General features: G+C 39.3%; 3 protein-coding genes and 1 long non-coding RNA gene across 10 annotated transcripts; 2 read left to right on the top strand and 2 right to left on the bottom strand.

The window, feature by feature from the left end:
* The first annotated feature begins 31,723 nt into the window (after positions 1-31,723).
* Positions 31,724-69,926, top strand: LOC135254729 (adhesion G-protein coupled receptor F1-like). 2 transcript variants are annotated; one of them, XM_064335170.1, is made up of 17 exons: positions 31,724-31,785; positions 33,341-33,401; positions 33,632-33,647; positions 34,148-34,288; positions 58,261-58,416; positions 60,011-60,114; positions 60,444-60,502; positions 60,611-60,735; positions 60,949-61,155; positions 62,287-62,511; positions 62,897-63,052; positions 64,180-64,364; positions 64,606-64,800; positions 66,242-67,570; positions 67,832-67,873; positions 67,999-68,034; positions 68,702-69,926. In XM_064335170.1, exons 1-17 carry the CDS (start codon positions 31,742-31,744, stop codon positions 68,753-68,755), a joined length of 3,135 nt encoding a protein of 1,044 aa, XP_064191240.1. In that variant the 5' UTR covers positions 31,724-31,741; the 3' UTR covers positions 68,756-69,926. The 2 variants fall into 2 exon arrangements, with proteins under 2 accessions (XP_064191240.1, XP_064191232.1); XM_064335162.1 differs by having other exon boundaries at positions 33,623-33,647.
* Positions 69,927-69,985: 59 nt separating this feature from the next.
* Positions 69,986-82,329, bottom strand: LOC135254740 (ankyrin repeat domain-containing protein 66). Of its 3 annotated transcripts, none has more exons than XM_064335192.1 (4): positions 82,026-82,329; positions 76,113-76,341; positions 72,617-72,750; positions 69,986-71,299 (listed from the first exon to the last, which is right to left on the bottom strand). In XM_064335192.1, the coding sequence occupies exons 1-4, from the start codon at positions 82,162-82,164 to the stop codon at positions 71,232-71,234; spliced, it is 570 nt and encodes a 189-aa protein (XP_064191262.1). In that variant the 5' UTR covers positions 82,165-82,329; the 3' UTR covers positions 69,986-71,231. The 3 variants fall into 3 exon arrangements, with proteins under 3 accessions (XP_064191262.1, XP_064191270.1, XP_064191254.1); XM_064335200.1 differs by having other exon boundaries at positions 72,629-72,750; XM_064335184.1 differs by having other exon boundaries at positions 69,986-72,750.
* A 9,565-nt stretch (positions 82,330-91,894) lies between these two features.
* On the top strand, positions 91,895-93,278 carry LOC135241840 (uncharacterized). The gene is made up of 2 exons (XR_010326131.1): positions 91,895-92,328; positions 92,487-93,278. It is a non-coding gene; the product is annotated as an uncharacterized LOC135241840 (long non-coding RNA).
* A 4,600-nt stretch (positions 93,279-97,878) lies between these two features.
* Positions 97,879-132,869, bottom strand: vsnl1b (visinin-like 1b). 4 transcript variants are annotated; one of them, XM_064335130.1, is made up of 6 exons: positions 132,646-132,869; positions 132,428-132,504; positions 128,490-128,611; positions 108,137-108,303; positions 101,580-101,795; positions 97,879-100,148 (listed from the first exon to the last, which is right to left on the bottom strand). In XM_064335130.1, the coding sequence occupies exons 4-6, from the start codon at positions 108,296-108,298 to the stop codon at positions 99,951-99,953; spliced, it is 576 nt and encodes a 191-aa protein (XP_064191200.1). In that variant the 5' UTR covers positions 108,299-108,303; positions 128,490-128,611; positions 132,428-132,504; positions 132,646-132,869; the 3' UTR covers positions 97,879-99,950. The 4 variants fall into 4 exon arrangements, with proteins under 4 accessions (XP_064191200.1, XP_064191182.1, XP_064191191.1 ...); XM_064335112.1 differs by having other exon boundaries at positions 132,428-132,869; XM_064335121.1 differs by lacking the exon at positions 128,490-128,611 and having other exon boundaries at positions 132,646-132,867.
* Between the last annotated feature and the right edge of the window lie 11,310 nt (positions 132,870-144,179).

The following is a 144,179-nucleotide window of genomic DNA, read 5'->3' as shown; positions in this document are numbered from 1 at the left end:
ATTGGTCGACTACTTGCAGTGTTATTTGTTCTATTTCAAGCGCCATGTTTAAATGGACTGCATTTATATAGCGCTTTTATCCAAAGCGCTTTACAATTGATGCCTCGTTTAAAAATCTGCAGCCGCAAACCGATTTATTTTCATAATAACTTCAAATCAAACTTGTATGTTATGCGGCGCAGTAGCCTAGTTTTGGTTATAGCCTGCCAACGTCTTGGAATTATAACGTGTGCTCTTCTGTTCTTTTCTTGCTTTAGTATTCGTTTTATAAAATGATAAGCATTCGTGCTGGGACAGCATATTACGTACCAAAACATTCAAACGGATTAATTTGGTTGCTGAATATTTTCTTCTGGATTTTCTTTGTTAGACCGTTGTAATTGACTCAAAACGTTTGATACAGTTATGTGAGGTATGCGGTAGTTCTGCGTAATTCACATTGGTGATACAGTAAAAGCAAACTGGAAATCACCTTCCGCACTTTTTGTCAGGGTAAAATAACAAGTTAATTCTAGTAATCGTCCATTTAGCTTTTTCAGACTATCGTAATTTTACTCTGCCATTCTTTAATTCCACAGAAAGACCAGGAAGACTATGGACTAATTTATGGTGCATGGTTCGCATCTGGAGGGCACACTTCGCTGCTCGGCTAGCAGTAACTTCGAAGGAAAGCAAACGGTGGCTGTACCACTGATAATTTAAATTTTCACGCAAGTCCGAGTTTTCGTTCTATTCTTGTCATTTTGCGATTAGCCTATATGGAATTGACGATGAGAAAGTAATCAAACAGCAAATTGTTTACAACGTGTGCATGTTTTCTGCTGTTGTTGCCAGTTATATTGAAAATGTGAATGCATTCTGTGGCCTCGGATGTCAAGACATGAAAGTGAATGTTCGCATAAAAACATAATGAATGTGTTTGAGAGGATATATAAAACAGTTACAATCTGACTATTGCCCTGTTATATCCTATTTGTTGCATAACAACGGTCCAAGTTCAACTACCAACGACAGTTTTGCTTGACAACGGTAAAATATGCCCAAACGGCTGCAGAAGAATATTGCAATTCCAGGTGATTAAATCGATAAAAATCAATAAATACAAAAGTAACAATATATAGTCATTGTTGGTAACCCGTTGTATATAAGTGGAATAAACCCCTCCGGGCTGTCCCGGTTATTAGAAAATAATGTAGGCTACTTCGGTGGTAGTATGGAGTAACAGAAGAAATCATAGGACAGATGGACCGACGACAACGTCGCTTTTTCATACGTCAGTGGGCTAATTTGCCTAATCTTCGCGGGACTTTAGACCGCGGTGGAAACGCAGACAACAATGGGCTGAAGGAACCTTTTAGTTCCTTAAAAAGTAGTTCCTTTTGGTGGAAACGCGGCTTTAGTCCTGTATACCTGGGATATTCTCCATTAGGAGCATTTATTTTTCTGTTTGTCCCCTTCCTCTAGTCATTCGAGACATTGTGGTTACTCCACCCTGTGTGGATGGCTTTCCGATCCCCGTTCAGTCACGTCTACGAACCCCCCTCCCTCACACTGGGTGTATACCAGCCAAAAGATCTATTGTTGTCGTATGATATTAATTACACTGGTATGAACAGAATATGTTACGATAACTCAATATGTGAGCTTGCTTCCACTTAACCTTGAGTGACAGAATTAGGTCAGTAAGATAACATTCGCTAGATATGTTGTTTTTATTCTTATCACTTCGGTTGAGATCCCTCTCAAACAGTTCAGAGAGGGAAAAACAAGCACATATCAAAATATATTAGAAAAATAACGAGGCCAAGCTTGCAATATTAAACACTCAAGTTGCTGAGGGAAGTGGGGTTAGCATACCACGTTTAAGGGTTTACTACCTATCAGCCGAGCTGAAACCACTTGTATACTGGGTGTAAACCCTCCTATGTGGCTAGATGGAAGGACATTGAATTATCTTTAACAGACATCTAGTCTATGCAATCACTGCTTGGCTGTTTAACAAGGATGAGAGCATAGTTTACCCAGAACCATGGTCAATTCATCAAAGTTTGGTAGGAGGTGTAAGCGATCCAATTCCAGAGAGAGGTTAAGCCATTAAATTGGCTAACATATAACCAGACATTTGGTACTAGCACTTTAGACATAGTACAGGCACTGGTCCCATGGTGAAGTACTGCCTTTGTAGAATCATAAAAAGGACGTCGGGGAACAGGACTCAGACAGGAACAGGGACTGGACACAGAACTGGGGTAGGAACAGGACTGGACTGGACAGGACAAGACTAAGGGCTGGACTGGACAGGACAGGAACAAAACAAGAACAAGACTCGGGCTGGAGGGAACTCGGGCTGGGCAGGACTCAGGGCAGAAACAGGACTGGACAGGAACAGGACGGGACTCGGGACTGGAACGGGACGCAGGACTCGGGACTGGACTCGGACGGGGGAACAGGACTCGGGACTGGGCAGGACCCGGGCAACACGGGGAGACTCAGGGCTGGGCAGGACTCGGGCGACACGGGGAAACTCAGGGCCCGCACATCGGGCGACACGGGGAAATTCAGGGCCCGCACATCGGGCGACTCGGGGAAATTCAGGGCCCGCACATCGGGCGACTCGGGGGAAACTCAGGGCCCGCACATCGGGCGACTCGGGGGAAACTCAGGGCCCGCACATCGGGCGACTCGGGGGAAAATCAGGGCCCGCACTCGGGCGACAGGGGGACTCAGGAAACCAGGGGGAACTCAGGAAACCAGGGGGGACTTGGACAGGGGCAAGGCAGACATACAGGACTGGGGCGAGGTGGACACAGGACAGCAACGAGATGGGGCACGACAACACTGGACTGGGTTGGACAAGACTGAGGGGGAAACAGACTGCCAGATACTGGCACAATAGGGAGACCTAAAAAGACAGACACAGGGACAAGCAGGCGGGGAGGCACACGGCGACACCGATGGACACACAAAGGGACAGGCAGACAGGGAAGGCGAGGGGGGAACCCAACAACTGACATAGGGACTGACACACAGGCAAACAAGACAAAACACACGCGGACTGGCACACAGACAGACAGGCAGACAGGCGGGCAAACACGTTGGCCGATGGGCTGACGGCCTGGGGGGCAGACAAACAGGCCAACAAACTGGCTGACACACATACGGGTAGACTAACAGACAAACAGGCGGGCAGACAATTAGACAGGGGGGCCGGGGAACACACGGACACACGGTTGGGAGGACGAACACCAAAGGGAGAATGGACACCAGGGGAAGCGACGAGACCGGGGGAGGGACGACCACTGGGGGGAGGACGGACTCCGGGGAAGAGACGATCACTGGGGGAAGGACCGACACCAGGGGAGAGACGACCACTGGGGGGAGGACAGACTCCGGGGAAGAGGCGACCACTGGGGGAAGCGACGACACCGGGGGAGAGACGATCACTGGGGGAAGGGCGAACGCCAGGGGGCAAGGTGTGGACACTAGGGGGAGCGAGAACACTAGGGAAAGAACGGACACTGGGGGGCGTGAGAACACTAGGGGAAGCACAAACGCCAGGGGGAGCACGAACGCCAGGGGAAGCATGAACGCCAGGGGCAGCACGAACGCCAGGGGGCAAGATGTGGACACTAGGGGGAGCGAGAACACTAGGGAAAGAACGGACACTGGGGGCGCGAGAACACTAGGGGGAGCACGAACGCCAGGGGGAGCACGAACGCCAGGGGGCAAGGTGTGGACACTAGGGAGAGCAAGAGCACTAGGGGAAGAACGGACACTGGGGGCGCGAGAACACTAGGGGGAGCACGAACGCTAGGGGGAGAACGAACGCCAGGGGGAGCACGAACGCCAGGGGGAGCACGGACGCCAGGGGGAGCACGAACGCCAGGGGGAGCACGAACGCTAGGGGGCAAGGCAGGCGGCTTAGCCTGCGGGGCGGCCAGAGCAGTCTGCGGCGGCCCCTGCGGGACAACACATGGGACCGTTGTCCTCTCCGGGGCTCTGGACGGCTCTGGAGGCCTCTCCGGAGCTCTGGACGGCTCCGGAGGCCCCCCCGGGACTCGAGGCGGCTGCGGAGGCTCCCCTGGGGCTTGAGGCGGCTCCGGAGGCCCCCCCGGGGCTCGAGGCACAAGTACAGCCCGAAACTTGGGTGTAGCAGGCGGCCTCCGCGGAAGGGTCAGGGCAGGCGAGGCCTCCGGGGCTGGAGGCGGCTCTAGGGGCCTCTCCGGGGCTCGAGGCGGCTCTGGGGGCCTCTCCGGGGCTCGAGGCGGCTCTGGGGGCCTCTCCGGGGCTCGAGGCGGCTCTGGGGGCCTCTCCGGGGCTCGAGGCGGCTCTGGGGGCCTCTCCGGGGCTCGAGGCGGCTCTGGGGGCCTCTCCGGGGCTCGAGGCGGCTCTGGGGGCCTCTCCGGGGCTCGAGGCGGCTCTGGGGGCCTCTCCGGGGCTCGAGGCGGATCTGGGAGCCTCTCCGGGGCTCGAGGCGGATCTGGGAGCCTCTCCGGGGCTCGAGGCGGATCTGGGAGCCTCTCCGGGGCTCGAGGCGGCTCTGGGGGCCCCTCCGGGACTTGAGGCAGAGCAGGCCGTGAAGGCCGCTCCGGGACTTGAGGCAGAGCAGGCCGTGAAGGCCGCTCCGGGACTTGAGGCAGAGCAGGCCGTGAAGGCCGCTCCGGGACTTGAGGCAGAGCAGGCCGTGAAGGCCGCTCCGGGACTTGAGGCAGAGCAGGCCGTGAAGGCCGCTCCGGGACTTGAGGCAGAGCAGGCCGTGAAGGCCGCTCCGGGACTTGAGGCAGAGCAGGCCGTGAAGGCCGCTCCGGGACTCGAGGCAGAGCAGGCCGTGAAGGCCGCTCCGGGACTCGAGGCAGAGCAGGCCGTGAAGGCCGCTCCGGGACTCGAGGCAGAGCAGGCCGTGAAGGCCGCTCCGGGACTCGAGGCAGAGCAGGCCGTGAAGGCCCCTCCGACACTCGGGGCAGAGCAGGCCGTGAAGGCCCCTCCGACACTCGGGGCAGAGCAGGCCGTGAAGGTCCCTCCGGCACTCGGGGCAGAGCAGGCCGTGAAGGTCCCTCCGGCACTCGGGGCAGAGCAGGCCGTGAAGGTCCCTCCGGCACTCGGGGCAGAGCAGGCCGTGAAGGTCCCTCCGGCACTCGGGGCAGAGCAGGCCGTGAAGGTCCCTCCGGCACTCGGGGCAGAGCAGGCCGTGAAGGTCCCTCTGGGACTTGGGGTGGAGCAGGCCGAGGGCCCTGCCATCTGGGCTGGGCAGGGGACAGGAACACAGACCACAGCTGTAGGGAACCCGGCTGGGCAGACCCTGGGAAGATTGCAAGTCGAGACCCCTCAAAAGGGTCAGGATCCGCCGGCTGATCAGCTGGAGGTCTGGCCGACCGGGAGGCAGCCCGACCACGGCGCCTCCGCGACCGCCCGCCCCGGGCACTGGGAGGTTGAAGCTCCCACCACCCCGATGGCATTTTAAACAAAAAAAAAAAAAAAAAAAAAAAAAAAACCTCTGCTGGGTCCCAAACTGGCTGGTTCCTTCTGTGACGGTACGGGTGCTGGGACCCAGGCGCAGAGTAGAAAAAACACGAAACTCAAAAGGGAGAAAATTAACAAAGACTTTACTTACAGAAAGGCAAACACACAGGGAACAGAAAAGGACACGAAGGGCAAAAACACAAACTCAAAAATTCTAAATAAGGCAAACAAACAGGGAACAGAAAGGACACGAAGGGCAAAAACACAAACTCAAAAAATATCTAAATAAAACAGAAAACAAGAGGAACTCACAAACATGGGCAGGGTAGAACACAGGCAGGTAGAGGACAAGGGCAGGTCAAACAGAGCACAAGGGCAGGTCAAACAAAACAGGCAGGTATAATACGGTCAGGAAACAAACACAAACAGGTAAAAAACGCAGGCAGGTATAATGGGTCTGAGGTAACAAACACAAGGAACCAGCACCCGAGTCAAGGGAACAGAGAACTTAAATAGACAGGGGGGTGACAAGACACAGGTGAACTCAAAAAACAATCAAACCAGAAGGAGGGGATAACAAGACACAGGTGGGAACAATGATGGGATAACGAGACAACCAATAATACAATTAACAGGGGGGGAACAGGACACAAAACAGAAGTGCCGCCATCTGGCGGCCCAACAGGGAAAACGCAGACAGGAACACCGGAACATGACAATATAAAACAGTTACAATCTGACTATTGCCCTGTTATATCCTATTTGTTGCATAACAACGGTCCAAGTTCAACTACCAACGACAGTTTTGCTTGACAACGGTAAAATATGCCCAAACGGCTGCAGAAGAATATTGCAATTCCAGGTGATTAAATCGATAAAAATCAATAAATACAAAAGTAACAATATATAGTCATTGTTGGTAACCCGTTGTATATAAGTGGAATAAACCCCTCCGGGCTGTCCCGGTTATTAGAAAATAATGTAGGCTACTTCGGTGGTAGTATGGAGTAACAGAAGAAATCATAGGACAGATGGACCGACGACAACGTCGCTTTTTCATACGTCAGTGGGCTAATTTGCCTAATCTTCGCGGGACTTTAGACCGCGGTGGAAACGCAGACAACAATGGGCTGAAGGAACCTTTTAGTTCCTTAAAAAGTAGTTCCTAAAAAGTTCCCTAAAAGTTCCGGGTACTTTTGGTGGAAACGCGGCTTTAGTCCTGTATACCTGGGATATTCTCCATTAGGAGCATTTATTTTTCTGTTTGTCCCCTTCCTCTAGTCATTCGAGACATTGTGGTTACTCCACCCTGTGTGGATGGCTTTCCGATCCCCGTTCAGTCACGTCTACGAACCCCCCTCCCTCACACTGGGTGTATACCAGCCAAAAGATCTATTGTTGTCGTATGATATTAATTACACTGGTATGAACAGAATTATTTACGATAATCTCAATATGTGGAGCTTGCTTCCACTTAACCTTGGTGACAGAATTAGGTCAATTAAGATTAACATTCTGCCTAGATTGTTGTTTTTATTCTTATCACTTCGGTTGAGATCCCTCTCAAACAGTTCAGAGAGTGAAACAAGCACATATCAAGATATATTAGAAATAATAAGAGGCCAAGCTTGCAATATTAAACACTCAAGTTGCTGAGGGAGAGTGGGGGTTTAGCTCTACCCTGTTTAAGGGTTTACTACCTATCAGCCGAGCTGAAACCACTTGTATACTGGTGTAAACCCTCCTATGTGGCTAGATGGAAGGACATTGAATTATCTTTAACAGACACTCTTAGTCCTATGCAATCACTGCTTGGCTGTTTAACAAGGATGAGAGCATAGTTACCCAGAATCCATGGGTCAATCTTTCACTCAAAGTTTGGTAGGAGGTTGTTAAGCGATTCCAATTCCAGAGAGAGGTTAAGCCATTAAATTGGCTAACATATGACCCAGACTTTGTACTAGCATCTTTAGATCATAGGTACAGGCAATGGTCTCATGGTGATAGTACTGCTCTTTGTAGAATCATAAAAAGGAGTGGGTGCCAGATAGCTTTCAGAATTTATGTCAGGAATATGAGCTGTATGGGTTGGATTTCAATAGGTACTTGCAGCTCCGCAACTACTTTTAGAAAGTGATAAAAGGCCCAAACCCATAGGAAATACCAACTATCATTCAAATATTAATTGATGTTTATAACTCAGGAAGTAGCAAATGCCTTATAAGCAGGTTATATTATGGCATCACATTGTTGCACAACCACTCAACAGAGTGTAAAAAGCGACGGTGGGAGAAAGAACTGGACATAGAAATAACTGAGGTGGTGTGGCTGGGTGCCTGGGAAAGCCAATCCACCTCTACCAACAACCTGACTTGGAGAGACTTTGGTTGGAAGAACCTGATATGCCTTTTTTATCGTATCCAAACCGAAATATAAACAAACTGGAACTCAACTCCGGTGTTGGAGGGGGTGTGGGACAACTATGACAGACCGTGCCCATGTTTTCTGGTCTTGTCCTTGCATTCTACTTATTTGGGAGGAGGTGACACAAGTTATCGCAAAGCATTAGGTTTTGATATCAATGTCACATTTACAGCTCTGTATCTTGGACATATTCCAGAGGATTTAAGTAACGGTGATGCCTATTTTTTAAAGATATTTACGGCAGTGCATAAAAAAGCAGTCAAAAAATGTTGGCTCTAGAGAAGCAGCCCTTCCATGGGCCTATTTGTTAAAATTGTAAACCATTTGTATCACATGGAACCTATAGACCTATAGTCTGAGTTTACAAAAAGATAAGGATGAAAAACACTGGGAGAAACTGAACTTTTATTTAGCCCACAATGCAGATACTGTGTAATTAACGCTTCTTATTAGTGCTATGACTGTATTTGTCTCTGCAATCGTCCTATGACTGCCAACGACCTCATTAGTTATTATGTATAAAACTTCAACAACAACAAAAAGTTTTTTTAAAAAAGATGATACGCACACCGGTTCTGGAAGTGGAAGGCAACCATTTTTGCAGAGGCCAGGGTGTACTCCTGCCTCTTGCCCAATGAATCATTGTTTCAAGTAACTTGGCCCTGTCGGTACAAGCATACAGTACATTATTTGGGTAAACATGTGTGGATAGGTTTGTAAGATTCAGTATATTTATTTAATAGGCCTCAATACGTCAATTTTTTATCTGTATTTTAAATATCCCCATGGGGCCAATGAAGTATTGCATATGTGTGTATGTATGTATGTACAGTATTCATTTTACAATCAGTATTTATTTTAAGTTACAAAGATACAAGACCAGTAAATGAACTTGACAACCAATATCCTTTCTTTAGGTATTGACCAGCAGTTTCATACATTCATTTATATGTCTTGCATGAGGCAATTTTTGTTATTAGACACTTTAATGTGACACAAAGTTCGAATGACGATGTTGTCTTCAGATGGTAAGATTAAAAAAACACAGGGCCAAGTTGCTTGAACATTTTTTGGAAACATTAGGTAGCATTGCTTTAGAATACAGCTTGTTTAATTTGTGTGAGGTAAGATAGTCAATATTGTTTCATGTAACTAGGTGAAATTTTGATATCAATACTTTTAATGGCAGGCCTAGATTTGAAGTAATGACTTATAGACAGTGTGTGCGAATGACTTAGCATTTTTTAAATGTTGAAAACGTGTTATTCATCAGATCGTAAATAACTTACCTGGGCGCCACTGGAGGCAAGGACACCAAGATAGTGGTGTTCAACATAATGGGGAGGCTCCTTCACAATAACTTGGCCCAGAAGATAAATTAGAAGGGTGCTGATCAAAAGAGGGCATTTAGACCTCTTTTTGAAAGAAATTGTTATACATAAGTGCCACAATTCAATATGTATTCACAAACAAGGCACAGAATGAATTCAAGTGATTTAAATTAAATTCACTGAGCATTAGAGCAAGCTTAACCACTGTTAAAAATAAACTTAAGTGTATGATCTGAATCACATATATGATGTAGTTACATTGTTATTATACCAAATGCTTTTCATATAAGGGTAATAGATACATCAGCTCAACAAAAAAAGAAACATCTTCTTACTTTCAGGTTCTGCAGGTTACTTATGTGTGCTTGTTGCATAAAATGTTTTGATTCAGCTGCCAATCCAACTAAAAACATATCTTTGCTATTATAATAAAAATAAGCACAAGCCCAAATTTATAAGCCAAGACCAACAGCATTACTGGACATAGCCTGTAAGTCTATATATGTTCATTTAAGTATCTCTTTATTTACCCCACAGGAGCACTACAAAATAATCCACTCTGAAAAGGCTATAGAGAAAGAAGTGAAGGCGGCAGTAATAAGGTGGCTTAATCTGTATGGTGACAGAGCTGGAGGCAGGAAAAAGAGGAGTGAAAGATGTGTGGAGTGAGCTATTTTAATATTTTTTTTATTTTTCAAATTATTATTTGGGGTCCGAGCGGTGAAGCTGCAATGAACCCTATTGTTTTTGTTCTGGTTAAAAACATTTTTTAAATTATTTTTTATTATTATTCTTCACTAAAATGTTTTACTTAAACAGCTGTAACCTCATGAAATTTGGTTCATAAGTACCGTATATGATTATGAGGAAGCGTGCCAATTTTGGCGCTATAAAAAAAGAATTTAAATGCCTATAACTCTTCAACCATTTGACAAATCAGGCTGAAATGTTGCATGCTGCATCTCTTTGTTGGATCAACCTTTTACTCACAACCAGACTAAAATTAAGAAATGTATTAAGTTACAACTAATATTCATGTCTGATTGAAAGATGAGGTTCAACTACCAGAGATGCAATGTAGAACGTCAAACCTAGATGCAGGACTCAGATGCCCACTTCCAACTGTTACAAACTTCTTCTTTCCAAGTTGCCCAAATATACCTGAGTAGAAAAAGCCGCATATTTTATGTAGTGTAAAATATGAGGGGGCAGGGGCTTGGACACCCCCTCTGACACACACACACACACACACACGTTCACACCTCAGAATAGTAAACCCCCATGTTCCACACACATACACACACACACACACACATATACAATCCCAATTCCAAAAAAGTTGGGACCCTATGGAAAATGCTAATAAAACAAAAAGGAAATGTAAATTCTATTCACCCTGTACTATATTGAAAACACTACAACAGAACAGTATTTGATGTTTTACCTTGTGAATTTATTATTTTTAAAATTATTATTATTTTGCCGTTTTTCTCTCATTTTCTTCCCAATTTAGTCGTTATACCAATTCCCCGTGTGAATCACAGTCCTGGTTGATGCGCTGTCCTCTGTTGGTCTGGGGAGGGTGTAGACTACCACAGGCCTCCTCCGATACATGTGGAGGCCCCAGCCGCTTCTTTTCACCTGACAGCAAGGAGTTTCACTGGGAGAGTGTAACGCATGCAAAGTTTCTCCCCCAGATCCCCTCCCTGCTGAACAGGGGGAGTAGTAGGAGTCGCTAATGCAACGATCAGGACTCATACCCTTACCGGCTTCCCACCTGCGAGGCAATTGTGTTGGTAGGAACGACTGACCAAGCCCGAAGTACCGCTGCCGGGGATTGAACCGGGGTCTCTGCGGTGGTAGGCGAGTGCTTATACCTCTACACTACCTCTACTACTTTTTTGAACATATACACTCATTTCAAATCTGATGAGTGCAACATGCTCCAAAAAAGTTGGGACAGTCAAGGGTTTACCACTGTGTAACATCATCATTTATTTTAATAACACTTATTTAGCGTTTGGGCACTGAAGACACCGGTTGGTTAAGATTCGCAAGTGGAGTTTTCCCCCATTCTTCCATTATGCAGGTCTTCAGCTGCACAATTGTACGGGGCCTTCGTTGCCGTATTTTGCGCTTCATAATGAGCCACAAATTCCCAATTGGGGACAGGTCTGGACTGCAGGCAGGCCAATCTAGCACCCACACTCTCTGCTTACACAGCCATGCACTTGTAATCTGGGCAGAATGTGGTTGGCGTTGTCCTGCTGAAAATTTGTACATATCTTTCTGCATTAATGGTGCCCTCACAGATGTGCCATGGGCACTGACACACCCCCATATCATGACAGATGCTGGCTTTTGGACCTGACGCTGATAACAACTTGGATGGTCCTTTTCCTCTTTGGCCCAGAGGACACGACGGCTGTTTTGTCCAAAAACTATTTGAAATGTTGACTCGTCAGACCACAAAACAGGCTCCACTGTGCTACTGTCCATCTCAGATGAAACCAAGCCCAGAGAAGTCGGCAGCACTTCTGGACAGTGTTGATGTATGGCTTCTGCTTTGCATAATAAGCCTTAATTTGCATCTGTTGATGTAGCGGCGAATGGTGCTGACTGACAAAGGTTTACCAAAGTATTCCCGAGCCCATGTCATGATATCCATTACAGATGCATGACGACTTTTAAGACAGTGACGTCTGAGGGATCAGAGATCATGCATATTCAGAAGTGGTTTTCGGCCTTGCCCTTTACATATTGAGATTTGACCGGATTCCTTAAATCTTTTAATTATATTGTGCACCTACCGATTTGTCTTTGGGCAACGTTGTTCTCAAAGTGCTGGATTAATCGCTGACGCATCTGTTGGCAAATTGGCAAGCCTCAACCCATTCTTGCCCATGAAAAACTAGGTCTTTCTTGGAGGCTCCTTATATACTATAACATGATTGCCTCACCTGTTTATCATGACCTGTATCACATCACCGTGATATTTCAACTTGTCACATCATTATTAGTCCTAAATTGCCCCTGTCCAAACTTTTTTGGAACATGTTGCAGGCATAAATTCAAAAAACAATGAAGTGAAATAAATAAAACATGAAACATTTTGTCTTTATACTGTTTTTGTTTGAATACAAGTCAAAGTAAATTTCCAAATTACTGCTTTCTGTTTTTATTTGCATTTCATAATACCTTCCCAACTTTTTTGGAATTGGGGTTGTATATATAGCATTGAAGAAGGAGCTTTACTGCTTACTTTAGCAGTACGATGGACATCAGTCACCTTCATTTTCGGCAACTCATCCAGGCATCGAGTATAAAAAAAGCCAGAGAGCGCAGCTGCTAAAGGCTAGGTAACAAAACTAGCTGACTTGCAAGGTAACTAAAACACACTCGAGACAGCTGATATAGGAATGGTTTAAAAACTGAATTGAACTCTCAATGCAAATACTATAAATACTACTACACGCTACATACTATAAATACTATTTAATGGTATTTGAAAGCTAACTCTGTGTAAAATGTCACTGAAGTACAAGGAGGCAAAAAAAGCAAGCATATGAATTTCAGAGGTAGCGAACTAACCGGCAGTAAACAGATGTGAAGTTGCTGAAGCAGATGTGTGTCATACTGGATTGTGCAATAGGCTAATAATTTTCTTGAAGTGGCAGAGATCAAATTGACAGCTGCTGAACTTCTGTTTGCGGAGTGTTATGAAGATTTCTAGGTTAAAGTGGTCCCTTACCCATAGCAGCGGTCATTATACAGAAATACAGTGGGCTCCAGAATTATTGGCACCCTTGATAAATATGCACAAAAAATGCTAAACTAAAAAATAATAGTTATTGACATAAGCTTTATTTTCCAACATGTGTAAACTAGTGAGCTTGATTAATGATTCATTGGAATCAACCAAGGTCTAAAATGTTTTTAAATAAAAAAATATTTCCCCAAAAAACAGGTTTCACAATTATTGGCACCCCTGGTTTAATATTTTGTGAAAACACCCCTGGCAAAGATGACAGCCATGAGTCTTTTCCTATAATTTGTGATAATGTTAGAGAACACATTTGGAGGGATTTTTGACCATTGCTCCATGTAGAACTTTTCAGAATCATTGATATCTTTGGGTTTGCGCTTATGGACACCCCCTCTTTAGTTCAGACCACAGGATTTTGATGGAATTTAAGTCTGGAGACTGAGATAGCCATTGGAAAACATGGATGTTGATTTCACTTAAGCATTTCTGTTTAGATTTTGATGTATGCTTGGAGTCATTGTCCTGCTGGACAATCTACCTATGACTAAGTCCTAGCTTCTTAGCAGAGACAACCAAATTTTCTGCCAGAATTTCCTGGGACTTTGTTGAATTCATTGTGCCAGCAAAACATCTCCAAAATATCAATGACCCACCTCCATATTTGACAGTAGGTATGAGGCGCTTCTCCTGTATGCATTCCTCTTTTGCTGCCAAACATGTCGATGGTGTGTATGGCCAAAAAGTTCAATTTTGGTCTCATCTGACAATAGCACTCTCTTCCAGTCATAATTCCAATGAGGTTTGGCAAGCTCCAGATTCTTGGTTTTGTTTATTGTGCTCAGTAAGGGCTGTCTTCATGCCACCCTTCCAAAGAGTTAGTTGGTATGGAGGTGCCATTTTATGTTTTTTCAGACTTGTTGACCGAAAGAAACAAACCAATCTCTGCAATTCTTGAACAGTGATCCTTGGGTTATTAATGGCCTCCCTGACCATCTTCCTCACCGTCCGTGGGGACACCATGCACTTGCTTCCTCTTCCTGGCAAATTTGCAACCATTCCATATGTTTTACACCTTTTAATTATTGCCCTTACAGTGCTAAGTGGTATGTTTAACCGTTTATGTCTTTTTTGTGCCCATTACCAGACTTGTGACAGTAAATTATCATCGGTCTCTTCTGAATTTACAGTTATTTGGCTTTTCCCATGCTGATGGACGACAAAGGGATTTTGTATGCTTGTTACCTCATTTTTATTCTCTAGTGAAACTGGAAGTGATGGAATGACACAATATAGTTCCTTTAGACTGAGATGAACTAAATTAAGTAAAATTATATTGCCAATTTAATTTAGTTTGATTTTACTCACAATAATTGTTTGGGGTGCCAATAAATATGGCACCTATGGTTTTCAGAAAAAATGTGATTACTTAATAAAAAAATTGAAGCATGAGAGTAAATGTATTGAAATAAAAGTATATAGTTTTCCCATATTTTTGAACACAACATATAGATTATTATCTGTGTCATTTATTATATGCAGCCTTTTTTCTTCATTTTTTACTAAGGGTGCCAATAATTCTGGAGCCCACTGTAGCTGATCGCTGAATGCCTGAGGTGACCAATCAAGATTGAGCATTCAACAAAACCATGTAATAAGGCTTTATAACATATAGGTCATTGTTTGTTAAATACAGTGTTAAAAACCAAATAACCTGTTGTAAACTGGACTATTATTGATGTCATTGTAAATCCATGACTTCAATACTTTAATATTGCAACAATAGTAGTGTCAGTGATCATAATGGTAAAAATCAGGATTTCTTGGATTTTTCTGTCCACGTCCGGTTCACACCATACCCCCTTCCGTTTTTATCTAAATAAAATTACAAATACAAATAGTTTTGTTGGTTGAACAAATATAGATACAAATATAAATAGCGGCATCTCCCTCCATTCCTCATCTGCATTTATCAACTGATGTTAGCCTATAGCTGCAAATAAAAATTATAGCTGTGTTCAATGTTTACGTTCATCATGATGATGTTATGTTTTATTTTTAACCTGTGAATGAGACATGATGTGCTTCACTCTCCCTACGTTACACTCTTGTCCTCTCTGCAGTACCCAGAAGACAGGCACGCATGCATGTGTTTGGAGGGTGGGGCTTTGGAGGGAGAGCAAAGGAGAATAAAAGAAATCTAGCGCTCTCTCACTCGTTTCTCCAAACTTACATACTGCACCTTTAAGTTACGAGGCATCTAGATCACTCACTCCTTGCAAAGAACCTCTTTAAGATCCCACTAGCAGCTGTCCGAGTCTAAGCACACACAATACAGAGGCACATTTGAGGTATTCTTACAATCACAGCCTACAATAGCCTATAAAGTGTAGTAGTCTCATAGTCTGTTCTTTTTCTCATATATTTAGAATGAATATCCATCCATCCATTATCTATAACCGCTTATCCTGTTCAGGGTTGCGGGGGGTGCTGGAGCCATGCAATATTGTAAAAATATAAAATATATACCCATAAAATAAAAATGCATTTGAATATGATCTGGAATGACCATGTCAATGTCACATTGATAACTTGATATATTTTTTTATCCAATGTCATTGATATGCAAATGCTCATCTAATTACATTTCCTTAATAAAACTATTTGCTGCCTTTGTACAATTGTATACATAAGGTCAAAACATTTCCACCCCTGCATTGTGAAGAACAGGCTAAACTGTGATGGCTGCACTTCAGAGAATCTTGTGCCAGAAGAAAAGGTCCAGAAGAAAGGGGTTTAAGAGGGTAAATAATCCATCTTGAAAACCAATATGAGAAGCACCTAATTAAGAAAAATTAACTACTAAAATTCTGAGTAACTATTTAAATTCTAAAATACTAAAATACTAAGATTGCAATTGTGGTTGGAACGAAAACCAGCATACACAGGGTTACTCCTGGACCAAGGTTGGGAACCACTGTACAAGACCACTTCACAGATGAAGCCAGGAGTGGGTAATTTTCAGGAATTTATCCTTATTTATTTAGCCTATAATTCATAGAAGGTTTTGTTTTAATATTTATGTATTTCATTCAAAAAGATTGGAATCAAAATGATATATTAGTTATAGTTTCTCACATTCATGATTGGCTAGAAACAAGTGACATACAACTTCTTGACATTGATTGATCAACTATGCATGCTTTAGCAGGAACGCGCTTTGCAAAGAAGCTTTGTTGTCTAACGATTGACAGACACTTAAGAGGAGAGCCCTCGGGCTTGAGAATTTAAATTGTGCAGGCGCCTCAAAAATAGCTCCAAGGCCCTCCTCCAGTGCCCCGTTCACAGTCTCAGAACACCTCAGAATACTATTCTAGAACAAAGACTTTCCTGTGATACTGCTGCTGCAAATATAAATTTGCATGAATTTCCCTATGTCATATTCACCCTTCTAAACTAGACCTTACCAGTAAAAACTTTGAATTTCTGCTCAGACATCGATAGTAAACTGGAACAAAGGTTTTCATTGTTAAATGTTTTAAAATATAATATGGTGCACATTTTATTACTGCCACCTACAACACAGTACAGTTGCAGGTGGCAGTAATAAAGCTGTTTATGTTTTTTAAAGTGAAACTTTACCCGGATTCAATATTATTATATTTTTTAATCCCTTCATCATGTTTTTTAAGTTTGTTCTATGTATTACCTGCTGTATCCTGTATCTTAAACACACCCCACTATGCTGCCTTACACTCTTTTTAATTTTGTTAGGTATAGATAGTGGCTTCAGTGGCTGGTGCACATGGGATGAGAAGGCAAGTAAAGTACATTTTCATAATTGGAATAATAAATGCTACCCCAGCCTTTCCTATCCCATGCTTTTCTTTTTTTTAAAGCAGCCTTGAAGAATGTGATACTAGATGCTGGCTTGTGCATTTAAATATTGTATCCGTAATGAGATTGATCATTCCATAATGCAAAAAGGATAATATTCACAATTGAACTCTTACGTAGCATTTGTTAACCCCTTAACAAATGCTGCACAGATGTACAAATTGGCCAATTATCACCCATTTAGGTGGTGTTCTATCTTAACACATTATAACACCAGAAGTGAGCATCACAGAGACTTGGAAAATGGCTTAAATGAAGTTAATATTTAGAATTTAGGTAAAAAATAAAGTGACACAAATACAATTATATTGGCAAAAATGAAGATGTTCCCCTTTAGTTTGGAATTAAATACTGAGAGATTACATGTATAAAACAGGTAAAACTACACATGTCCTGGATCATAAACTCATTGACTGGAGGTGTGCAAAACCTGAAGATGATATGCGAAACTGCTAAAGATATATGCAGCAAAAGTAAGCAGTGTACCCTGGATTACATTCTGCATTAGAGTGTATATTTATGGTGTAGAGTGTATATTGCAATGATTCTTAAGGATATTAATCTAATTTTCAACTCATAACTCCAGGTCACATGGTTACTACATCTTTACATCATGACCATCATAGTACTAGTCCTATGGCTCAGTTGATAGAGCATTGCACTAAGAATGCAAAGGTATCAGTGGGTTCGAACTAGGGCCTACATGTGCTAAAAAGTAAAAATGTACGGGATAATCTCCGATGAGGCGTTCAGCTATCGGGGAATAATAACCGTTGTGGAGGCAAAGAACTGAGCTGGTTTCCAGTGTGTTGTTCCCGACGACACTAAAGAGACTGGTTATATAGTTCCATCTTCGTACCATGGGTTTATCTCAGATGGTTCAGTCACTCCAGTGGGAAGTGAGGAACGTCCAGTGGTTATTTTACAGGTCACAGGCACGGTGCAGTCGCTGGTTGTAGCTGACTGTGGGTGGAATGATTGTAGCTCACTGAAGACTAGTACGTTGATTAAAGGTGTGGGTGGCCATTTTGTATCTGTGCCTCTTCATCGTTTCCACCTTAAATCCAACGTATTAATGGTCTTGTAAATGTTGGAGTAGTGTCGTCTTTACCAATACCTGGGGTGTCATTCCTATTTAGAAATAGGAAATTTGGCGGGAGATGAAGTTTGTGTCAGCCCCTTGGTGACTGAATCACCAGTGACCTCTCCTGCAACTGAGGTGCTGCAGGAGGAGTTTCCAGGTCTGTCCCCAGCTTGTGTAGTAACATGTGCTCGCGAAGCCAGTACATCACCGGCAGTGGCAGCTTCACTTGAAACCGGTGGGGTATTAGCAGAGACCTTTTTTGCCAAGATACGGTGCCTTCGAAAAGTTCTCAGATCCCTTCACTTTTTCCACATTTTGTTACAGCCTTATTCTAAAATTGATTAAATGTATTTTTATTCTCATCAATCTACACACAATACCCCACAATGACAAAGCGAAAACAGGTTTTTAGAAATTTTTGCAAATCTATTAAAAACAAATAACTGAAATATCACGTTTACATAAGTATTTGGACCCTTTACTCAGTACTTTGTTGAGGCACCTTTGGCTGCGATTACAGCCTCGAGTCTTCTTTGGAATGATGCTATAGCTTGGCACACCTGTATTTGGGGTATATCTCCCATTCTTCTCTGCAGATCCTCTCAAGCTCTGTCAGATTGGATGGGGAGCTTTGCTGCACAGCTATTTTCAGGTCTCTTCAGAGATGTTCAATCGGGTTCAAGTCTGGGCTTTGGCTGGGCCACTCAAGAACATTCACATTCAAAATGGAGTTATCCATTCCCAACACGTGCAAAGAGGTTTGACACATTTCAGGGATGTGCGGTTTTTACCAAACTTTGCCACAGTAACAAACTCTTTAGAAAGTCTGTAAAGTTTGATTGGACAAAGAAATGACAGTTGGCTTTTACCAGGTTGAAAGGTATTCTTACCTGTGCACCTGTGTTAACTGCTCCTAATTTTTCCTTATAAGTTGGCTGTGGATGCCTGTGACGTGGGATTTGGAGCAGTAATATTACAAGAGCAAAACAACTGCTTACTTCTTTAAGAAATGAAACAAACATCAGAGAGCTTGCTCAACAGTAAAGAAGGAAGCCCTTGCTCTAGTGTTGGCTCTGAACCATTTCAAAATCTATGTGTCAATTTGCAGAAATGATGTGATTGTATTCACAGACCACAATCCACTGGTGTTTTTTGGAAAACTTTAAACTGAAGATTCAACGTCTGTTTCGGTGGTCTCTAATTTTCCAGCCATACAACCTGTCCATCAAACACATAAAAGGGAAAGATAATGTAACTGCAGGCCAGATCTGGGTGAAATACAAATACATACATTGAAAATGTAGTTAAATACATATTTATATTAAGTATTTTCAAATACATTTACACTTTGTATTTGATTTATTTCAATTATTTTAATGGAAAACGAAATACTTTCCCAAATAGTATTTAAAAATACATTGCTTTAAATAAATACTTTCCTGGGAAACCAAATACTTTATTACTTTAATATTTAGCACATTTTAAAAATACATTAAAATACAAATACAATTTTAAAATATTTTGAAATATTTCTGTGATAGACAACAGAAATGACTGAGCCAGCAACAATGTAGGCCTAAGCTTCATACTGAAGGGGGTATCCCAGAGTTCTTTGTAAAATATTTGTGAGTGGCCCTCAATGTGATGTCAGCGAGTTATAATACTGAGGGCTCCCCAGGGGAACTACTAGGGGCTTGGGGTTGAATTTGGATTATGGGCAACGGTAGCCTACGCTGGCAATTTTAAACAACCCATGTGCTGCCTCTAAAAGACAATAGCCTGTCTTTGCATGGGGGGATGGCAAACTTAGACTTCTTGATAAGTTACTTGACAGTTTATTTGTACCCATGCAATCTTTTTAAACGTAGTGGCCTTTTACTGTATTTCCTCTTTTTGTCTGGTTGTAAGATTGTTCAACAATCATATGTACAGTTCAATTTTTTACATTTTGTAAGGTTAGACACTGAAAAAATAGAATTGAGCCATGCATATTCACTATCAATTAACCCCTTTGGGCACATACCAAATCTGGCCAATCCTTGCCCATTTAGTGGGTATCCCATTTAAAGCTTTATAACTCCAGATGTGAGCACCACAGAGACTTGAAAAATGGCTTAAATGAAGCAAAACATTAGTACCATTTACAATACTAACTGTATTTATTTCTAAATTATGAATATAAACTAAAGTGCCACAGATGCAATTGTCTTGGCAAAAAAAGCAAAAATTTATTTTCTCATTTTTAGTTTGCAATAAAATACCACATATAAAACAGGTTAAACAATCAAAAAACTGCTTGACCACAAGTGTGTAAAATCTAAGGGTGGATATGTAGAAATACGAAAGATCTATGACGCAAAAACTAAACAGTGAACCCAGTGTCTCCAAATCTATCCAAAATGTTTAAATTATTTATTGCTGTAAATCACAACATAATCATGTATTTCACTACAAATCAACTGTTATGACTCAAAAAACTCACTGTTGAATCATTTTCAAGTGGGAATTACAAGCTTTCCATCAGTATAGTGGTCTAAAATACCTAGGGGTCCAGAAACATATCCAGATCTCTCCAAAAATGAATAAAATGTCCATTATAAAGCATATACAGTAAATGTGCCCCTTATGAAAGTGTAAGATGTTACATTGATATCAGATTAAAAAATAATGTAAAAACATTGTCACACAGTGTAGTACAGTACCTCAATGAGTAGTCATTAACTCTCATGTGTTTTTCCATACTCCACAGTATGTAATGTTTTCTTGTATGGGGATGGGACGACATTAAAACAATTTTCAATCATCCACCACGTTTTTGTGATGTTCCTGCCAAGTCATATCTGGTGCATGAAACACAAAGACTACTGAGCTACCAACAAACGCTTATGTTACAGTGTAAAATATCCTTATTATAAAACACCGCTAACCTATTCAATTTCAAAAATAACATATACAACTGAAATATTTTGAGCAATAATACTTACATAGTGATGATGAAATGTTATCTGTTCAGTAGATAGAGACAGAGAATCAATGCTGTCGTTCTCCTCTTCTGACTTACTTCAGAAAACTGTCAGCTAGGTTTATCAGCAAACATATGGCTTAGCTATGCTCAAAAGTCCCCAGTAATAATAAGATTTTACAAGAAATTACGAAAATCATCCATAATGTTTTGCTGGGGCAGTGTCTTTTACTGTTACCACAGAGTGAATGTGTAAGGAAGCGATGATGCGAGAAAACTCTCAGTCATGCTGGGCTATAAAACATTTTTCCAAAAGTAAAATTAGACATGTTATACATCGTAGAAATCTTTTACTTTCACCTACCAAATAAATTAATTGTCAATTGAGCCAGATTGTACTAAAAGGGCAACAACGCCGTAAACAACCTGTGTGGTGTTACGCACAGCTACTTTGGAAGGTACCCAGGTGTCACAAATGCACGTACATTTCACAAACGGATTATCCAAGACAATATGACCACTCAAAAGTGACATCTCTATGCGTCAAATCAATGGTAAGGTTGTATATTTATTCCATATTTAGTCCTAGATATTGACAGTAGAATGACGTTGTATAATTTTTAAAAAACTTGTCTTATTTATTTCATTATTCAATGAGCAGCGTTTTCCCTCCTGTATTGCCATATCTTAGGGCTATTGTTGGGTTTATCTTGTTGCTATGATGGGATACAAATTTTTAGTGGTGAAATAATATTTTTATGAATGCCCAGATAGACACTATTGTCCAGTGTGTCATGGGTGGTGGGTGTAGTTGCAGATGAGACTGCAGGGAGGGGGTACTTGGTAAATGAATGACCGGTGCGGCAATAGTGGTGCTGCGAAAGTCCATATTCGGTATAGTTGCCGTGTATCTACTAATAAAACTAGAACACAGAGTTTCTGTTTTCAATCATAGTTTGGTTGCAGGAGCAATGAATGTCTGAGTTGAGCAATCTAGGCAAGTCAGCATGCAAACCACTAGGGGGCTTGCATGAAGGGGTTAACAAAGAAAATCGGTACAATTGGCCTAGGGCTGTCAGCAGTCACTTGACGCATTCTCATCAAAATACTGTCCTCTAATTAAACAAAATGCTCAACTTTCAGAGGTGATAGGTTCTCGCATATCCAGTGCTCTTTCAAAAGCTTGGTGCAATTGCACATGCTGCACCACTGGCTTTATGTTGTGAAATCATTTTCAAATAATTTCATTAAATAAAACACTTCGTATTTGAAAATTCAGTATTTTAAATGTTTTTTTAATACATATTTGAAAGTAATTGCAAATCCATGCAAATGCTCCTTAAATGTATTTTCAGATACATTTTGTAATTGAAATACTCAGTATTTGTAAATGCTGAATTTCAAATAATTTCTGAATAAGTATTTAAAAGTAATGAAAATACTTTAAATACTGTATGTATTAAATACAAATGTTTTAAATACTTATCACGAGCATGATTTCTGAAATGTTTCATGGAGTCTTATTCAGGAGGATCTTAGTCCCAGAAATCTGAACAAACATCCAGGACTAGATTTTTATTTAGTATAGTGTACCTGTGTGTTTTGTGTGCTAAAATATGAAAACCCAAAAAATATATATTTAAAAATGGAAATACAAAAAATAAAAATAAAAAAAATTCAGGAGATGGCTGGTTATGATTACAAGCAGAAACTGGCCAGACAAACCTACAATGGTGCAGCTGTTGTGGTATGGTATGCTTAGTGCTGCTTGCTTCACTCTGATGATAAGGTTCAATATGAGTGAGGTTTAGATTCAGCAGGGCTGGCTGCAGTGAAGCCCAGCTGTGTTCATTCAGCTGAATCTAACAATTAAATTTGGTTAATTTAAATATTTTATATAAATGTCAATTTAAATGTTTTATATAAGCCCATTTAAGATACAAATATACACAAACAAATCCTTTAAGTCAATTACAGTTAAAATACATAGACCTACTTCAATTTCAAAATATCCATCCAACAAGTCTAAATCCAAAACAGGTAGACTACCACATGCAACCTAGTCATCCAGAGCTCCACACAAACTAGAGTGGCGGTCTGGCACAATCTGAGAGCTGCAAGGTGGGAGGTGGGATCAGCAAGCTTTGAGGTGGGAGCTCCGAGATCACGAGCTGCAAGTTGGGAGCTGCATGGGGCAAGCTGAGATCAGGGAACTGGGAACTGGGAGCTTGGCTCAAGGTGCGAGCTGAGAGCTACAAGCTCGCAACTTGTGGCATACAACTGAAATGTAGGCCTTTGTAATTTCATTGGACCTTAGGGCACACATTATTGTGCTCTAAGGTCCAATGAAATTACAAGGTCCAATGTAATTTCATTGGACCTTAGGGCACAATAATGTGTGCCCTAAGGTCCAATGAAATTACAAATACCTACATTCCAGTTGGCCTCCTTGCAATTCATCAGCTCGGCGTATCACTTTGTTCAGATGTTGCAGAGCTCTGCGGTCAGAGCTCCTCCTGCCCCACTAGACAATAGAGAGGTGTTGATTGGCTACCAAGATGGAAATGTGTCCAACAACAGAATGATCAATGCACTGAGGAAAAAAATCACTCAAAGCACTATAGAAACTAATTTCGTACATATAATAACTTAAAATTAAATTACATTTTACAGTTTTTCTCAATGTGCCTATAATATGACAAGATAAACTTCTGATTTTAAATAAGTTTGAAATTATCTATTTGGCTTGATATTTTGCTATTCATTTATATATAATTTTTTCATAATTAGATAATGAGCAGTACACTACATACCTGCTTGTTTATATTTCTCAACCAACAGACATTATAACCATAAGTATAACACCTTCATCAATTTCCAATGAAATTTTTTTAAAGCCTTTTCCACTGTAGGGCCGAACGGTTCTGAGCACAGAGAGGAACGGTTCCAATGGTGTTTCCACCTGGAAACGGTTTGGCGCAGAATGCTTACAAACCGTGGCCAGCACAATATTCTCGGCACGGTTAGACAACCGTGCTCAGCGCAGCAGGTGGGTGGGCTTAATGACGTAGGTATTCACTGATTGGTTTCACATTACGTCAGTTTTGTGACTCTGCATACGGTCTCTTCACGTCCTCTTCCGTAATCTAGGTCGGTAGAGAAGCTAATATAAATAAAAATGCCACTCAAAAATCATATTCCGTCATAGCAACAAGATAAACCCAACAATAGCCCTAAGATATGTCAATACAGGAGGGAAAACGCTGCTCCCTGAATAATGAAATAAATAGACAAGTTTTTAAAAAATTATACCATGTCATTCTACTGTCAATATCTAGGACTAAATATGGAATAAATATACAACCTTACCATTGGTTTGACGTGTAGAGATGTCACTTTTGAGTGGTCATATTGTCTTGAATAATCAGTTTGTGAAATATACGCGCATATGTGATGCCTGGGTACCTTCCAAAATAGCTGTGCGTAATACCACACCTGTCGTTCACGGCGTTGTCACCCTTTTTAGTCCAGTCTGGCTTGATTGACAATTCATTTATTCAGTAGGTGAGAGTATAAGCTTTCTAACGATGTATAACATGTCTAATTTTGCTTTTGGAATAGTGTTTTATAGGTCAGCGTAACCAAAAATTTTCTTATCATCGTATTCACTCTATGGTAGCAGTAAAAGACGCTGCACCTAACAAAATGTTGTTAGCGATTTTTCGTAATCTCTTGGAAAATACTATTATTATTGAGGACGAAAGAAACACATTGATTTCCGCGAAAACTACAGGAGCCCAAATGTCTTAACTACATCAGTATGTGCAAACTGTGTAACCCACTTGCTCCAGAAAAAAACCAGTCACGTCTGTCACTTTTTTGTCGAGTTATAAAAGAAAGTTATTTTTGACCACTGTAAGTAATATATTGAAACTGGCTGTGTTTTTCGGTTGTACAAGTGTGTTTATGTCTTGAATTTTCCAAAGACAACTGTGGACTAAATGACAGCATAGGTTTCAAGTTTCATGCTAGCAAGTGTTGGCTGCTAGTCAAGTTGAAAGCAAGACAGGGAGGGGTGGGACGAAAGAAACTTTGTTTCTTTCGACCCCCTCAGTCTTTCTTTTGCCCCACCGCAGCTTACAATCAGGGCCGACCACTGGCATAAACACTCTATGTGGTAATTTAGGGCCACAACAGCTGGAGGTGGACACATAACAAAAAAAAAAATGTTGTAGCCTATTGATCGTTTTCTTTCTTTTTTTTTTATTCCCCCATAGTTAGGGAAAAAAGAGCCAGTTGTTCTGTGGTCAAACTTTGTTTGTTTTAGATTAGCCTAATTTGTTGTTCTGTCCTGATGTTTGCACTTTAACTGATGGGGGGAAAAGAGCCAGTTGCTCTGTAAAATGAAATGACCGTTTGAACACACTTTGTCTGTCTCCCCTTTTGTGCACCTGATTGGGTGATGCGCACCTGATTGGGTGATTTTAAATTAGTCATGTTAACAGATATTAACGACTTCTATTACAGTTAAGCACCAATAAATGGTGTCTAGTAGCTATTGATTAAGGTTAGTTGCTATGAAGTCATCCATTTCAGACCGATTAACATTGCAAGGCAAAATTGTATTGCTTATGCGTCATTATGCGCTTGACGCATGGTTGAATTTCATGGATTTTGTACTTGTAATATTATTTATTGACTCGACACTAACATGACATTGTGGGTAACAGTACACTTGCTGAAAGTAATGAGCAATAAAAAACAACAACACAGAGATAAGACCGCTAATGCACACTTTTCGTCAGTTATTTCTTTCGACCCGATTCATTGTTTCTTCCGTCCCCCGCAGCAGGGACAAAAGAAACATTGCACTCATCCTGTTTGCGGCTGATATATATCCGACTCGTTTATGCTAGAAACAAAATTCCAGTTGCTATTAGTGAAGGACACAAACAAGTTGTTTGTCATGAATAATGGCATCTCTATCTCTATTAACTTTCGAGTAAACGGGATAAAAGTGAAAACTGTTTCTTTTGTCCCGGTTCTCCCCTATTGTTGATTTACTGTCTCTGTCTCCATCTACTGAACATAGATACAATTTCATCATTGCTATGTAAGTATTACTGCTCAAAATATTTTGGTTATACATGTTATTTTTTAAATTGAGTGTCTTTAAATAGGTTAGTGGTATTATATAATGTGGGTATTTCACACTGTAACAGGGGCGCGGGAAGACGTTCTAAGTAGGGGGTGCTGCCAACCGAAGGTAAAAGTGTGATGTTATTATCATTTTTTTTTTTTAAACCAATTTACCATATTACCATATGACATGTTAGCTAATTTCATTCATATCAGCCACGATGTGTTAGACAGAGCTAACCTTGATGTTATAGTCTGGCACTTTCATTTCAAATCCGGACAGGAACAATCTGGACGGGAACAATTCCAAAAGACCAGCGATGTAAAATATCAATTCCAAACAGAACCAGGCTCTCGCCTGGCGGAGATAATTAACCTTGAATAAATTCAAAATTCAAAACAATTTTACTGTATCTATCTGACTATTGTTATTTTCCAAGTTTCAAAGTCTGACCACAAAATTCAGATGGCACAATGCACAATTTTGGTACTTGTATGTACATACACATGTGTGTACATGCACATCCTTTTAGACCAGCAAATCATATATGCTGTTTCACTGTAGTCAGAGGAACTGTTTTCTCTCTAGCTGCATTGAGCTGTTTCTGTAGTTGTGGTGCAATTTTACAACGGTTTCTTTTGCTAGGCACCACAAGATGTTTGTCTACTGCCTCCTGATATTCCTGGTCTTCTGTTAACATTACTACCCATCATTTGGACCCTTTTGAGTGTGTACTGAACACTGCATCTGGAAATCTTAAGCTTAAGCTTTGCAATTTCTTGCAGGGAATAACCTTGCCACAAAATGTTTACATAGCCCCGCACTTCTAAGCCTATTTTACTTGCACTACAAGCCAATGGTATTAGGCTACCTTTGGTTAAAAAACAAGACCAGGTCAAAACTTAGTATATGGCTGGACCGAACCGGCCGACCAATGGTGTAACTTCATCAGTCAGTCACTCAGTCACAGACATGCGTGTTGTAACTTCATCACTCACTCAGTCACTGAGTCACAGACATTTGCGTTTATAGGGCTGTCCCTGCTGTTGCTGTCCATCAAAAAATTAAGGTAGATCTGATTTCAGTCAATTTAACTACCCCTCCCTCCAGCTCACTCCCACCCCCTATTTGCTAAATTATTGGATACACTTCCAATAATTTGTTTAAATGTAATTACAGCCAATAAAATTTTAGGCTACAGCAAATGCGAACCGAAGGTAGGTGTGTCACGACTGAACTCAAATACATGGTAGTATTACACTTTGCCTGAATATGGATATTTTACTGCTGTCTAGTCTTACAATTACAAAACCACACAATCACAAATCTATTATTTTTGCCTCAGTGCTTCGTGGGAAGTATGGGGAATAATAGGAATTATGAATTATGTGACCCATTAATTGCATTTCGGCATTATAATGGAGGTAGCATGACCATTACACTATAATTGAACTTGTCTTTACTTGAAATTCTGGAATTGCCCATTATGTATTTAAGGTTAATTTTATAAAGGGTGGTCCATATTAGTATTTATAGCGATCCACACGTATTCACAGTTGTAACTACAGTCACAGGAAGCAAACAGGCATTAGGAAAGTTAGGTTGGAAACCGTGAAGCGATGTCAGGACAGTTGTATTCAATTTATTAAGGTATTCTGAGCTTGCTGCAAGTCTAAAAATTAATATTGTAAAAGGGGCCGTATTAATATAGCAAAATATAGAAAAATGAAATTCAACTTGCTTAATTTAGACAGATTATTGGGCCTCATTCACAAAACATGCACGTGATTGCATTTGATTGTAAACGTTTCCAAGAACATTTCTGCATTCATCATTTTTTTTTTTCTTATCCGTATTTGTTCATGGCTGTTTCCATGCTAATCACAAGAACAGAATTGCATATAAAATTTACAAACAATCAGCACTCATTATCTTATACGCCTGGGATATGCACAAAAACAAAGGTCTGCACTTGTGTCATGAATCCCATATTGGTTTTTTGTTGGAACATTTTTAAGAACAAAAGAAAAGAATAATATGAGAAAGGTTTTATGAATGGCCTATTCTGTGTTTTTTTTTACAGTGCTTGCATTTGAATAAGTCACGGCATTCAGGCGTTGAATAAATATGAAATAAATTTATTAGCATTTGAGGCCGTCGATACACGTCCCCCCATGTCCAGTGGATAATACGTGCTCGAAACCTAATTACAGTTAGCTAACATTAACATACTTAGCCTTAGTAAGGCATTCTATCTGGATAAATTTAGTTGTAGAGATTAAGCATTTTAAGTCTTTACTCATAGCTTTTATCTTTTATACCAGGAATCAATTTGGTTGCCCTTCTTTGAACCTATTCCAGAGCTTTGATTTATTTCTTATAGTATAGTCCCCAGAACTGCACACAATACTTCAAGTGTGGTTTAACAAATGTATTGTATAAGATAAGTATAACTTCCTTGGATTTACAGTATACTCAATACTTTTGCCTATATATCCCAGCATCCTGTTGGCCCTTTAGTGCTACATCAGAACCTGGAAGGCTTTGATCAACCATTTTTCTCAAGACTTTTTCAAATTGAGCACATTCCAATTTTGTTCCTCCCATAAAGTGATCCTGCCTAATGTTTAGATTTCCCACATCCAGAACTTTACATTTGGCTATACTGACTTTCATTTGCCAAGTTTCCAAGTTTTCGCCCACTTCTCGATTTTATTTAAATCTTCTTGAATTACTTTAGAAGATTCCAAACTATTAACTGGGCCTCCCAGTTTTGTATCATCTGCAAATTTGTGTAAGGGTTTTGAGGGGGTTGGACCTAGGCGCAGAGTGAAACAAACAAAACTGAAGAGGTAAATGGAAATAAAGACTTTACTAAAAAAAATGCAAACACAAACAAGGAACAGAAAAGGCCATGGTGGGCAAAACAACAAACTCAAAAATTCTTAAGAACTAAAAAAAACACAGAACAGAACACAGGCAGGGCAGAACACAGGCAGGCAGGATACAGAATGGAATTTCTTTATTGTCATTGTACTGGTGCGTACAACGAAATTCAGGCGCACTGCCTGAGCGGAGCTCAAATATACAAGAGGCAGGTGGAACACACAGGCATATACACAAATGAAACAGAGGCAGAAACAAAGTCAGAAACACAAGCAGGCAGATGCATATATGCAGGCGGAAACACAGTCAGAAACACAAGGAACCAGCACCCGAGTCAGGGAGACAAAGGACTTAAATAGACTCAAAACCAACAAAACACAGGAGGGCACAATTAACAATCAAACCAGGACAGGGTGGGAACAATGAGACACAAGCAGAAACAATAATAAAATAATTTAAAGCAATAATACGATTAACCAACAGGGGAACGAGCAGGACACAAAACAGAAGTGCCGCCATCTGGCGGCCCAACAAGGAAAAACAGAGACAGAAATACAGAACCATGACAATTTAACTAATGTAATTTCTATGTCCCTGTCAAGGTCATTGATATAAATGAGGAAGAGCAGTGGTCCCAGCACTGATCCTTGTGGGACTCCACTTCCCACATTTTCCTTGCTCAGGTAATATCCCTCCTCCTACTCTACTACTACTCCATGTGTTCTACTCTTTGCCTCTACCCTGAATACACTCTGAAATAACTCCTGTAATTCCTACTGTCTTCGATGTGGATTCGATGTTGGGAAAAGTCATTAATAGGACGTTGTTTCAACCAACCTGTGTATTAGCCTGGGTATTAGCCTGTTAGCAGGGAAGCTAGTTAGTAAACAGCATACTACATACTGTGTTGCACTCCAATTGACAAGTGCTGCTTGACAAAAATGACACTTTCAACTGAAAACTGTCGCTCAATAATTATTCTCAATTTTGCCAACTGAATTTTATGTTGCAGACACCACCATACTTTGTAACATGGACTGAACCCCCTCCACAGGCCTTCATCAAAATCTAAATGCCAAATGTTATGCAACACCTTCATTTATAAAGTATAAATTATACTTATATAAATTATAGTATTAAGTATTAAAGTTTTTTGGCTTACGGTCAAAAGTCTTAGTTACCATAATAATTGTTGCCAGTTTAGTTAACCACCATTTAGGGTTTCTAAAGCATGCACCACCAATATTTAGTCAACTTCTACACTTTTTAAACTTTATAGTTTAAAAAGTATAAACAACTTCATAGGGGTAAGGAGGTTTATGGTAGTGAAATTTTCAATGTGTAGTTTAAAAGCTAGGAGTTTGGTCCTCCATATCTGATATGCTCAGGCTTACAATCAGTTGTAGTCTGGAGACAGGGTGCGAGAAGCCTGTAGTCATAGAGCTTTGTAGGTGGCAATCCTTTCCTTAATGTCACCTGTCAATCAGCTGTGACCCGACTTTACATGGGCTGGCTCTTGATAGGCGGGTATGGTTGTCTACCCCTCATGACTGCATGGGCTCTCCATCCCTGTCCTAGTAGATATGCAGCCATATTCTACTCCTGGCGGGGTCCCCCCAATACATACTACTGCCACCTTACTGCTATATTGCAAATTCCCTAATTGCCGTTTCTACCCTCTTCCCCACGCTGCCGGCGGGGCTCTTGCCCCAACCCTCAAGAGTGCTTTGAGAGTCGTCTGGTCTCCCCCACCTCTGCGGTCCAGCCCCTCCTTCGTCATTGCCTCCACCCTGCCCACATCTGTCGCCACCTGCTGTTCCCCATCACCGCCACCCGGCCACACCCATCATTTGAGCCACATCACAAATCTTATAAAACTGGCTGACATGCTGGTCACCAGTCGGCACCCTGAGCCGACCAGAGGAGGATGGGTTTCCCCCTTGAGCCTGGTTCCTTCCAAGGTTTCTTCCCATCTGCCACAGGGAGTTTTTCCTTGCCACTGTTGCCTTAGGCTTGCTCCTGTGGGGGTTTAGGCCAGGGTTGTCTGTAAAGCGCATTGTGACAACTGCTGTAAAATACGCTATACAAATAAAATTTGATAAATTGATTTAATATGGAATATTAAAGTTTAGAGAGATTAATAGTTGGCTTTGCCTTTAGACAACTAATATGTTGCTTAAATACTCTAGAGAATAACAGTGGTTTGTGCCATTGTCAAGCAAGCAAATTATCATGTTGATAAAAATTGACAGTTTATAAAGATAAATGTATGCTCTATCACAATTAAACGTACAATTGGGAAGCTAAAGGCCGTCTATTGGGAAACACTTTGAATGCAGTTGTTTGAAAAGTGTTATAAAAATAGCACTTTAAAAAATTGCATACTATTTACAAGCGATTAATTAACTCGATTAATAATATAATTGATTGTAAAGTATACTGTGTATTAAACACAAGTCATTTTAGCAACACTGGCTTGTAGTTTATTTTAGGTGCAGCAGTGGCATGTGAATGCACCATGAGTGAGGTCATAGACAAATATATTTGCTATTCAAATAAAGACAGAAAACTACATGCTCAGAGGCTGAAATATTGACTTGATGTAGCTTGGTTGTCAAGCATGAGGTCTGTTATGCAAATATCAGAGAAAGTTCAGCAGTTTCATGTATCCCATTTGCCTGGTGTTTACATGTGTTTTTTGAGTACAGAACTGTACATTAACCACTTAACCACAACCCACCCCCAGCATGCATTTCTTCTCTCCTCTCCATAAAAGCTTTTCATAGCATCGATTATGTGGCCTTTTCCACTCGAAGAGTATTCTGTCAGTACATCAAGGTCAGTACTTTAACATTACTATACAATATAAAAATTGTTTAAACCTTTTAAACCTGGATTATAAATCAAGCCATGTGTTTATAATATTCATAGAATATTGTCAATGAAAGTTGATCAGAGAATTCATGGAGAGGCAATATCCTGAAAAATAACAACTTTTTGCCTGTATTGTGAGGATTCTCTTTCCCTGTAGAAACCTTTCGTATTAAACATTAGTCAGTCAACTTCATATTGCTTTAATGTCTTAATTAAAAATACATTATAGCTACTTTAAAAAAAAAAAAAAAAGCACTGATTTCAGATGTTATTTTCTTTAAGTGTACAATAATGTATAATTTGAAAGGTGGTCTTTGCTGGTCAGTCAGTTCTCACCGTTGAACATGCAGAGTGGAATTTTCCATTGGCTCATAGTTGTTTAAATCTGGACAGTACAGCAGTTGTAAAACATGATTTTATTACTACATTATTATTCCTGGAAAGCACAAACAGAATAAAAGCAAAAGCTATAGTAGGTCTATCTTCACACCTGTGATGTACAGAAACTCTTCTGTTTAAGACATGGTTACGTTGTGTATCTCATTACACAAAAATATTATGCAGCGCTCAGAAACAACTTTACTTGAATTCAAGTTATATGCGATAAGCTAAACACAGACAGAAAATGGTATAATGTGAGGAAAAAGTGGACACTCACCATGCTTTTGTTTTTCTGAAAGCAATGGAGAACACCAAAAAATGTTTTCTTTGGAATTAAACTACACTGCGATTACTGTACTTTCTCCTTAATCTTTCTCATCTATTTTCTTTCTCTCTTCCTTTCTCAGTCTCTAACAGTTAATTTGAGTTCATTTAAAAACAGTTTTATTTTCAGTAATAGTAATTAGTAAATAAATAAATAAATGTTTGTTGTAATTATGTATTTTTATTTTTCTGTCTCATGGTATGCAGAAATGTACTTTGCTATGATCGGGACTATTGATCCCCTAAGAGACTTCCTGTATGTCATTTTTAACAGGGAAATATGTCCTTTGTAATTAGAGAGACAGCTACTGAACTGATGATTTTTCTAGCATGTTTAGAAAAAAAGCATTATTCAGGATGAAGTAAATCTGTCTCAGTTTGATTACTGAGTATGTACATTTCTTTATGGTACATATTTTAATCTTGCATCAAATACAATCAGATGTTTTTTTTATTTAGTGACGCATGCAAAGATTTAGTTTGGTGGACATAATTAGTTATTTGGTTTATTTATTAGGATGCCAATATAGTGTGGTGACTTGGAATATCTTATTCACATTTTTATGAAGAACATTTATAATGTTTGTACTGAGCATACAAACATAAATTGTTACAAAATGACTTTCCCATCTTATTGTTGACTAAAATGCTTTATAAATATTAGATAAATATTTGGGCCCAATTTGGCTTCATTTGAATTAACTGGAGATATTAACCCTTTGCACTAAATATGGCATTTTCTAGCATTTCATGTCTGTTGGGACTACAGGTTTCTTTCTGTCCATATAACTTTGTCTATCCTCCTCCCTCACAGGTACAAAATGAAGACCCTAAACCTGGTATTTCTATGTTTCCTGGGAGTGTTTTCCTACCAGGTTAGACTGCAAAATATGTTTTGCATTTGTGTATTATAAGGAATAGTTTTTAATGAACACCTATGTAAGACCAGAATCAAATGCTAAATATTACCTTCATTATTAGTCATATACATACAGTACATGTAATGCTCATCAAGTAGCCCATCTATGTATACTGATCTTATAAAATTAAATTAATGTTTCCCTTCAGTTAATCTTTAAATTTGTTTTGTTCTTAGATTATGCAGGTGTCTTATGCAGCAGGTGAGTTCATGTGACGCACATCAGTAAAGTCAAATGTAAAGATACTGTAAAATATTGTTATATTGCTGTTAACATTTTAGAAATGTTTTCAACAAATTGAATTTGGGTTAGGTGTTGTCAACAGTGTGATAAAAATATATTTTGTGAACTGCTAATAATTGATTGTATTCACATGCTGGGTAAGGTTTCCCTAAAAGCTTTGTGAAAAACAAATGGATAGAAAATCAGCCCTCTGGTGCTATGTAGTTCTCTCATTCTGCAGCTTATTGCTTTCATCACTTCCGTATGATAGTTATCAATCAAAAGAAAACATAGAAAAACTGTAAATCTTGAGGCTTGAATAGCCCATTGTATTGTACTGGAAATACCAGAAAGCTGTACATTTCAGTTTCTTAACACTGATTTTCATATGATATTCACTGTGAGTGTAATGTATATATATATATATATATATATATATATATATAATTTTTAAAAATATTATTATTTATTTTTACCAGAATCATATTCTACATATTATGCTGAACTCATAATGGAATCCAGTGCATTGCCAAATATCACTGAAGAACTGGCATCTCATCGCTCAATAAATGTGCTAGTAGATAAAACAGCGACCCTTAAATATGTGAACATCACCACAGGTAAACCCATTTAAACTTGTCAATCTCAGTCATGGTCGATTAATGGTACTGTTATTGAAATGATCAGAACATTTGGGTCACGTTACTTACTAAATAAAAACATTTTTAATTATTTTATTTAATTCTGAAGCAGATGAAAAGAGTTGCATATCACATTTCCCTGATTATGAGTATGAAATAATAACAACAACAACAATAATAATAAGGGTGATAGGTCAATGTCTTAGGAGTTTTTATAATACAGAGTGCTGCTGTAGTCATATTGGATCATGGTGGCCATATTGTTTGGCTCAGAAACATGATTGAAATTAATTTTGTATATATGCATAGAAAGATTATGCATATAGACCTATGATGAGATATGTGATGAGTTTTAGGAGAAAAGGTTAACTCCAAAATGGTGACCAACTGAAAATGAATGAATATTTGTGATAAGCCACACCTTCTGCAAGTTCATTGTGAAATGTTTGTGCAGAGAAAAACAATTTCCATAAACTTTATACAGGAGAGCTCAATGGAAAATGTAAATGTAAAAATTGCATGTCATAAGTCAATCACCCCGGGAAAAGATGTAATTTGGGATTTTTTTAAGCATTGAAATTGTCCTTGAATGATGTTGAATGGTCTAGGAGGAGATGTCTTTTAAATGTGTGTTGAATATTCAAAATGGTGGAATATTTAGTGTGGTGGACTTCTAAGCACACAGTCAAGTACATAAGTATTTGGACAGTGACACAATTTTCATCATTTTGGCTCTGTACGCCACCACAATGGATTTGAAATGAAACAATCAAGGTGTGATTTAAGTGTAGACTTTCAGGTTTAATTTAAGGGTTTTGTCAAAAATTTTGTATGAACAATGTAGGAATTAAAACCATTTTTATACATAGCCCCCCTTCCTCCCCCCCCCCCCCCCCCAATTTTAGGGGCTCAAAAGTAATTGGACAAACTAACATAATCATAAATTAAATTGTCATTTTTAATACTTGGTTGCAAATCCTGCCTGAATCCTGAAACTGCCTAAAGTCTTGAACCCATACACATCACCAGACACTGGGTTTCCTCCCTGGTGATGCTCTGACAGGCCTCTACAGCAGCTGTCTTCAGTTCCTGCTTGTTCTTGGGGCATTTTGCTTTCAGTTTTGCCTTCAGCAAGTGAAATGTATGCTCAATTGGATTCAGGTCAGGTGATTGACTTGGCCATTGCAGAACATTCCACTTCTTTGCCTGAAAAAAGTCTTTGGTTGCTTTCGCAGTATGCTTCGGTTCGTTGTCAATCTGAACCGTGAAGCGCCGTCCAATGAGTTTTGAAGCATTTGGCTTAATCTGAGCAGATAATATAGCCCTATACACTTCAGAATTCATCCTGCTGCTTTTGTCAGCAGTCACATCATCAATAAATACAAGGGAACCAGTTCCAGTGGCAGCCATACATGCCCACGCCATAACACTACCTCCACCATGCTTCACAGATGAGGTAGTACATTATGCTTTGGATAATGAGCAGTTCCTTCCCTTCTCCATACTCTTCCCTTCCCATCACTCTGGTTCAAGTTGACCTTTGTCTCATCTGCCCATAGGGTGTTGTTCCAGAACTGTACAGGCTTTTTTAGATGTTTTTTTGGCAAACTCTAATCTGGTCTTCCTGTTTTTGAGGCTTACCAATAGTTTGCATCTTGTGGTAAACCCTCTGTATTTACTCTGGTGAAGTATTCTCTTGATTGTTGACTTTGACACAGATACGCCTACCTCCTGGAGGGTGTTCTTGATCTGGCCAACTGTTGTGAAGGGGTTTTTCTTCACCAGGGAAAGTATTCTTCTGTCATCCACCACAGTTGGTTTCCCTGGTCTTCCGGGCCTTTTGGTGTTCCTGAGCTCACCAGTGCGTTCTTTCTGTTTAAGAATGTACCAAATAGTTGATGTGGCCACACCTAATGTTTTTGCTATCTCTCTGATGGGGTTTTTTTTTTTTTTTACCAGCCTAATGATGGTTTGCAGTGACAGCTCTTTGGACTTCATATTGAGAGTTAACAGCAACAGATTCCAAATGCAAATGCCACACTTGAAATCAATTCTAGACTATTTATCTGCTTACTTAATAATGAGGGAATAACACACACCTGGCCATGGAACAGCAGCCAATTGTCCAATTACCCCTTAAAATGTGGTCCCTTAAAAAGGGGGGGACCGCATAAAAAGTGCTGTAATTTCTACACCATTCACCCGATTTGGATGTAAATACCTTCAAATGAAAGCTGAAGGTCTGCACTTTGAGCTCATATTCATCATTTAATTGCAACTCCAATATACTGTGCTAGACAGCTAAAATAACAATAGCTTTGTCAATATCCAAATATTTATGGACTTGACTGTATGTTGTCTGGGAGGAAAGACATCTTATGAGTTTAATTTCAAGTATCTAACCCACTAAGGACAGGCATTATGATGTCTTAAAGTGACAGTCATAGCACCCCCGAGTGGTGAATCAGTACTGAAATCACTTATTAGTCATGTATGTGGAAGTACCATTGTGCCAAGTTTCATAGGTCTCACCCATGAGGTTAGACTAAAACCGAGGAAAGAGGAAAATAGCTAATATAATTTCCATAAGGTACAGATATATGTCCCAGATGAGGAAATTGATCACTACAGAAAGTTTTTAATCTCTAAAAGACAATGGTAGTTCTTGTGAATTTCTAAAATAAAAAAATGTAATAAATATATATATATATATATATATATATATATATATATATATATTGTCAGACATGTAATTCACCATTTGGCAGTTCTCGGCCATTGAGGCTTCAAAGTACTCGGCCAGCATAGCTTGGAGATAAGACAAGTAGGAACTGGGGAGTTACTTCTGAGGTGTATAAGTGGAATAAACCCCTCCGGGCTGTCCCGGTTATTAGAAAATAATGTTGGCTACTTCGGTGGTAGTATGGGGTTACGGAAGAAATCATATGACAGACGGACCGACGACAACGTTGCTTTTTCATACGTCAGTGGGCTAATTTGCCTAATCTTCGCGGTACTTTAGACCCCGGTGGAAACAGACAACCATTGGCTGAAGGAACCTTTTAGTTCCTGGTAAAGTAGTTCCTGGGACTGAAAGTTCCGGGTAATTTCGGTGGAAACGCGGCTTAGTTGTCTGCATTTCTACCGGGGTCTAAAGTCCCGCGAAGATTAGGCAAATTAGCCCACTGACGTATGAAAAAGCAACGTTGTCGTCGGTCCATCTGTCATATGATTTCTTCTGTAACCCCATACTACCACCGAAGTAGCCTACATTATTTTTTAATAACCGGGACAGCCTGGAGGGGTTTATTCCACTTATATACAACGGGTTACCAACAATGACTATATATGGTTACTTTTGTATTTATTGATTTTTATCGATTTAATCACCTGGAATTGAAATATTCTTCTGCAGCCGTTTGGGCATATTTTACCGTTGTCAAGCAAAACTGTCGTTGGTAGTTGAACTTGAAGTTGGACCGTTATGCAACAAATAGGATATAACAGACCAATAGTCAGATTGTAACTGTTTTATATATCCTCTCAAACACATTCATTATGTTTTTATGCGAACATTCGCTTTCATGTCTTGACATCCGAAGCGACAGAATGCATTCACATTTCCAATATAACTGGCAACAACAGCATGAAACATGCACACGTTGTAAACAATTTGTTGTTTGATTACTTTCTCATCGTCAATTCTATATAGGCTAATCGCAAAATGACAAGAATAGAACGAAAACTCGGACTTGTGTGAAAATTTAAATTAGTAGTGGTACAGCCACCGTTTGTTTTCCTTCCAAGTTACTGCTAGCCGAGCAGCGAAGTGTGCCCTCTAGATGCGAACCATGCACCATAAATTAGTCCATAGTCTTCCTGGTCTTTTCGTGGAATTGAAGAATGGCAGTAAAATGGAGTAAAATTACGGCAGTCTGAAAAAGCTAAAGGGACGATTACTAGAATTAACCTGTTATTTTACCCTGACAAAAAGTGCGAAAGGTGATTTCCAGTTTGCTTTCACTGTATCACCAATGTGAATTATGCAGAACTATCGCATACCTCACATAATTGTATCAAACATTTTGAGTCAATTACAACGGGCTAACAAAGAAAATCCGGAAGAAAATATTCAGCAACCGAATTAATCCGTTTGAATGTTTTGGTAGCCTACGTAATATTCTGTCCCAGCACGAATGCTTAGCATTTTATAAAACGAATACTAAAGCAAGAAAAGAACAGAAGAGCACACGTTATAATTCCAAGACGTTGGCAGGCTAGAACCAAAACTAGGCTACTGCGCCGCATAACATACAAGTTTAGCCGCGTTTCAGTAGCCTAGTTTTGGTTCTAGCCTGACATTCAAACGGATTAATTCGGTTGCTGAATATTTTCTTCCGGATTTTCTTTGTTAGCCCGTTGTAATTGACTCAAAATGAACATGCTATCTGCCGTTAACCCTAAAACAGGCCACAATGTTAAAAATAGTTTTGTGTTAAGTTCATTTGACCTTAAATAGAACATATCAACATGTGTATATGTATGTGTGTATTTATTAGCATACAGGCGTAAAATTGGTCACTTTTTGGTATTTGTTTGCTTTGCCTGTGTAACAGTGCTTTAGTGGTTTTAGTAACTTTTTTACCCAAAAATCACAGTCATTAAAATATCTGTTTCATGTTAATAAGTTTGAGGTAGAGCTTTACTGGTTAAATGTGGCAATGTGCCTATGCAATGCATTTGTGATATGACATTTTTAGCTATTTAATTGAATTGTATTGCGCATATCAGTAGGTAACTTTTTTGAATGCAATGCTGACGTTCAACAATTACCAGGATAGCAGGACTGATCCTTACTTTGCTACCCTAGACAGCATAGATAGTCCCACTCACCATTCCGTACTGGCAAGTGAACATGCTAATAACTGGTATCCAGTAATGCTAGCTAACTTAATGCATATCCAACTTATTGCTGTTACCTTGCTAATGTTCTAATACTTTCCAATGTATCCATAATGCTAGAAAGCTGGACGGCTACTTTGTTAGGTCCGGGTCCTATCGTATAATTCCGTAATTGGTTTCTAATGGAACAAACAATCATGATAACTTAATCATTATTTTGTTTTTTAGTTTTTTATACGAAAAACGAACTAATGAATGAACAATCCATTTTTACATTTTTGGCCTCGAAACTAAATCAAAGATAACATTTTAAATACTAGAAAGGTTACAATTCCTAAAGGAATTGTGTGGGCTTGCTTCAAATTCCAACTGGCACTGTCCTCAAGCCTCCATGCATTTTAATGAGGGCGCATAGCTCAGAAGAAGCATGTAACTGTCCAGACCCACGGCACACTGTAGCAGCGGAGGCTGGTGATAAAATTTTTTGGGGGGGGGCGCAGTTTTGAGGGGGGGGGGGGGACAAACAAACTGAAACAGCACTCTAAAAAAAACTTTAAACTTTAATCAACTTAAAAAAAGAACTTTTTTTGCTCAGCAAAAAAAAAAAAAAAATCTAACAACACACTGTAATGTAGCCTAAACACTGGCCAGTAGCATTACTTGAACATAAATTTTGCCCTCCTTTCCTTCTGGCCTGCAAATTTCTCAATTACTTTCTGGTTAAAGTCAGTCATCTCAGTCACCAGTCTCTTTTCCATTGACACCATGGCCAATGCATTCAGCTTCTCCTGGGTCATGGTGTTTCTGAGAAAAGTTTTAATTCTTTTCAAATTTGAGAAGCACCTCTCAGCTTCCGCCGTGGTCATGGGTGTGGTGATGAGGATCTTTAGGAGAGTGACAGTCTCTGAAAAGACTTCTTCTAGATTATTCTCCATAAACAACTGGAATAGGTCCACAGCACCACAACAGGCTTTGAACTCTTCCTTGCTGTAGATGAGACTAAGCTCTGTCTTTAGCTTACTTCCATTGAGCATTGGGTAGGCCTTCAAGGTGTTGCTCAGTGCATCTTCAGGAACTGCCATCTTGTACTCTTCAAACCTGTCCCCATGCAGCAAGGTGGCACTGACAAGGTGGTTTGTGAAGGAGAAGCGTTCCTTGGTGTGTCCCAGTATGGTATCACAGACCTACAGAGAGAAGAATAAAACAATAATAATATGTAGAGATGACAAAATGCCCATTTCACCTACATCGCCTAAAGTTACCAACAGGCAACAGCTCTATTTCTAAATATGGAACTACTAAAGTCATTTTTACTGCCACTGTTAAAGTAGGTAAAAAGTTGGCAAACATCCTTCCACAAAGATGAAGAACTGTTTTTCTTCCTAAGTAAAATTCTGTTAGCTGCTGTTGCTTCCAATTGCACTCTTTAATTCTTGGTTACAAATCTGTGTGGTCTTATGAGCTTCTCCAGTCTAACACCTCCAAGTGGCACAGCTTAAGTACAATCTCTAAACAATGAGGTCTAGCCAGGAGGAATTATCACATGCATGTGATAATTCACTCCTTCCCTGGTTCCTTTTCCTTGCTAAATCAATGACTCTTCACATATTATAATTTCTATTAATTGCTTTCCAATGGCTCTTGGCACCTAAGTCTCAGGGGAGAGCTTGCATTTGAAAGGGTACTCAACACCCAGATGGAAACAGGATGGATGTGGGGACTTAAACAGATTATAATGTTGTGTCTAGGAATAGACAGAATTCAAAGTCCAATCTCTAATTTGTAGAAAACAATTTCACGAGGGAAAAGTCACCACAGCAGCAAGCTCTTCAGAAAAGTCAGACTTTATTCGCACAGGTGCACAAAGCCGGATCAACTCTGCAGAATTGAACCTCGATTGTCAGTTTTACATCCATTTTATACACTGTGCTCCCCATAACTCCCCCTAAAACATTCCTTAAAACATCACCTGACCTTCTTGGCGCCACAATGATTTCTTGTTCTTAGGTGATAACATCATTGTGGAAAATTACCCCAACTTTCCCTTAAAAAATGTTAGTCTTTATTCTGTATTTTTCCATTAAGAATACAAGTCACAGCCTCCTGTAATTTTCCATTGTATTCAGATTACATAGCGGTCACTGTAAAATATTAGTCTTCTAGCACATTTATTAGCAGTTGATCAGTTTGAAAAATATAAGTGTATGGTTAATATTCGATTAATGATTAATGCTGAGTGAGTAAGTGTGGTTTTTAAGCCTTCTGCATTCTCTTGCTTTTTTTTTCTACAGTTGATACTGTGGTTTCTTGCATTTCCATAAGCTTAGCTGCAACTAATGATACAGGTTTATTGGATTACATATTGATTACATGAGTAAATAGTCATACATGTGATGTACTTTTAGCATGGAGCATCAAGAGTTTGGAGGGACCAGTCTGATCAACATTGATGGGAATACCTTAACTTTGACACGTGATGTCATTACAATCATGGGGAGTCCCAAAATTTTCCTACATTTTCCCCCTTTCGGGGTCTGATCTCATGGCCCCGAATGACTCCCCTTGTTGTAGTCTTATCAACCTTTTCAATCTCATTTTGGAATTATCATGCCATCATGGTCATATATTGTAGGGATCATGGGATTCCCCTGGCCATTGGGCACTGTGGGTGAGTAATCAGTGTCCGATTTGGGAGAATTGGGAGAATCATGAGATTGGGGAGAGGTAGGGGAAGGGATTGGGGAAGAAATCCGAGAGGACCCCTGAGGGCTCCCTGCTGTTTCAATTTCTGCCATAGGGGATGCCATAGGGGCCACAACTGAAATTGGGACAAAAGGAACCCCTTGCCTGCCTGTTGTCGCAGCTGTGGCCTGCTGCTGCACGGGGGTAGGAGGAATTAGAGGGGCAGCAACAACAGCGACCGGCTCCCTCACCTCCATGGTACAAATGGGACAGCCGGGGCCCAGTACGCAGGGTGGTGATCTTGGGCGCTGCTGGTTTTGTCTTGTCTCAACATACACTCGGTAGGCACAGGGGTTACTTGCCCAGAGGACCTCACTTCCTTGCGACATCACCACAATTTCCTCTTTTATTGTCGCAAAGAAGGTGGCTTGCGGGGCCTGAGCCTTCTGAATTACAAGCTCAGCTTCGCATGAGAATTGGATTTTTGCCATCGTGATTTCCCTTCGGTCTGTGGGTTCATTATTTACTTAATACCAGGATATAGTGAGCTTTTTCACTTGCAGCTTAGTCAGCTGCACATTATTTTGCACATAATAGTAGGATAACATGTCGGCATTGCCCATTGGCCTGGGAATGGCAACATGGATGTCACCTGGGCTTTGGCTGACGCCATTCTCAGCGTTAGACAGCGTCGGGTGTGCCCCACCCCATGTATACTACGTTGGGTGCCTGCACATCCCCTGCTGCCATAGCAACATCCAAATGCATCGGACTCCTCAATATAACGTTGTTCCCATGGTTCCTCCAACACTCTCTGCAGTCGCAACATTTGATTTAACATATTAAAGCTGTATGTATTATGCTAAGTGACCCAACAAAGTTATCATACACTCCTTTAATTTTGTTAACACGTTGATTCGTAACGCGACAAATTGCCGCAGTCCTCGTAGATGGTGGGCTCCTGGTATATCTTCCAACCAGAGTACGCAGTCTGCACGTCACTCCACTGGAAAGCCGGCTTGCGATTCTCGTACTGGACCCGCAGGGGCACTGTTGGTGCTGTTGCTCCCTGGACTGGTATCAACGTCCACAGTCCCTCCGCTCTCCTCGTCTCCCTGGACTGTGACAGCGTCCGCCGGAAACTTGAATCACCCAACTGGCGCCTGGCTCCTGCGTTAGTCACCTTGTATGACACCAATTGGATACCTACAGCCCTGTGGAGAGAGGATCTCAAGAGAGGGAGGATACAAGACAGCAACACCAGTACCACTATCAGTGTTATCCCCACTGCAAGTCCTATTTTTGCCAACCAACTTCCCCATCGTCCTATCGCCTGCTCCAGCCAGTCCCCCAAAATATTGCCATATCCAGCATTCATAGTCACTTCATGTCTCAGAGTCTTCTGTCTGTCCATTGCGTGAGTAAAAGCTCCTTCTGGGGAGGTGTTATTTGGGATGAACGTACAGCAGTCTTTTCCGAACATTACACAGACACCCTCCTTTTTGGCCAGCATCCAGTCCAATACCCAGCGATTTTGCCTAGCCATTTTACTAGTTGCCGCTAATTGTTCTCCCAGAGCTGACAAAGCCTTGTTGATAAACCTTTGCTGATTATAGTATATATAATTTATCCACTCTACGTTTTTATTTACTGTTATCCATGGAATGATGGATTCAAATCCAGCTAATATCTAATTTCTGGCTTTATATTGATTGGGGATCCCCCTTGGTTGTCCAGTTACATCTATTGTTACCCCCAAGTCAGAATCGTAGCTTCTCTTCCGACGCCTGTTCTCAGTTTGGCCTTGGGTTGGGTATCCTATTGCGACTGAATGGGACAATATTACGCGAGCGCACGTTCCCATCCAACCTGTCGGTAAGCGACTATATACACCCGTCCCACACATCCAGAACATATCAGCCACCCTTTTATTTGCATTAATAATATTTTGACATTTAGGAGTTGCTATTTCCATCTCCGTGAAATTTATATCCTTTGTATAATTTATAAGGGCATACTTAATGTCATTTCGCAGGTAGCCGGCAGTTGAGTGTAATTCAATCGATTGTTTTGTCCTTCGGTTGCATTACATGTCAATTTTATCTGACATTCACCTGGGAACATTCCTAGCTGTACTCTCCCATTGGCGACTTCATAACATTCATAAGACCCATCTGTTAATTGCAACTTTTTGTTATCTATACGTGAGTTTTCATAACTTTGCAACAGATTATATTTTTTACAAGTTTTATTTTTATCGTCCCGCTTTATACTTGACCCCAATTCCTCTATACATTGGATGGGACACTTGTCTTTTGGTATTGTCTCATTTATTGCCCTCTTTATCTGTTCTCTTTGCATACATCTCACATAGATATTTGGGTTCGGGCTTAGAGTTAGAACTGGCTCTGCCTTTGCGCAGACCATGCAAGACTCAAGGGAGTGTACTCTAGCAGTGTAGTTAGCCCATTTCCACTATCTATTTGACTGCGTTCGTACCCACAATGGGGTATTAGCTGTTCTAATCTTTACCCCTCGTTTGACCCTAAGTGTTACACTGGAGGGACTTTGCCCAAGTTCACTTTTGTTTTTGCTTTGATTATTTACTCCAGTTAGAATAAGATAAACGCCAGCTATCATAAAAACTACTACTACCATCATTATCAAAATTGCAACTTCTATTCCCTTTTCCTTTGGTCCTGTAAATTTTATTCCCACCACTATCCCTATGGGTGCTACTATAAATATTGCACAACCTATTAATACTATTCCTGCAACAATTTTACCACCCGCGGCTTTAGACTGGGTTTTTTCCCCCTCTTTTGGGCTTGGCTCCGTTGTTTTTAATTCGTCCTGATAACTCATTATGTAGACCTCAGTCTCCCTATTGTGGTAGTCTTCGTCCTCCTTTTCTCTCTCTTCTTCAACCTTTATTATCCTAATATCTTACAGTGTTTCAAGTATTAGTTCATATACAGTGTCATTGTCAGTCCCTAACCAGCTGGTCTCCTTAGTCTCCTTCCAGACCTGACAAATCAATTGTCTCAATGCCTCTACGATCCCCAATGCGTCCCCGGTTGGGCCTCAGCTGCTGTTTCAGGTTCTCTGGCCTGCACCTATTCAAATATAATTTGGTGAATGGCAGAGAGTTGTTGCATATACAGTCGAAGTCCCAAGTCTAGGTCCTCTAAAGGAGGGCCTTCTGACTGCCCTCTTATTTGAGGAACCGGCATCCTCCTACCCGTCACCATCTCATGAGGGCTGAGGTGGGTAATTCTACTTTCCTGGCTCCTATAGCACATTAATGCTAAAGGCAGTGCATCGACCAAATTCAGGTGTGCATCTTGGCATATTTTGTTAACCTTTGCCTTAATGATCCCATTTACCCTCTCCACCATGCCTTGTGACTGAGGGTGATATACGCACCCGTACCTCTGTTTTATTCTTAAAGCCTGCATGACCTGTTTTAGCACATGTCCCATGAACGCAGGACCATTGTCAGAGCTTATTGTCACAGGTATGCCAAATCTTGGTATTACCTCGTTTACCAGAAACTTTACTACAGTTCCTGCCCCTTGGTCCTTGGAGGGGATTGTTTCCACCCATCGGCTAAACAGATCTATGACTACCAACATATACCTTTTGCCTCTTACCTTATGTATCATGTCTACCTAATCCATCATTAGATGTTTAAAGGGTTCCTCTGGCATTGACATGTGGCCAATAAGTGCTGTTAATGGCTTTCATATATTATTCTTTGCACATATTTCACACATGCTCAATTGCTAGTCTATTCGATTTTGTAAGTATAGCGACCAGAACCCCTGCTTTTTAATATTTCTCATCACCTGTCCTCGTGCACAGTGATCATGCCCATGCGCTTCGCTGATTAGTAGGGTTAGTAACGACATCGGAACCACAAGCAATCCTTCCGCATTTCTCCATAACTCGTCCTCGCCTTGCCTAGCCCCTCTCCTTTCCCACTCTGTTTTTTCCTCATCAGTAGCTTCCTGTTGCATTTCCTTCACAACAGCTAGAGTGGGCTGCGAATGTAATACCACTGTTGGCGCAATTAACACAGTCTTAATGGTTGCATTTTTTCAGAATACCCTTCCACCCAATCCATGCTAAAAACCTGTCATTCCTAAGAATGTCATCATTTGTCCCACTGTCTGTGGTTGCAGAACTTGCATTATTGTCTCCAACTGTTTATATTTGACATTCTCTTACCGCCAGCCGTGATTACTCTTCCCAAGTACTCCACCTCCTGAGAGCAGAGCTGCAGCTTCTTCCTGGACACCTTGTGTCCCCCCTTCGCCAGTTTTTCCAGCAGTTTCATGCTGTCGCTTATGCACTGTTCTTTTGTGTCTGCACATAGTAATAAGTCATCAACATATTGCAACACCACACTTTTGAGGTCTAAACCTTGTAAATCATCCTTTAGCACTTGGTTGAACACATGCGGCGAATGTTTAAACCCCTGCGGCATTCTGTTGTACTTATACTGTTGGTTTTCAAACGTAAAGGCAAACAGCTCTTGGTTTGTTCGGCCAACGGAACGCTGAAGAAAGCAGAACACAGATCTATTACTGTAAACCATTTTGCAGTGGGAGGAACATTGGTTAATAACGTATGAGGATTAGGTACTTCTGCAGCCATTTCCTGCACTACATCATTTACTGCTCTTAGATCATGCACCGATCTCCATTTTTCCCCATCTGCTTTTCGTACAGGCAGTAAAGGTGTATTATATGGAATTTGCGTTGCTCTAAGCACTCCCAATTTTAACAGACCTTCTATGGGTTCTCACTCCCTCCACTGCTTCTCTTTTTAAAGAATATTGCAATTTAAATGGACCTCTACAGCCTGGTTTCAAGTACACTTCAACCGGGATTGCCGATTTCACCTTACCTACATCAGTGTCATGTTGCGACCATAGTTGGCTTGGTAATCGGTCTAAATGTTCTTCTATGCCCAATTTTTCTCCAGATTTCTCCCGTTTTGTACCCTCTTCCCACAGTACCTCACCAGTTGGGGCTTTCCCCACATCTGAGCACTTACCATAATGTTGATCATAGTTTGATCTTCTGTGCACCAAATTAAGGGGTTTTCTGTTGGCCTGAATTGGAGCTCTTCTGCTGTCTTAACCATAGGTCCTAAGTCCTTAGCCTGATATCCTGGATTGATTTTCAACGTTATGTGTGGGGCCGCATGCTCCTCTTGAAACCACTGCTCAATCCATGGGGTCCTTACTATGTTTAATGCTGCTCCTTCCTTTCCTATCAGGAGCGCAGTTGACACCAAATATTGTCTTTCTCCTTTTCCCTCACTCCACTCTCTTTCTAGATCTGGGTTCTGGTAGGGATCAAATCTCATTGTGCAATGTAAGTCATACTCTGGCTCAGTTGCCTGCGGGATCTGAGCCTCAACATATTTTTGCCAAGTGCTCCACACTTGGTCTTTTACTTGTGTCTCAATATCCCCTACCCAATATACATTTGCCATGTGGTGGTTTTCACTTCTCATATAGTACATTCCTGTTAAATCTATGCCTCCTTCTTCACAGTTTAATTTCAGTCCTAAGGCCAGAATTGCATCTCTCCCTAGAAGACTTACGGGGGAATTTTTGCACACTTTTGCTTTTACGCCTATTTTTATTAATACCGGTTTTGTAGTCGGGCTTATCATTGTTTTCCCCGAGAACCCTACTGTTTGAATAACTTCTCCCGACAGTGGCAGATGTGAGGCATATTCTTTCCGAATGCATGTGCATGTTGCACCAGTATCTATCATCATGGGGACAATTTTTCCGACCAATTTGTACATTTATTATAGGTTCTTGTTCTGGCCCGTTTGTTATCATTACATGCTGTCCTACTCTGCCTTGGTTCTCTGGGCACCCCTATTGGGCACCTTGGTAATTTACAGGCCCCCCAGTCTGATATGGGGGCCTAGCCTGGGGAGGTGGGGCCAAGTTGGGGTAACCCTGCGGTTGCTGAGGCTGAATTGGTACCCAGGTCCCCTGGTTACCCGGGTACATCCCTTGTGTTTTCAGGCACCATCTCTTTATGTGCCCCTCTTGACCACATCCATAGCAAACTATGGGGCCCTGTCTCTGTTGGTTGGGAAAGCCTTGTTGGTTCCAATTTCTATTTTGCATGTTGTTATTCTGATTCTGCTGCCCTTTCCACTGATTCTTTTGACCACCATTCCCTGGCCCTCCCCCCATTTGGTTCCCACCCGGTTGTGGTCCCCCCCCTTGCATATTACCTTGCATGGCCACTGGGTGAGGGATGCCGGAGAAGTTGTAGATTACCGTCGGCTATGGCGCCATCGGGCTGCTCCATGGTTCGGGCGCGGGGGTGGCTTCAAAGTCAAAGAACCCATTGTCCATATTCTGTATTTTCACAGATGCCACTTTTTTCGCCTTTCTCTTTATCCAACTCTTTTGTTTCTCTCGCCTTTCAGCTCCTCCAGCTGCAACTGCAGTAGTTTTCTTTGAATGTCTTATGTTTAATCTTCCAGCTTTTTTCCCTCTTTCCGCTGCCTTTCTACAGCGAGCACCACGAGATCCACAAACTCTCTGTGTGTCACGTCTCTTTCAGTTATCAGCCTCCATCTGCGCAACTGCGTGTTGATGTATGTTGCCGGTGGTTCATTGTCTTTTAACGGCAGTCCCGTTAAGGTCGTTATGTCTGGTCGTGCGGGATACAGGGCTCGCAGAGCAGTCCAAACAACCCCACGCACGTTATCAAATGGCCCACCGTCCACTGCTGGAGTTTGCGCATGGTTTCTGTCAAAGCCAGCCTGCTCAAATATATCCAGCATTGTTTCCATCCCCACAACCTTTCCTAGGAGAGCCTTCAGGTCCCCCACAGCCAGGATCCGGCCTGACGTCTCTTCCTCCAGCACCCTGATCCAGTGGCTCGCCCCATTCTGCAAATCAGGGAGATTGGTTATTACATTTTGCATATCCTGGGTGGACCAGGGAATGTATCAGGGTGCACCACCTTCCCTAATCAACAATGGCGCTACGGTTTTGGGGGCTTCAGCATCATGGCTACATTTTTCTGCTGCTGGGTAACGTTGGGTTTGCAGTCTTTTTCTTACTGTTTTATATCGCCCACCTATGTCTCCCCCCACCTGTGCCGACTCTTCTTCCCCGTCTGACTCTTCTTCCTCTTCTGCCTCGCTACCACTCGCCTGGCTTGCCCCACTGTTACTTGCCCCGCCTTTTTCTGCTGGAGGGAACTCCTCCTCCCCTTCCTTATTATATTCTAATTTATATTCTACTTGGGGATTTTGCTCTTTATTTGCAGTGCCTTTTGCTAAACTTGGCTTATGCTTATCTCGGGAATCTGTTTCCTTGGTACTTTTTGGCTTTGCTTTTTTCAGCTCTTCCCACGTGTTATATGGGAGTTTTTCCCATTTAGTGTTTTTCCACCCCGAAGTTTCGCGTTTTTTATGTGTTTCCCCATCTCTTTTTGACCCCACCTGTTCAGGCTTTTGGCGCATTTTAGACGCTTGCTGTTTTCTCCCAGTGTCTCTTATCCAGAGCGACTTACACAACTTTTACATAGCATTTTACATTGTATCCATTTATACAGCTGGGTATATACTGAAGCAATTTTGGTTAAGTACCTTGCTCAAGGGTACAACGGCAGTGTCCTACCCAGGAATCAACCCCGCGTCCTTTCGGTTACAAGCCCAGTTCCTTACCCACTGTGCTACACTCCGTCCATCTCTTTTGCCTTTTTTATTAACCGGCTATGGTATTCATCATACTGGTTATATCATTCCTTTAAATCCTCCACTTTGTATTCTCCCCTTAGCCTTGCTACCCTTTCTTCTATTTCCTCCCTTTCATTCTCGAGACACGCTCTATCTATCCCGAGCTGTTCTCCATCTTCCTCATGTTCTACCCACCCGTGTATCTCAACTTGTCCTTTCACTACTGGACACACTGTCGTTGCAGGTGGCGCTTCAGATATATACCGGGCATATTGGGTACAAGCCTTTCTCCTTTACCTCCATATGTCCTGGTAACTGTGGGGCATACGGAGGAGGAGTCATCATTTCGCTGTGATCTCTACATATCCCTACACCTTATTCTAGGGAAGCGGACCTGAACCATCCTAAAATTGCTTTTTCCTGTTCTCGTTTTAGCTTTCTTTTTTCTGACTTATCTCCTGTTCTGTAATTTGCTATTACTCCTCCCATCTGATCGTATATTTCCCTATCAAACAAACCCCCTTTAGGCCATCTTATGGCCATTTTTTTAGCTCTTTTTGTCCATTTTTCTGATGTATTTTCTATCTCCTGTTTACATTTAGGATATATTCCCGCGATTATCTAAACCGGCGTTTTCTGTCCATTTTCCATTATTTTATGCTTCCCTTAATACTTTTATTGTATTAATTATCTATATTTTATTATATATTTAACCTTTATTTAACCTTAGTTTAACTTAGTTTATCAATTTTCACCCTTCTCTTTTATGGTTGTATATACACATAAATCACATTTTTTACCTCAGTTGCCTCAATACAACGTTATATCTGCTCAAGCACAAGCATCTAAGCATCAGCACAACTTAACAGTATTTTACCTTACCAACAATTTTTCTCTTACTTTACACCTCAGAGGGCAGTGTTTTTTCCAAAAACGCTTTTACCAGAGCTCTTGCAGGTGGCCCTTCTTGGGTTTCTCTCCGCCCAAGTCTCTGGCACCTCGTTTTAAAACAACAGCAACAGTTTAAACCATCAGCAGTAACAATATTTCCAATATCAATTCTGCTTCAATCATACTTTTCAACACAATTTATGAAGTCCTTTCACTCACACCACACTCAATTCACTCACGGTTCACTGCGCACGTTTTCCGGAGAGCTTGCCGCTTTCTTCCCCTCAATTTTCGGTGTTAGTTTCCGGGTTAGTTTTACGAGAGGATTTCACTTCCGGCGTCAGGGAGAGGAGGTCAGAGGGGACAGCGCCCCAATCCGAAACATGTAGTTAAATACTCTCACCTCTTGATAAGCTGGCCAGCTTTTAAGGGGCTAGTACCCTCTGCCTCCGTCTCCAGGAGCCGGGAGCTTCAGCAATCCCTTTCTCGTATCCCGGACGAGCCCCCAAAATGTAGTGTCTAGGAATCGACAGAATTAAAAGTCTGTGGCAAACACGCCTGCCACAGGCCACCGAAGTGGCTTTCCTTGGGGCCCTCCGGCACAGAGACACAGGGAGATGATGTTCAAGCAGTCCAGATTTATTTGCAAGGGTTTGGCAAGATGGTACAGCCAAATGAGCAGATGTAAAACCCTGTCATGACAGAGAAGGCTCCCCTGTGTGGGTGGGGATGGCAGATTTAACCTGTGCGCACTGATTACCTCAATACGCACAGGTGCAGCCACCCCTGTTCCTGGGCCCAATTAGCCTGGCCAATTATCTAATTCATAACCAATTATCTAACTAGCCAGGTCTAATTAGCTTGACCCAGGGCAGGTGTGGCTGCTTAAACCAGCCATCCCCACACCACAAAGTCCAATCTCTAATTTGTAGAAAACAATTTCACGAGGGTAAAGTCACCACAGCAGCAAGCTCTTCAGAAAAGTCAGACTTTATTCGCACAGGTGCACAAAGCCGGAATTCAACTCTGCAGAATTGAACCTCGATTGTCAGTTTTACATCCATTTTATACACTGTGCTCCCCATAACTCCCCCTAAAACATTCCTTAAAACATCACCTGACCTTCTTGGCACCACAATGATTTCTTGTTCTTAGGTGATAACATCATTGTGGAAAATTACCCCAACTTTCCCTTAAAAAATGTTAGTCTTTATTCTGTATTTTTCCATTAAGAATACAAGTCACAGCCTCCTGTAATTTCCCATTGTATTCAGGTCACATAGGGGTCACTGTAAAATATTAGTCTTCTAGCACATTTATTAGCAGTTGATCAGTTTGAAAAATATAAGTGTATGGTTAACATTCAATTAATGTTCTTTGCTGAGTGAGTAAGTGTGGTTTCTAAGCCTTCTCCATTCTCTTGCTTTTTTTTTCTACAGTTGATACTGTGGTTTCTTGCGTTTCCATAAGCTCTGCAACTAATGATACAGGTTTATTGGATTACATATTGATTACATGAGTAAATAGTCATACGTGTGATGCACTTTTAGCATGGAGCATCGAGAGTTTGGAGGGACCAGTCTGATCAACATTGATGGGAATACCCTAACTTTGACACGTGATGTCATTACAATCATGGGGAGTCCCAAAATTTTCCTACAATAACTCTGAAACTTTGAATAAGGTACATTACTAAAAAACACAAAAATCTAACACTACACTCCAGTGTAACATGGACTGTGACTGATTTCTACAACATAAACTCACCTCTACTGCAATCCTTTCATGGTCCTCTGGACTGAGTGCCGACACCTCTTTGTTGGCTGAGAGCCACTTCTTTGCTCAACCATGGAATGGAGAGAATTTCTGCAAAGGACAAAGAATTTATAATAATAGTAAAAGAGAGAAAGTGAATAATAATAATCATATTAATAACAGGAATACAGCTATTACCTGATCTTTTGTATGTCCTGTTGGAACTGCTGGATGCACCCATTGATATGGACCGAATCTATGTTCTTCTTCTGCAGCTTGGCATAGAGGAGGTCCACATGTGGCATGATGTGGTGAAAAAGTTGCAGAAAGAACTTAAAATCCTGATCCTCCAGTAGCATAGCAAAGGCTCCTGCTTCTCTGACAGTATTGGGGTCAAAGTCCCCTGAGTCTCGTATGCTTTCAAAACAGTGAATGAGGTCCTCTCTGTGCTCAAACACAGTATTGATGGCACGGCTGTGAAAGTTCCATCTGATGTTTCTGGATGTTGGCAGTCTATGGGCCACTACTTTGTCAAGAACACCTGTCCGCTTGGGTGATCTGGAAAAAAAGCTGGCAAATCCACTAAGGTCAGAAAAAAATATTCTCACTTTGGATATGTGAGAGGTTATCAGGTTGAGCTGATGTGCTTAGCAGTGGATGTAGTGGGCATTTGGGTACACATCTTGTATTTTTCTCTAAACACCTGCAGTGGCACCCCTCATCACGCTGGCTCCATCATATGCCTGGCAGATGAGCTTACTTTTCTGATCCTCAGGAAGGATGGCAGCAGGACGCTGTTTTAGTGCTGTAGCAATGGACTCAGCTCTAGCTGACTGCAGAGGGATGAACTCAAAAAATCTTTCCTGCACGTTGTTTTTGTCATCAATGTAGCGCAGCACAAGCACAAGCACAAGTTGGGGCTGTGTGGCAATATCCATTGTCTCATCTGCCTGGATTGATAAAAAATCACTGCTCTGGGCTTCTTTGATGATGTGTTCCCTCACAACAGACAACATACAGTCCAGTAGCTCGTTCTGCAGTTTTTGAAGTTCCCTTAAATACAGTGGCGTTCTCAAGGTGCTCTTTCAACGCTCCATCAAGCGAGGCATCAAAATTCACCAACCCACGGAATATCCCGAGATTATCGGAGCTCTCACTCTCATCATGGCCACGCAAAGCCAACTCAAAGGCTCCACAAAATTTCACACAGTCTATTATTCTGGACAGGATGCGTCGATTTTCTGTCACCTCTTCGTTGTGCCTTCTAATGCCAATCCTGTAGCCTTCATCTAGCTGTTCAGCACTGCTAAGCCTGCCAAAAAAATTTAGCTTCATACAATTGTCTACATGGCTGCAGCTACTTTCGTGCTGTTTGCATTTTTCAGAAAGATGTTTTAGGTCTTGTACCCCCATCGTTGTCCACGAAGCTTCGGTGCCGACACTTTGAAATAGCAAACAGGGAAAGCAATAAAAGGCATTACTTACACCACATCCAGCTAGCCAACTCCGTTTGTCATAACGAGCGGGAGAAGCCCCGGGTGTAAGCTCGTCCTCAATCACACTGCTGCTGAATTTGTAAATTGGGTCGGTCCGGTCCAAGCTCCTTTACCTTCTTTTTTTCTTCCAGTGAACGCCTTGTGAAAGGGTGTTTTTGTAATTAAATAACCAAATTTTCTTTGATTTCCACGGTTTCACTTGAAGTTGCCATCTCTTGAAAGTAGCAGTCAGCTAGCTAAGAAGCAGGAGTGACGGTCGTGCATCCATAGTTATATTAATGGAGGGTGTGAACATGAAAGATAGCGTTGAGAATTGTCCAATCACACTAGATCAAAAAACATAAAAACAATACCAATTCGCTGCTAACAAAAGTGAGCTGCGCCCCGTGGAAAATCTGAAGCAACCAATTAGAGAGCAGCCTCAGGTCACCTGCTTGCCAAAAGTTGACGGACTTGCATAAACACTCATTTGGCTGGTGCCCTTCACCCAGGAAGTACGTGTATTCGCACAGAAATTAACCAAATACAATTTGGAACGGTGGAACCCATTTTTAATTAATGCTGACAGGCGCTGAGAGACTACCAGACGCATTGTACGAGTAAACAATTTTTAGGGGGGGGCGTCGCCCCAGCGTCCCATATTAACGAACCGCCACTGGTCCTCACCTCTGTAACGTTATTTGTTGTCCTCCGTGTGTCCATACATCTGTATCGGTGGTTATAGCTGTGTGTCATTAGTTCCTACTCATGCGTGCAGAATAGCATCCGTACGCGATAACTAGATTAACTAAAGTAGGCGAAACGCTAACATGTTAGGGTTAGCTAAAGTAACATTAGGTGATAAAGCTGTGCTTAAAAATCAAGCAAGCCCACTAATTATGCTGTTCAAAAAAAAAACCTTTTTCCATTATCTGTTTTAACCTGTCACCATTCGACACAGCTAGTGTGGGAGTGGCTAGGCTTCTCTGCCCATAGCTACTCTATGTTACCAAAAGTATCTGGACACCCCTTGGTCTGGGTCTGTTTTTCATTGTTTGGGCTAGGCCCCTTAGTTCCAGTGAAGGGCAAATACTAATTCTGCAGTATACAATCACATTCTAGACGATTCTGTGCTTCCCCAACAGTTTGGGTAAGGCCTTTCATGTTTCAGCATGACAATGCCCCCGGGCACACACAGCAAGGTCCATGTAAAAATGGTTTTGTCAAGAACGGTGTGAATTTAGTTTTATAAAATACTTAAAATATACATTTAAAATAAACTTGTACTCAAGTATTCTGTACTCAAAAAATTAACTTATGTGTTATTTTTTTGTAAGGGAACATTTGATGCAAGACTGGTAAGACCATACTTCTGTTAGTGGTGGAACCATTGATAAGCCCAAAGGTGTGCTGATAGCTGATCAGGTGGGTAGGCCTACTAGTGAGTGAGTGGGTATACTCTTTGATGGCTTCTGGGCTGAGTGGTGAGTGAATTGTCAGAAGAAGAGATTAATATTTCCGAATTCACATACCTGTCACCATTACTGGAATAGGTCTACATTTTCTTAGCTGATTCCAATGTCGACTATCACATCCATTTTTGTGGAACCTTTCATAGGGTGGAAATAACTTTCCTTTCATGCATCCAAAATCAGAAAAACGATTTCCATGTAGTTTTTGGTAGTTGCCTAAAGAACTTTTGACTGCCTGAAGAACTATTCAATAACTATTTTTTACTCTCTCATTTCTCTGGGAGATGTGCAATCTGTTAATACGCCTGAAGACAAAACACTTCACTTTCTTTACCATCAATGAGAAGGGATGGGGCAGTGATTAACCCAGTACTCACGCATTGACAGTGTTTGCAGTTTTCTTCCACCAGTTCTCTCGGGCCTTGGCAGCAGCAACTGTGTTGCATTTTTGATTGATGATGCTACTGTACTCTTCATATTTTGACATGAGAATGACCTGCTCATCTGCAGTGGAGTATGTGGCTCTTGCTCTCTCTATGATTCTGTGCAATTGGCTTGTTACAAACACAACCCCTTTTTTGTGAACAGGCACATACACTACATTTCCATGTACATTTCAGTTTACCTTTACATGTAGCCATCCTAGAAAGTTACATATGTTAAGTGCATTTTATTGAATTGAATAGGCTATAATGTCCTGGTTTTCATTTTTGTTCTTTTTTTTGTTTAATTCCAGCACTTTACTTATAGGCTTAACTAGGAAAATAGAGCACCTATCACTCATACAAAAAAAGCGAACAACTTCAGATCCACAATTTTGAAAAACTTCAGCTTTAACAATGCTTTTTTGTGACTCTATTGAAAGATTAACATTTTTACTTAGATTTCATGATCTATAATGAAGCATTTCTACCCACAACACAGGCAACACTCCTTAAATTGAACACGTAAAAAGGAATTGTTTCAAATTTAAACTGAATTAAATAAGAGCTAAGTAGAACTGAATCAGAACTGAATCGAATTGGAGCTGAATCAAATCGAATCGTTGCATTTGTAAGAGTATATTATTGTGTGGTATCATACAAAATGTATCAAGATGTGTATAGAACCTTCTAAGAGGGAAAGATTAACACCTCAGGCTATATGGAACTCATTCACACTACAATCAAGACCTTCCTAAACATAATACACAGCCAATTCCATGTTAGTATGGCCCTTTGTAAACTTCTCAGCATATTTCCAAATATGTAGTTACATGCTAAAAACTGGCATGCTGCAATCAAACCAATAATAATAATAGACGTTGTTTCTTTGACACCTTTCAAATACATGAAACAGAGAGATACAGAGTTGATGCAGTTTTAAAAGACACAGAAAAAAGTTCACAAGTGTTTTTGTCTTGTAATAAGACTTAAAATGTAATATTAATATTTTTTTTCTCTCAAGTAGAAAATATTAGCTTGTTTTACATTATGTTTTTTCTTGACAATTTGACATATCCTTACCCCATCTGCAAGTCTTTTTGTCTTGTTTAGCAAAAACAGAACAGGACTGTCTGAATATAAAACAAAAAATACTTCAAGATTGATTTTTTATTTATTTATTTATTTATTTATTTATTTATTTATTTATTTATTTATTTATTTTGCAGTGCATTTTGAGTCAGTTGTAATCTCTATATACTGTGCTGTGGAAAGCCAGAAAAAAAGTGTATTAGCATGATCTAGTCTACATGAGACAAATTTGTGAGTTAATGTTTCAGCATGTATGTCATATTCTAGGTATATTACAAAGGTGGGAAGTTTAATAATGCTTATTATCAGGGTTTCAATTGTCATTGAACGCAGGAGAGTGTCGCCCTTGTTAACCGAAATTGTAAATCCCTATTGTAAAGCTAGGCAATTCTACATAACGAAAGGCATTGATTCCAGGAAAGGGAATGTCTTGCCAGAACAAAGCAGCTGCTTTAATGTTCAATGTCATATCGGCAGCTTGGAGTTGAAGGGGAGGGGGGTTATGGAGAAAATGTTACTATCTCAGTTGCTAGCATCCATCAGCTCTGACTGTAGTCTCTTTAGAAGGCTCAAGTCCTGTATCTCTAGTTCCAAAAGACAGAATGCATTCTGAGGATACAACATTGCTTGAGTTAATAGTTAGTAGGCTACATTATTTCCTGAATCAAGTTGGGAAAGCTATATATCCTGACAGTGATATGTAACATTATGTCAATAATATATATTTATTCAAAGATGCAGAATGTTAATCAAGTTCAAGTACTGTTTTATGCTGAATTTTGACACTCAATGTTTATGTAGTTGGAATATCTCCCTTGTAGAGAATCTCTGCTTGAAACCTGTTGATTAAACATTTCAGCTCTTTGAAGTTGAAAAAAGAGGTATTTTTTGGTGTAGAAATTTTTTCCTTGATGTTAAATTTAATTTGTCCTCAAGATTTTAGTTGAATATGATGTCTAAATCTGACGTTACTGCAACATTACTGTGATTCCGAATACTTTAAATAAACCAGTACAGCACATGTGAAAGCTTTTACTTAATATCCTTTATGGCTCATGTGTGATCGTACAACTGCAGGGGTTTATGATTGGATTGTTTACAAAAGAACAGTATTCTTCACAGATCTAACCTCTTAATTTTCCTCCAGATTGATGCATTTAACTGCTAAAATATACAAACTTTTCAAAAGTATACAAAAGTTTGTTTAAAAGAATAGTAAATTTGATCTCTGCCTTGAAAATGATTCAACTGAGAGAGCTTGAATACTTTTTTATCTAAATTTAAATAAAAACACACATGTACGTACCAGTGAAAAACCTCTTCATATTAAGAAAATACTGACAAAAAGATAGAAAATGAATTAATAATTATGAGGGTGTCATTTTCTTAATATTTTCTTGTGGGTTACCGTGAAAAATTAGTGGATTCATTAATATGTTTAAATACCTCTTTTCTAAATTTAACCAATTTGGAATTCACCTTGTGTGTAGTGTGTGTGTGCTTGAATTATTTATCCACTTTTTCAACAGAATGCAGAATTGACAATGATAAAACAAACTGCACCTGTAAAGGGGATTTTATCTGGAGTAATGATGTATGCAGTTTTCATCCTCACTGCTGCACTATGGAGTATTGCATTATGAAAACTGCAAACCTTACACCTATGTGTATACCGAAATTAAGAGGTACTGTATTACAAAACTGCATCGGCCACCATTCAGTGAGCTTTATTTCTGTTTCTTTTCAGGTTAATAATACATTAATAAAGAATTAGAAATCATCCTTCAGTACAGAGAATTGTAGGTTTTTGTTAAAAAAAATGTATACAGTATTGTGTGGCGTTTGTTATATGATAGTAAAGAATTACCATGTTTTTATTTTGTAATAAATAGAGGGTATGCATTGACATCACTTTCCCACCGGAATCCTGCAGCGTGGCTGCCTTTAGTAGAGAAAACTGCGGGAGTAAAACAAACGATTATCTGCTTAAATTAAAGGCAGTTGGACTCGACAGTTTTCCTTACAACTTACCAAAGAATCAGTGGTCCATGGACATTCAACAAGAAATCTAAGCTTTTTACAGACTGCCGAAAGCTAAAGAAAAGAGAAACAAATGGATCGCTGCAATTTGCAGAAACAACTGGAATCCAGGCACCGAAACGTGGATTTGCGGTTGTTATTTTGTGTCAGGTATGTTGGATTTTTTGGGTAAAATCATACCTTAATTTATATGCTTGGTTAGCTAACACTATCTAACCATCCCCCCTTTGTTTGTAGAACACAAGGCTCATCATCATGGACATTTTTTTATAAATGCTGACAAACTTTATAGTTACACAGAATATAAATGAAAGATGCTAAATATTTAATTGATGAGTAGTCAATACAGTACATAACTTAAGGTATGATTTTACCCAAAAATCCAACATACCTGACACAAAATGTCAATTGCAAATCCACGTTTCGGGGCCTGGATTCCAGTTGTTTCTGCGAATTGCAGCGATCCATTTGCTTCTGTTTTCTTTAGCTTTTGGCAGTCTGTAAAAAGATAGCTTCAATTTCTTGTTGAATCTATTTGTACAGTCAATCGCACAACAGCTCTTTCCCATTTTAGATGTGTTTTTTGTGTTTTTGCGGCATTCAAGCTGAACGCTAACCCTGCCAGTCAGTAAGTGTAACCACAGTGACTTCCACTTACTGTGACGTCATGTGCATACCCTCTATAGTATTAAAGGCTTGCTTGTGGGATTACGTTCTCTAAGATGCCTACCTTGACTGTCACTCCATCGAAGAACTACTAACAGGTGTCCCACAGGTTTCAGTTCTTGGCCCTCTCCTCTTTTCTCTCTATACCAAGGGCCAGATTTACAAAAACTTTTTTTAAACTCTTTTCGGGAGCAGATAGGATGCATTCTGTCCCAGGTACATGCCTCTAACGTATCAAATAGGCACAGGGGCTGGAAGTGCAGTATGCATGTCATCTACCTGAATCATTGCAAGGTCCACTTCTCTCCTTATTGCATATGCATTTAAGGGTGGATCGTTAATAATGGATGGAGATATAAGTGTGGCTGTTTATGTATTCTGTTGAATTTACTAAAGGTCACACAATTAATGAGGGTCAATTTATTATTATTATTATTATTATTATTATTATTATAGTGTGTAGCTTCAATTAATTAATAATTTGAATGTCCTTATTTCAGAACAGTACTCTCCCATGCATAAGCAGAGATGCTTTTGAAATAATGTTTTTTTCTAACTTCGACTTATTTTCAGTTACTGTCACTGGATCCATTACATTGCAAGGAGAATATCAGAATGACCTGGCGGACAGCAACAGTGAAATATTTAAATTCAAATCTGTGGAGCTCACAAACTTTGTATGTGAAAACTTGAAATACATCAGAGAACAGTAATAGTGCAAGAACTGTTCTGATTATACATGAATGTACATCACATTTAAAACTGTAACCAAATGTTTCTCAGAACCTTTTTTCTGGTGTTTAGAAATCACACCCTCAGAATACACTGGAAGCACACATATCTATTTATAAGAGTCTATTAATTTCATTTCATGCTATTTCATTGCATTTCTTTGTTGCAATAACTACTACATGTGAACAGGTCCTGACATGGTAATTGTCTATAATGATAAAAGCATAACACAATTCAAAATATAAATTCTGATTATTCTGTTCTTATATTTTAGCTTAAAAAAGCTTTCAGCGAATTGAGTGGGTTTGACAGTCTGGCAATCACTCAGTTCAGGTAAATATGAAGAAAGATTTAACAAGTTGTATATGTGCTAAGAAGCAAATATACCTCCTAACCAGTTTTTTGGCCCTTCCCTTTCCATTCTTTTTATCTTAATCCAAGGAAAGGAAGCATTATTGCAGATTTTCAGATGATTGTGAATGCTCCTTTTACATCAAATGACCTTTCTAGCAAAACCAGGGTTTTAAAGGAAAATTTGACTGCTGATATCTTCTTGGAAACAAAAGGTAAAGCTCTAAATTTAAGTCAACATTTTTGTAATTACAGTGCCTTTTATTAACAAATAGTTTATACTTTTCTAAAGCTGCCTGTGTTTCTTGTGATATTATAATGATTTACACCTCTGCATTGAATGCCAAGCAAACAAAGTTATCAGCCACTTTTTTCATTTAGAATTTTTTTAAAAATAAGCGGACTATGATATAATTTTCTTCCCACAGGACTTGTAATAATGGAAATGCCAAACATGCCAGTATGCTTTGGTTGTGGAATAGAAATAAGCTGTGAATTTCAGGAAGTGGTAGATAGCACCTGGCAGCTGAGGAAAGAAGGAATTGTTAAAATTGTAAATGGAACCGAGGTAACTATTAAAGCCAACGGTCGTATAAGTAATCTCAGCATAACGAAGGCGTCGGCCATTTGGAAAGGTATGTCAGTGACATCCCACCTTTTTCTGATCAGGGATACAAAATTGTACATTTTAAGAGAAATGTTTAAAAACTAGCAATATGTTTACAAGATAAACAAGGGAACTAAAATGGGGACAGGGTGTTACTTTAACCACAAAATTGATTGGGACTGGTGTTGGAATATTAGAAACGAATTAACTGGAAACTCATACACAGTACATTTGAAATGATCACAGTCCAGGCTGTCCAATGCAAGTAAGATAGTGACGTTAGTGATGAACACCAGACATGACTGAACATTGTACATGGTTGTAAACATAGTAATTTTAGTTTGCTCCAAACACATGCTCATTAACTGGAATTATTTTTGTGAGTTACTATATTTTTGGTACATGTTAACAGCACATTTGAAATTTTCAAGTGCAGCATTTTGTCTATGTAAAGGTAATGTGAAAATGTGAACTATCACTCATTTGGAGGGTGCAGATGCAAAACGACATGGCATTAGAACAATATGTTTGCTCTAATACTAAAAAAACTTGCAAAATGCTGACCTCACTCAACATTAGTAAGAGTAAAAAATGCACGAAACAAGGCCAAACCCAAACATTGAGATTGGACAGCATGATATTTCATGGTGTACTAATATAAAAAGTTATAAAGTTATTATCAATGTATTATTGATCATTGTGTGTGTGTGTGTGTGTGTGTGTATGTGTGTTTGTGTTTGTAACATTTCAGTCAATGTGCTCTGCAACTCCTAGTCACTTATCTGAGAATTAAAATAAACTATGGACTGTATCCAAATCAACATGTGTTATTAATTTTGTAAATAAAATTAGTGGTAAGTTAATGTTGATGATGCTTAACTTGTGGTATTGATTAAAATGAACAGATGAATATGACTGTGTGTCAAAGTTAAGGAAAAATGTTGAACTGAATTGAATCCAAGCCTATGCAAGATAAAGATTTCAGAAATTATTTATCTGACTTTTAAGTGATCATATGTTATGTGTTGGGAACATCCATACTTTGGGATGCAAGGTGAAGTCAGAGCCTGTCTTTAATCCACAGGACATCAGCATTTTTACATTATAGCAATATTTACATTATTGCAATAGATGTAAGTACTTGTGTTTTTTCCCCAAGGATCCTATGAGTGCATCTTTCGGGTGAACAATATTGACCACAAAGCCTGTAAAGAATTGGATATAGCACTCTTACCAGAAACAGTTGACAAAATTCTTGACCCACAATTCCCAGACTGCCTTGGAAAACCGGACAAAATGCAGGATAGCAAGATCACATACAAAATAAAAAACGATAGTGAAAATTACATGGTATATTATGGCAAGGAAAAAATTACACCAATAGGTAAGATGACCTTTATTTGTGACATTCTAAATCTACTGTCCATGTCTAGTCCCTTTCTCATCCACTTTGACCATCAAAGTGCCTAACATGAATATGTGAAACACATTTCCTCATAAAGGTAATATCCAAGCAGTACAGGTAAATACCAGAGTTTAAATATTTTATATATTTAAACTCTGGGGAACCTGAGTAAACACAAAACACATAAATATTTTAAAAGAATTTCATTGATTTATTCAAAAAATTGTATGTTTTAAAATAGAATTTATGTCTTTTGATATACACATACAGAATATCCTCATACAGAAAACTGATATATGTATGCCCTATAAACTGTATCTGATCACATATTACTAATCATTGTTGCATACTAATCTCCCTCCAGGCCAAGGAAAAAATAATGTTTCATCTGATTTCATCATTTATGAAGTGAATACGAAGATTAATTGCACAACTGACAAAGACCCTGTTGTTGAATTACTTTTTAAAAACAGATTGAATAACACGTTACAAGTCAGCGCCACAATCCCTGTGATCCGTCGTAAGTTTTTTGTTTCTGCTGAAGATTCTCCATGCATGTTTAGTATGAAAATAATTTGCTGATGGGTTCTTTGTTTACACTCCATGGTGCAGCACAAATATTTTTACGTTGGTAGGCTTCTCAGAAATACATGACATGGCCAAAAGTATGTGAACACACAAACATCACATCCATATGTGCTTGTTGAAAATCACATTCTAAAACCATTGGCATCAATACGGACTAAGGGGCCTAGCCCAAACCATGAAAACAGCCTCAACATTCAGGCAGCTAGCATTCTCCTGGCATTCGCTAAACCCAGATTCATCTGTCATACTGCCAGATAGTGAAGCACAATTCATCGCACTGCTCCAATGGTGGTGCGTGGCTGTGGCGAACAGCCCTTGTGCTGACGTTGCTTTCAGAGGCAGTCTGGAACTCGGTCGTGAGTATTGCAACCAAGGACAGACGATTGTTCCACGCTATGTGCTTCAGCACTTGGTGGTCCGGTTCTGTGAGCTTATTTGGCCTACTGCTTTGGTCCTAGACATTTCCACTTCACAATAACAGCACTTACAATTGCCTGGGGCAGCTCTACCAGGGCAGAAATTTGACAAGCGGACTTGTTGGAAAGGCGGCATCCTATGATAGTGCCACATTTGTAGTCACTGAGCTCTTCAGTATGACCTATTATACTGCCAATGTTTGTCTATGGAGATTGCATAGTTGTATTCTTGATTTTATGCACCTATTAGAAATGGGTGTAGCTGAAGTAGCCGAACCCACTAATTAGAAGGGGTGCCCACATACTTTTGGTCATGTAGATTCAATTATGAAGGACTTGGCTGGAGCCAGCCATCAATTTGGTAGTTTCTTTTTTTATCATGGTTCTTTTATGTAATGATACCTAGCACACAACTGTACTTCAATCTCATGTAATTCAATCTCATTTGAAGTTGATAAATGATTTGGAGTCAGCAACCATACCCTCATCACCAGCTTTTTGTTCTCCCCCCTGCCAATAGTTTGTGTTCTTACTGCATTTTGTTCAAATGTTCACTAAAAAGTAGTTTGATGAATCCTGAAGCCATGGGCACATGCACCGCACAAACCCTTTGGGTCAGTATTCTAAATTGTTTTCCATTTAGAGACACCATATTGTGAAGCAGACAAAGAGTGGCCCAAAGCAAAAAATGGATATAAGGCAACACTTACATGCAGTGATGATAATGTTGGTCACAGAGAAAGGAACTGTTCTGATTCTGGACAATGGAAAGATGAAATATCATACTGTGTTAATTTAGAACTTCACTCCCTCCTTCAGGATGCACTGGTGAGACACCCCAGCCCCGTTTAAACAGCAAGATTTCGATTTATGCATGATTAAAAACATATTTGGTGAGAAAACAAAGGAAAAGAATTGTAAATTTTGAAGGAAACTGTTTACTTTGTTCAAAAACTGTTGTCTTTATTTTGATTTCAGAAGAACAAATGTGCCACACAACAACAATTTTGCTTTCACCTTTCGTAACTGAATGTAAATCAAATAAATTCACTTTTTGTTGTTGTTCCAGAGCATTGGAAAAGGACAAGGATCTGTTCAGGATAAAGGAGAGGAATTGTTTAAACGTATGAAAAATGCAACCAGCCACACTAATGAAATTAATACATATGCTAATATTAATGCAAGTGTGAATATTCTATCTGTGATGTCTGATGCTTCAGATTCGTCAATCATACTAAAGCCTTTAAAGTTTGAAACATTAAAAGTAAGTTTTTTCTTTTAACACATTATTCAAACTAGACTGTTGAAGTGAAGCTGAAGTTTAGCTGAATATATGCAAAGTGTAAATTCAATTTATGGAAAAATATTGAGGTAGGTATGTTGTGTCCAGATTCAACTTTGAATAACAAGGTAAAACATGGTTGACAATTGTTTTTGAACCAATTCATAACTAGTAAATTCAAAATGTTGCATAATGAAATTGTAAATCATGTAGAATAACAGTATTATTCAAATTGATTGACAAAGTATATTACTGTCAGACGGAATCTTGGAAATGGTCATTAGCTACCTGATGTGAACAAACAGGTTTAGTCAGTCCTTGTGAGATTTTACAGGACAATATTTATAGAGCTGATTTATTGTTTATTGTGAATCTGACTGATGAGCTTTAAATATGTATCCTTGTGCAAGAGTTTTCAAACTTGGTACTGGGGACCCACTATTATTCTGATGTCAGTTCCAACTGTAATTGTAACCTTTAATTATAATTGGTTAATTGCTCTTAATTAGGTATCTCTAATGTCTATTGACAAATTTGCCACCTTATTTATATAAGGGTAAATCCTTCAATAGCTATGCATGCCATTAAGTATAATGTACCATATTCATACCCAGGGCCTCTTAATAAATCTTAATAAATGAATGCTTTCATTTTGTGTCATGTACTAAATGGCCAATGATTACTTTAGAAAGAGGTTGGATTTTAGTTTATACACCTTCTGGAGAAATCACAGTAAATTGTTGAAATTCTTCACAGCTAGTTACTAACAATTAACAGTAAAAAAATAGTAAAAAAGAAATAGTTCAAAGACAAAGTAAATGACAATGAGCCAAACTTTCAATATGATAGAGTAAATTTAAGTAAAAAAGGAAGTAAAACTGAAAACCTAAACACAGGCAGACCATGTGGCGCAGTCCATCAGGCGGCCAACTCTCTGGTAAGGGGTTTGATTCCTCACCATGGCAGTTTCTATCCTGTGATCACATCACTTTCTGCAACCCCTTGTCTAAATAAAGTTATAAAATGAATAAGGAGGGCAGTCAGTCCATTCTCTGTTTTAAAATCAAACCTAAACGCATTTTAGCAAGGGATTAGCTGTGAAAACAATAAGCTTATGCTCTGAGACCCCCCAGGACCACGTTTGAAATCCCTGCACTAGTGGGATAAAATAAATATTCTGTAGTTTCCAAAGGCCATTATCAAAAGGTTTTTGCTCTTTACAACATGGCCATAGAAAAGCTGAGGCCCCACCAAATGACAGCATACAAATAGAAAGATAGGTAAAGGTAGCCCATAATGTGATAAAACCTCTGAATAGCACTGAGTCAGCTTCCTTGTAAAGGCTGTGTGTATGTGCATATGTGTGTATGTATCTGTACAGTATGTTATAAGCTCACTCAATAGGTATTCTGTTCTCTTTCAGGATGTGTTACATTCAGCAAGCAATATGCTGAATGAATCGCTGAACACGTCCTGGACACCAAAGAGTAACAGTGAAACTAACTATAACCTTACTGCTACGTACCTTAAAGCAGTTGAGGGCCTATCAAATCAGACAAACATTACTGGAACTGACCTTCTAAACTACACAAATGTAGAATTTTTTTCCTGTCACTTCAGTATGTGTGATGTAAAAGTGTTCAATGTCTCAGTCTCTATGAAAGGTAGCAATATATCAGGAACAATGAGAACAATAGGATTTAAGAATCTTGCTGACCTCCTGCCGAATGACCAAATGAGTGACACTGAGCCCAGTAGCATTGTAGTGTCAGCTACATGGGAAAATCAGTATCAAAAATCACCAGACATCTCACTGACCTTTTTGTTGAACAAAAAAAGACCTCGCAATCACAAAGCACACTGTGTTTTCTGGGACTTTCTGGGACAGAAATGGTCCACAACTGGCTGTGTCTTGAAAAAGACAAATCTGGAAGACAAGGTAGTCTGTGAGTGTAGCCACTTGACTTCATTCTCAACACTCATGTCCAAATATCCTGTGCACCTTCCATTCTTGAGTGAATTAACCTACATAGGCCTAGGAGTCTCAATTTTCTCTCTCGCCATCTGTCTTATGATTGAGCTTATCGTATGGAATTCAGTTGTAAAGTCAAATATAGCACATTTCCGCCACATGGCACTTGTTAACATCTCTCTATGTCTGCTTTTGGCAGATTGTTGCTTTTTAGCCAACACTACCACAGGGAACTTGTGTCTAATTTTAGTGTTGCTGAAGCATTTCTGTTACCTGGCCATGTTTTTTTGGATGCTGTGCCTGAGCATAATGCTTCTTCACAAACTAATTTTTGTCTTCCACCAAGTTAGGAGGAAAGTGTACCTGGCATTCTCATTTAGCCTTGGCTACGTCTGTCCTGCAGTGATCGTGTTGTTCTCATACATATACTATGACAATGGCAAGTTAGGCTCATACTACAATGATGACTGCTGGTTGAATTATGATGGGATCTTGACGGGATCAATCCATGCATTCATTTTGCCTGTTGGAGTGATCATTTTCATTAATATCTTTTCCTTGGCGGTGGTAATCTCCAAACTGCTGCAACCCTCAGTGTCTGAGGGAAACAAGGGTGATGAAAAGGATATGGTTAAAAGCATCCTGAAAGCAGTGGTCTTCTTCACACCCATTTTTGGAATGACATGGATTTTAGGATTCGTAACAATGACAGTTGACCTCGCAGATGGAGTGCTTCCCATAATCATTCATTACCTGTTTACTCTCCTGAATGCTTTTCAGGTACATCACACCCACCACTCTTTTTTTATTGTTGTTGCAAATAGATACTAGTGAGATACATAGGCAAATGCTTGGATTTGATCAACAAATTACCTTGATAAGTATTCAGATAGTTTCACGCACAGCATGGCAATTTCCATTTTCCATTAAACAAAAATTTGCATTTAAAAATGATTTTCATTTATTTTAAAGTTAAATTTAAAGAAATTGTTGATTGAATTTGTATGAAATACAATTTTATTTTACTGTTTTTCATTGCAGGGCATTTTTATCCTGCTTACTGGATGTTTTGGAGAGAAAAAGGTACCTCACTTTTACAATTAATTGTATGTGCTTTCTTGCATTAAGCTGTAAGGTCACTTCATAATATGCACCAACATTAGTACACTTAAACGTAACTGTTCCTCCCTGCACCTTTCTTTTAACAGGTTCGAGAAGCACTGTTGATCTATTTAAACCCTGAGGTGAGTTCATCTTCATGACTTCAAAGCTCAGGCCATTGTATTGTGTCTTAACAAAATCACATTTGTTGCCATGTTATGTTATTACCCTTCAACCCTGAGTTTTAAAATAAAACAGAAATAGAATGTTTTATGAGAGAAAACATCATGAACTCATATCATTTGTAACCTTTCAGCATTTAGCAGTCCCAATCTCTTATTCAGAACAACTTAGATTACATTTTTACACACAACCTATTCATACAGCTGGAGATTTTACTGAAGCAATTCAAGTTAGGTACTGTACTCAAGGATACAATCAGCAGTGCTCCAGCCCCAGAACCCTGAACCTTTGAGTTACTAGCCCAGTCCCCTAACCATTACACAACACCCCATTTTACATTTATAGACCACAATTTCATTTTGTTGAGTTATTTTGTAATTGCTGAATTCACCAACCCTTGTTTGTAAAAAAAAAAATATTATAGCTTTTAATTGTTAGGCAAAATGAAGGTCTCGTGACATAGAGTCACACAGCTGACTTTGTGCTTCACGTAGTAGTGCCAACTATTATATTTAAAAATGACGTCCTTTTTGTGAAAATTAATATCTACTATAATAAATTCTAGAGATTCCTCAAAGTAATCTCTCTTTTCCTCCCACATTCTATTTCTCTCAAATGACCTATCAGTCCAAATCAGCCAGGAGTGAGACATCCTCCAGACTCACATGTCCAAAGAAATAAGGTTTCTTCCCCCCACAAAGACTGGCTTTTACATTCAATTCCATGCATCACTGAACTTCTGTATTCCATTTAAATAACTTTTGCAGAACATATAGTGACCAAGTGTCTGATAAATGACTAAATGTGAATGTAGGACATTAGTGCAATGTCACAGAACTCTGGACTGATGCAAATTCTTTATGCAATTGTTATGGCTCAACATCTACTGTACAGGTTTAGAAATCATTTTTACTGTGCCACTTTCTTTTTTCTGACTACAAATAGGAACTGGTCTACCAGCTAGTGGACTTTTTTGTGTGAACATGTCATGTTTCTAATAAAACAGGCGCCATAATGAACTGCCTTTGCAGCAGTCCAAAACAACATTTCCTCACATGCATATCTCACTCAAACAATCTGCATATTTGTATTTTCAATATTAAAAATTATATTAACACTGAAAGTGATATGATTACTTATTACAGTTTAGATGAATTAATTCAGCAGAGCGACTTGCACTGTAGACAGAAAAATTATGTAAACACCAGCATCAATATCAAGTTATTAATGTTGCAGATACACAAAAAAATGCTGTGATAACTTATTTCTGACAATTAAGGGAACTCATATACTTTTAACACTGGCCATTTTACTTTATAAGGGGCCACTGTGTAACTTATCTCCTTAGGTGGCATAGCAGGTGTAAGATGGAATCTGATGATACTGTGATATGACTAGCATGAGACAGTTGAAGGTATAGTGTTGATGTATCATAGGTAACCAAGGGTATCTGACTCAAAATTAGTAGTTTTGGAGTCAGACATTGTTGATCCAAGATGCAGTTTTAAAAGAGGAGGGAAATTGATTCTGGGAATCCTAGATCAGGGACCATATTCATAAAGCCTCTCAGAGTAGGAGTCCTTTGCTTTGCAGTGCATAATGGAAAAGGTTAAGGAATGGAAAGGGAAACCCTGATCCTAGATCAACACTACAGCTCTGAGACACTTTATGAATACAGACCTAGAGGTTGCTTTTTGCAGTCCTTGGGAGGGCATGGTCATATGGGTGTTGCAGTGCTAGTGCTCACTGAAGTATTAGGTCATACTGGTGTGATTAGAACACAAAATTAGAATGACTGTTTATGAATGATGCAACAATCAGTATTTGGGTTAAACCTTGTTCTTTCAAGGACCAAACACATTTATTTTCCACAGACACACTGCACCAAATAAACTCTTTACAACTCCGGTCTTCATGTCCTCAGTGTGAGAATTTATTTGTTTATGCAGACATTCACACTCGCCCAGAAGTAGCAACAGTTTAGATGCAGCAACAGTTTAAAAATATACTATACTATACAGTTAGCTAACATTAATCAAGCAGTCAAAATGAGCTATGGGCTAGGAGAAAGCAGAATATAAACAATCTAATAGGGATTATAATTTACAATGTACATTACATGGCCAAAAGTATGTGGACACCTGACATCCAACATCTCATCCAAAATTAGGGACATTAATATGGATTTGGTCCACCCTTTGCTGCTATAACATCCTCCACACTTCTGGGAAGGCTTTATACTAGATATTGGAGCACTGCTGCAGAGATTAGCTTCCATTCTGCCGAGAGGAGCATTAGTGAGGTAGGGCACTGTTTGGGTGATTAGTCCTAGCTTGCAGTTGGGTTTCCAATTGATCCCAAAGATGGGGTTGAGGTCAGGACTCTGTGCAGGCCAGTCCAAGTTCTCCCTCACCGATTTTGGCAAAACAATTTCTATATGGACCTCGCTGTGTGCCCGGGGGCATTGCCAAGATGAAACAGGAAAAGGGCCTCCCCCAAAATGTTGGGCAAGCAAAGACTCGTCTAGAATGTGATTGTTTGCTGTAGCATTAAGATTTGCTTTCACTGGAACTAAGGAGCCAAGCCCAAACCATGAAAAACAGCACCAGAAAAAGAGGTATACAGATACTTTTGGCCATATAGTGCATCACATCATGGATAAACCCACCAGTGATTAAAATAATTGACTAAACACAAAAATGTAAAATAATTTGACAATAATACTGCTTTGCGGCACTGCCAACTTGTTTCCCGCATTCAACCAAAGATGATACATGATAAAGATGCTGCACTTGCTCCCAACATAACCCCTTTCAATTCCAATTCAAGTCTAGTCAGAAGATTATCCAAAACAAGTGAGTAATCTTAGTCATGTTATCATCATTGGTTGGACCAGTTGACCTTATATGGCTGCGCCAGTGTTATTAGCTTTATTTTACTTTACAAACACCATGGGTGTCCATTACAATGTCTGCTAGAATCAAATACATCATTTGTAGCACAAGTATTTGAAAACGTGCATAATATTGCAAATACAGACATTTTCACCACATGAACCATGAGCTGACATTCATCATTATTATTATTATTATTACAATTAATATTATTACAATAATTATCAGCACTCATATCAAGGGCAACTTCAACTGTGTAGCACTCATATCAAGGGCAACTTCAACTGTCCGAGGGCTAGTGTGATGTAACAGTCGAAGAATTCCAGAACAGCTGGAATAGAAAAAAACTCATGCTGTGCCATTGGAAATATGTTAGAACTGACTTCACCAGTAGAATCTGCAATAAACATAATATCACCTGCATAATCCATTAGCAGACCTCAAACTATTGAAAATGTAAATTCTACTTATTTCTTTATCTCGTTAGGCATATGACGTAAAATAACTGAAAATTGTGTAAAGATTTGCCCCAGTACAGTTCATCATTGAACATTATAGTAGTTTTAATGTCTTTTTTTTAAGGAATGTATGCATTGTAGATTCCATCTTTTCATTCATGTATTGTCTATCTCTACTGTTGTATTTTTTCATAAAGACCAATTACATATGCATACTGCAAATAATCAGCATGTCATTTTTTTCTGTCAACAACATCGCTTGCCTTTAAAGACTAGAATGTGCTTTTTGGGTTTTATTTCAGTTTTATATTATTTAAAAATAAACTGAATAACATTGTTTATGCTTCTATTATTGTTTTACATTGCAATTTAATGTATGTAAATTGTGTTTGGATGACTGCCTAACTTGTAAATTCTTTCAAAATCTAACTGAAGTAGCTAATGCATGAAGCATTATTTAATAAATATAATCTGATTGAATAAACAATGCACATTTTTCTTTACACAACTATTTGTCCTTGTGTAATGTATTCCAGTGGTTTCTTCAAAATGATTTGGTTTGGACCTTTATAAATATAGAGAGAGACCTATGTTTATAGCTATGAGGTCTGGGAATACACAGTGTGTGTAAAGTGTTTGGAAAGAATAAGCAATAATACAACCAATGCTAAATGAATGTGTAGACATTTGCAGGTATTGTTCAGTGACCTGGCATGCTAGTACACTGGTATATGGCAAATTCATAAGCACCTTCATGATGATGCTTTGACGGCCAAATCATATCAAACACTGTGTTACGTCAGCTGTTTTTCAAATGAAAGTCCATGATCAGAAAAGGTTGCATGTTGTGGCCTACATTCAATTCATGAGCACAACCAAGACATTTACAGTCATTTACCATTTGCCTTTTCTGAATAAATTTGTTGACACAGTACTATAGCATAAATTAAACATGCATGTTCGGTAAAGCATCAATTAGAATGCTTTATATCAAATCATACATGATTTAAAGAGCTTGATTAAAAAACCTCTGAAATCAGCTTTTCATTCTGAAAAGCCATATGTAATTGTGTACTTGTATTTGTAGACATATTATTGTTTTATAAGTCGAGTATTTGAAATGTGCATTCTGGGGATTGCGCTGCCTTTAGTTTGCAATTTAACAGTTTTTTTGAGAACACACATTTTACCCTTTTTGTCACCTTGTCCTCCCCTCCTATGCACAGTTTCTTCCATTTGTTCCTCCCACTCTTCATCTGTGTCATCCAGAACAAGGCCCCTGAGATGCGCCAACCGGCGGTAGTCCCTGCATTCCACTTCCGCACTGCAACACACACAAGCACAAAAAACAACACAACAATACTGTGGATCACAATGCAATGCGTGATGTAACCTTTATTTATACAGGGAAATCACATTGAGTCTCTTTTTCAATGGAGCCCTGATGACAAAGAATCAAGATCTAGAATTCAGATCTAGGTTACTGCAAAAATGATTTTTATTCAGACAGGACAATGAATATGAAACACGATATTACACCCGGTCAACATTTAACGAACACAACTGTCTGTCAAAAATAGGTGACACGCCCACAAACAGCCGATAGTGTGGCTTCACTGTTAGTTGGGGGCCAAGCAGCGAAGCTGCATAGGGCACCCATTGTGTTTCTACCTTTTCTTATTATTCATCATCATCATCATCATCATCATCCTTTTCTTCTGGCTACGGTGTCTACGGCAGCCCTTAGAACTGTATGGTAAAAAGTTTTTAAATTGGGCACACTGATTGGGGACAGTCCCATGATTCTTTTCAACGACATTCATGTCTCCACCTCAAGCGCGCTAGCGCCACCAACGGGTCAAAGTTGGAGGTACGTTTATGCGTGTAAGTTTTGAGCCGTATGCCCAATTTTTAAAAATGAGGTACCGTTGGATTCCTTGGGTCAAGCTGAGTTAAACGTACACATTGACATCAATTTCCGCCATATTGGATGTTCCGCCATATTGGATTTTCTGAAAAAGTTTTAAAATTTTCAGAGGCCACAACTTTTGTCCAATCTTCACCAAATTTGGCACAGATGATGTTCAGACCAAGCCTCACAAAAGTTATCAGATGGATTTTTGATTTTCGAAAGCGTTCATCCGTCACAACCAATCAAAATCGGCAGCGAAGTCGCCAAACAGGAAGTGAGCTCATATTTCTGCAATGCTTTGACGCATTGACACCAAACTTGGTACATAGACTCAGTACCCCTTCCTGAGGACATACAAAAAAAACATGAGTCATTTGACCACTGGGGGGGCGCTGCAATAAGTAAAAATGCGTTTTGCCCAATAACTGTTGATGTGTTTGCCTTAAAAAAAGTAATTCTTGTGTGTGGTTGTCTCTTTGGAGATCCCAAGGCACAGACAAATGTGTTCGTCCATTACAGTCAATCGAAAATGGCGGCGAAGCCGCCAAACAGGAAGTGAGGTCATAACTCAGCAACACTTTGATGTATCAAAACCAAACTTGGTACATGGACTCGGGACCCCATTTTGAAGAAGCACAAAAAACCTTCCATAATTTGACCACTGGGGGGCGCTGCAATAAGCAAAAACGCATTTTGGCTAATAACTGGTGATGTGTTTGCTTAAAAAAAAAAATTCTCATGTCTGATGATACCGTGAGAGGTCCCAAGGCTGACACATAGCAACTTTTCTTGTCAACCTAATTGATGCGGCCACCATATTGGATTTTATCAAAAGGTTTAAAAATTTTCACAGGCCACAAATTTGCCCAATCTTCACCAAACTTGGCACAGATCATCTTCGGACCAACCCTCAAAACGTCTCTGATGCATTTTTGATTTTCAAACATTGATTTTCAAAAATGCTCATCCATTACCGCCAAATCAAAGGCAGATGACCCAAACAGGATGTGAGCTCATCTCAGTTACACCCAATCTTTGGTCAATTGACATAAAACTTGCTATCAGTGCTTACAGCCACGCTTTTAACATGATCCAATCAAGTTGCCATGGCAACTCTGCCCTGCTGGACTGCTTGGCCCCCTCATCGCTTGCAGCTATATTTAGTATTGTAATAGTTTTTGTGAAGCATGCAACAGTGATGACGTGAGTGTTGGAACATTGTCAAAACATGGTTGACGGTTGAAAATTGTTTTCATGTCGTCCCATCCCCATACAAGAAAACGAGAGTACAGAGTATAGAAATACATATAAGAGTTAATCATTACACATTACAGTACTGTACCGCATTGTGTGACAATATTTTTTCATTATTTTTATAATCTGATAGCAATGCTTCATCTTAAACCTTCATAGGGGCTCATTTATATGCTTTATAATGGACAAAAAGCATTTTATTCAATTTTGGAGAGATTTTGGATATGTTTCTGGACCCCTAGAAATTTTAGACCAATGTACTGGCTGAAAGCTTGTAATTACCACCTGAAAATGATACAACCGTGAGTTTCTTGAGTCAAAACAGTTGTTTTGTAGTGAAATATGTGAATATGTTGTGATTTACAGCAATGCATAATTTAGACATTTTGGATAGATTTGGAGATGCTGGGTACACTGCTTAGTTTTTGCTTCATAGATCATTAGTAGTTCTGCATATCCACCCTTAGATTTTACGAACTTGTGGTCAAGAAGTTTTTGATCCAGGACCTGTATACTTTAACCTGCTGTATATATGCAATCTCCCAGTATTTCATTGCAAACTAAAAAAGAGCAAATTCATTTTTTGCCTAGACAATTGAATTTATAACTCCAGATGTGAACACCACAGAGACTTCAAAAATGGCTTAAAAGAAGAAAGACATTTGTACCATTTACAATACTAGCTTAGATTACTTTATATTCATAATTTTGGAAGAAATAAAGTACCACAAAGCTTTAAATGGGGTACCCCCTAAATGGGCAAGGATTGGCTGAAAAGTTAAATTAAAACAAAATTAAAGGTTTGGAGTGACCGACTCAAAGTCCTGACCTAAGCCCAATAGAGATGCTGTGGCAGATATGAGAGATCCCAGTTCTTATTAATAATGCCAAAAGGAATTCAATACTGAGAAAAACATCTCTGTAATGTTTTTCAAAAAACCCCTGCAAAATCCCTGATCCCATGATATGCAATAGGAGTCACCAAGCCTGGAGTTTATGCATTAGCTACAGTACACTGCAAACATAACTACAATTGTGCAGGGCTGTATACCCATTGCGTACCATTGTAATTGGTAGTGATCATTTTTGCTAACAAACAGCTTTAAAAGAGACATACTGATTTCTTTTTTCTTATAAAATGCTGAAGGAGCCTGAGGAGACAAAAGGGGGCTTGTACCTTATTTTAGAGCTGTGGTATCAAAACTGCAGCACACCTACCTGCTTACACAGTGACAGAGGGAGTATGCAAGTTGGCAGGAATTCCCTGCCTCATTCAGAGATTTCTCTGGTCATGTGGTTGTTTGAAATCTGCCAGAACCTGAAGTGCATGAAATGTAGTTGTCCAAAACAGCAAAACCATAGTTCTGCTGGTGACTGGGTGAAAAGAGAGGTGGTAGCTGCTTTCCCAGCAAAGGATGGTGCAGTAGTACAAGTACATTCTGAATAGGGAGGAAAGAAATGGGGAAACTGGACTATAAAAAGCAAGAAGCAGGAAAGCGCTTTTGCAGGATAGCTCTTACGTTTCTAGGAATTCCACGCAATCTTTATGGCCATATATGTCAGCAATCCTAGTGGGCCTGTCTCCAGAGGAGTCCTCTTTGTCAATGGGGGCGTGGAGCGAGTGTAGCAAGCGAAGGACACTTAGCCTCCCAGATTCGGCTGCAAAGTGGGCGGGAGTCCAGCCGGAATCCGTCCTGAGGCACGGCCTAGCCCCATTCTCCACCAGGATCCTCACCATATCCGTTTGCCCTGAGCACAAAAAGAGGGAGTACTATTGTCATACAGAACATTCCATAGTTTTTCCATCAATCCCCAGACATTCAAGTAGCCAGTTGAGAGAAACGTAGCTGAGGGGGATCAGAAATGGTGCAATTTCTGAGGGTTCCGGTGCACTCTGCAATTAATATAATCCAAGCATGCCTTAATATTCTCAAATCATTAAAAAGCAATGGACTAATTATGATGCCAGTAACCTAATTGTGATTAACTATTAAATATTACTAAATTATTACATTAAGCTGCTCCAAGTATACATTACATTTTAAAAAGTTCAACAAAATGAAACTCAAAATAAAAATGTATTGAAGACATCCATCCAATTCCCAAACAGGTTTCTTGTGTGTTTATCTACTCTACTACTGTATAAATGAGAACTACTCCACTTCATTTTATGGTATTCTCAAGTCTAGTGAGGTCAGAGCCAATGTTTTCTTTTTTTTTTTTGTAACATAGGCCTATTTAATCTAAAAATTAGCAATGAATTCAAAGATTAAAATGAATAAAAAAATGAATGATGGGTGTTTTCTGACAACAGAAACTAGGCAAAGCACCCCAAATTAATATAGGCTATAACTTTATTCCTTATTTTAAAATTGACAGTAAATTTGGTGTCACAACTACAACTGCATCAAATCTTCCACTTACCAAACACTTCTAACCAATGAATGTAATAAAACACTGAAAACTCATTAAATTTTTTTTACTACTTTTACAAATATTACTAAAATGACTACTGTTGTTACCATCACTGACATTCGTGCATGCAATAGTGGCAGTCTTTATTTTATTCTGACTGTCCCAATATTTACTGGAAAGCTTCCTAAAGAGGCAGTTAACCCAAAAAATAAAATAACTAAGCTTTCCACTTACCCAGAGTGCTATAAAATCCATCTAGATAGTTTTGCTAAGATTTGACAAGTTCTGTAGATATCCCATGCAGCAATGGACCTCAATGGGACAAGATTTTTGTGACCTCAAGGTGGCACACATTTACATGCACCAAATACTCAAGTGACGTCTTTTGTCAAATATAATGCCACAGTTACTCACAAACATCCACAGAGCTTAATTTGTACATGGTTTCATTGAAAACCAATTTATACCAAAGTACACCAACTGTGTATAACCATGCAAAGTCTCAACCAAAGCATGCCAGTATCAACATTGATAAAATAATGCTGAAACAACTCTGAAGCTGTATAAAATGTAAGAAAATATACAACCTTTTTTCTTTTTTTATCTTTGATTTTTGCAGGTGATTCTGGTGGCAGCCACACAGGTTTCAGATGTTCACTTACTTCAGGCACAAAAATGAGAAGTTTCCCACACATTTTTAATACTTAGAGATAAAGCCCAAGTAATTTGGGAGACATAAAGAAGGTGACACAAAGGACTGTTTGGTAGCTCACTCAGCAAAAGCACCACTTGCTGCGCATGACTGAGTAGAATCTGACCCGTGCCAGTGACGACTATGGCTGGCAGCCCTCAGGAATATGGGAGGGATACAGTCGATATAAACAGCATTGTTCATTGCTCAAGCGACTCCTGCTGGCCATCCAGGCATCTGTGGCTTGCTGTTTTTTTACACACGTATGAATGGGTCTACATGTGCATGGTTTGCGGCTGTGATGTGAAAGCAATTGCAGCTGACTGGCAGGCACATGTTTTGGAGGAAGACAAATCGCAGTTTGTCTTCATTCTCCCAAGCCAGCAGCATGATAGTGTCTGAACTGGACATTTCAAATTCTCGTGGGACTGGAGATGCCAAATTAATTTTTTTTAAAGAAAGAAGGTCGACACATAGTGACAATATTTTCCTATTTCAATCATTTTGTGTCAGATTAAACTGTTGGTATCAATCTGACCCCAACAACATCATAACATTTTAACATAATATGAAGGATCATCAGCTCAAATGCAAATCGTTAGCTGAACTGTCAGAATCAGTTCTGAAACACCAGAAGACAACCATCAGCAGTGTGCCAGCAGAGGAAATGTTTAAGCTAAGATTGCTGGGTAAAATAGAAAGCCACTTTTATTTGTTATTTTCATATAGCCTAAAATAAAAAGGATCTAGATACTGACTGGGATGTAACATTAATGTATATTTGCTAGCTAGTTACATATTTATATAATGTGGCTATAGTAGGATGTATATAATATTATAGTATCATTTATATAATGTGACTAACTAGGAAGGAAAATGAAACTTTGTTTGGTCATGTTATTTAAATTGCATGGATTTACTAATCAATTTATGTAACAGCCTGCAGCAAAATGATTCCTATTTTAAGAAACAGATTTAATCATTTATTTAAAAAGTATTATTTTTCTGCATTCGGAAACCACTGTCTTTTTAATGCTGGTTTTAATTGCCGGTTTGAATGTACTTCACCAAGCTGCAGTCAGGTCATGTTTGATGACATGATTGACATGACACAGACCTCTTTTACAACTGCCTGTATTGTCAAAATGTTGACAAAGAGTGTGACTGTGTCACAAACTAAGAAGAGGTGGAGAAGTCTAACATTACAGTTGGTGTTATCAGAGACACTGACTGAGTCAAACATGAAGGCCCTGGTATTTTTATATTTCAATCAAAAAGTGCAGTGTGAATCCCCTGGTGAAAGGTGTGGTAGTGATGATGATGATGAGTTCATGGCCTCAATATAATGACTGCATGCCATGAATAACAAGGAATAGATTTTTTATTTTATTTTGCATTTTGTAAATTGTATGATATTTTTCAAGGGTTGAATCAAGACAATTTATTGCAATATCAGAAGTGATATTTTATCAGTTGAAGCAAATCTGAAGCAATGGCATGTAAAAAAGGTTGTGAATACACATTGAGTTCTCCTAAATAAATTTATAAATACAATCCTTTATCTTGATTGACTGAATTGTACTCATGGAATTTACTTAATTCTACGTTTTGCTCAACAAACAGTCCATTTAGGTGAAGATTTAGTGTATTTTTGAGCTATCCTCTGTGTACTTTTTGCATTTTGCATTTCTATAATGAATATATTCATTATAGTCTCATTAAAAAACACAATAGAAAAACTGTGCACGGTGGTGCAGTGGGTAGCACTGTCACCTCTCAGCACGAAGGTTGTGAGTTAGAATCTCAGTTGAGGCCTTTCTGTCTGGAGTTTGCATGTTCTCTCTGTGTCCGTGTGGGTTTCCTCCAGGTATTCCAGTTTCCTCCCACAGTACAAAAGACATTCAGATAGGCTACTCTAAATTGCCCATAGGTATGAGTATGTAAGTGAATGCTGTGTGTGTCCTGTTATAGATTGGCAGTCTTATTGAACCTGTGTTTTGTAGCTGTCCAATGATCTTGATATGCACTTTTGTAGGTCGCTTTGGATTAAAGCGTCTGCTAAATAAATGTAATGTAAATGTAATGGCCTGTCCAGGTTGTATTCCTGCCTCTCACCCATTGCACGCTAGGATAGGCTCCAGGGGGGTGGTTTTATGGTTTTAAACACTTTGAGCTATGATGGCATTACAGGCGTCAATCACCCACAGATTAAGAGTACCGTGAAATGAGCGACAGTGAGCGACAGTAAAACGGCAGATTCGTCGGAAATCGTTCAAAATAAAAGTAAGCGAGAAACGCATATCTCAAAGTTTATTTTCTAAACCAGCGACGTTCTGACATAATACTCCTTCGTTATAATGCCAATTAAAAAGGCAGTGTATTTTTATAAAGCTTTTTTTTATATTTCTGCCATGTTGATTCTTGGAAGTGCAGTAAGTCTAAATATGAAATACCATGATCTTGCTTTTTTTAGGAGAATATAAAACTGATTCCAGCATATTTGTCATAATTAATAGGTCATGTTACCACTGAGGTGGTCTAACAACTCTAGATGATAGCTTACTGGCTAATTGTTATAGGATAAACTATGTGGCATGGGTTTGTTAGTACACAATAAAATGTCCAGTGCTAATTCAACTCTAAATAGATAACATTTGGACCCACATTCCAGAGTCAGACCAAAAGTTATCTGTCAAGACTTGAATTAACAATGCACATTTACTGCATACAGCCCTTCACTAAATTGATATGATGACAAAGATATCAAATAAACATAATAGAGAATTTGATAGAAAATATTGTGGTTCAACTAAACAGTGTATTCCTCTCTACTGCTAGTATAGGTCAATGGATCGTGTAGCCTACATCAGGCTCTGCTACCTCCCCTGGACATGTTGTCTCAATGATATGGGGGTGTTTTGAAAACCTTGGACCCTCCACTCTTCAGATATGGTGTCACTTATATCAAATAAGCGTCATAGAAAATGTGGCTGGGGTTTGAACATGCAGTACATAGGCAAATTTTATTCAATTAAATCCCAATTGCTTTCTGATAGCATAACATATATAATGCGCTGCTGCCTCCCCTGGACATGTTGTCTCAATGATATGGGGGTGTTTTGAATACCTTGGACCCTCCACTCTTCAGATATGGTGTCACTTATATCAAATAAGCGTCATAGAAAATGTGGCTGGGGTTTGAACATGCAGTACATAGGCAAATTTCATTCAATTAAGTTCCAATTGCTTTCTGATACTATAACAAATAACATGCTCTGCTGCCTCCCCTGGACATGTTGTCTCAATGATATGGGGGTGTTTTGAATACCTTGGACCCTCCACACTTCAGATATGGTGTCACTTATATCAAATAAGCGTCATAGAAAATGTGGCTGGGGTTTGAACATGCAGTACATATATCTGAAGGGTCCAAGGTTTTCAAAACACCCCCATATCATTGAGACAACATGTCCAGGGAAGGCAGCAGCGCATAGTTGATGTTACAAGGTAGCACAGAATGTTGAAGTAATGCATTTTAAATTACTCTAATTCTTCCCTTACCATTCAGTTAAACTCATGTACTGATGTAATGTTGTATTGGATATTGCAATAATAATTAAAAGTAATGGGTGTATTTTATCTTTAATTCTCCATTTAAATTTTTGCATTGACATTGTTAAAAATGTAGGGAAAAAAATAGAAAACATGAAGACAGATTTGTTTGTAATTAATATTAGGGTTGTGAATAGTTTTACAATGTCTGTGTTTAAAATCGAAGTTGTTTTAATATTGTACAAATAGAAAACGAATAGTTCATATTTTAGGACAACTGCAGTCAGATTTTTCCTTAATTAATTTCATTTTGCTGAACGTAACAGTGATTTTATCGTCGGACTTTTATTTTGAAATTTTCAGACCCGCGCGAAAGTCCTTGCTGGTCGCTAGCTTCACACTGCTCAGTGGGTGACTGACGCGTGTTTTTACGTTTTTATGAATGGTAGGTTTGATCTAAATGCAGCTACAGCATATAGCGTTTACCCACCAAAACATAGTATTTTTCGATACAATTGTTTCGCCGTGATAACACAATTTTACGCTTGTGGATCAAACACTTTTCAGGGCAAGGACAAATTTTAGAAACAACAGATTTACTCAGCAGCCACATCTGTCCAGAATGCAACAAAGTCAGTCGTTCTTCACGGTCGGGATAAATTTTATGAAAACGTTACACGTATGAGGTTGGCTAACAACTGACTGCAGTTGTGTAGCCTATGTTCGCGACACAGGCTATGAAGCGAAACAATTTAGATTAGTCTATATAGGATACCTTTTGCCGCCGCCCAGTGTAGTGGTGTTTTGTTGTTCCAGTCAGTGTCTTTCTGGTTTGGGTTACATCTATTCTTCTTCACAATGTCTTCCACCAGGTCGTAATCCCCAGCTGCAGCTGCCTGGTGTAGTTCGGTCATGTGCCTTCTTAAATAAAGTAACTACAATAACAGTAAGCTAGCAACATAATGTAGTTTTAAAAATGGTAATATTTACAATTAGCTCTAGAAATTAGGTAAATAGCCTTTGTTGTAGGCTATCCACTGAACTCTATGATTGCGTCCTTTCCAGAAAATGAATGGAGTACCATGGTAACGTCAGAACCACGCAGCACAGTGATTACGTAATTTTGTAGGCCAGCCCTGACGTTTCTTCCGCCATGGGTACAATTGTACAATTTCGTTTTTTTCCGAAAATAAGGTCTGTGGTTAACGTATGCCCAAGACAGCATTACGTTTTCTTCTACGAGATAAATGACACCCATTCATGTCTCAACTGTGTATTTCGAAGCGTTATGTGCTTTAAAAAAGGAAGTTTCGAACAAGTTGCTATATTGAAACTACAATGGTTGTCGCGTGCAGGAGGGCTAGTATGGAAACTAGAGTGGCGCTTGCCAGAATGCGACCATTGTTGTAGTTTAAATATGTAGTTTCTATCTTAGTTCACACAAAATAAACAGGCTCTAATCAAAGCATTGCTACGTTTCTTAAATTATTTAATCTGACTTGGCCCTGTGGTCATTCAAAGTCACATGAAAGTGTGTAGGACGGAGTGTAGCACAGTTGGTAAGGAACTGGACTTGTAACCGAAAGGTTTTAGGTTCGATTCCCGGGTAGGACACTGCCGTTGTACCCTTGAGCAAGGTACTTAACCAAAATTGCTTCAGTATATACCCAGCTGTATAAATGGATACAATGTAAAATGCTATGTAAAAAAAAAAAAGTTGTGTAAGTCGCTCTGGATAAGAGCGGTCTGCTAAATGCCTGTAATGTAATGTGTGAAATGCAAATCAGTTATAATGGGAATAATGTCCTGAGCTGTGTTATACTTAAAAATGTTCAAAAAATAAATAAAAAGACTACACTGTATGTTTTAACAATTCTGGTCATCCAGTGCATTGGGTGTTGAAAAGATCAGCATTAATGATTTGTATTATTGTTATTATTATTATTATCATCATCATCAGTTGTAGTAGTAGTTGTAGTTGTAGCAGTATTTTCTTTAGAAAATTTTGTTAACAAATAAGATTTTAAATATTATTTTACTTATATTTTAAAAATAAATTCTACTTTATTTCACCCACAAACATACAGTACATTGATGGGGAAAACACAACTTAGCAGATTTAAATATTTGTTTTGTATTTATTAATTCATTTATTTATCTTGGTATTAATTTATGTAAATATGAATGTTGTAGGGTCCTAAGAAAATGTCACCATGGGTATTATCTATTTAACTATCTATTTTATTATCTTATTCAGGGCGGCAGTGAGTAGCACTTGCTTCACAGCAAGAAGGTTATGGGTTCGAATCTCGGCTTGGGGCCTTTCTTTGTGGAGTTTGCATGTTCTCCCCATGTCCGCGTGGGTTTTCTCCGTGTACTGCGGTTTCCTCCCACAGTCCAAAGACATGCGGGTAGGCTGATTTGATACCCTAAATTGCCCATAGGTGTGAGTAAATGGTGTGTTTGCCCTGCGATAGATTGGCGGCCTGTCCCGGGTGTATTCCTGCCTCTCACCCAATGCACGCTGGGACAGGCTCCAGCACCCCCTACGACCCTGCTCAGGATAAGCGGATATAGATAATGGATGGATGGATGGATAATACCAGCAAAAACAATACGGTTCCAGCAGCTTCGTTACTTGGAAGGAGACTGATATACGGCTAATTGGGTTTTAGCAACTAGATGGCATAACTGTGTTTCCCCATTTCTGTATCAGCACCCCAGGGCATCCAAGATGTCTGAAAAACAAAATGACCAACAAAAAGGTACATTCAATTCAATTCAATTTTATTTGTATAGTGCTTTTTACAGAGCACTGTCACAAATACACTTTACAAAGTAGCAAGGCAAGAGACAGAGCAAAAAGAGCAAACAGTACAAACACCAGACCTGAACCCTCAAATAGCAGGTACATAAGGTAAAAAAGCTCCCATTGGGGAGAAAACTCTCATACAGCGATGAGAAAAAACTCCTCAATGGGAAGAAATCTTGAGAGGAACTCAGCTATAGAGGGGGAGCACATCCTCCACTAGCCAGCCTGGTGTAAAGTAGTAGACATAAAATAAAATGGGTTGAGCAGGTTAATAATAATAATAATAATAATAATAATAATAATAATAATAATAATAACTTATTTATATAGCACCTTTCATATCATAAAATGCAGCTCAAAGTGCTTTACAAGAGAAACAATAGAAATCAGTACCACAGGTATTAAGATAAGATAAAAATAATAAAATAAATTGATAATGATGATAGCAGAAATGAAGTAAATTAAAAATAAAAATAAATAAATAATAAAGAAAAAAATAATACTAATAAAAATAAAAATAAAATTAATAAAATAAAATAATAGTAATAAAATAAATTGATAATGATAAAAACAATCCTAAGATATAAAAAGCATAAAACAAGTATAAGAAATATAAAAAAGTATAAGAAATACAAAAGAAATATAATAACAATGGTGTTAAAAAGAAAAGGTGAAATTAAATGAAAGCAAGATCATAAAAATGGGGTTTGAGCTGTTTCTTGAAACTATCAACAGAGGTTGCTTGTCTTATTTGTAATGGGAGTTCGTTCCAAACCTTTAGTGCATAAGAACAGAAAGCTGCTTCACCATACTTTTTGTAATTCATTCTTGGGTCATTGAGCAAGTCAGCACTAGACGATCTAAGGGAACAGTTTGGAACATACTTAGATAAGCAATCACAGAGGTATGAGGGTGCTAAACCATTTGGGGCCTTTATATACAAGTAAATTAATTTAAAAATAAATGTTACAGGGATCCAGTTCAATGAGGCTAGAACTGGTGTCTATGGTCTCTTTTTCTGGTTTTTGCATTTTGTACAAGTTGCGACCTATCAATAGTTTTTTTAGGTAATCCAGTGAATAGTGCATTGCAATAATCTAGGTGAGAGAATACAAGGGCATGGGTAAACTTTTTGGCATCTTCCAGTGAGAGGTAGGGTCTAACAATATTTCTTAAATGAAAAAGGCAATCTTTGTAACATTGTTGATATGTGATTTAAAATCCAACTCAGAGTCAAGAATAACACCCAGGTTTTTTACTTCAGGCTTATTCTGTAGAGCCAGACATCTAAATTTGCTTAATATCTTTTCTCTCTGTACATTTGTTCCAATTATAAGAATTTCTGTTTTATCTTCATTTAGTTTGAGGAAATTTTTACTCATCCACTGTGTAATGCTGGATAGGCAATTTGTCAAGGGATTTGGGACATCAGTATCATCTGGCTACAGATAAATATAACTGAGTATCATCAGCATAACAATGAAAATTTATTTCATGATCACATATAATTTTTCCAAGTGGAGACAAAACAGTAAAGGACCAAGAATAGAACCCTGTGGAATAAAAGACAAAATGTCATGCTTGTCTGAAACATGGTCACCAAGACTAACAAAATATCTTCTGCCAGTAAGGTAAGTATTAAACCAGTTCAGGGCTGTGCCTGAGAGACCAATCCAAGTTTCAAAACGGTTTAGAAGTATCCCATAATCGACCGTATCAAAAGCAGCACTCAGATCAAGAAGTACAGGAATAGAAACATTTTTATTATCGGCGCTCACTCTAAGATCATTGATTACTTTTAAAACTGCCGTTTCAGGACTGTGTCCCCTTCTAAAACTGGACTGAAATTTTTCATGAATCTTGTTGTCCTGTAAGAACGCATCCAACTGTTTAAAGACTGCCTTTTCTAATATCTTACTCAGAAAAGGCAGGTTGAAAATAGGCCTATAATTGTTCAAAACAGAAGAATCAAGATTATGCTTCTTGAGTAAGGGCTTCACTAGAGCTGTTTTGAGTGCATCTGGAAAGATGCCTGTTTCTAGAGAGCAATTTACAATGTCCAGTAGATCACCAATCAAACTATCTAAGACCTCCTGAAGTAGTGGGAATTGCATCCAGGGAGCAAGTGGATGACTTCAACTGCAAAATAATTTTACGGAGTTCCCTTCACTAATTTTACAAAAAGAATGCAGATTTCCCAGAGAGTCACTAACAATCATATTTTCAACATTATTCACAATACCAGCTTGGATATTAATTATCTTATTATCAAAAAATGATGCAAATTATGCAAACTCTTCACATTTCGACTGTGAGGCATGGCATATTTGTTCACAAAACTGGGAAGGATTTAAAAGGTGATCGATGGTAGAAAATAAGATTCTAGGGTTGCTCCCGCTTTCACTGATAATCTTAGAGAAGTATGCCTGCCTCTCACAGCGTAAAGCTTTGTTATAAACAAATATGGATTTTGTAAGGATCTCTCGGTGGATTGTTAGTTTGTTTTGTTTCCACCTTCGCTCGGCTCTACAACTGTTACGGGGAGCAGTACAGTTGGACCCAAACGCAAGACGCAGACACAGATAATGCAGAGAGAAACCAGACGTGATTTATTTTTCCAGGTACAGGAAACCAGGCTGGGAACCAGAGGGACAAGTCAGGTGTGGGTTGAGTGATGAACGGAAGCTGGCACAGGGCTGGATAGGGACAGGGAGCAGGCACAGGGCTGGACAGCGACAGGGAGCAGGCACAGGGCTGGACAATGGCAGGGAGCAGGCACAGGGCTGGACAGCGACAAGGAGCAGGCACGGGGCTGGACAGCGACAGGGAGCAGGCACAGGGCTGGACAGCGACAGGGAGCAGGCACGGGGCTGGACAGCGACAGGGAGCAGGCACAGGGCTGGACAGCGACAGGGAGCAGGCACAGGGCTGGGCAGGACTGGACTGGACAGGGCAGGAAGGCCGGCGGGAGGTGAGCTGGGACCGGCGAACTGCAAACAGGAAAGTAAACAGGACGAAAGACAAGACAGAACAACCACGGAGACTGGACACACTGGACCAACAAGACAGATACAATTAACGAGGAACTGAACAAACATGGGATCGGGGAAGCAGGTAGGCGAACCGAACGTGAGGAAAAAACACAAATGGAAAAAGTTACTCTTTAACTAGTCTGTAGGACTGGAGCCGACGTAGCGCATCAGATGAACTGAAAAACGATCTGGCAAGGAGTTGCTGGAAAACCGAGAATATATGCTGAGAAAAATCAGCAAATGCTCTGGCATAGGCGTGCAGAATGCAGAGAGCAGGTGAGGGAAATCAGCTGCTATCGGGGGTGGCGAGGACCCGCCTACACTGCAGGGAGAGAACAGAGAACAAAGATCGTACAAACAAAGACAAGATACACAAGGCTAACAGAAAACATGAGAAACAAGAGGGCTATGACAACAACACTCCCTCTTGAGCAGACATATTTGCTCAGTTTTCCAAGGCATTACTTTAGTCTGTGATTTCTTTTTAGTTTTCACAGGTGCCGCTCTGTCGGAGCTGATCTTAATTTAGAGTTGAAGTGATTTACTTTTTCGTGTATCGATGAGATTTCAATTGAGAGAGGTAGACTAAGCATGTGATAAGGGAACTTGGCGGCTGAGGACGGACTTCAAAAATGTCTTTTAATGAAACGCTCTATCCTTTTTTGCTGAACCAAGGATAGTCATGTTAAAAAACAGACAGTAGTGATCTGACATATTAATATCAACAATTGTATCAACTACAATATTCAGACCTCTAGTGATCACTAGATCTAGGGTGTGGCCACATTTGTCAGTTGGCCCAACAATATGTTGAGTAAAATCAAAAGAATGTAAAAGTTGCATAAATTCCATAGCCTTGCAGTCTGAGAAGTTATCAACATGCAAATTAAAATCACCAGTTATAAGAATCCTATCATGGTTAGTAAAACAGACTGACAGTAGTTCAGACATTTCGGGTAGGAATGAAGCTGTATGCTTTGGTGGTTGATAAATAGTAATCAACAGCACTGATGTTTGACTTTCCAGTATAGCCTGATATTCGAAAGATGAAAAACTACCAAAATGCAAATGCTTGCATTTTAAAGTGTCTGAGAAAATAGCTGCCAATCCTCCTCCTCTCTTACCCTCACGTATCGAGTGGATAAAACTGTACTTTGGAGGAGAGGCTTCAATTAAGAGAGAGGCTCTGAACTGAGCCATGTTTCAGTCAGAAAAATAAAATCTAGCTTCTGTTCACTAATAAGATCATTTACAACAAAAGTTTTATTAGTAAGTGACCGGATGTTTAACAGAGCCATGTTTACCTTTTGTTCATGTCCAAACTTTTTTTACTGGGCTAAGATCTTTCAGGGGTACAATAATCAGACTAGACCATCTCTTCGACTTTTTCTGTGCTTTGGTTTTTCTATCAGAAATAACAGTTTCAATATTGTAGACATCACAGTATGTATGTACAATATTTTCTAGCAATGAAATCCTTGTCTATGTATAGGAGTACCTTGTTTTTTCATTGAAAAGTCCTCTTGTCGTAACAATAGATGGTCTTTAAAGTTGTCGACCAGCACTGACGTTCCGTCGGTTGAAGACCATCCCTTCTGAATAACAAAGGCCTACCCCAGAAACAATCCCAGTTGTCAATAGAATCCAAATTGTTTGCAAAACACCAGGTTTTAAGCGACATTTTAAGCAGCAGTAAATAAGCGAAAACATAACTGGCTGGACATGGACATGGACAAATAAGAGTTTTGTCATGCATTTTTGATGTTCAGTTAAGAAGTGTACACAAGGACACATTTAATGATACAATATTGTAATGCCATAAAGGGAGCTGTAGTGGAAGGCCGGTATTTTCCATTCCGGTGTCTCCACCCCTTTCCAATTGCCAACTCCGCCCCTCGTTAAACCCACCTGAAAAGCATTCTACCTCATCAAGCTCAGGATAAGTAGGAGCCCACACAGCTGTGGAGGTGTGGGAGTTTGGAGTTTCTTTGTGGAAAGACTGTGTGAGTGTTGCAGATATTTTGTTGGAACTTGTGAATAACCTTTTTTTCTGTCTGAGTGCCCGACTACCTTTTTAACCAATTTTCTGTGTGAGGAACTGAAATGTGTATTGAACTGTGCTTGGTTTGACCATTCTTTGTTGTCTACAATTTGTCTGGTCGGTAAGCAGCATAGCTGCCCGACTTTAGACAGGGCCAAAAATAAAAGTCCCAGTTACGTTGACCGAGACAACTATATCTGTTCTTATGTTTGTGTTAAGTTATTGGACCTATCACCCCTCCCCAGTGGCGCCTCCTATCATTGGATTACAAGTGGTGAAGAATGCGGGCATCATGCCCTGCTGGCCCAACTGAACAAGTGTAATAATTTGACAAACCCAGGGTAAAGATATGGAGGAGGTACTGCGAAAGCTGGTACAGGCGAACATCACATAGCAACAGCTGAACCGAGAACTCCTTGAAAAGCAGAAGAAGCAGAATGCCCTTCTTCAAGAAAATGGCTGCCATGGCAATAAAAGGGTCACCTATGGCGGCTACTTGAGCTAACCCTCGCCGCTTTCTACCCAAAATGACAGATGAGGATGACATTGAAGATTATCGCTTCAACTTTGAGAGAAATGCCACACGGGAGTGCTGGCCAGACTCTGACTAGGCAGGACTTCTTGCTCCCTTCTTAACCACAAAAGGGCAATGGGTGTACCATGACTTAGCTCCCTCCCAAGCAGACAATTATCATCTTGTGAAGAAGGAAATCCTAACATGCTATAGCTGCATTAATCAAACCCGAGCCCAGAAGTACCATGAGTGGATGTTTGACCCAAACAAATTGACCAGAACTGAAATGTGTGACCTGCTGCGCATCACTCGGGCCTGGTTAACTCCAGAGGAGAAGGAGCCATCCATTCTGGAAAGAGTGGTCTTGGACCGATACCTGAGGGCCCTCCAGCAGGATGTGAAGAGAACAGCTTCCCAAGGCAACCCCAGGACTCTTGACCAGCTGGTGGAATTAGTTGAGAATCACTAGGCAAAGACTGAACTATTGAGGACAACACGCTCCAAACGTGTCCTGCGAGCAACCCCAAAGAAAATCCCGGGAAAACCCAAAGGTGAAGACGAGAGAGCTAAGAAACATGAAGAAAAAGAGCCTGAGAGGAAACAACGCCCCTTGTTCAACACTGACAGTCGGTGGTGCTACGACTGTGGTGAGTGGGGACATCTTTCCTGGAGCTGTCTGGGATGTAATGTACCCATGGCCACTGCTTCATCAGCAGCCAGTGAACCCAGAAAAATGTGTCATCTCCTAACTTCCTGTTGGGCACATGAAGGTGCCCAGTCATCGTTGCTGCCGATCCATGTGAGAGGACAAGACACTAAGGCCCTGTTGGATTCGGGAAGTATGGTCACCCTTGTGCAACATGAGTTGGTTCAGGGAGGAGAAGAAGCTGACAACACGATGTCCATTTCCTGTGTACATGGGGATACCAAAGCATACTCTACCACTTGCAACTGGAGACAATCCAAGGAAGATGCCATGTTCGATTGGGTGTGGTCCCCAACCTCCTGGGGAGAGACTGCCCTCTGTTTTCCCGGTTGTCGGACCATTTTCAGCGGTCTCAGACAAGGCCTCGAAGATCACGGAAAGGTAAAGTCCGAACCACAAACTGTACAAGTACTGACTGTGTTCTTTTTTGCCCCTGAACAAGTCTCAGGAGAAGACTCAGAACCTGCAGAGCCTCAGAACCAAGACTCAACTTCATTATGCTCCGATGCCACTTCCAGTGACCGGGATGAGGAACTTCCTTTTTCTCCACTCGAGGAGTGCCAAGAGGAAGAAGAGCCAGTGCCCCGCCTACTTGGGGGGAAATTTGGGAGCCCGGTCCCTGGGGTGAGGGAGTTACTTTTAACTTGGTTCATTGTGGCAAACAAACTGTTGTACTACATGATACAGAGAAACGGGAAAGAGAAACGTTTGCTGCTGGTTCCTCAACCATATGTATCCACAGTGCTGCAACTGGCCCACACCCACCTGATGGGGGTGCACCTAGGAGTGGAAAAGACTAAAGGACCGTATCCTGAACTGTTTCTACTAGCCAGGGGTAGTCGCTGAGGTAGAACGTTACTGTAGGTCTTGTCCTGACTGTCAGTTGCATTGCCCCAAAACCCCATTTACGAAGTCCATTAGTGCCACTCCCCATTATAGAAACACCATTTGACAGGATTGGGATGGACCTGGTGGGACCTCTCGTGAAGTTGGCTCGAGGACACCAATACATCCTGGTGATCATGGACTACGCCACCAGGTATCCAGAGGCCATCCCACTCCGGACCATGGCAACTAAAGGTATTTCTAAGGAACTACTGTTGTTGTTTAGTCAAGTGAGATACCTACAGAACACAGATCTGTAAAACGGATGTCTCCCATTTATGGCACAAGTATGAGAGGACTCTACGGCTCAAAGAATCTAAGAGCGCTTCAGAATACTGTGTTTCACCCCCAGGACAGCCTTGCAACGCTACATAACACTGAACAGGAAGAATGCTCCGGAAAGGTTGATAGGAGGCTGAAAGTGGAATCAATAAATACTTGTGGTTTCCATCGGAGTACCCAAGTAGGTCTCCCCATTTAGTCTCGTGGTCACAGCCGCGGCACTTCAATTTGGATGAATGAAGCTGAATGGAAAATCAATGCAAGCCACGAGCCAGTGAAACAATGGATGAGATGGGAGCCTGGTAAGGACCATATGGCAATTCTCTTAAGGGGAAATGGCTCAAACCCAGGGCTGGGCAGAGTCTATAACTGCTATGCCCAGCCCTGCCAGTTTGCACCAGGAGACAATGTGTTGGTGCTGGTGCCAACATCTGAGTGTAAGTTCCTTGCTAGCTGGCATGGTCCCTATGAAGTGTTGGAGAAAATAAGCGATGTCACGTACAAAGTGCAACAACTAGGGAGAAGGAAGACCATACAGATTTATCACATTGATCTGCTGAAAAAACTTGTGATGTTCTTCTTTCTGCATCCCCTGCCCTGAGGCAGTCGAGTGATGTCAGTTTTGGGACTGAGCTGACGGCTGCACAACAGCAGGATCTGCAAGAGCTGGTCTCTCAGAATACTGATGTCTTCTCTACCCAACCAGGACACCTTGCCCAACACCACATATACACCGAACCAGGGAAGAAGTTAGCCTCCGGCCCTACCGAGTTCCAGAGGCTAGAAGGGCTGCAATTAAGATGGAGGTAAACAAAATACTGGAGATGGAAATTATCGAGGAGTCCCATAGTGAGTGGTCCAGCCCCATTGTAATCGTATCTAAGCCTGACGGTACCCTCAAATTTTGTGATGATTTATGAAAGCTGAATGAAATATCTAAATGCAATGCCTATCTGATGCCCAGGGTGGACAAACTAATTGAGAGACTGGGCAAAGCCTGGTTTCCTAGCACGCTGGACCTAACAAAGGGGTATTGGCAAGTTCCTCTTGCACCAGGGTCCCGGGAGAAGACCGCCTTTGCCACACCCACTGGGCTGTACCAGTATACCACCCTGCCGTTTGGTCTACATGGAGCGCCTGCCACCTTCCAGAGGCTGATGGACCGGGTCCTCCAGGAGCACAGTGAGTATGCCATGGCATACCTTGATGATGTCATCATACACAATCATCATCATACACATCTGAAGAGGCTGAGGTCCATGCTTGGGTCTCTAAGAGAGGCCGGGCTTACCACTAACACTAATAAGTGCAGATTAGGCCTGGAAGAAGCTGAATACTTGGGGTTCGCAATTGGTAGGGGGAGTCTTAAACCTCAGCTTAAGAAAGTGGAAGCAATACGAGAATGGCCTCGCCCTACTATCAAAAAACAGGTCAGGACCTTCCTAGGACTGGCTAGCTATTATCGTCGCTTTGTGCCGAACTTTGCTGCTATTGCCTCTCCCCTGATAGATTTAACAAAGAACCAGAAACCAAATTTTGTATCATATACCACCGTATCCATTCTTGTGTTTCTGTTAAATTATTGCAATGAAGGACATAACAAAGAAACCTTGGCTTTGGTTATCCCTTCTGAAATGCACTGTACAGAAAACCAGTTGAACGATTGAGGTCTTCATTCAAGTAATATTAGTTTACGTACAGTGGGCTCCAGATTATTGGCACCCTTGATAAATATGCACAAAAATGCTAAAAGAAATTTTTTTAAAAAAAGCTAAACTAAAAAATAATACAGTTATTGACATAAGCTTTATTTTCCAATAAATGTGTATGCATGTGTAAACTAGTGTGCTTGATTGATAAAAAAAATTTTCCCCAAAAAACAAGTTCCACAATTATTGGCACCCCTGGTTTAATACTTTGTGAAAACACCCCTGGCAAAGACGACAGCCATGAGTCTTTTCCTATAATTTGTGAAAGGTTAGAGAACTCGTTTGGAGGGGTTTTTGACCATTACTCCATGTAGAACTTTTCAGAATCATTGATATCTTTGGGTTTGTGCTTATGCCCCCTCTTCAGCTCAGACCACAGGTTTTTGATGGAATGTAAGTCTGGAGACTGAGATGGCCATTGGAAAACATGGATATTGATTTCACTTAAGCATTTCTGTTTAGATTTTTGATGTATGCTTGTCCTGCTGGACAATCTATCTATGACCGATGTCCTAGCTTCTTTTCAGAAAAAATAAGAGTACTTAATAAAAAAACATTGAAGCATGAGAGTAAATGTACTGAAATAAAAGTATATAGTTTTCCCATATGTTTAAACATAACATATAGATTATTATGTGTCATTTATTATATGCAGCATTTTTTTTGCATTTTTTTAAGGGTGCCAATAATTCTGGAGCCCACTGTAAATGCTAGGCTATATATATAATTTATTTATATTTTTTGCTAGCTGAATGGCAATATGCGGCAGAGATGCGTGAATGTAGTTCGACTGTCTGTAGGCTGCTTTAGAATGCTGGAGTATATCTAGCCAATTAACCCACAATATAAAGAGAAACATTTCAACACAAAAGTAAAAGTTTGCAGATAGCAAACAGTTCCAATGAAGTTCCAGACTCTTAAAAATGAAGTTACAGGTATTTTAATGGCCCAATACTTTTTTAGTTTTTTTTAATAGTATTTTTTTTCATAGTTTTGCACAATGCTGGTTGTACTAGACCTGTATCATTCTTTGTCTAAGCTGAGCTGTATGTTTTTTGTTTTTTTGTTTTGTTTTATGAATGCAGATGCTTCCATACAGGTGTACTGCATGACATGATTATGCAATTAACATCCTATCATACTCTGTGACATTAATAAAAATGCTGAGCATGCCCAGTTGACCTAAATTTTGGATCAAGATGGCAAGAAGAAAAGATCAAAGATACTTCTAAAGAGGGTTCAGTATTGGGGCACAGATGGCAGCTTCAGTCACATTGACTGCTCAACTGGAAATTGTGGTCGAAAATGCACATTTGATGACCATGATGCTCATGCATAAGGGCAATATGTAAGGAAACACAGAAGGACAGCTCTTCCTCAGGTGACAGTGCATAAACCCTTAATTACAAAGACGACTGCACATTTAAGAATTTAGTGATACAAAAAACATAGGCACTAGTCTATAGAGATGTGGAAAAAAGTGATGTGGTCAGATACTGTAAGTCACCCTTCATCATATTCTCAACAAGTGGGCGAGTGCATGTGTGGTGTACACCAAGAATCTGAAGGCTTGACCCCTACAGTGAGAGGGTCTGGTGACTCTGTTATGCTGTGGGGGGCATTTTCCTGGTATGGTTTGAGTCCACTTGCCCCCTTAGAGGGAAGGACACTGCAAATCAATACAAAGTTATTCAGAGTGATCACCTGTATCCACATTTTTATCCTAATGGGAGTGGTCTGTTCCAGGATGACAACATCACCATCCACAAGGAACAAGGCATCACTGAGTGATTTGATCAATATAAAAATGATGTGAACCATAAGCTATGGCTTCGCTGTCACCAGATCTCAACCAAATTTAACAACTGTGTGAGATTTTGGAATGACGTGTTCGACATTGCTATCCACACTGTCATCAAAACACCAATTGAGAGAAAATATTTTTGAAGAAATACATTTATATCCATGTGCTCCCAGACACAGTGAGAGGAACCAATGAGTAGCACAATGACGAGGGGAAGCAATAGTGGTACCTGATTGTTTGGCAGGAAAGTTCAGAGATGTGTACATTATGACCTGGGCAGATAGAACAGGATAAACCAGGATAAAGCCCAGATGATCCTCCCTGTCAATGATTTAATGTGATAAATCACAGTTGGGCATAGTAAATTCAGAACTAGTAGTGCCAAAATTCAGTGTCCCAGCTGTAACATTTATTAAGCTGAAATATGATGCACATTACAGAAAACAAGACCAAAACATAGTATATGGCTGGACCTAACACACATGATCCGGCCAACCAATGGTGTAACTTCATCACTCAGTCCGTCAGTCACTCACAGACATTTGCGTTTGTAGGGCTGGCCCCGCTGTGGTCCATAAAAGAGTTTTATGACCACGCAATGTCATTTTATGCACAGGAATCTGACAACACAGCAGGAAGAGTAGTCGGGAACTACAACTATGTGCAAAAAATAAGTGAAATGTTAATTAAATATGACTTGGATTATGTTAGTTAAAATGTTTCAGTGAGATTAACATTTATAACAAAAAACAAAGAGATCACAGAAAGCAAACTGTTAGTCTTACCACTATACCTGTTTGGATTTAACCACTCTTTCAAAACCTGTGTAAAACATCTTCACTTGTGCTCTTTTACCACAAAGTTCTCAGGTGTTTCCTACTGTAATTTTCTCATCAACATCTTGATTATATAATAGCATATACAACAATGTTTTTAATTTTATTTTTTAACACTTCATAAAACCAATGCAGTTTCCCTCCAGCTGCTTCAGAAGCTAGCAAACTGAAAATAATGCTTGATAAATTGTTTGGTTACATTCATCTTCTTTAGGGATGCTAAACAGGTACATTGACAGGAAGCAGTACTTACTGAGTGCTCTTCAGAGTATTCTGAAGTAGTTATCAAAATTTTCACAACAAATATGATCAGATGGTTAGCTGCAGGATATGTGCGTATTTTCCTTAACCACCTGTTTGAAGTTCAGAATGACAGTCCTCATCGTACATGGAAGAGAGTCAAGTAAGTTTTCTACATCCAAACTGCAGACTTGTTTAACCTCCTTTCCCCCTTAGTCTGTTTAAAATTATTATTACATGCTGGTCTCTAATTTATTTGCTGATTCACATGTGTCCCTGTTAAATCATAATTTAAATAATGCTGCCTTTCAATGTGCCAACATTGTGATGCCATGGACAGAACTGAGGATAGTAGGTTTCATTCCTGGCTAAGGCCCATCTATGTGGAGTTGCAGGGTATGGTGTTCACAGGAGGGAGAATGCAAGGCTCATGGAAATTGAAGGAAAGCTTTGTAGAGGTTTTGAGTGGTACACAGGAACATAAATATAATGCTATGTCATCTGGTAGCCTTCGTTCCAGTGGCTGGAGGAGCCACGGCTTGGTCCTTGCTATCATTCTTCTCTCTGTATCCTATGACTATTTGTGCAGACAGGCGCCACTTCATGGCCAGATGAGGTAATCAGCAGAGAGTGGTGTTCGAAGATTACCGTGGTGAGAAGTAATTGGTGGATACATTGTATAGATGAGCCCAACATATGGGGATTCTTATTACTGCCAATAAATGATTGATGTATTAGACAGTTCTCCAGAGTCCTCTTGGACTGCCCATGAGAAACACTCCCAGTGTGCACATTGGTCAATAAATTTTTTATTGAACCTGCCATCACCGTTTCATCCTTGGGGTTCCTGAGTCTGTTCTTGGGGTGTTGGTCACCTCATCAGGTGCCATGTTAGGATTGTTAAAACTCACACATTTTAATTATCTATCCTTGCTATTCTATTATTAATAGAGGTATAATCCCTACAACAGCGGTGTCAAACTGAATCCCAAGGGGGCCGCATTTTCTGCAGGTTTTTGTGTTTTCTTTTCAATCAGCTGAAAATTAAGGCCTTGAGAACAAGGTACATAGATTCCTTAGCCAAGACTTAAATGAAACAGAACGAAAAACCGGCAGACACTGCAGCCCTCCAGGACTGGAGTTTGACACCTGTGCCCTATAGCATTTTGACATCTGTTTCCATCTCAGACGGCTGTTTTTGTTATCAAGTGCTGCTCTATTGACATCTCTGCCCTGTGGTCTAACAATAAGTTGTAAGATAAAATGAATTGCAAAATAGTAGGCTTTTATTTATATTTTATCGTCTTGTATTTATGTCTTGCTGCAAAACCAATTGCCCTCCGGGGACAAATAAAGTTTAAAGTTGAAGTTGAAGTAAATTAAATGAATTTGTATGTGGTGATAAAATAGACATCATTATATATATTTTTATATATATATATATTTTTTTTTACTGTCACCAGTGTTCTTGTTTGTGCATCCATGTTTCATTTCTTCCACAACATTAATATTATTTTGGACAGATGACATCCTCATAATTTGTGTCTGCGATGCCATGGTTAACATTGACATTGTAAGCCAGAGAGAATCTGCCAAATATTAAGTTAAAAAGTGGTAACCTTTTGGCATTTGCAATATATCTGATTCTGTATACATGTACTTCATGACACATCCAAATATTTCTCTTTACTTTATTCTCCCCATCATACACACTTTCTCTCATTTCAAGATTGATGACAGACAACTATTCAGTAAAAAATGAACACCTTCAGAAAACAGCCCATAGGTGTTTTATTAGGTCAAACAACAACACAAGGAGTGTGGTCAAGGTCACCAAGGAGCACAATACATGCTACAAATATTTTTTTTAAGAATCCATATAGCAAATTTTGATTTGTATTTGGTATGATAGAATACACATTGAATATTCAATACAAACATTCACAGGGGAAAGATATTAATCTGAACTTCTGATTGTACATGGGGACTATTCTGAACAATGATACAGTCAAAATCAATGCACACTCCCAACTGTGGAGATACTTTACCATTTCACTTAGACCTGACTCATGTTCTTTAAATGGTGGGGGACCCAAGGCCAGTTAAATATTAATTTAAAAGGAAACGGTTTTCATACATTAAGTTTCTAGAACTGTCCAATTTGACAGATTTTTCTTCTCTCCTGTGAGAGAAACTGTACCTTGATGTTCACTGCGTTCCTGTGTTCACTGCATTTAAATTTGAGGATGTGAGAGGGGAATACAAAAGGTTTTACAAACAGTTAAGGGCAGAGCACACTTTAGGTAAAACTGTCTATCAAATATGTTGCTTAATGACATTTCCTCACAGTATTTTAATGTGGAACTGCAACCTGACAATGTTCAACAAAATGTGTCGAAAAGTGATTTCAAACTGACTGATGGAGAGAGACCAATCAACATCTTATAGAATGCTTGACTGTCCTCCTTTTCCTTTACCATGTAAACGATGTAACAGAGAATAATGTCTTAATAGTACCTAACCCTGGTATATTATAACTTATGGACTTGGAAAATGGCATGGTATATTATAAAGTATATTCTTATTTTTTGCCAATGATATGAGGTCCAAGTAGTTAATATTGCATCCTAAACATCGGTGAAATACTACCATGTGACATACACTCTGTCCTTTAGACTCTCAATGCTCTTTAAAAATAAACAAATGATTGTGTTGCAAACAAAATGGCCAGCATACGCCAATCAATTCATAGCAACTATTCCCTTGTTCTCTTGAATTATTGCTCTACAAAAAGCATTTTAGTGACATTAAAGTTACAGTTTATTCTAAAAGAAAATGAATAGTATTTTTACTGGGAGAGGCATAGAGTATTTTTTTCAAATGTGCAGGTTTGTGGGTGCATTTTCCCATTAATCAAGTGGCTTACGACAAAACAAGAGTTTCTGGAGTCCTCAGTCATTGGAGCATCTGTCATTGCAGTTAATATAGAAAGCCATTTTTGGTGTCATTTGGTATATACAAATTGAGCTTACTCAGATTTATAATATACTAAAATAGGCCACACTGTCCTGATAAATGATAATAACATTGGGTTCACAAGATTTCCAACAAGGACTTAGTAGCATAGATATAGTACTATTTATAAGGAAGCATGCTCCCACATGTAGTAAATTAACAAACCACAAATATACATCCCATATGACAATACTGTTAAGGTTTGATAAGGCTTTGTTCTTATGGGATTAAAATGGCACAAAAGGAGGGGAGGTTCTTTTTTAAGGCTGAATCTACATGCATGCAAAGTACACTTCTATTCCACAGTACAAGCACATTCTGGATTAGCTCACAGATAATTGACATCTCTGCCAGCCCAGGCCTTAGAGGAATGGGTTAATAGTTTAAACTACCATTAGAATTAAATTTTTTTGCAACATTAAATCAGTCATAGCTTGTGCCAGCAAAAAAATGTAGGAAAATAAATACCATGGTAACATAGCTCAAACTCAGCACAACAAGCTACATTGGAAAGGGAATTCTATGGAGTGTATACAAGACATTTCTTCACATTTTGGCAGGAATTTCTAATTATATATTTTCAAATATATATATATACAGTACATATAAATAATACTTGATTTTTTTTTTTAGCAAATGACATTCTCATGCAAACAAGTGTTTCAAACACAGGAAGCAAGTCCATTGAAAGGTAGTCCCAAGCAATTATTGTCTTCGTAGTTTTTTATTTTGTTTTGTCTTTTTTCTTCTGTGGAAATAGCTGCAGACTGAATAGATCATTAAACCCCTGTGAAGTTCAGAGCTCGCAGACAGTCATTGCTTGTTCACTTCTGCATTTCACACTGGAGGAGTAATACAATGGATGGATCACTCCTCGCAGCCTCTTTGAACTCATCTAGTGTGATCTGGTCATCGTTGTTCTTGTCCATCTTGCTGAAGATCCTGTCCACCCGCTGTTCTGGGGTCAGCCCATCCTCATTCATCTTCATCATAATAACTGTGCCCACCATCTTGTAGATGGCCTTCACAAAAAAGAAGACACAAATACCTCCTCCTTCATCATTATACTAAAAGTTCATTCAACTAGCTCTTTCAGTACATATTACTTATTTATTTCTCATTTGGCCTATTTTCTAACATGGAGTATTCGTGCAATTTATTGGATTGTATTTTGTATTATGACATCAAATAGTTCATGTGTTTAGCAAGCAACCCGATTTTGGCTGAATAGCAATTTTGCATATTTTCATATCCCTGTTGATTAAGATATAATTTCACAGATACAACTGAGGAAATATTATAGACTGAATGCTTAATGCAGCTATAATGAGACAAAACTTTTGGTTATGTTGAGCGATAAAACACTATTTAAAAAGTAAAATTAGACATATTATAGAAAGCTTATTCTGTCACCTTTTGGATCTATTAATTTTCAGATCCAAGCCAAACTGTACTAAAAAGGCGACAACGCCGTAAACAACGTGCATTATTACACAGCTATTTTGGAAGGTACCCAGGCATCACAAATGAGCATATATTTTGCAAACAAATTGTCCAAGACAATACATGACCACTCAGTCTTGAAAGAGACGTCTCTATACGTAAAACCAATTGTAAGGTTGTATATTTATTCCATATTTAGTTGCACACATTGATAGTAGAATGACATGGTATAATTTTTAATTTAAAATGCCTCTTGTTTATTTCAGTGTTCAGTGAGCAGAGTTTTTTTTACAGCTGTACTGCCATACCTTTGGCTATTGTTGGCTTTATCTTTTTGCTATGGAATACAAATTTTCAGTGGTAAAAGAATGTTTTCATGTATGCCCAGATAGACACTATTGTCCAGTGTGTCATGCGTGGGGGTTGTAGTTACAGATGAGACTGCAGGGAGTGGGTGCTTTGTAATGGTGGCGCTTAGAAACTCTGTGTTCGGCATAGTTGTCCTGAATCGTCTCCTAATAAAGCTAGAACACAGAGTTTGTGTTTTCAACTCATAATTTGGTAATCTAAGCACGCCGGCATGCAGACCACCAGACCACTTGTGCGAAGGGGTTAAGAGAATGCCGTCTTATCTAGTAGTGAAACCCATGACTACAAATTCCAGGGTATTTAGGGGGTAGCATGTGATATATTATTGTAACCACTACACCACATTCTAAGACCCTTAATAATAGCTCTCTTAGTAAACTAAAAAAGTGTTTTGATGGGGGGCTGCTGGGTGGCTGATTCTGCTAAAGCACTATTGTGCTTCATGGATCATGCAAGTGCAAACTGTGGCTGGCAGCCCTACAAGCGAAAGCATAATTGGCTCTAGTATTGCCGAGGGGTGGGAGGGCTTCAGTTGACAGCCTATGATCAAGCATCACTCTGCCCTGGGCAGGATGGGGATATTTGTATTCTGCTGCAGCCAGTACCTAGATCATAATTTTGTTCTCAGTCATATTCTGTACCTCAATGATTTCCAGCATCTCCACTCGTGTGATTTTGCCATCGCCATCCAGGTCATACATGTTGAAGGCCCAGTTCAGCTTCTGCTCAAAGCTTCCACGGGATGTGATGGACAGTGCGCAGATGAACTCCCTGAAGTCAATGGTGCCATCACTGTTTTTGTCAAAGGTTCTGAAGGCGTGTTGGGCAAACTTTGATGCGTCACCATATGGGAAAAACTGAAACAAGAAAATACATGTTACCAAGCTGAAAAATACTTGCTGAACCATGGGAAAAGAAACAAATTTTATGTTAAAGCAATTCAGTTTTTCAAGGGAAATAATGAAGCTATTCTCTTAAGAATTAGTTTCAGAAATGTGATTGATGTTGAAAGCATATGAAATTCCATGCTTAGGTCCATATTCACTAAGGATTTGCAGGGTTTTTATAGACGCTACTGAGACCAATAGTGTTTTTCCATATTTACTAAGGAGATACGCCAGAGGTTTGCGCTGTGAAAACAAACGACATTCCTAAAATTTACAAATGTATTTTCGGGCATTCTGATGTAAGACCACAAAAATATGGAAGGAGAGATTGGAGATTTGTGCATATCATCTGCTAGAGCTGATTTATCATCATGGCTGGTGGCCACTGTGGTAAAGGTAATTGCGTCTGTTTTTTAACGTCTGTGAAAAGAGGGTGTAAACTTCTCTCTGGCGCAAGATCAGCATGGCCATTTGTAACAGGAGACATTGTCAGCATTTTATAGTAGGGGAGAGTCGCCATAAATGTAACACTTTTTGGATTTTGCTCTTTCATTGAGAAAAAATTTAGCCTAGTGTGAAATTTTACTTTAAACAGCTTTGACATGTCAGTAGTCATTATCTGTTACAACTGCATTCATATCTTAATCGAGTTGGATACAATTAAAACCAAGGTACACGCAGTCTAATGTTACATTCACATCACATAGTCCGTATGATTGTATCAGAGGTGTGGAATAATTGTAACAATAAATGAAAATGCCATATAATGTGCGGACACAGTTTATTTCCTGCACATACTAAGGTTAATCAAGGTAACACATTTACAATAGTAGCGTAAGACCAGCCACATTTGGCGCACAAGCAACTTTGTAACTTACCGTGAGAGTCGTGGTAACGTCCAAATAGATTAGGAAAGCTGTTTGCTTCGTAACATCCAGGTAAGCTTCTACAAAGCAAATAGCTGACCATACAGACCAGTCTGATATGCGCTTATTTTAAATGCCTGTGACCAGGTAGCTGTTCCTTTTCCATTTATCACTTGCAGCATGCAGAAGGTGAAGCTATGTCAACATAGCAAGCAATTTACCAGAACATATTGTATTCTGTAAACACACAACAGCAAAAATGCACATTGTTTGTTATAGAGGAGGAATAAGTGTTACATTTATAGAGACATGGACATCACGTTTTTTGGGTCACCTAGCATCCAATTCCTGCTAGAATAAACTCCAAAATCATACTAACTTTTCAAGGACAGATAACTTTTTTAAATGATGTATGATTTGATTTACTGCAAATAAAAATAAAGCCTTATACCCAAAAATTACTTCCATAGCCACGGGAAGTAGGGGTGCTGGGTGGGATGTGGGAGTGAAAAAACACATTGCATATTGCATATTTCAGATAAATAAATTTATTTATTTTAAACTGCAGTACAACTGACAAATCTTTTTTTTATTTTTATTATTATCGGGAGCGGCAAGCGTGACTGGTCATTGGCTATGGCTAGTATCAAGGTGAAGGAACTCTCGCAAAAAACTCGCACAAGCTTGCTGCTGTTACAGTGGACCTGTGCTAAGCTTCTGTAATTCATCCATGGTGCTACCTTCAATAATACATCCATGGGTGCTACGCACGGTGTTTAGCTAACATTAGTTACTCTTATACATGATGGCAAAATGCCCAAAATCCATGGAACATTTATGGGGGGGGGGGGGGGGTGTCGGTTGAGTCGACAGCGCAGCACCCCCTACTCAAAACATGCTCCCGCGGCTATGATTACTTCCAGAACATATTTTTACTTGGGTCACTCAAAAACAGTTTTTTGGAAGCATTTCCTACAAAGGCTATCACATTGCTCGTTTGTTTATGTCGCATTTGTTTTGGAGGCTGAATTGTACATGGACAAACCTAAAATGGCTACGGTAGCCGCACATTATTAATAACATAACATAAGTTATTGACCATGTTACATTCATCATGTATTACATTTATGACGACTCTCCCCTATGTTTGCATAAAGAGAGAATATTTTTACATATTTTTAAAACACATGACTCCTTCATATTTAGAAACAGTTGGCTGTTAGAGAAATTGTGAGATGATGACACTGGAGATGGTTTGCTATTCAGTACGGAATTAAACAACTTGAAATATTGCAACTATGTTCTGAAGTTTTTTTTACTAATGAGACGTGTAAACATTTAAAGGTGACAGTGCCTATCCATTGCATCCTTGAATCCTGACACCTGTCCAAAAGCTGACTTCACCAGAGGTGCAGCAGTACAACAATGTTGTTTTCCTGGCATGTGCTTAAATACCAGTGGTGCATTTAAATGAACTCGCTGCAGCTGTGTTCATTTACACAATCAGTCTCAGTACAACCGCATATATATTGAAAATATGAGATGATGCAGAATTTTGCAACATTGACAGTAATGTGTGACATGCTTAGTAAATATGGCCCTTTGTCTCATATTCATCTTTTGATCTAAAATCCTAAAGTATATACCAAAAATAGCTGATTTCACTCTACCATTCCCATACTTTTTGAGGACAAAGTATGTGGTTTATATGTCACCACATAAAATAGGGATTGGTGATTTTTCAACATTGCTTTAATTTAGTTTTTGAGAATTTTTGTCAACAGAAGCACTTGTTGAAATATCCATTTTGAAATAGACAGTCATGCATGAAAGACGAGTCTCCTCCTTTTCAGATGCTTTCACTGGTAGAACTCCTTGAATTAGTGATTTTTTGAAAGTCATGTGCTAAGACAATTTCACTAAGTGACATGATTTTACTCAGAATTCCCAGTGGGGAAAAAAGCAAGCACATTTAAATAGAAATAACCAAAATTCACAGACAATATGTCTTTTCCATGTGATTATGCCCCCTTGGCAGAATATTTAGAGAAATAATTACATCTAATCCTTAAATCACACAAAAATGAGTCAAGCACTGCATATTGCATGGAACTACAGTAAGATTCTTTCCGTTTATTATGTACTGTGTTAAGCGTGACAGAATGCTCAAGTAGGGTTCCAAATAAGAAGATTAGTAAACAATCAATAGCTATAGGCTGTAGCTATTTGCTCTCAGCATGGGAAAGTATTTGCAATTCTTTGAAAAAAAATGCATTTAAAAAATAAATTTGGCACCCAACACGGGACCTCAAGTATCAAAATCAAATAGTTCTAGGAATATCCAATAATCTACAACAACAGCTGTGTTCATGCACAAACCAACTCACGTGAGTATAGACATCCATGGTTCTCCTCTGAAACACATGGTGTCACTGCTATGTATTTTCACACTATAGACTACAGTTAAGCTTGCATAGAGTTGAGTTGGAGGAAAACATATGCAGCATGACATGCAGTCTATGGGTACCCTGATTGACCAGTGAGGGTCACTAGACAGTATTGAAATGCAGCCCGCTAACCCGTGGTTATCAACCTCGATCCTGGGGACACCCTTTGTATGCTGGATTTCTTTCCAACCACAATCCCTATCCTAGAATTTTAACAAGCTGTTACATTCTCTTAAATAGGTGCTTTTCATGATATGAGGGATCATTTACCCTCTAAAGCCACATTATGTCAATAATACGTGCCATGAAGAATAAAAGTTGCATGTTGTCATTGTGCTTATTGCGCTTTATTTGCAAACAATTGAATTTTGCATCCATTGTTTAACCCGCTTATTCCTGGTCAGGGTCATGGGGGGTAATGGAGCCTATCCCAGCATTCACTGGGCGAGAGGCAAGAATACCCTGGACAGGTTGTCAATCCATCGCAGGGTATACACAACATTTACTCACACACTCATACCTTGCGGCAATCTAGTCTCTGCAGTTAACCTAACCTGCGTGTCTTTGGACTGTAGGAAGAAACTGAAGTGCCCAGAGGAGACCCACGCAGACACAGAATGAATATGCCAACTCCACACAGAAAGGCCTTGGCCAGGGGCCATGTATCCACACTTTCATCAATTTAGAGCCTATTGATTCAGCACAATGCCAACATGGGACTTTTATTCTCCATGGTATGCAAAGCTATTTCTGACATAATGTGACTTAAGAGGGTAAATAATCTCTCTAAACATGAAAAGTACATGAAAAGAGTTCAGAAAAATTAAAAGCTTGTTAAAAGTCTGTGGTTGGAACAAAAACCACTGCCCTAACCCATTGAACTCTCCCATACTCTGAGTGACACAATCACCGATTGTGCAGTCTTTATAATTCTAACAACCTAAATAAACACCAGGGAAAGTGTTTCGCTAGAGTTACAAAGCATACTGCATGGGTGGTTATTTCATTTATAAAACCAGTGACTTAATTAACTTTGTGAATCCTCCTCCTATGAAGCAATCACTAAATATGACCCCAATAACAGGCCTCTATATTATTTAGCATAAGAAGATTTAGTTTTAATAATTTTCCCCAGGTACCATCACAATAGCATGCATAAAAAATGTTAAAAAGTAGGTCAGTTATTCCATTGTATTGGACACCTGAATAGAGTATCTTTTGGTTGCGACAACTATGGCTCCATACACAAAAACTTTTTTATTTGGTTTCATTCTTTATTTGCTTTTGATTTGACTTCTTTTTCTTTTTAAAATTTGAGAGTGCAGGAAATCCCCAGCTCTCTGAACATGCACCTGCCAGCCAGCTGCTTTTTTTCACACCGCAGGTGCAAACCGTGCATGTGCAGAGCAGGGGCGGAGGAGAATCATTCATGCACAGAGAACTAGCCTAACAACACTATATCCCTACCAACTGTATCTCTCCCGTATCCCTGTACAACGCAAAGCCATGTGCCACCCCTGTGGGTTTGCCAGCCAGTTGGCACTGGCTCAGGTTGGATTTGATCTGAGACCATGGTGCTCACTCAAGCAGCGCTTGTGTTCCATGATGTTTCAGAGGCACAGAAACAGTTTCAATGCACAACATCTTCAAACAGAACTTGTTATGTGACTTAAATCAAAACATTTAACCCCTTTGTGCAGATGCATAATCTGATCAATCCTCACCATTAAGCAAGTGTCCTATTTAAGGCTTTATACCTCCAAATGTGAGCATTACAGAGACTTGCCAAATGGCTTAAATGAAGCAAGACGGTTGTACCATTTACAACATAATACAGTTCTTAGAATAGACTATATTCATAATTTAAGAAGAAATAAAGTGCCAAAAATGGCAAAAATTAAGTTTTTCTCCATTCAGTTTGAAATGAAATACTGAGATCACACACACACACACACATATACATATATATATATATATATATATATATATATATATATATATGCAAAACTATACATCTATACATGTTCTGGATAATAAACTCTAAAATATGGAGCATCGCGTAGTTCTGGCAGGTCACGAGAGTCAAGCGCTCCGGGCGAATCACCTGATGGCTCAGCTGAGTGATGTTCGCCTATCACAGTACATTTACTAACAGGGCGGTCGACTTAAACAGCCTCCCTCTACTCATTCGGCTGCTCCTCCTGCATGCAAACGCTGCACGTTGCTTCGTAAATCCCCTCCACCACCCCAGCTCCATCCCCATGCGTCAAGAATTTGCATTCTCCATTCCTATGTGTTAAGAAGTCGTATTGCTCCATCCTTATGTGTTAAGAAATTGCATTTGCTCCATTCATATGTGTTAAAAACTGCTTTGCTGCTGGATCTGTTCTGTGTGTACCCCTCTAGGGGGGGTTTGGCTGCTGGCCTCCCGGCCTTATCCACGCGGGCTGCGTGGTTGGCGGGAGAGCTCCAGAACAGAGCCATACCGCCAAACATAACTGTATTGCCTTTATTGTCAATAAAGTTCTACTTGATGACAGTGGTCCTGACAGAAATCTTAATTGTGCATGGCTCGTCTAAATCATAACATAATAACATTTCACTATTTATACAATACACTTTTGCATCGTTTTCTAGTGTGAATGACTACCTTTCATTGGTATATGGAGTCTCATATATCTAGGGGTCTAAAAACCTATCCAAACTTCTCCAAAAATTAATAAAATGCTTTTTGTCCATTATTTTGTCCTTAATGACGGTTTAAAATTAAACATTGATATCACATAGAAAAATAATGCAAAGATTATTTAACATTTATCTAAAGATCTGAAACCATTCAGTGTGACAAATAAGCAATAACAGGAAATCAGGAAAGGGGCAAATACTTTTTCACGGCACTGTAACTGGTCAGAATCAGTCATTGAAAACACCTGGTAGCCTTGGCCACCATGGGGGTTCATGAAGCCTTGCTCACCCCTCCAGCTTAAGACACGCCCACCTTGACATAGAGTTGCTGGAACTCATCCAGGTTGAGTCTGCCACTGGGGCAGTCCTTCAGGAAGCCCTTGTACCACTGCTTCAGCTCATGCTCATTGAACTCAGTGTTCTTCACCAGGTCCTCCATGACCTCAGGGGTCAGCTTGCTGTTCTGTTTCCCCATGATCTCTGCAAGGAAGCAAACAGGGAAACCATGTTTAACTTCCATTTAAACCAGCATGAATTAGCATTTTTCTGTTTACCTTATTTGCATGTGTGTTGCACTACTCAAAGCCAAAACAACTGTAGTGTTGGGAGACATGTTTTATGAACCTAGTAAGGAATGGATCTATGTCACATTCTGCTACCTGTATCATCGGACACGCTACATTTTTAATTCAGTCATTTCACATAATGAATTAAAATTCAACTCATTAATTGAAAAATGTCCATAATATATTGTGTGGATCTTTCAATTATTTGAATGCCAGTTCATTTTTTGAATTGTCTGACTGAAAATACAATTGATTTCATCCCTGAAAGATACTATTATTGATTAAAATGTGAAAATGTTGCCCAATTTCAGGTTTCATGAATCCTTACTTTCAACTACTAATATAAGCTTTGTGTTATAAGATACAATGGCTGTGGGAAATGGAAGTCTCTGGAGCTCTGGCTTGGTTGCAGTGGTGATGACACAGGTTTGCAAGAGTTCAGGCAACAGGCAGTCTTGTATTTCAGGGCTAAATAGACTAAGGAGTACCATTAATTTAGAATTTGCAAAGGATAACAGGTACTTTCAGGGTTTGGGGACATTAGGCTAGATTCAATAAACATTTGTTTTTAAAGAATAACTTTATTTTATTTTATTTTTACTTAGACCAATTTTTCTGAACAAATTCCATCATGCTGATCGGCATTAAGAAAAACTTTTTCTCAGCTTTGTTTGTGGAGCTTTGATAACCCGAAGAATCACTTCACTCTGCTTTGCAATGCAGTCTAATGGGGCCATGCAAATGAGCCTTGAAATTCCTTCTAAATATGGTTTTCCACCAAATAAAAGCTTGATTAGTATATACAAATGTGTTTACTAGACAGCTGCGAATGTTGGGAGCCAATTTACATGTCTGAAGAGCTGATTCTTTTCTTTTGGAAATGACCAAAAGAAAATAGTTAGAAACAATCCTATGATTTTGATAATAAAAATGGTAGCCTAATAATATGAAAGACCATTTCCGCCACAGAAAAATTGGCTTAATTACAACTTTATTTTTCACAATTGTGAGATTATTTCTTGGAATTCTGAGTTTATTTCTCACAATTCTGATGTGGATGGAAGTAAACAAATGCAGTGTATCGCTCTTCTGCTTTCACATACTGTAACTTAAACTGCAAAATGGTCCCATCAACACAAATATGCTCCTAGCTCCAGTACTTGTGGCAGCTGGACATGCCCAAACCATAACACCCCCAGAACTATGTTTCACAGATGGTGGGCTGCTTTGGATCATGAGCAATTCCTATTGGACTCCACACTTGCCATCACACTGATGCAAGTTATTTTTGGTCTCATATGTCCACAAGACCCGTTTCCAGAACTCTGCAGGCTCTTCTAGGTACTTTTTAGCAAACTGTTTTTGCAGCTAACTAGTGGTTCGCATTAGGGATGTGAACAACACACATTTCTGACCATCAAATAATTGCTGTCTGAAATCAACTAATTGTTTTTTTAATGTTTGATGCACGATACTTCTAATAAAAACATGCCATTACTTGAATTAGCATGGACCACAAGATTAAAACGTTTAAAAAATAAAAAATGATTTCATGCTGCTTTGGTCACTGCACAGGTTAACACATGACCCAATCTTCAATGGAGTGCCAAGTTATAGTTACACAAGACTCAGTGTAGTTAGTGCTGTCCACACATAGATGGTTATCACAACATTGTTGAACTTGGAATGGCATGAACAGAGGCGCCTGTTTCACTACATTCAAGTTGAGCTCTGATGGTTTTTCACACAACAGTACATGGTATGGGAGTACATTCAGGCTCAACAAATGCCAGTAGGTTCCAAACCTCTTTGTGCCTTTTATCATGCTTACGGGGAGCATGTATTTTGTTACCACTTTCGCAGTTAAATCTGTTGTGGTTTCAGCTGTACAGCTGTCTCACTGATAGGGTCTCACTACAAGGTTGGGTGCCTGTTTGCTGTGATCCCTTGGTCTTGGATATTTGATATCATAGATGTGGACATGTGGTATGTAAATTTGGCAGCTCATATTCTGCACAAAACAGTGTTTTCATTGAGCCTTTCAAAATCATTCTGGTAAGCATCATTAAAGTGAATGACAACAATCCCTGCCCACCCGCTCTATTATGCATTTAGAGCAGTAGCCTAGGTAACACTGATGATCTTTTATTTTGAACGGTTTGAGAATAAAAAAAAGATTTTTGATTATTTAACATTCGACATGCGTGCTCGCAACTGACAATCCACAAATTCACATCCCAGGTTTGCATCTTGCTGTGCAGCCTGTGTAGTTCTAGTCATTAAGTCTTATGTGGACAGTAGTCACTGACACTTCCATGCCTGCCTTTGGTCATCTTTGGTCATCAACTGTAGAGGTCTTCCTTGGCTTACCAGGCCCTTTGAAATTACTGAGCTCACCAGTGGTCTCTTTCTTCTTAATGATGTTCCAAACAGCTGATTTTGATTAGCGTGTGGTTTGGCCTCTGTATTTTTTCTTAATTCTCAGCCTCATGATGGCTTCCTTTACTTTCTTTTTCACAGCTCCTTATATTGAGAGATGCCAATAACAAACTCCAAAGGAAATCAAAAGCCTAGAATCAAGACTAGATACTAAACACTCTCTTATACCTGCATTAAGGAAGCAACTGAATACACCTGACAAATTAGAAACACCTGTGAAGCCATTTGTCCCAAACATTATGGCGCTGTGAAATTGGGGGGGCTTTGTATAAAAAGTGCTATAATTTCTACATACAGTTGAGGCTAATGGTTGACATACACCTAGGCTAAAGATATTCAAACTCAGTTTTTCACAACTCCACACATTTTATGTTACCATACATTTCTTTTGGCAAACCAATTAGGGCATCTACTTTGTTCACATCAGAGGTAATTTTAAAATGATCTTTTTAAACAGTCTGGAAGATTCCAGAAATTGATGTAATGACATTTTAGAAGCTTCTAATTGGCATAATTGTCATAATTAGGAGTTAATTGCAAGTTAATTGGCACCTGTGGCTGTATCTAAACAGCCTGCTGTATCTTTTTTTTTTTTTTTTTTACAGTTTTTTACATGGTAATTAAGAAGAAGCCCAAAGTATTACATACCAGTTTTATGAGAGAAGTCTCTTGGCAACCCAAATCTACCAAAACATTCCACTTCTAAGCATTAGATGTATCACTACAAGGAAAACACCCTGCAATGTAAGTCCAGGGTGTATGTAGTACCCACACCAAATATCAAGTCAATTGAACTTGCCATTGCTTTACAATGTAGCATTATGTACATGAAGAGCCTGGCACCTGAGCCTTGCACCAGAAAGGACACTAGACCTAAAAATATTGATAGTAATACGTCTTTATTCCAAATAAATAAATAAATAAATAATATATAAAACTAATGCCCAATAACTATATACCATAAATAAAAATAAATAAATAAAAAAAGTCTTGTTTTTGAACAATAGTAAACTACAAAGAAAACAAAGATATTACTTTATTATTACTATGTTATTTTAACTGCTGTTGGAGTTACGGGGAAGGGGAGGGGGGGCGGGGGAGGAGATGGCAATGCTGAGGGGATTGGAGGCGGGGCAGTGCATTGATGTGCTGATAGCAGTTCCTTGAGAAAAAAAGGAATCAGACACATATTCCAATCCATTGCTCAGCTTAGCAGAGAATGCACATTTCAGAGCACCTCAGAGACAGGTAGAATAATAATACATATTTCAAATAATAAATACGACATTGAAAAAAAACGAAACAGAAAACGAAATATCAACTCACCATCCCTGCTACCTGCGTGCTGCACGCAGAGTACCGTATTATTTATTTAGACATTGGCAGACTACAGCATAACATAGCATAACATAACGTAACGTAAGACGAGAACAGGCCATTCAGCCCAACACTGCTCGTCTATTCCTACCACTAAACTGTACTTAATGCTTAGTTTACCTTAAAGCTAGATAGTATCTAACACTGTATTAAGCCGGGCCTTGAATACCCTCAGTTTTTCTGCCTCCACTACATATCCAGGCAAGCTATTCCACACATTGACCACTCTCTGTGTGAAAAAACATTTCCTAATGTCTGAGTGAAATTTACTCTTTTCCAGTTTCCATTTATGCCCCCTCGTTCTGTTAACCAAACTCAACTTGAATAATTTCCTGTAGTTCACTTAATCCCTTTAATAAATTTAAAAGCCTCAATCAAATCTCCCCTAAGTCTCCTTTTACTAAGCTTGAAAAGTCCAAGCATCTCAAGCCTTTCTTCATAACACTTATCTTTTATACCTGGAATCAATCTGGTTACCGGTCTTTGGACCTTTTCCAGCGCCTCTAGATCTTTCTTGTAGTACGATCCCCAGAACTTCACACAATACTCTAAGTGTGGTCTGACAAGAGTATTGTATAGGGTGAGTATGATCTCCTTAGATTTATACTCAATACTCTTGGCTATGTATCCCAGCATCCTGTTGGTTTTTTTTTTTTTTCTTTACTGCTACAGCACATTGACCAGACCCTGATAAGCTTTGATCAACTATTACTCCCGTGTCTTTTTCTACATGTGCAGATTCTAATCTTGTACCACCTATAAAGTAATCCTACCCTATGTTTTTATTCCCCACATGTAGAACTTTACATTTAGTTATATTGAATTTCATTTGGCAGGGTTCTGCCCACTTCTGGATTCTGTTTAAATCTTCTGAGATTACTTTAGTAGATTCCAAACTGTTTTTCCAAACTAGTATTCTCAAAAAGTTCACACAATAATCCAAAAAATAGTTAGTACAGTAGTCTAACAAATGTAAGATAAGTATAACTTCCTTGGATTTGTACTCAATACTTTTGGCTATATATCCCAGCATCCTGTTGGCCTTTTTATTGCCACAGCACAGTGCCTAGAATCCGAAAGGCTTTGATCAACTCCCTCTGAAATCTTTTTCAAACTGAGAACATTCCAATTTTGTTTGTCCCATAAAGTAATCCTGCCTAATGTTTTTATTTCCCACATTCAGAACTTTATATTTGGCTATATTAAATTTCATTTGCCAGGTTTCTGCCCACTTCTGGATTTTATTTAAATCTTCTTGAATTACTTTAGTAGATTCTAAACTATTAACCTCCCAGTTTTGTATCATCTGCAAATTTAACTAGTGTACTTTCAATGTCTGTGTCAAGGTCATTTATGTAAATGAGGAAGAGCAGTGGACCCAGCACCAATTCCTGTGGAACTCCACTTCCCACAATACCCTGCTCAGATAAGATCCCTCCTACTACTACCCTTTGTGTTCTATCTCGTAATCAGTTCCAAACCCACTCTGAAATGCCTCCTGTAATTCCTACTGTCCTCATTTTGATAATGAGTTTGTCATGTGGTACCTTATCAAACCTTGCCTTTTGGAAATCTAAGTATATAATATCATAAGCCCTGCTCCCATCCAGACTCTTGGCAGCTTCCTCAAAGAATGTCAAAAGGTTTGTCAGGCATGACCTTCCCTTGCAAAAACCATGTTGGCTATCCGTTAGGATGTTATTATTTTCAAGAAATAATTCTAGTTTGTCTCTAATGATAGATTCAAGTATTTTACATGTGATCCAAGTTAAACTGACAGGCCTGTAGTTTCCTGGATCAGTACGGTCTCTTTACTTATATATTGGTATTACAATACCCTGTTTCCAGTCATTCTGTATTTCTCCAGTTTCTAAAGACTGTCTAAAAATACTTGCCAGTGGTTTAAAAATGATCTCACTTAACTCCTTTAGTACCATTGGGTATATGCCATCAGGGCCTGCTGCTTTATTTGTCTTTAGTTTATGTAATTTATCTAATACTTCTATATCCCCTATCTCAGTATCTGCCAAGACATTCTGAGTATTGAATATGCCTTCCGGCCTATTAAGCCGCGTTTCCACCACAGGAACTTTACCCCGGAACTAGAAACCTTTTGAGGAACTCAGTGCGTTTCCACGGCAGGAACTAGGGTCTAAATTTAGTTCCGGGGGCTTTATTTTACCCCCAAAAAAGTTCCTGCTCGGGGAGTACCGGAAACTTTGGGGTGGGGTGCAAGCGCTGAACATTTCTGATTGGTCGACTATTTGCAGTGTTATTTGTTTTATTTCAAATGCCATGTTTAAAAATCTGCAGCCGCAAACCGATTTATTTTCATAATAACTTCAAATCAAACTTGTATGTTATGCGGCGCAGTAGCCTACTTTTGGTTATAGCCTGCCAACGTCTTGGAATTATAACGTGTGCTCTTCTGTTCTTTTCTTGCTTTAGTATTTGTTTTATAAAATGCTAAGCATTCATGCTGGGAGAGCATATTACGTACCAAAACATTCAAACTGATTAATTCGGTTGCTGAATATTTTCTTCCAGATTTTCTTTGTTAGCCCGTTGTAATTGACTCAAAACGTTTGATACAGTTATGTGATATATGCGGTAGTTCTGCGTAATTCACATTGGTGATACAGTAAAAGCAAACTGGAAATCACCTTCCGCACTTTTTGTCAGGGTAAAATAACAGGTTAATTCTAGTAATCGTCCCTTTAGCTTTTTCAGACTGCCGTAATTTTACTCTGCCATTCTTCAATTCCACAAAAAGACCAGGAGGACTATGGACTAATTTATGGTGCATGGTTCGCATCTGGAGGGCACACTTCACTGCTCGGCTAGGAGTAACTTAGAAGGAAAGCAAACGGTGGCTGTACCACTGCTAATTTAAATTTTCACGCAAGTCCGAGTTTTCGTTCTATTCTTGTCATTTTGCGATTAGCCTATATGGAATTGACGATGAGAAAGTAATCAAACAGCAAATTGTTTACAACGTGTGCATGTTTTCTGCTGTTGTTGCCAGTTATATTGGAAATTCGGATGTCAAGACATGAAAGTGAATGTTCGCATAAAAAACATAATGAATGTGTTTGAGAGGATATATAAAACAGTTACAATCTGACTATTGGCCTGTTATATCCTATTTGTTGCATAACAACGGTCCAAGTTCAACTACCAACGACAGTTTTGCTTGACAACGGTAAAATATGCCCAAACGGCTGCAAAAGAATATTTCAATTCCAGGTGATTAAATCGATAAAAATCAATAAATACAAAAGTAACCATGTATAGTCATTGTTGGTAACCCATTGTATATAAGTGGAATAAACCCCTCCGGGCTGTCCCGGTTATTAGAAAATAATGTAGGCTACTTCGGTGGTAGTATGGGGTTACAGAAGAAATCATAGGACAGATGGACCGACGACAATGTCGCTTTTTCATACGTCAGTGGGCTAATTTGCCTAATCTTCGACTTAGACCGCTGGAAACGCGACAACCATTGAAGGACCTTTAGTCCTGAAAGTAGTTCTGGACTAAAAGTCCGGTATTGTGGAAGTGCTTAGTAACTCTTCTCGGTAAAACTCTCAACAAAGTAGCCATTTAGGGCATCAGCAATATCCTTATTCTTATAAATCAGTGCTCCGTCATTCTTTTTAATGCCCTTAACCTCCTCTTTCGCTTTCCTTTTCCTACTAGAAACGCTTAGGATTACTTTTAGCATCTTCTGCAATTTGCCTTTCATAGAGCCTTTTGGATACCCTTTGTTCTTTTTTAAACTTCGCACACATACTACAATATTCAGCCTTATTACTCTCAGTACAGTCATTTTTATATATCTTAAATAGTTTATTCTTTTTCCTCAAACTCTTCTGTATAGCTTTATTCATCCACTGTGGAGACTGCTTTTTCAACTCACTTTTCCGCACCTTTGGAATGAATGCACTTATACTTGATGCACTGTGCATCAAGTATAACCCTTTTGAATCTGCCCCACTTTTCATTCACAGTCCTGCAATCAAGAAGTTGCACCCAGTATACCTTACTTAATTTGCATCTTTTTAAAGTTGGCACGCCTAAAATTGACGCCTCTTAGTTTGCCAAAATAAATTAAACCTGATTGTGGAATGATCATTTGTCCCAAGTGGTTCCATTACCTCTACACTACAAATTCTGTCAGAGTCATTACATAACACCAGATCTAGAACTGATTTCCCTCTTGTAGGCTGCCTGACATACTGTGCTAAATTTTTTTTATAACATCTAAAAATTCCTCCTCCCTTTTTTCTTGTCCTGTCACCAATTCCCAATTAATACTGGGGTAATTGAAGTCGCCCATGTTAATAGTCTCTCCTCCTCTGCACGCTTGTTTTATATTTTCAAAGAGCATTGTATTCACACTACTGTCTGAAGCTGGTGGTCCATAACACACTCCTATGATAAGCCCCTTCTCATGTTCCCATATGAGCTTAATCCAAATATCCTCACTAGGCATGAGCTGGTCAATTTCTGGAATTTCTTGCACATTAAGATTATCTTCTACATATAGAGCCGCACCCCCACCTCTCTTACTGGATCTATTCTTCCTAATAAGTTTATACCCTTCTATATTACATTCATCCCAATCTTCTTCCCCTAGCCATGTCTCTGTAATCTCTACTATGTCATAGCCCTTACTATTAATATCAGCCTCAATTTTCAAAAAATTGTTTTTTATACTTCTAGCATTTAAACAAAGACATTTCAGACTATTGCTTCTACACATCCTCTCCCGTTCCCTCCCTGCCGTTCCAAGCCATCCTTACTAAAATTTTGCTTTAAAAAGACTTTATTAATGTTTTCACTATTATAGGTAGCCTTGACAGCTTCCATCAGGGCAGTCTCATTTTACCCATTTCACTCTCTATCCTCCCTGCCCCCCAAGTCTCTAGTTTAAATAATCCTGTGCTACCCTGAGCATATGCTGGCCCAGTGCAAAGATACCCCTCCGGTTCAGGTGCAGCACATCATGTTTGTATAGCTCACTCCTGTCCCAAAAGGTATCCCATAAACCTGTGGGACAGGAGTGCCCCATAAACCTATACCCCTCTTTCCTGCAAAAGGATTATAGCCACATGTTAAACCTCCAGATAAAGTTCTGATTCCCTTTGCCTGCACGTGGTACAGGTAGAATTTCAGAAGACTACCATGGAGGTTTTGCTCCTAATCTTCTCTGCTAATCCCACAAGTTTTTCTTGCAGGACCTCAAACCTGCCCTTACCTATGTCATTGGTCCCTACGTGGACCATGACAACTGGATCCCTTTCTTCTCTGGCCAGGAGCTTGTCCACGCGGTCAAGGAGATCTCCTACCTGGGCACCAGGCAGGCAACACACTGTGTGAGACTCCTTGTCACCGTACAGACTATGTTGTCTACCCATCTAATAATTGAGTCCCCCACTATCAATAACTCCCTTTTCCTGGAGGATGTGGCCATCTGGGTGCCCTGAGGCTCATCAGTCCCCCCACTCTCAGGGTCAAGGGCCAGGTCCAATTCCTGCAAGGAATGGAATCGGTTGGACGCCACAACCTCTGGAGATGCCACTCCTCTGTGGTGTGCAAGCCCTTTCCTGCACTTTCCTAGACCTCCCCCCTCCCGGCCTAGGCGCGCACACCAGGTCTTTAAAGGACGTACCATTTAGTTCTGGGAACTCTTCCAATTGTGAACTATCTGATGGTTCAGCCAATTGGCCCTCGAGAACACGAATCTTGCTCTCAAGATGCTCAATAAGCTGACAACAGTGACAGACGAACAGCCCAAGGAAATCGCTTTCCAGCAGAGTGATTATTCTACACCCCTCACATAGTTTTGGCCACATTTAAACCCCTAACTATCTCCCTATCTCTCCCTAAGTTAAGATAAAGTTACTTAGCGTCTTTTGTTTATATTCAATATTAGTAATTGCAGTGAGAAACTGCAGCTGTAGACACAAGAAAGTTTGTTACATTATGGTAGCTACGGAACGATGCGGACTATATTCATATTTACCGTCATTGTTTTATTATACCAGCGTGTTTTCGCGCGTTTGCAGAGAAACGCAAATACTATCAATAAAAATGGTTTAGCAATTTCTCAGCATAATGACAGATTCAAAGACTAAATGAACTCACCCGATATTGTCTTCAAATGGATCCATGCCAAAGAAAATAATTATTCATCCTCTCAAATAGCTTTTACTAAGAAACTTTCAACGTTACTGTTGTCCATTGCTTCCCGACCCAAAAATTTGGGCGTGTTTGTTGACATAGTTAAAGCACCATAGATTGCACCCGAATGACTAAAGATACATGCCACTCAAAGTTTAGACCCTCCCCCATTGATAAAAAAAATTAAAACGAGTCAGCTTCAGAAATTACGGAGCTCTTCATTGACAACAAATTGTAGTGATTTATGACGTCACTCTGGCCTATCTAGTGTAAAGGGAAATGCTGACTTGCTGTTTCTCTGCAGGCGCATGTGTGTGTGCTGGCTTCTGAGCGAACTGCATCAAAGACAATCAAAGACATTAGAAAAAAAATTCAAATATGAATTATATTGGCCAAATTTGGGAGAAGAAAACATTTGAGCGTTGCCGAATACGGTATTTAGCACATCCCTTCGATGAGCACTAGCTACCCTTTAGATAGGAAAATGGCGAGCATTTTTGGGCTCAATAGACTGTTCTTGTCATTATGTTATGTTATGTTATGTTATGTTATGTTATGGAAATAGATTAAATGTATATGTTGTCATTACCTAGGTCATGGGATATTGCAGAAGTAAAATTAGCAAACTAGCATAAGCTAATATTAGCCAACTTGAGGCGTATTGATTAGAATGATGAATCAAACATGAAAGATTATGAGTTAGCAATATAATTAACAATAGTACACAATTTCAGTTTAGCACTACACATAGCTGTCTTGGCTAAGTCTCATTGCATATTATTTAGCTTGTTAGCTAAAACAACAGCAGCTAGCATATCAGCTGCCACTTTCAAATAATATTTTTTTAATCATTTTTATTGGCTGTCTAGCTCTCTCTCACTTCTCTGTCACACATCTACCTGGAATGTAATAAAATACGGCACAAAGTGGGATATTATATTCCTAGCCAACCATGACTAGTTCAGTTGATCTATTTTGGGCAATGGGTTTGCTATAAAGTAGTTTGGCCATCTGGGCAGGGTTATTTCTAGGCTTTTGCGGTCCAAATACTTAAAAAAAAAAAAAAAAGTACACATTTTCACAATCTGCTTTTCATATGAAATGTAGCATCATTAATAGTTAATTGCACTCACAATCAAAAACATTGGAACTCCCAATGTAAATAAATAAGGAATATCAGACTTTGAAGACAAAATAAATGAACAGTGTCATCTGAGGAGTGTGATTCTCAGCACCATTTAGGCAAAGTAATGGACTATTTTAGATTTTAGGCAGTTGTTTTAGCTTTGTGAGTTTGTGCCTTTGGATTAAAGAATCGTGGATGCACTTGTGTCAGAAATGTGTCTATTTAGGCATTAAACTTGCATTACGTCATTCAGACCTAATTTATGTTTTTTGTGAAGTAGCTTCAATGTAGTTTTAGTTTAGTTGCCTACTGTTCTCTTACTGGCAACTGTGCTGTAGCTTAACTACTACCACTACATTTTCAGAGTAGCTTCCCTGACACTAAAGGTACTTTTTCCCATGGAGAGTAGCTAACTCATGGTCGAAAACCTTCTAGACTCCCTAGTTGATGTCATATGCCAATTCACATATTTATTGTGTCATCATGTAATGAACTGCAAATGAAAACCTATGTGTTACATGAAGGAGCGAGATTTTCTGAAAAGGTAACCATAAACAGTATTTAATTTAATTTCCTTCATTTTTTTAGTGTGTATTATTTTATTTTATATATTATGTGGGTATATTATTTATTTTTAGGCTATACATTACAGAATGTATTTTTTAGTACAGATCAGATCAATCAGTGTAGTCTATTATCAGTGCGGTGCACTGGCTATATTTACAGGCTATATTATCTGTATCCTACTGTATTCTTTAGTGTTATTGAGCCAAAAAACACAGTACATACAAGATAGCATCTCACTCATATTTATATCATCCCACTATTTACATATTTATAAGATGGTATAGAATCTATATCCACACAATGGTATGGTGTTATCATATATACCTGCTTATTCTGGGCAGGGTAACAGGGGATGCTGAAGCCTATCCAGGGTGAATACACCCTACACAGGCCGCCAATCTATCGCAGGACACACGCACACCATTCATTCACCATTCACTCACACACTCATACCTATGAGCAATTTAGAGTCTCCAATTAGCCTACCTGCATGTCTTTGGACTGTGGGAGGAAACCGGAGTAAACCCACACGGACACAGGGAGAATATGCAAACTCCACACAGAGACCCAGGCCGGATTCAAACCCAGGACCTTCTTGCTATGAGGCGACAGTTTTACCCACTGCACCACCGTCCATGTTCACGAATATGTAGCCTAATTAATTAATTCAAAGTAAACAGCTGGAGGGAGATGTAATTATAAATTACTTTATTTGGGGGGTTTTCATAGCACTGATACTTCAGGGTGATTTTGTATTGGTGACTGTAACTGATTGTATGAACACAATGGTTCATATATAAATGCCATGAAAACACAGACATCCATCTGATCATATATATATATATATATATATATATATATAAACTATGGACTTGGGGGGCAGGGAGGTCAGGAAGTGAAAAGGGTAGGGAAGTTCAGACTGCCTGGATGGAAGCTGTCAGGGCATCTTATAACAGTGTGAACACTAATGAAGTCTTTTTAAAGCAAAGTTGTAGTAAGGGTGGCTTGGGACGACAGGGGGTGATGGAACAGGAGAGGATGTGTAGAAGTAATAATCTGATATGTCTTTGCTTAAATGCTAGAAATATAAAAAATAATTATTTGGAACTTGAGGCTGCTATGAATAGTGGGGGCTATGGCATAGTTGGGATTACAGAGACATGGCTTGGGGAGGAGGATGGGGATGAATATAATATAGAAGGGTACAAACTCATTAGGAAGGATAGATCCAGTAAGAGAGGCAGGACAAGGAAAAAGTGAGGAAGAATTTTTTTTTGCCACAGTATGTCAATCAGCCAACAAGAGGGAAATAAATTCTGGATCTGGTGCAATGTAATGATCCAGACAGAACATAGAGGTAATTGAGCCCCTTGGGACTAGCAATCATTCTGCAGTTAGATTTAATGTACAGTGCCTTCGGAAAGTATTCAGACCCCTTCACTTTTTCCACATTTTGTTACGTTACAGCCTTATTATAAAATGGATTCAATTCATTTTTATTCTCATCAATCCACACACAATACACCATAGTGACAAAGTGAAAACAGGTTTAGAAATTTTAGCAAATTTATTAAAAAATAAAAAACTGAAATACCACATTTACATAAGTATTTAGACCAGAGCCAGTCAGCAGCTCAGCCGGAGAGAGGGCGTTTCTAGGACGCAAAAGTTTTTGGGACCCACAAATTTTTTTGGGGCCCATTTACTATATTATTACACATACAAACAATACTGTAGACTACAAAAAATAACATAGTGACAGTGCTATACTAATATGGCTAGTATAGAGATATAATGTTGAATGAATGTAATATGTGGCTATATTGCAAAGCAGAATGAAGACATCTAGATGTAGTTACATAATTAATGTAACTGGTTATGTTACAGTAGAGAAACAGACTAACAACAGAGTAAATATCTACGTGATTCAATATAACTGGCTATACAAACACCAGAATATGTATAAGATATACTGTAACTACATTAATAAACAAAATACTAGTCATAAATAGCTAGCTAACTACCTCCTAGCTGCTTATCCTATGCAGCTGTGAGTGATGATATGTAATGGCTTTTTTAAATTTTTCATACTAGCACGTAAACTGGCAAGGCACTGGTCAGGCAAGCTAAAAAGAATACATGGGTTAGCTAGCTAGCTAACGTTGTTAGCTAACGTTAGCTGTACTAACATTACTGAGCTGGCATCACAACTAATTATTTTGTTGATGTTACATTTCTAAATCTGATTTTAGCTTGCCTAATTTTAGTTAATCACAATTAGCTGCATGTATATAGCCAGTATCAATAAACCCTGTGCTGCTCTGCACTCTGAGCTGCTGACTGGCTCTTAATATTCGCTGTAATGTTAGTGTGGCAAACAAGCCTGCCACAGGCCACCGAAGTGGCTTTCCTAGGGGGCCCCCAGCACAGAGACACAGGGAGATGATGTTCCAACAGTCCACATTTATTTACGAGGGTTGGCAAGATGGTACAGCCAAATGAGCAGATGTAAAACACTGTCATGACAAAGAGGCTCCCTTCTCTGAGTGGGGATGGCAGATTTAACCTGTGCGCACTGATTACCTCACTACGCACAGGTGCAGCCACTCCTGTTCCCGGGTCCAATTAGCCTGGCCAATTATCTAATTCTTAACCAATTATCCAATTGGCTAGGTCTAATTAGCTTGACCCAAGGCAGGTGTGGCTGCTTAAACCAGCCATCCCCACACCACAGTTAGTTTTCTGAAAAACATCCGGGGCTTCAGCCCCGGAAGCCCACCCCTAGCGACACCACTGGTGTAGCCTCTATTGTTGCATCACCAAAGCTAACACGCCTGGCGAAGATCTGCACTCTACTGAGTGCACTCTCCTAGTTTTATTTTGTGTTAGTGAGGGTGTGCTTTCACTCTCTCCATGTGGCAACCAACAGTGTTTCCTGGAACTGCTGTATCTCCCTCAGAGGGGTGCCATGCTGGTGTGACATTTTGGTGCTGAAACCGGGGAGGGAGCGGCCTCGGCGTAAGCCAAATTAGCCTTCGGCTGCATTCTGGGGTTGGAGGTGTGTGGCATTCGGTCTGGCGGTGAAGCGGATTGGTCTCAGCAACACCGGCTGGTTGAGAAAGCACACACATCTGGGTTGCATTAGCTAATCAGCCCAGGTGCTTAAAGGTGTGTTGCTCTCCACAGTTTGGGCCAAGACCAGGAGCTCACACCGAGAGCGTGTTTCTTTATTTTGTTTCTTTGTTTAGTGTTTGTTTAACAGAGTGTTTAACAGAGCACAAAACAAAAGTATTTGTTTATTTTATTTTGTATCTGTGTGGGTGCACTCTCTCTCTCTCCATGTGGCAACCAATGGTGTTTCCCGGAACTGCTGCATCTCCCTCCCAGGGGTGTCACACTGGCGTGTGACAAATACTAATTTACAATAAAGGGGACCATGCTGATTCAGGAAACTACAGGCCTGTCAGTTTAACTTGCATCACATGTAAAATACTGGAATCTATCATTAGAGGCAAGTTGGAAGTATGTTTTGAAAATAGCAACATTGTAAGGGATAGCCAGTAAGGTTTTTGCAAGGGAAACACTACCAAGTGTTTTTATTATAACAAGGCTTATGATATTATATACTTAGATTTCCAAAAGGCAGTTGATAAGGTACCACATGACAGACTTGTTAGTAAAATGAAGACAATAGGAATTAGAGGACTTTCAGAGTAGATTCAGAACTGGCTACAGGGTAGAACACAAAGAGTAGTAGTAAGAGGGATATTATCTGAGCAGGGAACTGTTGGAAGTGGAGTCCCACATGGATTGGTGCTGGGACCACTGCTCTTCCTTATTTATATCAATTACCTTGACAGGGACATTAAAAGTACATCAGCTAAGTTTGCAGATGATACAAAACTAGGAGGCCCAGCTAATAGTTTGGAATCTACTAAAGTAATTCAAGAAGATTTAAATAAAATCCAGAAGTGGGCAGAAACCTGGCAAATGAAATTTAATATAGCCAAATATAAAGTTCTGAATGTGGGAAATAAAAACATTAGGCAGGATTACTTTATGGGACAAACAAAATTGGAATGTTCTCAGTTTGAAAAAGATTTCAGAGGGAGTTGATCAAAGCCTTTCAAATTCTAGGCACTGTGCTGTGGCAATAAAAAGGCCAACAGGATGCTGGGATATATAGCCAAAAGTATTGAGTACAAATCCAAGGAAGTTATACTTATCTTACATTTGTTAGACTACTGTACTATTTTTTTGGATTATTGTGTGAACTTTTTGAGAATACTACAAGACAGATATAGAGGCTTTGGAAAAGGTTCAAAGAAGAGTAACCAAATTGATTCCTGGTCAAAAAACCAAAGCTATGAGGAAAGACATAGGATGCTTAATCTCTACAAGCTTAGAAAAGGACTTAGGGTCATTTGATTGAAGCTTTTAAATTCATAAAGTCAAATAACAAAGTGAACTACGGGAGATTCTTCAGGTTTGAGTTCTGTTAGTAGAACAAGGGTACATCAATGTAAATTAGCAAAAGGTAAATTCTGTAGAAACAGGAAGAATGGCAGAAAGTAGTCCATGTGTGGAATAGCCTCTGAGGCCATGCAGTAGAGGCAGAACCTCTGGGGATTTTCAAGACCAGCCTTGATACAGTGCTACATGCAATCTAGTCTGTAGATAATCGGAGGACTAGGTACAACTAAGTCAGGAAAAAGGCAAGCATTTTTGGGCTGAATGTCCTGTTCTCGTCCTGATGTGAAACCACATCAATTACACACATTGTAGATGTGGATAGTTGGTGCATCATTTATGTCACGCATCCAAAAGAAGACTTCTGCAAAGGCTGCACTTGTGCGTCCTTGCTGAAGCCTCCTCTGCAAGCCTCCTCACTACCTGTCCCTCCAAGGAGAATTTAACAATTCAGAATGTCCTTAAAGATGGTGCACTTCGCTCGATTTACAGGTCAAGGTAGGACCGACAGATAAAATCAGTGACTGGAAAGAACACTAGATCTTCGACACTTGGGGTCTTCGGTTGTGGGATGGTGACTCGTATTTAAAAATAGTATAAGTATAAATTTATGTCTGACTAAAAAGATGAAGACTTGACTACGATAGAGTTGCATTTAAACTATGAAAATGTGAAATTATTAATTTACAGCAATCCTGCCTGAACTTACCCCTGAACTCTTAATTATAGATAGTTCCCTCTGGTCGCCACAGTTGTAGCTAACAGCCATATTCATACCCATGGTTATTACCCCTCTAACATTTTGAGATCGAGTTGAAGTGATGACTAGAGTGGCTCATTATTGTCCTTGGTTGACCTTGAATGTATTAGGATGTGGCTTTATACAAAACCTTGACTTCTTGAATGGTCTTGAACTGTAGTATTTTTCTGAATTCCTTGCGTATCTGTTACATTAATAGCCATGTTATGCTTTTTTATCAATGGTATCCACAGAGTCATTGAACAGCCACTTGACCAACTCAGGTATATCTGGCTCATTGGAGTCATTAGTCTCATACCTAATACCAGTGTTGTTTTCGTCAACGAAAATGATGACGAAATTTTTCATCAACAACCTGTTTTTTGATGACGAAGATGATAACATGACGAAATAGCCTTTATACGATGACAACGGTTACTAATTAATTTTGCCTAGAAAAACAATAGGCTATATCCGAAGAACATGTGTTGATACATTTCACTGATGAAACTCCTGTCGGCTGCCCTAGCTCTAGGGTGGCGTAGCGAAACATTCGATTTGTGTTGATCCAATAATACGCATTCATTATAAGGTGCAGAAAACCAATTGGTCAATGTATGCCTGTCACTGGCTTAATTGTGAACTTGACTCTCTCCACAGATGCAAATTGTGTGATCCACATTTTTTGCTGCCATAGCCAGTCTATCACTAGCAAACATTAACATAATGTCCCTTCTTCTGGCTTCTTCTTCTGGAAGAAAAAGAACAAAAGTATGAGAATTTTCGGAATTCAACACAACATCAACAAAATGCCGCATTTTTTTCGCAACGCTGCATAATTCGTCAGGAAAAATGCGGAATTTTGTTGATGTTGTGTTGAATTCCGAAAATTCCGAATCGCGAATAACTTTAGGGACTGGTTATTTAGCCTGTAAATTGATATCCACTTAATGTTACTTACTGGTGCATAGATGTCAGGGTGCCGAAGCCTCAGGTGTCTTTTTAGATTTGTTGTATTTTTCCCCTTGAGGAAGCAAGTACACTTTTTTTTCTTTGCCAAATGATTCCGGGCTGTCTGGACTGAGTGTAACATTACTGACTGTAACTCTACAATGAGTCATGTTGGAGCTCTTATTGTATTTAAAATATTCCCATGCTGGTAGCTTTAAATAAGTGGGTGGCTGGGGGGCTTCTTGTTGGAAAGTCTTTCACATTTAGAAATAAGGGTGAAAATATGTTAATTTATTTTATTCTACATGTTTTAAAATACTTTGCCTTACCATGCTCAATTGATAGACCCATTTTGTTTTGTTATACTGGTAACTTTAAATAATCCTAAATAATCTCCACAGTTCTTGTAAAATAATCTTGTCTTTTTGGAAAGCCCCTTATGATAGCCAAAACCGTTTAAAATAAACGTTATTATATAAATATCCATGTAACACTTAGCCTGTGACCATATGATTTTTTTTTTATTACATGGAGTTTAATCAACAAAGGTGTGTGTTTTAAAATAAACTTAGTGAAATGCTTTACATTCATCTTTAACGTCTTCATTGTCTTTTTAAAAAGTAAAGCTGCTTTGTTACAGGGCAACACACTGCAGGCAGACAATGCCATATGTATATTTGAAGCAGAGTTCACTTGTGTAAAAGGGGCAGACGCTCTTGTCATAACTGGTTGTTTCCAAATTAGTTGGATAATCGGTGAGTACCAGTCATTACCTTTGTAGACTATCTTTAGGGTATTTAACTACTGGAGACTGGAAATGTGACAAAAATTAAGTAGGACTAAAATGTGACTAAAATACTTTGTTATTTTCGTCGACTAAAATAAATATGATTTTAGTCATTCTTGTCTTGACTAAAATTAATGAAGAAGGCATGACTAAAATGTGACTAAAACTGAAATGCATTTTAGTCAAAAGACTAAGACTATGACTAAATCAAAAACTGGTGGCAAAAACCACAGTCTAAACAGGCCCATTATGTAATGGTAGGATGGAGTGTGGCACAGTGGGTAAGGAACTGCGCTTGTAACCGAAAGGTCGTAGGTTCGATTCCCGGGTAAGGACACTGCCGTTGTACCCTTGAGCAAGGTACTTAACCTGCATTGCTTCAGTATATATCCAGCTGTATAAATGGATACAATGTAAAGTGCTATGTAAAAGTTGTGTAAGTCGCTCTGGATAAGAGCGTCTGCTAAATGCCTGTAATGTAATGTAATGTAATATTTATTAATCTCAAATTTGCTCAATTATCAGGCATGCTATTCCCATCAATGAGAAAGGGTGGAGCCCACAAATTTGGGAGATAGGAAGGGTGAGTTAATGGCTAGCTTGGAGACACTCTCTTATTTCATCAAATACATTTAAAATATAATTTGAAATATTATTTATAAAGTATTTGAAGTAAAGAAATAGAGATTTTTTCATTGAGATGAATTTTGTATTAATTCACTTAAACTGTATTATTTCAAATGAAAGTACTTGTTCTATTTACCTTTGTTCTGTTTGTTCTATTATTTGTAAATGCCTCAATTAACAGGAATTGGTCTTCCCCGGTCAGAAAATAACTAAAACAAAACAAATATTTAAAAATTATTTGATTAGTGTCTGTATTTGCCCCAAGTATCATAAATGGTTTTTAGTGTCTTGTAAAATCTGATCAGTAGCATGTTTGCAAAGAATGGAACTCTAGGTGGTGGTTAAAGAACACTGCATTCAGGAATAAGGCCATTTGGCCTTGGTCTTAATCTACATCCGGGAAATACAGTTAAATCTGAAGGAACGCCCGGCTAGTCTCTTACTTGAAGGCTTGCTGCAATCAACCCCTTGTGTCCACATCAATCAGGGAGAAAGGATGTAAACTTCATGGGTTCACACCACCAGCAATGCTATGAATGCACTGTGGACTGTGGCAATTTATGGAGAACTAATAAACAGTGATTCTTTGTATATGTTATATTGTCTTTTTACCCTGTCTTTTTTCTTATGAAAATCACAGTAACTTACTGTAAATTTATTAACAGTGTTATTACTATAATGTGAAATACAATATTCATCATTTTATTGTAAAACACAGTATAACACTGTAATTGCAAACTGTGAAAAATGTCCTGTAAAACCTACATAACAAACCCAGGTCTCCAGGGTAAGAGGCGTCCACACAATCCACCGCTCTAAAGACAAATGTACCTTGATACCAATGTGGCGATGATCTGGCGAGGATTGAACTCGGGTCTCCCAGGTGAGAGTTGGCCACCAGGGCTGGAACTAGGGGCAGTTCCAGCCCCCCCAACCTTCACGGATAACTAGCCCTTCATGAAAAACATTTATTCATGCACGGGTCCTCACATGAGTCACTTAATAAACATCAGAAAGTACATGTGAATTTAATAGCGCTGTCTGCTTTATATATCATTCAATAAGCAAACTCATCTCAATTCTGGTTAGTACACTTTTGTTGTATAATAGTCTATAATCATGTCAAATTTATCCAATATGCCCATTCTACAGAAAACATATTGTTTAAACTATTCAATGAAATATTTTGTGGTCATTTCTTTGGTGCTAGTGTTATTTTCTCTTATGCAAAGATTGCTTGGAATATGTCTGTGTATGCTGTGTCCAACGTCAAGTGTCTATTTGTCAAAACTGTTAGCTAGTTAGCTAGTTTTGGCAGTCAAACTTTAAGGCCAGCTAGCTAGCTAAGGAAGAGAGCAAAGAGGAGTCCTAACTAAGCATATCAAAATGCCTTATAAACACAAAAGGTGGGCCTCAGTAAAGATTAAACGGACCAGGAGCGACAGGTAGAAAAGTTGTCAAAGTTGGATGGCTTTTTAAAATAACAATCTGAGAATGGATATATCAACAACCTTCCTTGCTCAACTGCTGTCATTCAGGGCATGTTTAAAACTGAGATCGTTAACACACACTTCAATCTCCTAACTTGCGAAAATGCTTATTGTACATCATCTAGTAACCTTTTGTGAGGTGTGTAGGCTACTGTGGTTGTTATGACATTGCCTATCACAGTAGTACCAGCAGAGCACTGTTTAAATTAATGAATCATTTTAAAAATTAAAATTAATCAAGAACTACCTGAGGAACAGCATCGAATCAGAGAAACTGAATGGACTGGCTATAGCCTACTTTCTGTCAAGAGCATCAGAACTTGAGAGTTGAAATTGTAGACGACTGCTGATAATTTTGGTAATTAAGACCCGGATGTCTGTCAAATGAGTGAGTAGATAAATTGCTTTTCAAAGGCATTTGTGTTGGGATTCTGATGATGCCAGTCTGTTATAGTTATACTTTTTTTTTTTGCAGCACTGCTAACGGCAAACCTTGATCATACTACTGACCACAAATTATGTGATAAATTGCAGGGCTCAAGCTGATGCAAAGCTCACTCTCTGTTTGCTCTTAGTTTTGTTTGCCAAATAGGATTGATATTGAACAATGGCTGTGTAAATATTATGATCATTAAACATTACAAATGTTAGACCAATATCTGCGTATATAGAAGGGTATTTTTCCCCTCCGTTTTGGCTCTTATCTGAGTGCAAAATCCTACATTAACATGACCTCTGAGTCTGATATTAACCTCTTGACCACAATCACATAACTGGGAATGTGCATAAAATTAAACTGAAAAGATTGAGTCAAATTTGTTTTTAAAAAATTGCTAAGGAACGTAGGCCTGCTCTGCCCCATAGCCCATTTATCCAATAAAAAATGTAAACAAAATAGACATAAGGCTTTTGTATATGGTGTGGGAGATGGGGTTTTAATACTTTTACCAATCAAAGTCCAAATGTTCTCTGGTGAAGCATGTCACATGAAGATTCAGGTGTGCTGCTTTCTTCTGGACTTTCTATCAGGTTAAATGGATATAGACCTTTGAGGAACACTTCTTCTGCCTTGTTAGTTTTTTAAAACTTTTAGTTTCTCATCATAGCTCAGTTTTTTTGCATGCAAAAACATTCACTGTGAATGGTTTCACAGTACAACAAATGCTATTGTATCACATGCCATGTATAAAAAATGGTTGCCCATAATGCATTACCATTCACAGTAATAAGCAGAAAAATGATTTCACAATATCATACTGCCCCAAATACTGTAAAATACTGTGCCAAAATTTTTTAGAGTGTAGTAAAATGTATCACAGCACAGAAGCTGGGAAACAAATCTTTAAGGAGTGTATAGTTAATAGGCACACAAAATATAGGAGTTGGAAACTAGCAATAGCTATAATCTCTGTATGCGGTACATCAGTTACATCAACTTGTTTGTAACGAGTTGAAGTGGTACTATGTTAACTTGCATTGTCCCTATCAAATAAACTATTTGGTAGGTAAACAGTTTTATGGAAATATGCTAAATAGTTCTTTAAAACCTTCGAATATTATACCACTGCAATAGTACTGGAAGTAGCTCTTTTATAATTCACAGTCTAAAAGTAAATACTTAACAGTAAAAATACTGCTAACATTCTAACATTACACGTGCTAACATTATATTTGCCAATGCAACCACATAATGCTACAGTGTTGCAGTTTTGGAAGCAGTTGGGGCAGTTACATGTTTGTATGTATTTGTGTATTTGTTTAACATGAATAGTATATTGGCTTAATACTAGTGAATATCTCATTTTAAATATGCCTATATAATCATGTATATCTAGATAATTATAAATGTCATCATGCATATCTGCACTACAATGCATTAACAGTGTTGAATTGTTAACGCTCTCGAAAATTGCCAAACCGATCCATACACACCTCTTACTGTATGCAGTCGTAAATATCATGCATATTCAAGTTTAAATTCTGTGTCTCCTATTCAGTTTGGAGTATTTAAAAGAATTCGAATTTGGCTACTTGCGTTCTTGGTAATTGTGTGATGTCAGCATTAAAGATGATTTATTCACTCAAGAATAATTATTTTCTGAGCAGTATGGCACTATCCCATATCTAGTATTAACTTATAAGAATTTGGCAATACCACTACGGGCGCACTCAATTTCAATTTATCTGCCATGGTATTTTACTAAATTCGCTTAATAAATAAGCAAAATTTTAAGAATTATGCTGGGCTACACAATTAGCCAGATCCATTGACAAGTATCTTTGCGCTGTATGTAACCGCCCGGCTGTCCTTTTTCATCGTTATCAAGCACGGAATGACCTTGAGAAAAGAACATCGGCAGTATCATTTGCTTGTATAAAAATTTAGATAAAGAGAAGGTAAAACAAAACTGTTTACATTGCGATACAGATTTAAACAACCGCAATCAAGACAAAGGGTGTGTTTGTCCCAATAGCCTAGATGATGTGGCTTGTGTGTGCATTTCCTCACTAAACACGTTGTGGTTTTGACAAGAAATATATTCATTTTTTCTTTTGGAGTAGGCTACTCTGATATATCATTATTCACTTAAAAAATTTCAAGGATCGACGCAACTACGTGCATACCGACATACTAGCTGAGCAGCAACAGCACGACGCAGCACTGCGCTGAAGTTGAAGGAATGCACACATTCATTCGGCATCATCTTTTATTTTTGAAACGTATTCTGGCTAAATGCCTTGCTGTACACAAAAACCCTTGTAATACATCGTAAATGGACACTAAATTTTACTAAATTGTTCAGTGTGCATTCACCAAATATATAAGCAGAATTTTTGCATATCATTTGCACGCACGGCACAACCATTCACACTTTGCATAAGAGAAAATGAGAATAATGGAGCATAGACTTCTCACCTCTGCGTGCTAAAGTGTGAAAATATACATAATTGTGTGTGTGTGTGTGTGTTTGCGCGCGCGCGCGCGCGCGCGTAGTCTTGCATCAATTCCCAACAACACATCACACAAAACCAACCACAACTGTAAATTAAGATAAGCTGTGTTATGTGATGTGGGTTACATAAACCATGCTCTCCTTATTGTACAAAATGATTTTTAAAATATGACAGTCTCTCAGTTATTGGTATATCTATTAGGCAAAATATACCGCGCCGTCCAAGGAAAAACCCATCGCCTACGCACCACGAGCAATCACACGCACAGACGGAGAGAAAACATACTCCTTTATTGCTCCCACAATACGGAGCGCAATGACTTACCTTAACAGAAATAACGCGAGGCTAATGGAGGACGGATGGGCTGCCGGTCAATGCGTTGGGTCTGATGGTGCTCAAATCTGTAGACCCCGTATAATAGGAAAAATTTAGCGTTAAAATAAATAAGATCTGGTTCAATTCAATGAAGGTAAACCGATGCAGTCAGGGAACGATTCCACTCTAGTTTTGGGCTTTATGACGCTACAGAAACGGCGTCACACCTTGTGCATCACGAATTTATGTAGCTCGTTGCAGTGGTCGTCTATTGTAGCGTACTACACTCCTGCTTGTGTTCTAAGAGTTTGCGCGATCTGGAGGAATACGCCTCCTTCTCTGCACCTTGCTCATTTTAAAGAAGCTGTAAGATTAAACTGGCATGTGTCAGTCGCCAGTCTAACGTCCTGGTCTGAGTCGCGCAGGTGGTCAAGCATTGGGGAAGCCATTACAAGAAAATAAGGACGCTGTGATTTTTTGAGCACGTCTGTGTGGATATTTTTGTAGTGTGGCGTTCGGAGTGTTTTAAAACACACCTTCATAAACAACCGTGCACCAGAGAAGCAGTGTCACTGGACACGCCCTAATCAAAGATTATATTTAATTACTCTAGATGTTCATCGCAAAATGTTCATTTTTCTTTTCCCTTGGAAATGGGTCCCAATTAAACATAACCACAACATGCTTTAACCTTGAATTTGGGTAAGAATTTAAACGAGTTACACTTGCATACATGTGTTCATTTTTTTCAGCAACCAAATTAGATTTAGTAAATGTTTAAAGAAACTACAGGAAACTGCAATAAGTTATATTAAAATCAATTCATCACAATTTCTAAAATAATTATATAAAAAGGTTGATTGTTTTAAGACAGATGCTTATTAAATAATAAAATTTTATCCATAAATTCTACAATTATCCAACCTTTTTAGAAATAGCCTTGTGATGTACTGTAACAGGAGTGATTCTACACCACACTGATAGGGGGCTATGAGATATTTTGATGGGACTTGGGGTCCCTTACCTTGAATGAACAAAAACATTGTACCTTACATAGGCCTTCAACAGTAATTTGACTTCATCAGACTGTTTATAACATTCTTATTGATCCTCAATGCAATAGTCTCTTGAGTTCTTAACATAATGTTGACATAAAGGGGGTTTTCCTGCATTGAAATGCAGGCGGGCCACCTAAGTTTTCTTTTCATGCCACTTAAGCTGCCTACAGGAGAAATTATGGGCAACAAAACACCCATGAAATAATTAGAAATGGTCAGTGTATTTATTGGTACAGTTTAGTCATGATTGATACTACATTTCAGGTTTTTTTATTTATTTGTAGTTTTGACTGCTTTCAAGGTTACATGCAACTTTATACACGCTAAATTAGCTACAGTAGAATCCACTTAATTGCATAAAAGGATGAGACAGTAGACAGTGCTGAATGCCACTCAGGCGTCTGCTAAAGACGTGATTTTCAACAGGATTAAATTCCATAAAAATATCCGAAATATGTTAATGATAGTTAATTCAAATATGCAATCTCTTTACAATGGCATGGATTGGAAATAGTTTGGAATTTGGCAATTGTATGCAAATACCCAAATTGTATGGTTCTTCCACCCGCTACTGAGGCTCCTGACTGTTTGTTCAATGAATAAAGCGTATAATTGCCAATATGTCTTGTTTGTTCCTTGTTACTGATAGAGAGTTCACAGGGTTTTCGCCAGTGTATTGCAAGCCCGGCGGCACGCCGGCCCTAAATTGACCCCCCACCGGGCCTAAGCATCGGGGAATTTTTTTTTTTTTAATGTATTTTTAAGATGTTTTTAAACTCCAGTTACAGTGGGGCGGCTCGGTTGAAAAGCTCACCAGCGACATCTGTTGGTTAAAACGTGAACGCAATAGGAAAACAGCAGGTCTGAGATCAGTGTTCTTTACCCTCATTGTGCGTGGAGTGACATTCAACCTTTTTACAGTCTCTGCATTCAACACGCTTCCAACTATCACAAGCTAACGTCACCTAGCAAGCCACCATTTCTTATTTAGTAGGCTAACTAACCTCGTTACAAACTGCGTTATCACTTCATCTCGTTGGTAAGTACATTCCTTGTATATTAATTAAGCAGTGCGTAGGTAACGTTAAACTAGTAGCATGAATGTAACGTTCGACATATTGTAACATTAAATGACTTATTTATCGCCAACGAAATAACGACTTCACTTGTTTATTAATAACGTTAGCTTGATGACATTGATGTCCACGACTACGCTGTCATAAAAACCGTTGTTTCCCTCCCAGCACTTTCGACACAAGTAATATCGGGAAAATCCAAAAATCTCTTCTTACGGTGAAGAGCGCCTGACCGGCAAAGAAATGTGTTAACACAGCGGCAAAATTAGGCTATATCTATAAATACCATCTTTGGGTAAAAAACGCTACGGTTGAGGTGCAGGCACTCTTCAGGTTAAGAAGAAATTTCAGGATTTTTTCGATATTGCTTGTTTCTAAAGTGCTGAGATAGAAACAACGATAGATTTACACAGGAGCCACATCTTTTCCAAAATGTAAACAAGTCAGGCAGTTTTCACGGTCAGGAAAAATTTTATGACAACGTGGTCATGTAGCTAACTTAGCTAGATAGTCAAACAGTCAGTAACACAGATACTTCCTTGGTGCCATTTAGGGATAATGTCAAGGAGGAAAGGTAGCATACTGTTAAATGTTTAAATGTGCCTAGCATTCCAATGCTTGTTGTAAGATTCAGTAGCCAATCAGGACTTGAATACAAGTTTTTTGTAGAGTGCAAAAACTGTGATATTATTTATTTAAATTTAATTTAATTTAATTTCTTTTGTTGTTGAAAACACAACATTCCAAGACTGTACATTGTTGTCAGATTCTCTGTAAGACTCTGCTATGCTGTAAGTAGTTGTTGATTTTTTAAAATGCGTGTTGAATAAATTACTTATTTATAACAACATTCACACCCACGCCGGGCCCCGTCAAAAAAGACACTTGGTCACCGGCCCGTGCCGGGCCCTGTCAAAAGATACTTGCCACCGGGCCTAACAACTTTCCTGGGGGAAACCCTGGTTCAATCATCCAATCCCCCAAACAACTCAAAACAATAGAGTCAATACCAACAGGAGAATACACTGTTTAACATTGGCAGAGAAATTTGCCACATTTCATTTGGGACCCCACCCACATAATCAGCTGTGCTGCTCATCCCACAAATGCATGATCCTTACAAATGGGACATCATTGTAAAGGGAAATGAACAGGCTTTCCAATGATATAAGATACAATGCTAATAATACAGTAACAACAGAGATATGATCGACCAAACACAAATTTCCAAACTTTTTTCAGTTCTCCAGGGTGTATTCCTGCCTCTTGCCCAATGCACGCTGGGATAAGCTCTGGCACCCCCACGACCCTGCTCAGGATAAGCGGCTATAAATAATGGATGGATGGATGGATATATATATATAATTGCTTCCTTTGTACAGGTATAAGAAAGCTTTCAGTATCTAGCCTTTTGATTGCCATTATGGGGCTGAGAAATAAGAAAAAACAGTCGGAAACATAGACCAAAGCATAGGCTTACCAAAATCAACTGTTTGGAACATCATTAAGAAGAAAGAGCACTGGTGAGCTCAGTAATTGCAAAAAGCCTGGTAAGCCAAGGAATCAGAGCTTTCATCCCAAAACATTTGTGTCTTTAACGGGAACATGGGAAAATGTACTTTTACATAACCCTGCTGTGCGCTATGCAGTTTTTTTGCTATCGATGCAAAAAGAAATAAATAATTTAAGAGTTTTTGGACAGCTTATAGATTCTCGTCAGTGTGGTCCACTAGACCTTGTCTTGTGATCACGTGGCAAAAATGCAGGAGAAGTGACATCATTACAGGACAACTTTAAGAGAGTGCATTACATGAAATGTCACAGTGAGTAGGAACACTTCAGTTTTTTATTTGTATAGCGCTTTTTACAGAGAACTGTCACAAAGAAGCTTTACAGAGTAGCAAGGCAAGAAACAAAGCAAAAAGCAAACGGTGGTGAAAAAAAACAAGAAATCTCGAGAGGAACCCGGCTATAGAGGGGGAGCCCATCCTCCACTGGCCAGCCTTGTGTAAAGTAGGCTAGTAGAATGGAATGTAGCAGAAATGCCATAAGGGATCTATAGCAGCAAATAAAATGGGTTAAGCAGGTTGCAGTTGAGGTGAGGACATAGGGATTTTGCAATTAAAATGACCATCAGTGAAACACAATACCACTTCTCTCTATAACCCCCAAACATTAATCTTAAATCCTGATTTGAGATCTCTTGGTAAAGAGCCAATTTGCAGGTTTTGCTGTGAAGGGAGGAGATACAAAAGGTATGAGGTCCAGGTACAATATTTTTTACATCTCAGGAAAAAAACTCATTTGCGCCTCTTTAAAAGTTATTGGCTAAGTTTATCAGAAGTGGGAGCATAGTTTTTTTAAACCCAATTTTAAATGTCCAGTCTGTAAGTCTGTCTCATCACTGTCACCATCTTCTCTCAAGGCAGGACAAGCATGTGCTGTCCTCTGAAGCATGTATTGCCAGTCCATCAGATGAGCTGCACTGTCACTCCGTTGGAACGATACATGCCCATGCTTCATGTTCAGCTGCCAGGTTCAGGTGGCCAATCAATAAGATAATGCCAGATGGGTTTAAGCATTTCTGAGCCCCCATGAGATTTGACATGTACAGACAAGAGTACATACAGTGAGCTCCATAATGTTTGAAACAAAGCCATATATATATATATATATATATATATATATATACACTGAAGAAAAATATAAATGCAACACTTACCAATTTCAAAGATTTTATTGAGTTCAAAGGTAATAAACATAAATCAGTCAACTGAAATAGATTCATTAAGCACTTATCTATTGATTTCATTAGATACATATATGCATTTGTTAGTCACAGATTCCCCAAAAAAGAAGATACCATGAAATGAATACCGAAATGAATACCGATCAGTATCTTGTGTGACCACCATTTGCCTCATGCAACGCAACACATCTCCTTCACATTGAATTGATCAAATTTTTGATTGTAGCCTGTGGAATATTGTCCCACTCCTCTACAATAGCTGTACAAAGTTGTTGGATATTGGTGGGAACTGGAACACCCTGTCGTATGCGCCGGTCCAGAGCATTCCAAACATGGGTGAAATGTCTGGTGATTATGCAGGCCATGGAAGAACTGGGACATTTTCAGCTTCAAGGAATTGTGTACAGATTATTGCAACATGGGGCCATGCATTGTCATGCTGCAACATGAGGTGATTGCGGTGGATGAATGGCACAGCAATGGGCCTTAGGATCTCATCACGATATCTCTGTGCATTCAAATTGCCATGGATAGAATGCACTTGAGTTCTCTGCCCATAGGGTATGCCTGCCCATACCAATGCCCCACCACCACCATGGGCCACTCTGTTGACAACGTTGACATCAGCAAACCGCTCACCCACCCGATGCCATACACGCTGCCTGCCATCTGCCCTGTACAGCTAAAACCGTGATTCATCAGTGAAGAGGACCATTCTCCAGCGTGCCAGTGGCCATCGAAGGTGAGCTCTTGCCCACTCACATCGATTGTGACGCCAAACTGCAGACAAATCAAGACCCTGGTGAGGACGTCGAGCACGCAGATGAGCTTCCCTGAGGTGATTTCTGACAGAAATTAATGAAAACAGTTGTGTTTCATCTGCTGTCCACGTGGCTGGCCTCAGATGGTCCCGCAGGTGAAGAAGTCAGATGTGGCGGTCCTGGGCTGGCGTGGTTACACATGGTCTGTGGTTGTGAGGCCTGTTGGACGAACTTCCAAAATCTCTGAAATGACGCTGGAGGTGGCTTATGGTGAAGAAATGAACACCCATTACTCTGGCAACAGCTGTACAGGACATTCCTGCAGTCAGAATGCCAATTGCATGATCTCTTAACTCTTGAGGCATCTGTGACATGGTGTTGAACAACAAAAAACTCAACATTTTACAAATCTTTGAGGTATTATTTAAATGCATTAAAAATGGCTGCAAAAATAAAAGTGTTTATATTTTGTATGATATTTTTGTTCAGTGTATTTCCTTCAGGTTACTGAAGTGGATGTGTAATGGAGCAAGTCCTCCGTTCCTTAATATTGCGCAAATGATATGTGTAATCTTGTTTACCACAAGGACACGTAGTTTTTGGAAATGGTTTTATTTTTTTCATTGTTGTAATTGAATTGGTGAAATGTTTTTAACTGTTTCCAGGAACTGGTTTGCAGTGTAGTTCTGCCGTTCTGAAAACCCGACCTGTAAAATGTAGGTTAAAGTTATGATTCAAAGCCATAGCTGGGGTGCCACGGTCTATGTGCTACACTGGTTGCTAACTACTAACTAGGCACGTAACTATAAATAATACTGCTGTTGGATTTAACACAAATAACCAGAACATTAGTGTTTGTAATTTTGGTTTGGAAATGCGCACAAGAAAATTAACGTAAAAGGTGAAATGTAGAAGTACAACTTACCGCATTGTTCGGCTGGTTTGGTGGTGTTGGCAGTATCCAGGGACGCAAAAGAGGCGGCACGGTCTTCTGCAAAACTTTATTGATTCAGGAGAACGTTACAATACTCTAACAGATGTGGGGGGAGATTGTAACCACGGTTTGTCTTCTGTTAGAAGTGTTAGTGTGTTGTGTGTAAATATTTTTACATTAAGTTGTACAATATTGTTATAATTTATATTTTACAGGTAAATATGGTAAATTGTATAATTGTAAACTTTAATTGATTTCTCTTAGTTGGAATGTTCCAGGGGAGGAGCTTAGGAGGGGAATCTATATAAGCCAGTCCCAATCATTTAGTGAAGGAGAAGAGCTGAGGAGGCAAGGTTGTGCGATGAAACAATATAATTGAGTATACAAAATGTTTATACCTCTTCATTGTTTTTTTTTGTTCTTTGTTTCCAACTGTTTTGTTTGTTTGTAAGATGTTCTGCCGGCCGTAAATTTTTCCTGCACCTGTGAAAAAAATAAATCCCTCAGTGGAGGTGTGCACTTGAATTTTGTGTGGTTCCATTACTGCGGTATTCGCTCGACCATCCCGTCACAGGATGTAACAAGATCTTAACAAGATCTGGAACGAGGCAGTTCACATATAATATGTATCGCAGAGAGAAAATGTAAAGAAGCTTGTGACAGTAGTCATTCACTTCCAGTCCTCTGGAAAAGACGGCAGCAGACTAGAGAAATTAGAATACTGCACCTGGCAAGGTAAGAAAGCAAAAACATTGCTCCAGCTATGTGGTGCGTGGTCACCGCTCACCTATACCTCCACAATTGGGGCGTCAATCCCAAAAGTAAAATTACGACCATTGCCAATAACTATCAGCGTAACAACACAACAGATAATGTCCAATCGTCATTGTTTATTCAATACAGAGCCTACAGCCCTTGACATGAACCCTTAACTTTTAGCCTACTTTGTGTTTTTTATGTAACAAAATCATGACTTACTTGTACATTCATTGGCATCAGAGCATTTGGCATGCATACATCCAATTAACCATTTCTTCATGGTTTGAGTTTGACTCTTGGGGTCCACCACGTGTTCTGAAAACTTGGTCCTGGTAACCCACTGTGCATGCTGGTTTCTATTCCAACTAATGTCTTGACTGGTCGCCCCCACCACTGCGGTCCAGCCCCTCTTTCGTCATTGCCTCCACCCTGCCCACATCCACCGCCACCTGGCCCCGCCGATCATCTGAGCCACATTATGAACCCTGTAAAACTGACTGACATGTTGGTCAACAATCAACACCCTGAGCCGACCAGAGGAGGATGGGTTTCCCCCTTGAGCCTGGTTCCTTCCGAGGTTTCTTCCCATCTGCCACTGTTGCCTTTGGCTTGCTCCTGTGGGGGTTTAGGCCAGGGTTGTCTGTAAAGTGTATTGTGACAACTGCTGTAAAATACGCTATACAAATAAAATTTAATTGATTGATTGATTGATCAGTTTATTAAGAATATGTTTAATTATTCTATTGCAGGTTTACCTTGCTGCAATTTACTTTACTTTAAATGCTTCATTTTTCACAAATGGTTTAGTTTCAGTAACTAAGTGTCACTCAGCAATTAGGTGTCAATAATTTAATCAATTTAGAACGTGAACTCTTTCTAAAGTAATTATTTCTCATATAGTACATTACACAGAAGGAAAACATTGGCTGACTTGAAATGCTCTGGGATGTAAAAATGGAACACACATTCTTCACAATGTGCATAAACATGGCTATGTTAAGAGGGAAGAAAGTAATGTCTTACCTTTCTGACAGTGGGTGTGTAGCTTTCACATACAACTGGTGCAGGACTTTTCTGTTATTGAACACTTATAGCTCAGACTAAGAGTGCCGACTGTATGCAAATATAAAAGCAACATTCAGCTCGACCGCAAGTCCAAGTGGTAGTAACGGTATTATTCAAGACTGCTCGTATTTTGACAATTACCAATTTCGTTTTTTTGCATTGACAGAATTCATATCTTTTGTTCAGAAGAAAATGTAAGATTAATACCTTATGACTTATTGAAATATATTCAGCTGAAATTAACACCCTAATAGGCACCATGTTTTAGTTTTAGCCCTCTGCATACCAAAATCCAGGCAATCGGGAGACCATAATTGCTACAGCCACATTACAAAGTGTTTGTATATGGTAAACATAATAAAGTAGGTATTTTGCTCCAGACAGAACATAACAGATAATAACAGGGTTGCATTTAACTGTAATGTTTAAGTTAAATGTCTAACAATGCGTCAGTTGGCTATGTTGGCCACCTGTATGAAATGTCCCAGGGCTCAACTGCCAGTAAGCATCTTGTTTTTCACTTTGTTTACAACCTAACTGATGATGCAAAACCATGCAAGTACTGTAATATACTGTTTGTTATTGTGGTCAGCTGTATCACCTATAACCTACATTTCACAGCTTAAACCTACATTTCATCAGCTTAGTGCACAGCGCCTAGTGGTCAGCACACCGGCGTGCCTCGATTGTTCACCTCAGACATTCATTGCTCCTGCAACCAAAGTGTGAGTTGAAAGCAGAAACACTTTGTTTTAGTCTCATTAGTAGACAATACACAACAACTATACCGAATACGGAGTTTCTAAGCGCCACTACTGTCGCTCTGGTCGTTCATTTAACAAGCAGCCCCGTGCTTGTTAAATGAACCGTCATAGCAACAAGATAAACCTAAGATATGCCAATACATCAGTGAAAATGCTGAATAACGAAATAAACAAGACAAAATTTTGAAAAATTATACCATTCTACAGTCAATATCTGGGACTAAATATTGAATAAATATGCAACCTTGCCATTGGTTTTACGAGTAGAGATGTCCCTTAGTTTTAAGACTGAGTGGTCATATATTGTCTTGGACAATCCATTTGTGAAATAATTGTGCATTTGTGATGCCTGGGTACCTTCCAGAAATGCTGTGGGTAATACCACGTGTTGTTTACGGCGTTGTCACCCTTTTTAGTACAGTCTGGCTTGATTGACAATTCAATAATTCAATAGCTGAGAGTAGCCTATAAGCTTTCGTCTAATTTTTCTTTTGGAATAGCGTTTTATAGCTCAGTGTAACCGAAAGTTTTCTCATCATTGCATTCACTTACCCACTCACTCTGTGGTAGCAGAAAAAGACACTGCCCCAGGCGAAACATTAAAAATGTTATTTTTTTGTACTTTTTTGGAAAATACTTTCATTATTGAGGCCTACTGATCATAGCTCAGCCATATGTTTGCTGATAGACCTAGCAGACATTGTTTTCTGGACAGAAGCAGAGGGAACTGTATCATTGATTTACTATCTCTGTCTCTACTGAACACAAATACAATTTAATCATCGCTATGTATTACTGCTCAAAATATTTCAGTTATATAGTATGGGCTCCAAAAAACAATGTGAGATAGGTCTATCAGCAAACATATGGCTTAGCTGTGCCCAGAAGTTCTCAATAATAATAGTATTTTCCAAGAAATTACGAAATATCATTGACAACGTTTTCGTCAGGTTCAGCGTCTGCTACCACAGAGTGAATGTGTAAGTGAATGCGATGATGAGAAAACTTTAGGTTACTCTGACCTATAAAACGCTATTCCAAAAGCAAAATTAGACATGTTATACATCGTTAGAAAGTTTATACTCTCACCTACTGAATAAATGAAGTGTCAATCAAGCCAGACTGTACTAAAAAGCGAAACAACGCCGTAAACAACACGTGTGGTATTACGCACAGCTATTTTGCAAGGTACCCAGGCGACACAAATGCACGTATGTTTCACAAACAGATTGTCCAAGACAATATATGACCACTCAATCTCTAAAGGGACATCTCTACTTGTAAAACCAATGGTAAGGTTGTATATATTTATTCAATATTTATTCCCAGATATTGACTGTAGAATGACATGGTACCCATTCTTCTTATTGTAAAACTTGGCTGCGCTCCCTTTTGTTACGTCACTTCCGGGTTTGGTGTTGATTCACTGGGGTCTTCAACCTGCAATATACTTTTTAATAATGACGCTCTTGGAGACTCACTGGGGGAAAATTGCCCAACATGGCAACCCTGGTCTCTACTGGAGCGCTGATTGGATAGTTGAAAATGCCTTGAACGATTGGCTCTCCATACCGGATGCGTAAAAACAGTGCCAAAAGTCTGTATGTGTAACTTGCTTCTTGTAAATTGGGAGTTACATATAGAGGGAGTTTTGCACGTAAGAACTATTTTGCATTCGTACTTTTTCCGTTCACAAATGTTAATAAACCACTTCAGATCACAAAACACATGTTACATTACATTACATTACAGGCATTTGGCAGACGCTCTTATCCAGAGCGACGTACAACAAAGTGTATAACCATAACCAGGAACAAGTATGACGAAACCCCTAGAGAGAAGTACCGGTCCAAGTACAGGGAACAACCGCATAGTTCAACTTGGACCCTGATGGTTAAACTGATTAACACTAACAATGAGAACGATGTAGATTTTAATTTACAGACTTGACCCTCCACCCTCACGAAAATCTATATCCACAAACACAACATTTCTTTACAGGTTCAACTTGCAGAGTACAAACATGAACCATAAGTTGCAAGCACAAGTCATTGCTTACAAGTACAAAATACTTTGTTTCAGTTTCAACTCGCAATGTACAAACACAAACCATAAGTTGCAAGCACAAGTCATTGCTTACAAATACAAAATACTTTTGGCATTAATTTGAGCCCATAAAATAGCCTACGTTATTTTTGAAATTGAGTGTCTTTAAATAGGTTAGTGGTCTTTTATAATGAGGATATTTCACACTGTAAGCGTTGTAATGTAAGTGTTCTTGATTGCTAAGTAGTTTTGTGATGTATGCAACAGTGATGACCTGAGAATTGGAACATTGCCAAAACGTGGTGGCCGTTGAAAATTGTTTTCATGTCGTCCCATCCCCAAACATTACATACTGTGGATTACAGTAATACATATGAGAGTTAATTATTACACTTTTAGGTACTGTACCGCATTGTGTGACAATGTTTTTGTTAATTATTTTTTAATCTGATGTCAATGTTTCATCTTAAACCTTCTTAAGGGGCTCATTTATATGCTTTATAATGCACAAAAAGCTTTTTATTCATTTTTGGAGAGATTTTGGATATG

This window comes from Anguilla rostrata, chromosome 1 (assembly GCF_018555375.3).
Source record: "Anguilla rostrata isolate EN2019 chromosome 1, ASM1855537v3, whole genome shotgun sequence".
In the NCBI taxonomy this organism is placed as follows: Eukaryota; Metazoa; Chordata; class Actinopteri; order Anguilliformes; family Anguillidae; genus Anguilla; species Anguilla rostrata.
This window is presented reverse-complemented; position numbering and strand designations above follow the sequence as displayed.

Coding starts and splice junctions, on each gene's coding strand:
- LOC135254740 (XM_064335184.1), bottom strand. CDS start 82,164: ATGACCGAACTACACCAGGCAGCTGCAGCTGGGGATTACGACCTGGTG. Junction 76,342..82,025: donor ACACTGGGCGGCGGCAAAAG/GTATCCTATATA, acceptor TTTTGTGCTCAG/GGCAAACGGATATGGTGAGG. Junction 72,751..76,112: donor TGCGTGGAATTCCTAGAAAC/GTAAGAGCTATC, acceptor TGTGTGTTGCAG/TGCGGAAGTGGAATGCAGGG.
- LOC135254729 (XM_064335162.1), top strand. CDS start 31,742: ATGTGGCCTTTTCCACTCGAAGAGTATTCTGTCAGTACATCAAG. Junction 67,571..67,831: donor CTCTCCTGAATGCTTTTCAG/GTACATCACACC, acceptor TTTTCATTGCAG/GGCATTTTTATCCTGCTTAC. Junction 68,035..68,701: donor TGATCTATTTAAACCCTGAG/GTGAGTTCATCT, acceptor ATGACCTATCAG/TCCAAATCAGCCAGGAGTGA.
- vsnl1b (XM_064335112.1), bottom strand. CDS start 108,298: ATGGGGAAACAGAACAGCAAGCTGACCCCTGAGGTCATGGAGGACCTG. Junction 101,796..108,136: donor TCCAGCAACTCTATGTCAAG/GTGGGCGTGTCT, acceptor TTCTTGTTTCAG/TTTTTCCCATATGGTGACGC. Junction 100,149..101,579: donor AGATGCTGGAAATCATTGAG/GTACAGAATATG, acceptor TTTTTTGTGAAG/GCCATCTACAAGATGGTGGG.